Here is a 120,478-nt window from a genome sequence, read left to right on the forward strand (position 1 = left end):
TATGATACAAACTTGGATCTCTCAAGAATGTAGGGGGGGGGGGGTTGTCAAGGCGCCACCAAGACAACCAACGCCACCTCGATGCTTCGGTCAGAGGCCCAGAGACCAACCACCACAATAAAACGAGGGAATTAGGATGTCTCAATGGGTGGAAGTGAAAATCTCTTTGATCATTGACTTCCCATGTAGCACAGATGGTTGGGCCAACGTTGGCCAACTGTGGGACAGTTGGTCGATGGTTGGTTGGAGCTTCCACAACCAACCAACCGTTGTCCAACTGTATATCTCGTAGTTGGGCCAACCAATATTTACAACTGTGGACCAACATTGGTTCATTGTTAATGAAATACATTAATATGAATTGCTGGGTATCATACATCAAGCCAACCGTTGTCCAACCGTTTTTCACTCCGTTGGACCAACAAAAGATACTTTTGTTGGACCAACGATGGTCCATAGTTGAGTTTACACGACTTTCATTCTCTGGGTCTAGCTTTCACAACATAATTATAATAAAATATCTGGTTTTACAATACCTTTATCAGTTCCAAAAGTTTCCAAAAGTTTTTGGAACTGATAAAGGTATTGTAAAACCAGATATTTTATATGTTACAGTTCCGGGGCTAAAACAATAAATTTTAATAATTATAATAATGCAAATATTTTTTAAATTAATATTCTTTAACTTACTTGCAACAATTTAAGGGGAAAGAGTAATTAATCATATAACAGTCAATTATAATAGCATTAATAATCTAACGGTAATTAATTAATCTATATTCAAATACCAGTATCCTCTTTAACTCCAAAAAAAAATAACTACTTATGATGCCTTAACAGATTAACAGAATCATATTATACTGTGTAGTATCAAAAATGTTTGAAGTATTGCGACTATTGCAACTGTCGGCTACTCTTTCACCACTTGAAATCTCTCTATATATACAATCACAGATAGCTCAGTGGTAAGGTAAGAGGCTCATAAGTCGAAGGACCCGGGTTCGAGACCCGTCTGGGCCAAAAAAATTTTGTTCTAGCTTTTTTTCAAAATTTGTTTTTATCAACTATTTTAATCAATTTACTCAACTAATAATTATGCTTTTCGTACTAAATCTTTATTATTTTGTGTGAAATAAAACGGTTGGTTGGATATTAGTTGTGTTATGGTTAGTTGGCCATCAGTATTTTTGGATGGTTGGGTTGGCTGGAAAACAGTTTAAAGAGGTGACATTTCTACCGTTGGCCAACTGTGTGGCTCCACAATTTACCAACGTTGGCCCAACCATCTGTGCTACATGGGTTCGATCTAGGATATTGAAACAGAGTATGTATGTTTGTTTGAGTGCTTTAATATTCTGACCATAGATAAAATATAATGTCTGAAACTTGTGTTAAAAACTGCCAGAACCGTTTCGGTCCATAAGAAGGGCAATGCTTCCATTTTGTTTAACTTTAGGCCTATTTCTATCTTGCATGTTTTCTCAAAGATTCTTGAGACCATAAAGAAGAAGCAGCTCATGTTGTTTTTTAAGGATAACAGCCTATTCACTGATGCCCAACACGGTTTTAGAAAAGGCCGCTCGACCACCACTGCCCTGTTGAGCCTGGCCGATACCATATCTGAAGCCTTTGGATGGCATGAGTCTGTCCAGCTTATAGCCTCTGAGACTTAAGCAAGGCTTTTGACATTGTGCCTCATGAAATCCTCTTACTAAAGCTAGGCAAATATGGCATTGGCGGCATTGTCCTCAAGAGCCTCTCAAACTATCTGAGTGATCGTAAACAGGTTGTGTCTCTGCAGGGGGCCCTTTCCAGCGTGGGCCATCTCTCACACGATGTGCCTCAAGGATCAGTTTTAGGCCCTCTTCTATTCACGATCATAATTAACGACTTACATATGAATGGGAGATTGTTATTATTTGCAGACGATACGACATTGCTGACCAAGGGTGCTAACATATTAACTATCTAGCAACAGAAGCTGAATATCTGCTTGAAAAAAACAAAAGATTGGTTCGTGACAAAAACAGACTCAAAATAAATTATGACAAAACCCAGTCACTAGTCTGCACCCTAAAACAAATAGTTGAGGAGGAGGGAGCGGTAAGGCTCCTAGGTTTCGTGGTAGATTCGAGGCTGAGTTGGAACCAACACATCTCGCATCAAGAGTCCTCCATCGCCTTAGAAAACTTAGGCCTGAAATTCCCGAAAATTCTCTTCTGTCAGTGTATTATGCGTTGTTCCACAGCCATGTGACCAATGCGCTAGTACTGTGGGGGCACTCCTCAGTGGCTGAAGATGTGCTGCTCTTGCAAAAGGCAGCCTCGAGGATAATAACATCTGCTGGCTACTTAGATCACTGCCGACCTATCTTCAAGGACCTAGGAGTCCTTACAGTATACAGCCAGTATGTTCTGGACATTCTGACCCTATTGAAGATCAACTTAAAGGCTCACCTTAGGAGAGAGGAGGTACATGCACACCACACCAGGAGGGCCCAAAACATATATTTTCCCCACTGTCGTCTCAGCCATACCTCGAGTAGATATCCACGCTCAGCCATAAAAATTTACAATACGCTGCCCACTCGAGTACGGGAGATGGGTGCGCCCTCTTTTTAAGAATTTACTAAAAGATATATTGATTACTAGCTGTAACCCGCGGGCTTTGCCCCGTTTAACTTCTTAATTTTCAAGATTATCTCGTTCGCATGGCTCAATCACGTCCTGGTTGAAGTTTGTTCGCTACGCTCACTCACCTTTAGGTTGGAGCTCGTTCGCTACGCTCACTCACCTTTAGGTTGGAGCTCGTTCGCTGCGCTCACTTGCCTTCAGGTTAGCTCGTTCGCTACGCTAACTCGCCTCCAGGTTGAAGTTCGTTCGCTACGCTCACTCACCTTTTGGTTGCAAATTAGCTGTTGTCATAAATGTAAAAGAAATAATAGTGCTGCACCCTGTTGGTAATCTTTGTAACTTAAATGCTATTGAACATCATAGAACAGAACCAACTTGTTTAATTGAAACAGCTGTTAAGATTCAATAATTCCATTTCTCATAAGGTTAACATGGGAAACTCCAGAGCCACTGGGGCGGAGCCCGAAAGGATTTTTGAAATAAGAATATGCCTATATGTTAATCGGGAATGTGAGCTATCATCATGCCAAATTTCAGCCCAATCCGACCAGTATTTTTCGCGTTCACTTGTCACAAACATACATCCAAACTTTCTCATTTATTAGTAGGAAAAGGCCACTCCTTAAAGGAACTTGAGGATGAGCCCCTTGTGAGATGAGTTTCTATCCGCCTTGCCAATAGAAACGGCCAAGTTAAGTTAGTGACTCGGTATAATTACCGTAAATAATGTACATAGTTTTTATATTTTATTGTTAACAAGTATAACGCAATCTATCAGACTAGTTCTGTCAAAGATGAAGAATTCAAGTACTGTATACAAGTAAGTAAGTAAGATATCTCATCTTCGTATAGTAAACCTGGAAAGACTTGTTCTTCTATCACAGTTAAATCTTTATATTCTCTATTTGGACAAGTTACTTTAAGTCATATTATACAATTATAATTCAGAAATATAATATTCAATCCTTGGTTGAAAATTATCTTCAATCAACCATGAACTTTTTTTGAGCAGCTGCATGGTACAAAAAATCACAGCCTTAATTAAGCTTGAATGAAAGACGGGATTGACTCAAATGAAACGGTACGGGAACGGGACAACGGGACTACGGGTACGATTCGGCAGCAGGATACAACAGCTTGTCAAATAAATGTCAACACTATCACAACAAAACATCACCGACCGAACCGATTCGTGTCGTGTCGTGAGACTGAGAACAGAGACTGACTACTGCAGACAGATGATAGGCTAAAGCTACTAACTTAAAATGTTTACTGTCATAATCACAAGTCCGAGAGGGTTCATATTTAAGTTTTGATTGATTAGAGTTTTAATAATCATTTATACATTGTGCTTTTTTTCATTTTGCATTTCGTGTTTAACAGTTTTAAGAGGTCAAAATATTTGTGTTAAACATCAAAACATGGTTAAACTCTGAATGATCTGGTTTGACTACTGACTAGGCCTACTATCCTAGGAAGTATAGGGTAGATTCATGAATGTTTTGGTTTGACTATTAGTTTTAAAGACGGCCTAGATTCTTTTTTACAGGCCTAGGCCAATTTTACTGATGATATTATATTATCTGATCATTTGACTAGATAGTTATGGCTGATGTTATCTCTAAAGAAACCTACTCTAAAATTCATGAGTGGGAATCATCAACTAATTCATTAGCTCCCCTAAGTAGTTTTCAAAGAAATGCGATATTAGATTTATCTGATGAAATATCTCAGTTGCTCCTTCACGAGGTTAGTATAATGTATTGTAAATCTATAAGTAGGCCTATATCAATCGTTATTGTTTTTGGATGAATTGGCCAAGCATTTTTTAAATGAGTAGGCCTAGGCTACTGTAGTTCTTTAAAGCATAAGTACACCTCTGTTATGTTTTTTTATTTTTCTTAAGGAAAACTAACTTAGCCTATTTGCACAACTGTTGATCATATTAGGTAGACTTCCGTATCTGTTGTCAAAAACAACCAAATGAAAATATCGATTGGTTAGTAAGGTTAACCAAACGATATAAAAATAAAATACCGTAATCGATATATTGAATAATTTTTCATTCGGTTGTTTTTGACAACAGATACGGAAGTGTACCCATCATATTAGGTAGCAGCCAGAAAATTGATCTCTGTGCCCTCCTGAACTATATGCTAAAATGTATTTCTTTGAGTGCTAAGTAATGTAAGTTAGGCCTATTTATGCAAATAAACTGAAAAATGAGAATATTATTTTATAGGTAGCTTAAAAACAGGGAAAAGTAAAGTATAGGCCTATTGTTATTCATATTCGTAGGCCTTCATCATTAACGTTTTGGTAAGTTAGAAAGAAATTTGCCTATACATTATGTCTCCTTCCATAGTCCTTTGCTGTAAGGAATTGGACAGGTCGGGTTAATACAAAGAATGCACTAAGTTATGTTAGATTTACAGAATCTTATTCATAATTTACATTACCTATTCTATTTACTCGGAGGGTTTAAGCATAGGCTATACTTTTTGTATTTTGTTCAAGGGAGAAGATAAACTAAGTGATGACTCTGGCCAGAACCGTTGGCCAGATGAAGAACCACATTTGTTAAAGGGTGTTGAAACATCTATTGAATCAACAAACCAAGTGGGTATATTTTACTAGCCTATATGTCAATATAGCATTTACAGTATACCTTACAGTAGCCTAAGTTACTCACTGACCAAAGTCAACGTTAGTTTTTGTCTTTATCAGTAATGATTAGAAATAGAAATTTGTTTTCTTATCCCTCTGCTCAGCCTCTGAACCATCGTTAAACCTTAAACATTATCCCTTGCTTAGGCATGTGCAATTATTTTGTATTATGTTATACTCTTACATAATAGAGAGGGAAACATACCATTTTTGCAAGGGGACACAAAACGACAAAAGATGTTCTGATAAGAGATCGACTTTATTCAACAACTGAAACTAATGTGTGTGTTCAGATAAATATACTTTACTTAATTTAAATATAGGCCTATACATCTACTTAATATAACTTAAATATGATAAATAACTTAAGAGAAACACTTGATAGGCATTTTGGTTTAATTATTTAAATACCACAAGACAAAGTTGTAAGTAGGCCTAGATGAAAAACAAAAATTGTGTCATAAGACTGAATGCTAAGAAATATTCTTGGATGCATTACAAATATTGTAATACCGAATATTGAATATTGAATTAGGTTTTCAGGTATTTTAACGTTCTGTTGATAGTTTCTGCAGTGGTATTCAAATCTTGAGAATGATTGGTTGGAAGATGAAGATTCAATCTACACAAACTACTGCAAACAGCTTGCAGAGCGTAAGGAGGAATGCTCTCAACTTCTCTCCCAGGTAGTAAATTATGTAAAACTTATACAAAACTACCATTCTAATACATAGGCCTAGTAAGTTATGCAATTATTTCAATTTTAACAAATTTCTGACCACCACATGGGAAAATGTCCAAGCTTAGCTTCTTAAAAATCTTCTTAATTAATAGGCAAGAATAAATAAATTATTTGTACCCATGTCTGTAGGCCTATACCAAAGATTTTAAGTTGTACAAAATATTTTATTGAGTATTAAAGTCCAGTGGTTTGGTAAACTCTCAATCGTACTTTTTGGTGATAAAATGTGTGCGTTAAACGCAAGTCATCGTTTCCAATTCATAGAAGTGTTTTTATTAATCGTAAAATCCTCTGTATACATAGCTTCTTGGACCATACCCAGAGATATGTTGTAAAATAAACAGTTCTTAAGTGTTAATTAGGCTTACAAGACTATAAACGTGATAAAAATGTGTTCACAACAATATTCCTACAAATATAAAATATGGATAGTAAATTACATATTCTAGGGTCCAGTAGCTTACATCTTCCATTTTTACCCTATAGCCCCGTTCACACGGGGCGAGTTTACAAGCTACAAGCCGGCTTTTTTACACGCAGCTTAGTAAAATAGCTCAGTGTGAACGACGTACTCGCTCAAAAGCTGCTTGTAAAAAAGCTCTGGAAAAAGTTGACGCTGCCGCTACTTTACACGCCAACTCGCCAGCTTTTGAGCGAGTAGGCGTGTAAAGTAGCCCAGTGTGAACACAGTTGCTTCTGCGCGTGTTATTCAAAGATGGTGGAGGATTTGGTTCAAGCCAGCAACTGAGCGAGTGGAAAAAGCATCGTGTGAACGACTACAGGCGCACTCGCCGACTCGCCGGCGTCTTTCTACACGCCGGCGAGTTGGCTAGTGGACAAGCTCCGTGTGAACAAATACAAGCACACTCGCCAACTCGCCGGCTTCTTACACGCCAGCGAGTAGCGTGTAAACTCGCCCCGTGTGAACGAGGCTTAAATGTTACAAGCATCTATTTTAAAGCCAAAACCATTGTGGGATAATTTGAATATGTTACTTTAAAAATGTAATAAAAAGACAAATTTTGTAGTGATAATATTTAGATATTTTGATGCACGCACCTTTTGACGTCTTGAAGTCGAGTTGTAGTTAGGGGCGCCCCTGTGATGATGGGAGATGCTTTCACTACTTGCACTGTTACCTAGTTTTGTCCTAGTTCTTTGCAACACTGAATTTAATATAATAATGTGAATGTCCAAAACAATAAATAAAACAAAAAACTGCTGCTTGCTTAACTAAAATAATAATAAACTGGTATTTTAAAAAGGGAAAGTAAATGGCAACTGATGGCCTTAGAATGAGAATTGAATAATACAAAGTTACTGATGAACTTAGTTTAGAAGTTTAGTGGACTGTAGTTGAGTTGAGAGTGACCGGTTGACCGGTAGAAAGAAGGGGGGAGGGAGAGAGAGAGAGAGAAGATATGACGGTCTGTCTCTATGGAATTGAAACAATTGGATTGGGACTGAACAATATGGAACTGAAATAACATTATGGAATGAAATATTCTTCTAAGGCCAAATGGGAACAAACAATATAATAGAAATCCTTGACAACCATATATGTAGAAACTCATTGCCAATCAACTTTATTTGAGTTTACCTGTCAAATATTAGGCTTACTCATACTAGATTTATTTACTACTTTGTAGGTCGAGTCATCACTGAGCAATCTGAATGAACTGAATCGAGAATACCGTCAGGTGACCAACAGGACCAACTCACTTCATCAAGTCAGCGAGCAGCTTCTCGCAGATCAGGCATGAGTTTAAAATTATTTTTATTTTATCTTGATTGTTTCTAGGCCTTGGCATATAATACATCTTTATGGGAACTGCCTGGTGATTGATATTAGCTATGGAATTATAATTCATTTCCATCCTAGCTCCTGAGGTGTTATATTCAATGTGACAAATAGGTTTACATAAGCCTACCTTATAATCCAACAAACAGCTCATTTTTTGTCACAGTTGTTTACATGTTTTGGCTTGTATCATAAATTGTTATAAATTGAGCTGTTTGTCGGATTATAAGGTATGTAAACCTATTTATCACATTGAGTAGCTATGGATTGTTAATGTTATATTATTGTTCACTAAATATTTCAGATAAAGACTGGTTCTACAAAACACACATAAATCTGTAATCTCTCTACCTTCACATGTGCTCGGTCAAATTAGATTACTACTAGCCCTCTAGGTCAAACGAGAGATAGATAGGGGCTTAACATTAGTGTGATTGGTTAAATTTAATTGGGTTACCTAGAGATAATCTGGCCTACTAGTTACAGTACCCTTTCTAAAACCGACCCTTGATATACCACTGCTAAGTTTACTACCTTTGCTACGGGAAAAAATATAAAAATTAAAACAGTGTAGTGAGGCAAAAACATGTTTCTATCTGAAGTAATGGTTATGTTAAAAAAAGGCCTAACTTCAACCCAAGAACAAATTATGCGCTTACATTTAAATATTGTACTCGTTTACCAGATGAAGCTGAGCGACATTAACAACGCAGTGAGTGAGAGACTGGACCAGTTCAAGGTCCTGCGGCTGATAACTCAGAGGCTGGAGTCACCAGCGTTGTCTGTCAACAGCTCTACCTTCACCCAGCTGTTGGACCAGCTGGACGGAGCCATACAGTACATGCAGTCACACGTCAGTAAACATTCTATGTGTGATTTACTAAGGAGATGAGCGGTAAAAGTGTCATAAAATAACAGAAGTTTTATCATTATCATTTAGGTACTTTGGTATTATACCAACCACATCGATAAATCGACTTACTAGGCCTAGTTTAAATAACAAAATCTTCATAACAAATAAAATAGGTCTACATACCATAAGTCGTCAATCCTACTCTGAAAATCTTCCTAACCTAACATAAAACATAGTCCACCATAAAACATAGGTTAGGTTGGATTTGATGTGGTCAGTATAGTTCCAAAGTATCATCATTTTTACTAGAGGTTACCAGGTTGCTAGAGGTTGCAGGCCAGACTTATTTACTATGACTTGAGTAAAAAATGTTGACCTTTGGGTCTCAGACTCTGGCTGAGATCAGGCTGCTTTGGAAAGTATTGATATAAAAAATATTAATTGCTACTTTACAAAGGGTCTTCACAGATGCTTTCTGCTGAGTTCACCTTATAACTGCTTTTCACACACCTCAAACATAAATGACCCGGCCTGAGCTCAATCCGAAAATTATTTCTGGTCCAAACCGATACCTCAGGCCAACTGTTAGTCCAGCTCTACCTTTAAATTTTTGTAGCCTGCAGACATCTAATTATTACCATTATTGTTTTAGGAATAGAATGCTACCTTGCTGCATATATATTGTAGAGTGAGATCTGTGTAGTGCCGTTTATGAATAAGAACACCTGTTTCTTTTGCTTGGACGATTTATTAAAAGTCAAATAATCAAGGAAAGGAGTGTCTAGTTTCAAACCCTCAAAAAGCTACTTTCTCTATATTGAACAAACGACCTAATGAACTAACTTGTGTATTTAAATATAATAAAAATTTGCCTTAAGACTTGAAATTGACAACGATTTTTTACCCTCAACATTAATGGAGACAATTGCACATATTAATAAAATGGAACATGTTTATCCATCTCTTAATTACACAGATTAAACCAGCTCGTTTGCAACTATTGTTCAGTCTAAAACATATTTGAATTTATTGAACTGCTGTCTCTTGCAGCCAAACTTTAAAGAGTCATCAGTGTACCTGGCCCGGTATCAGCATTGCTTGGCTCGAGCTGTGAGTCTCCTACGATCATTTGTCACCTCTGTGCTGATCCATGCTACTCAGCAAACAGCAGCATATCCAACCAGCGATGCCAGCCACTACGCTCGCTTCCAAGCACAGGCCATCAAATTGAAACCTGTACTGGAGCTCATCGAAAAAAGAAGAGACAAATTTTCCGAGTAATATCATCAACTAGTACTTTTCCTTTGTAACTGTTATGTAAAATTTGAAACACCTTAGCAGTAAGTTATTTTCTTCTGAGTGGTAGTACGTACTAAACTAGCCTTAATGTACTTCTAGCCTAATTGTAATCACATGGCAAGTGGGAAATTGTTGACAAAACCCAGAAGTAATATTGCATTGGTTTTTAGCTTAGGGATAACGTCTAAAGTACAGACAGTTTGAGAAAAAATGCCATATTTTAGCACCCATACTTGGTAATCATTAGAAATAAAATTAAAGTGTATTTTTTTTTTAAATTTAATAATACCGTATTTAATTTAGTATATGGTTACTTTTAGCTTTGACAAACAGTTCTCGAGATTTTAGCCAAAAAAAAAATAATGGGGCCTGTTTTTGCTATTTTCCACTAGAATTTGCCTCATATTTATGGGGACTTATGGTATAATCTTCCTTAGGTACTTAGAAATATGTGTGAAAAGTTTCAAAACTTTCGGATATTTTTGGAGGTTGGGTCATTAATTTACATACCGATTGACAGTACGGATAACAAGGCCGGTTGTACGTAAAAACGGTATATTTTGACTGGACTATAACATAGGACTTCTTTATGACAAATGACAAATGGCAATTCTTTATTGCACATAACATCTTTTAAAGTTATTACAAACATAATACACAGACAGGTACATTGTCAAGGTTTCTAATAAATAAGGAACTAAATATATAACAAACATTTAGCCAGTACAGTACCCCTACAAAAGCTACAGCATGGTGGAACTGTTTATGTTAGGAGAGGTTGATGAGAGAATTGGTGTCTGTTACCAGGAGTCGTTGAAAAATTCCTCAAGAGTGTAATATGCTTTTTCCACTAAAACTGTTTTGATTTTGTCTGTAAATTTTGCTAAGTTTAATTGCTTTAAGGAGTTTGGAATTTTATTGTAAATTTTTAACCCCATATAGAGAGGACTTGTTTAATATTTTTTTAAATTATGAGTGGGGTATTAAAAAATGTCTTGTCTTCGGGTATTATATGAGTGATTACTAAGATGATTTTGAAACATACCAGGATTTCCATGAACCATTTTTAAAATTTCAAAAACGTATATTGAAGTTAGAGTTAAAATTTTAAAATTTCAAAACAACTGTCTACATGATGTTTTTTGGGGGCAATTTGCAAGAGTTCTGATTATTGACTTTTGTTTTTTAAAAACTTAGTAAAAAAGTAGGTTGGAGAGAAAAAACAATCAAACAATTTTTCTTCTCTTCAAACTACTCTCTGAAGTCATAAATCAGGAGGAAATATCAGTGTATGTATTGTGTTCTTTTTTTGTGTACCTATCTAATAACCCCTGGACTCTAATTTTTTCAGATAAGCTAGCCAAACTCTATTCATTTTTTTTAAATTCCTTGCTAGCCAAGGTTTGCTAGTTGGGTTTCCATGAAAAGATTTACTGAAAAACATTTTAGTAAGTGAACCAATTTCCTTAATTACAGCGAAAGTCTATATTTGGAACAGTTTATAATTGTCTTACTTCCCTGCAGTTGTACGCATCTTATTATTTTTTTTTCACCAGATATGAGAACCTACTGAGCGACTGTCAGCAGCTGTATCTGTCTCAGCGAGAGACCCTCATCAGCGATAGTGTTCTCAACACGATCCGAGGACTGGCCGAGAACATGTCTGGGGACCATTGCTCTCTCACTCGCTCTGCTTGTGCCTTTCTGATCCATGTTTCGCAAGATGAGCTGAGACTGTATCAGCAGTTCTTTTCTACCTCTACACCTCTGTTTACGTAAGTATCATGTGAAACTCTAGTGAGAAATAAATGTCATTGATCGTAGGGTTTTTGTTGGGGAGTCATCCTTTCTGATAAAAAAAATCTACCGATCTCAGTCAGTCGCGAAATGAAATATTATTCTTTTCCATCCAACATGCTCCTTAATGCTCATCTTATAATATGGATCAAATTTGTGTTGGAGTCAAAACAATATAAAATAAAATAACTAGGCCTAAAAACATTTTTTTTTTTAAGTTGAGGTAGGAAATTTGGGATTGATGGTTTTGTTTATTCAAAAGGGAAAACATCTTCGACTAAGGCGAGAATTTGGATAGAATCATTGTTTTATTCAAAACCATTTTGATGTGTTTATAGTAGAGAACAACGGGCCAGAATTTTTACTTTCGGTGAGGTCAGGTCAAGTTGGGTTAACCTTTGGGTCGGTCCAAAATCGGAGTTACTTTAAAGAATTTTTATTTGTAAGAATCCAATCAAGTTACAACAATAACTATGATTGTGTCAAAATAGTAAATGTTTTCTGTGGTCCCAGTTAAATAGTGAAAGTCCCCTGCAGTCAGGGTAAAATCACAAATGTCCCCTGCGATAACGGCAAAGTGGTGAACATCTTCCCAGTCGAAAAGACATTATCGTCTCCTGCAATCGCAGCAATATCATGAATTTTCAACGACGCAATCTTAGACTAGGCTCAGGGCTTGAGGACCAGGCTGAAGGATTTTTGAGGATATTTTCTACAATCCTAATAGTAAAAAGTTTGGTCTGGCTCGGCTCCAAAATCTCTCCATGTTAAATTATATTAAATTAATTTCCAAATCCTCTTCAGCATCATAACATTATTCAATATTGTATCAATATTAACCTGTAATAAAGAGTAATAGACCTAATCAGTTAAATTTATAACTAAGTCTATGATGGTAATGTAATGATGATAAATGTTATCAACTGTTAAAAATGTAGTTCCTGTTTTATTATATGTCGTAAAGTTTGTTTCAGCTGTTATTATTCCTTGTTAGATATCTATTTGTTGTTGAATGATTGTAATCTGAAAGTATATACTCATGTTAAATAATTTTAAGAAGATTCCTTGAATATTTACTCTTGTTCTTATTTTTTACATTTAATATATTTTTCTACAGTTTTTTTTGTCCCTTCAATATTTAAATTGTTTGTAATCATGTAAAAATGTTATAAGCCAAATTTTTTACTGTTTAAAAAGTAGGAAATATATTTTTGTACAGTTAATCGTTCACACTGACTCAAGACCAAGATGAAGATGGAAAAGACAATTAGTATTAAAATAAACGCTGCGGACAAGCCTTTTTTTAAAGGCTTATGCAGTTTATTAAAAAAAAGAAAGAAAAGAGCTGTCAGGACTGAACTACCGATTAATTTTCTATCAATACGACGCTTGCAAGACGAAGATGAGATAAGCCTATGAACTTACTTTCCTTCATGTTGCAAGCCACAAATTGTAGTTGGGGCTTTATTTTAGTTTTAAAAATACTTTGATTACTTTCATTTTCGTCCTATGATTTTTTATAACAGGATTCGTTATTTGCAGACAGTATCTGGAGGGGTTATGTGTCAGTCTCTATGACACGTTGCGACCCCTAGTCATCCACATGAAACATCTGGAAACTCTGGCAGAGCAGTGCTCCATACTGAGGAATGAGATGATTCAAGAACAGGTTCAAAACAACCGTGAGTTTCATTTGCTTTCTACTTTCTATGTAGGCTAAGGCAACTTAATACAAAAAGGGTTTTCTCTGTTACTTCCTTTTCCCAGCCATTCTACTTAGTTTGAAGTTCATTGTTGGTGATGGTGAGTAAATGTTGTTCAAAGGTTTACTGCGGACATTTTCCATTACGAATGTAAAAAATAATACACAACGTTTCGGGATCAGATTCCAGATCCCGAAACGTTGTATATTATTTTTTACATTCGTGATGGAAAATGTCTGCAATAAACCTTTGAACAACATCCTACTTAACCGATTTTTACGATTGAGGTGAAATTTTAAATATCATGACCTAGCGGTGGGATGAATGTTAACTAAAAAGATAATTTCCTTTAGGGCTTTGCCCCTCTTGTGTTTAATTTATTTATAGAGTTCGCTTTCAAAGACTCAGTGATGCTGACCCACTTTCTTTGTAAAAATTTAAAAATGTGAATATTTAATTTAACAGCTGACCTTTCAGTTCAATTTAAACACAGTCAGAATGGCTTTTAAAAAGTGAGGGTACTGTGGACTGTCAATAGAGTCAGGTATATCTACTTTATACCTATGAAACCTTCCAAAGTAATTGTATTCATCTTTAGCTGCCTTGTATATGATTGACTCTACCTCCTCAGGTAAAGTAGCGAAAACAAAGATAAGTACACAAACTTAGCCAAAGCTGGTTAACCTCTCGGAGAGCTGTAGTCAAAACAAACTCGCAAAAGAAAACTTGAGGTCTTACCTTAGCAACAAATTTAAGCATTGTACCTATTTCGTCCGCTCTATCTATTCGTACTATTTCTTGTTTTCTTGATGGTGGTTTTGTTTCTTGTTTTGATTAGCCTACTACTCAGTCCTCCGTGTGATTGTTTTGTGATTTTCTAGCGTTGGCTGGTTTGTTTCATCAGATGACAGGGGGTCAATCCATGTCAAGTGATCAAATACCAATTACCTCACCATTTTTTACAGGATTGATCTTTTTACATTAGATACATCTATGCAAAAGAAGCTTAAATATGAAAAAAAAAATTTTTTCACCTCATCTCGTTTTTTGTTATTTTATTTTAAAGTTCCAAAAAAGCGCGGTTTTGCGCTTTAAGGGATCTACGTTTTATTTAATATCTCAAGAAAGAGTAAAGATAGAAAGGTAAAACAAAAACCATTCTTTTCAGGATTAAATAACCTTTAATTTGATATACAACATGACAGTATTTCAAGTAATTAAAATTTCAACCCCCCAAACTCAAAATTTCAAAAGCCAATCCCAAAAAACGCATATGATTAAAAATTTTCAAAAAAATACCATTACTCCTTAATGTTATTAATAATTTATGTCCAAAAATTCAAATTGGGATCTTAATGGGATCCATATTAAAATAATTTTTTTCTATAAGCCTGCAATGTAAATAGACAAGTCTTAGGCTACAGGGCTAATAGTTACATTCATTAGCTACAAAAAATGTCTTAAGTAATGTAATATACAATAAAAAGCTAATAGTCTATAGGCCTAACCAGTTGTACAATACAAGTACAGTAAGCCTAAAGTGTCTAAAATTTGGTACCGTAATAAAATTTACTTTTTAACACTTTTTAAATAAGATATCAATTGAAATAAATGGACTGCTACCGAGTCGTGAATCAAGCATTCTGATATTATTACAAAGCTTGTATACTTAATTTCTCCTTTCTCATTGTAATAAACAGCAAATGGATGCACAGTAGCTCAGAGGTTATTATTCCAGTGGAAAGACTGTGCCTCGTCTTGGACCACAAAAGAGTAGTTTTCTGAAAAGTCCAAACTTACAACTGCTTTATCCTCTTGGATGTTTTCTTTCAAATCTTTGTAGTACTTGGATTGCTGACAGGATATGAATGAATGATTCTTTAGTTCAACAAGCTGTTCACAAAAACTGTCCACAAATTCTTCTACAGTCTCGCAAAATGTCTCAAATGTACACCTATCCACAGAAACCCATTGTTTGTATGTGATGGTCTCTATCATCCCCTCTTCAAAGTGGTTCAGAAGTACTTCTTTTAGTTTTAGTTCTTTGGTTTTAATACTCCTGGACATTTTACACATTTGTTTAGGTAGCAGTCAGGGGTATTTTCTTGGCACATTATTTGTGACAAACATTGTTTGTAATCGCCAAGATCAGTAGCTTCATCAATCTTCACCTTTTTCAGCTTTCCTCCGACAATCATTCCTTTTACATTCTGGTGCATTGTGCACACGCAAACAGAGTCAGTTCCATTTCCCCCAGCCAAGATACAGTTCTTCGGTCTTAAATCAGCGTACTTTGAGAAAAAAATTTTCACAGCTGATTCTGTTTTTTTGAACGGTTCAAAGTATTCTTTTAAATTTAATAAAACCAGTCTCTCTTGCACATTTTCTTTCTATCCATTTACTTTCATCACTACAAAATCTTTCTTGCCTGGCATAATTCGACTCACATCATCAGAGTTGTAAAAAGCTTTGACTTTATCTACAACATTCTGGTCCAAAGTGTTTCCTGGCTTTGGGTCTGGACATGACATTATTTCCCTTTTCTTTAACTAACGATTTAGCTCTTCTGGCCATCCTATTACTGACACCAAACTCGATTTCAATTTTTCACAGTCCAACTTTTAGGTAATGTTGTAAGTCTCAAGAACTTCTCACTTTTTTTGTAGTTTTCTGAAATTTTTCTTTCAATTCCGCAATTATTTCTGAATCTGGGTTAACTTGCTCTTCATCCTCAAAGAAGCTTGTATCAAAGGAAATTGATATCTTATTTAAAAAGTGAAGTTACCAAATTTTAGACACTTTAGGCTTACTGTACTTGTATTGTACAACTGAGCTTTTTATTGTATGTTACGTTACTTAGACATTTTTGTAGCTAATGAATGTAACGATTAGCCCTGTAGCCTACGACTTGTCTATTTACATTGCAGGCTTATACAAAAAAATTATTTTAATATGGATCCCATTGAGATCCCAACTTGAATTTTTGGACATAAATTATTAATAACATTAAGGATCCATGGTATTTTTTTGAAAATTTTTAATCATATGCGTTTTTTGGGATTGGCTTTTGAAATTTTGAGTTTGGGGGGTTGAAATTTTAATTACTTTAAATACTGTCATGTTGTATATCAAATTAAAGCTAATTTAATCCTGAAAAGAATGGTTTTTGTTTTACCTTTCTATCTTTATTCTTTCTTGAGATATTAAATAAAACGTAAATCCCTTTAAGCGCAAAACCACACTTTTTTTGGAACTTTAAAGTAAGATTACAAAAAAACCAAAGGAGATAAAAATATTTTTTTTCTAAATTTTAAATTGGTTTTATGTGTATATTAAATAAACCAAAAACTAACAAGAATGAAAAACATAAGGGAAAATTTTATTTTTTATTTTGATCACTTGATATGGAATGACCCCAGGGTAGGATTCCAGGTTCCAAAACATGATGTCAACTTGTCTTCACGATGTTGAACAACAATTATTCATACAACTTTCTTGTACATTTTGCAGCCACTGCCCTGGAGGCGTTTGGCAAGGTGGCAGAACAGCTGTTGCAGGATGTACAGGAACGTCTGGTGTTTAGAGCTCATCTCTACCTCAAATCTGACATTGCCGAATACAATCCCTCCCCTGGTGACCTGGCATACCCTGAGAAACTGGAGATGATGGAGGTAAATACTCACACGTAATTGTCACTTTGTCAGAATTGAACTATTCAGAGCACACAATATTTTGTTAACTGGGGAGCGAGCTGGCCAAGTGTTAGAGCGCTGGACTTTGGTCCTCGAGGACCCGGGCTCAAATACCGCCAATCACCAATGGATTTGATAATGCTGCGACCTCCGCTAGACCTACCTAGCCTAAGTAACATGGAAAACAATTCCGGCTAGAACTTTGAGGAATACAAAAATAATAATATCCCCCCCCCCCCCAGGGAACTAAATTGTCTACCTCAACTTTTTCTAAGGTATGCATGCAAGCTACTATCCATTTTTTCTAAACAAATCACCTTTCTTAGGCTTAGCACCTTTCCTCAAACAAAACTAAGTGTTATAGATTCAAAGAGTTCTAAATTTCCTCAATGAAATTTCTTTGTATTTTTCTGTCATCTCCACTCCACTACTAGGCCTACAATGCTTAATAGAATTTTTACTGTAGAGACAAATTTACAAGAGTTTAACTGGCCACATTGGAAGTATAAAGTTTAATTAAGTCTCATTTATGTTTCTCCTTAAACTTAAAAGTTATGGAAGTTTCTCCTTGATAGCCTATATTGAAATTATACCCCAGTTAAGGAGATTATATGTTTTTTGCAGAGTATCGCCCAGTCACTACATGATCAGGAGATGGCTGCACTCAGTAGAAGTGAGTCCCGAGCTTCACTGGTGTCTATAGGCTCCACAACATCACAAGAAGTATCCCGGCTTACAACAACACATAGAAACTTTCCTGCGAGTAAGTCATTATTGTGGATGATTGTTCAGAATGAAAAATGACCTCCTAACTTTTAAAGTAATTATATGTTTTTAGAATGCATTGCTTTTTAGCGATCAATACGCTGAAAAAAATGCGATTGAAAACACTGGATAGTGTTGCAATATGGCCTTGCTACTGCTTACCAGCCCACTCTGTTCCTGCCAACCCTTGTTCTGTAACAGACCGTCCAACTTTCCATTGGCTGGTTGTTTTCGTTCAACCTCTGCACATGATACGAGGGCTGTTACCATTTTCAGTTTTTAATTTTAATGTAAGTTAGACATTGTTTTCAATGGTAAAATCAAGCAACGATGTCGTCATTGGATGCCTAACAAACTACAAATCTTTCACTCTTGCTAAAAATAACAGCAGAGATTTAATAAACCACTCAATTTACTGAATACTGTACACATATTCCGCTAGTTGTGCAATTGAACTTGTTTTCAGTTTTAAACCCCTTTATCCCAAAATTTATCCAATTTGAATTTTTTGATACTTTAATTTGGTACTGATCCCTTGGAGTTTGAACTATCCAAGTTCCATGGTACTTTATTACATGTTTTCACCTACAGGTTCCCCGGGAGACTTACATGGGATGTGGTATCCCCCGGTGAGACGGACACTAGTCTGTCTTTCCCGACTGTATCGCTGCATCGAGCGACCGATCTTCCAAGGTCTATCACAGGAGGCTCTCACACTGTGTATACAAAGCATCAACAGTGCCGCAGAAACCATCAAAACAAACAAGGTTCGATATATTATTGTTTGTGGTTTGCTTACTCACATAATGGAACAAGATTTAATATTGAGTTATCCAATCAGTTCCTATAATTTTGATGTATTTCAAAGCACTTTTTTCTATAAGTATATACTACACAACTAATTAATTAATCATTTCTTTATGTTTCAAATGTGTCTTGTGTATATATTAATATTGTTTGAAACCCTAAAATATTAATAAATCAGTTGCTATTTTCTTTTTAGACTGCATTGGACGGGGAGTTATTCCAAATAAAACATCTGCTCATCCTTCGTGAACAAATTGCTCCATTTCAGGTGGATTTCACTGTGAAGGAAATGAGTTTTGATTTCAGCAAAATGAGGACAGCAGGTAAGTTTTTGTTTTTTGCAGCTACTTAAAGATAATATCAATCTGGTAGCTGATACAAATTAAATGCACAATAGACAATTCACCATCTAATTATTTGCTCATATCTAATAGTGTTCATTCACTTCACTAATAAGTAACATAAATAGACCATTACGTTTTGTAATCACACAAACATGCCATTTACAATGGCAAAGACTCAGTGAAATTGCCAATTCATACAAACAATTAAGAAAGTCATTAAAACAGAGAAGAGAAATTCAAACATACCCATAATTATTACGACAATGAGTTCAGAAAAAAATATCATAGTAAAATTATCATTATATTAACTACTATTGAAATCTTAAAATATTGAAATTTCTTTAATTTAAAAATATCTGAACCATAAAATGTATAGTAACCTTTAATAAACATAATATTATCTATAGATAAAAATTGTAAGGATTAAATTATTTATATGTACAATGTGCCCTATTTATTCTAAGATAGGATTATTATTTGTGTGTGTGTCAGCACTAATTTTGAAGTGTACATCATGTAAAATATGAATTAACAAAAGTGTTAATCTGCTATTTAAAACTAACGATTTATAGCGTTCTTATGGGCATTTAATCACTCATATAGCTTATACCAGTTAGGATCTCCTGTAGGAAAACACTGAATTATTTTTGCTCATTTAGTTCTTTATGTAACTAACTCTATAGAAAAAAAACACTTTTGGTGTGCAAACAATTCTTTTTAAAGATCGATGTAATATAAAAAATGGTTATATTAATAAAGATGCATTGGATCTACAAATATAAATAACTTCCCTCCAACAAAAAAGAGCAACCACTTTTAAACAGGACATTGTTTTCAGCTTATGAACTACTGCAGAAAAGAAGTCGAGTGTTTTCAAGCAATGCCTTGCTTCAGTTCCTGCTCGAAGGCCCTCCGATTGTCAAAGAACAGTGGCTTGACTCTCGTAAAGATGTTGACAGGCAGTTGAAGAGCTCTTGTGAAGTGTTCATTGCAGACGCTGCCAACACTATCATTGGTCCACTATCTAGCTTCCTTGACAGAGTAAGAAGTTCTTATTATTATTTTAGTTAATTTTTTTTTACCCGATGCACGAGTGACAAAAAAACGTTTAACAACTGTACATGTTTGCACATCTTTAGGGAAATCGATGATGGTTTCGATGTGCTAATTTAAATGTAAAATTAATATTTCCTGCTTGCCACCATTGTACTTGAAGATACTCTCTTTCCCAATAAAACCTTCCTTGATTGAAAATGTTGCTATTGTCGGTGAAATATTCCAATGTTTGTGTGTACCTTGTCCCTTGTAAATTCTTTCTCATTCAGATAAGCCTACTATCCTAACCTAATAAAATGGTATTTAACCTTTATGGTACCTGCCCAGTCACATTTTTCTCTGTAAGATTCATAGATTTACGATTAATTTTTATAGCTTCTGTATTGTGTGATATGACAAATAAAGGTCAAAACTTAAGTTGTAGGACGATCCTTGACACGTAAAGTAGTGTGTAAAACTCATACATTTCAGTAGTGATTTAAAACGTCATTGTCAGGCCACATAAGGAATAAGGATCCACTTCATAAGATTTTTCAGTATAAGTTAAACACAGCTTGTGTGAAAAAAAAAAATCAATCACAGATAGGCTTTTCAAATTAACTCAAAACGCAGTTCATCAACTTAATGTAACAATGCGCAATCCTGTGGGCAGGACTCGTAACTTATTTGGTGTTCAAGCTCTTGTAAGACTCCTAATTATCTAACTGGTTGGCTGCTCAGGTACAGTCCCTGAAGGAAACGGAGGGTCTGTTACGAGCTCAGCCGTGGGCAGGTTCGGACGAGATACACACTCTAGTGCAGGATGTGACACGTAACATCAAGACTAAGCTGCCAACATTGCAACGTAGCATGCAACTGTACCTGGCCAATAGGGACACAGAGTTCATCCTCTACCGACCCATCAAGGTAACATGCCACCGTCCTTATCCATCACTAACTGAGTCAAGATATGATTTTACAGTAGTCTTGATTGTTAGCCGATCTAAACTGGTCACGGTGAAATTCGATAAATTGGATTTGATTTGGATAAGAGAAAAGTGAGATAAGCAAAATATTTACAACTATCATAAAAAATTATTTTAAAATCATTAAGTTATAAAAAATTCTCCGGTACTTTCCTGTTAAAGGGAACATTCATTATTATCGATGATTTTTTTCTCGATATATCGATATTAACAAATTGAAACATATCAGCTGACAATGACGAAAAATATTGTTCAGTATCAACAAACAGTAATGAAATGAAACTGTTCTAAAATAAATAACCTAACATAACTAACCAAACTTGCTGTAACATTTAAAAATTCCGCGTTTAAAACTTGCCTTTTATATTCAAACCCAAAGGGAATTTTTAAATGGTACAGCAAGTATGGTTGGTTATGTTAGGTTAGCTTAGAACAGTTTCATTTCTTGTTGTCAATTTGTAATGGATCGGAAAACAAAAACATCGATATATCGAGAAAAAAATCATCGATAATAATGAATGTTCCCTTTAACAGGAAAGTACCAATTCTCCTTTGTCAAACCTATTTAAGGTATCATGTTTGTTCCACAGAACTGTTTCCGTTTCAAACCCATCACCACAAATAACAAAACCACTAACAATAAGACACTAGTAACAGTAATAACTAAGATGAAGCGATTCAAGTCCACTTAGCCACTGTCTTAGCAACTAAGACATGAGGGGTAACAGTGCAATGTAGTTCTGAGGAGTTTACAAACTGTGGTGTGCAGTGCATTAAGACAGTGAGAAAGTACAGCCAAATGAAGGTCTGTAAAGCCTGGCGTTTATTTTCCAAGTATAGTCCGTGGCGGTAAAGGGGATGTCTAAACTATGTTGTTATGGTGTCCACGAATAGATACATTTTCCACATGGATACATTTTCTTTTTAAACTAAGATCTGTGATGTTTTTTTTATTATTTTGTATCAAATTAAACATTCAACTTTTCGATTTAAATTTTTGTGAGCCAAGCCACAATGGGTTGTGCTAGTTATTAGTTAGTGTACAAACTTTTTTTGTTTTTTAATAGATGTGAATACAGTAGAACGTCGATTATCCGAAGCCCGGTCATCCGAAACGTCGGTTAACCGAAAGGAAGAAAGAAGCAAAAATCAATAAAATCGCGCGCCAATCACGACTGGCCGTAGCGCTACGCCACCGCACGGCTGCTAAGGCGGGAGGCGGGACGGGCATACGTGACGAAATTGTCGTGCGCTATGGCCGTGCGCACCACTCCTACTCCCACTGACTCAGTCTCCGTCTCTCTCAAGTCTCAGTCGCCTGTGAGCATTCGACAGTGACAGTTCGTATGGGTTTCTATTGTACTGTTTCATTCTACACTGACTATGTCGTCCAAACGTAAACGTGAATGTGTTCTTTCTGTACACATTCTGATAGTCCAGTTCTAAGTACTGTTGTACATGTTTGTTGCTGTATTGTAAAAATAAATCTGGATGTTAATTAATAAAATTTATATTATTGTACAGTAGGCTATCCACAGACGCAAAAACGGCAAATCACCGCCGGCCGCTATCCCTTCCCGTCATTTCCCGTTCCCCGTATTTTTCCAGTCAATGACCGATTATCCGAAAAATCAGTTATCCGAACACCCCCAATCCCCAATTAATTCGGATAATCGATGTTCTACTGTATTTCCTCTTTTGTTCCAGAACAATATTGTTGGCACGCTGTCTCGACTACAGAATATCTTGTCGAATAACAACGGATACACAAATGAAGACAGGATAATGATTGCATGTCCGACGCCGGAGCAAGTCGCTGTCCTTCTTTCTTCTGCTTCACTTTTGATGAACGAACAGCGGAAGATCAGTCAAGTCAGTTTACCACCAACGATAAACAAGACTGTGAGAGAAGACTGAGAACGTGGTAAAATCTAGTATCTGTTAACATTCCTTCTTAGTGCAGAACTAGACCTACTGCAGTAGGCTTAATATACCATGTTTGGCTGAAGGGACTGATTAACATGGCAAATACCTTGTGCAATACTTGATAGCAATACCATCTTTGTGGAAAGTTTTATAAGAGGTAACAGTTTATTCTTTTTTCTTTAGCCTATTATTGCTCGGATAGTGTTTATGAATCCATACTGTAAATGGGTTTCCCACCCTAAACCAGTTGTGTTTTAGACAAAGATAATTTTAGTTTTGAGGTTTTTAAAAATCATCTTTAAAAAAATCTTTCCTTTCAAAATTATTGGGTAGAGACCTTGTTTGATCGTCCCCAAAAAGTATTCATGGCACTCTTCGAATCAACAAATCTCTTGGCCAAAATTGATGACAATCGTTTTGTTATACAACAAAAAGTATAATTAGGCCGTGTTAAAAATGTGATTGGTTTGTTATAATTTCATTAGTTTAAATTGTTATTTTAAAACACTTGAGCTAAAACAAACCTAGCACAATATATAAATAATTTTAGGACGTACAGTATGCATTTTCTAAACACAACTCAAAAAATGTTATTCTTACATTATTGTGAAGAAAAAATTTTTTTCAACAAGTCCCAAGTTTAAAACCACTGCCTTTGTCAGTAAAATTAAAAAATAACTGTTATAACTTAAATGGATTATTGTTCTTGATTTGTTGTTTAATAGTAAAATGATTGTAGTAAAATTGCTACAATCCATTTTAAACCTTTGAAATTATACATTATTATATTATTGTTTATATATTAAGTGCTGTTGACTGTTTAGATAAATAAAGTAAAACATTATAAAAATGCTACAAATATTTAATAAAATTGGTTTTAAAAACCCATTTTAGTGACTATTTTTTCAAACCTTTTCAGTTGTGAAGGGCAGACAGTGAAGGTGATTAGTTTAAATGATTTCAGTGCCGTAAATCAGCTGGGCAAAAATAAAACTTGTTAACAATTTACATTTGTACTGTGAATTATTTATATATCTGTCGGTTAACAAGCTGCGTAGACTACACCACATTTTGATGCACCATTTTTTCTTAGTTCCAAAAGATAGTTCAAATTAATGAAGAAAGCTTAAGTTTCAAAATCCTACAGTGAAATGCAGATTTTTGCCAACTTTTATGAACAAAATATATATTCTAAAAAAAAAACAGTTTTATATTTAGCCTACTACAACATGGGAGAATATACTGTGTATAGCACTTTTACTGTCATAGGCGTAGAACACAAATGCTTCTAAATTATTTGTCTTTTTTTAGCCTACTGATAAGAGTGGTGAAAACTATTTGTTTACTGTGTTAACAAGTAAATAAAAAAAATTTACATGTATGATAAAAATTTCATATCGTTTGATTTTTCAGTTTTTCAATCCTATTGACAGGTATACGTTTACATTTCGTGTAATTTGAACAAATGGTGTTTTATTGTTTTTAGCGAATTTCCCCTATATAGGGAATAAGCTATTACCGTAGTACTCATGGTGAGACCTGGACCCGGGACCGATTTACTTTTTCGTTTTGAGGTCCCTAGAGGCAAAAAACACCATCCGTTCAAATTCATATATATATATATATATATATATATATTTATATATGTGTCCGTTGGCGCGATAACTTGAGCAAAAATGGTCCGATTTTGATGAAATTTGGTACAAAAGTGTAAACCTACGTTTATTTGAACGAGTTCGCGAACCAGCATGATCGGACAATGGGAACGGGGGTTTATGGGGTAAAAATAGGTTTTTCCCATTTTTGACCCTAAAAACTTAAAATTTAGCAATTCCTTTTTCAAACCATTTTGTAGGGCTTAAAAAAACAAATAATTTAGTATATTGAAGCGTTATTATGCGCCTAATGGTTACGGAGAAAATTCCAAAAATCTGTAATTTTAAAATTCTATGTTATTCTTATGGAGAATAAGTAAACTGTTGTAGTTTGCTTGTTTATGAACATATTTTGATCAAATTTGGAAGATGTTTTCATTTCATACTAAACTATTAACATTTTACAAAGAAACACCTTTTTACCCTCCCTATTGCAGCAAACCTAAGTACTCGTGAAACTAATTCTATTTAAGTCTATATAAATAAAATTAGAGTTTTGTCTGTACATTGCTCAGAATTATATATTTTTAAGTTATTTTTACGTTTTATACATTAAAGAAGCAGAAACAAGTCTTATCTCTATTTCTGTCTGTCTGTCTGTAACACTCAAGATAGCATTTTACGCAATCTTCTCCATGAAAACGATAGTACCTATCAAGATCCAAGTCATTTTAATGTATTCACTGGATTGGCGACAGTGTCTTTAGCCATTAAAATATGGCCTCACTACTTTGTAAATAAAATTACGGATGTACAAAAATGCATTTTTGTGCGATTTTTGTGAAATTTTTAACACACAATCATCTATGAAATAACGAAAAGCTGTTCGGATCAAGATTATTTTTCTAGCTGTCACTGATATGTTTACAAATGTTGTTTACAAACCATTTCCGATCACGTTTTGAAAGCAAATCCCAACTAAGTGAGATTAAAAACGTTTTTCTTACATAACGGATTTAATTAATCACAAGTGCAATATTATAGTGTAACCGTAAATGAAATTAAATAACTAGGCATCATCCAGGTAAGGAACCAGAAATTCTTTGTGTATAAAATTGTTCTTGAGTTTTAATAACCAGAAAAAAAGACCTTGAATCAGTGTTGTATAGGGCTGGGACACAAAGATCGTCGCCAATACAGTAGCTTACAAACAAGGTTTCCACTCATTGACGGCGCTTCAATGGCGATTGTGTAAAGTGTAAAGTAAAAAATCACAACTGCAGTGGGTGATTGTAACAGAGGTTTACGGATGATGCTAAACTCGCTTTTCCAATGTGTCACTTTCTGTTTCTACTCTCCGTGTGATGCAATCGCTGGACCATACAGCCAATAGGCGCATAGCCCATCTCTTGGGTACGTACGCCTACCTATTTATTCATAACAACCTTTTCGACGACGATCCTTGATACTGGTACTTTTTCATAGAATACATGGCCTACCTACTTAAGAAATAAAACTATAAATATCCAAAAACCCAACATTGTGTGATTTTTGTCACATTCAACTGACTACTATAAGATCCCCGTGCGTAGAACGGGCACACAGCTAGTAGGGAATAAATGTGATATTTTTAAGGAGGCATTTTAGTGTAAATCCAATCAGGCTAATAGAAATTCGCTTAGTCTGCAGGTTTGCGGCGGCGGGGGTATTTACTTCTTGTTCATTAGTTCATACCACGATCACTTCGGTAATAGATACTTTTTTAAAGGAGAAATAAATGTGACAACAATGGTAACAATGACTGTATTTGTCTTAGAAATATGTTTGCACCATAATCACAACAGCCACCTTATCTTATTTATTGTCTCAAGGGTTAGGAAACAGACGAGTAACATTAACCACCATATACGATCGGAAGATTCACTATAGCATAGACATAATTGCTCTTTTTGAATTGCACTATAGCCTTGAAATATAAGCGTAAATAATAACAATACTTGGGCTTTAAAGAAATAATGTAAAGAAACACCACCTATAAACAATTATTACCTAAAATATCACTTGGTTGTATTGTAAGTAAATTCTTCAGAGCTACAGAAAATTATTGTATTGATTAGAAAAGACATTAAAACGTGTTTGTTTGTGTACATGTTAAATGTTAGAACTGTGCAGAAACTTCTTGTTTTTAACATTTAATTCTTGAACATTGATATCGGTAAATGGAAGGGTTTGTAGCCTTAGTGGTGATTGTTCGTAGTTTATTAGTAACACCTATGCTAAAGATGTGCTGAAATAGTTAAAAACTGTGCAATTTTATTCTAAGCACCAAAAAATCATGTGTCTGTGCAAAATTGTCTACGTCTGAATAAGTAGTTTGACGATTTAAAAATATTTTTTGAGATTTCGGATAAATTTATTAAATTTGGATTATCAAAGCTAAATTTGAAAAATAACTATCTAAATGGTTTAAGTTACCTGGCTTCGTCAAGTGATCCTTCTTCAGTATTACACTACTATAGTTTCGGACTTGAAAATAAGTCCATCTTCAGGTTAACAAAAACGTCAATGGTTAGATGACCCATTGACGTTTTTGTTAACCTGAAGATGGACTTATTTTCAAGTCCGAAACTATAGTAGTGTAATACTGAAGAAGGATCACTTGACGAAGCCAGGTAACTTAAACCATTTAGCTTAAATTTAGTGATCCAGAGGCTACCTCACCATGAAATAACTATCTATCTCTTCTAACCTATTCTAGGCAGATACAAACATGTGCTCATCAGTCATAGTGCAATTTGTCTTGCAACAGTTCATAAAATTTTGTATAATTAAATAATATATAAATAGCCTATTACCAGTCAATTAAGCCTAAAAGCCTATTTAAAATATACTATGTTTAAAATCTATTTCAAACACAAGCTAAAGTAAAAATAATTATATATATCTAAACCAAATCTCAAAAAGTAATTTACCCAAATTAAATTTCATATACTATTAATTGGCCTGAGTGACTAAAAAGTGAACAGTGAACTTCAAGATCTAGAAGACCTGAATACATTGTTGCTGAAAAACATGTGTTAGGTAACAACTGGATTTCCTCCTTCTTCTACCATGAACTAGCCTGGTGAGAGTTTTAAAAACTAGTTTGTATGCTTTTTATATTATAATATTTTCTAGTAAAAAGTGAAAAGCTAAACCAATAGTCTAATTATTTCAAATAGTTTAAACAAGAAGAAATGTGGAAACTTGGAAGAAACTTGGTAATCTCCATCTTATTATTACAAACAATTCTATTTAGGTGTTGGACAATTTGAGAACATTAGCCTAATTCTGAGGTGGATCGAGTAGCCTCATAGCTGTTAAAATTTATATTCTTGATTCAAGTAAAGACTTTTGTTTTAAAACAATCTTATCCAAATTCGATATACTTAAAATTATTTAGTAAAAAAAAATCAAAGGCTAACTTTATTATCATAAAAAAAAGTTTCAAATTAAAAGATTAGCAAGGAAATTGGAAATTTAAGAGAGTTCCAAGCACTAACCCAAAACCCTGAGGTTGCAGTCTCATGATTTCAATCAAACTCAAGAAAAAACCTAACATTTTCACCATCAACTAACTACAAATATAACTGTGAATTGTACACAAAATTGTCAGCAAACTGATTCTTGAGTCAAATTATTGTGTCATGACTATGAAATGAATATTCTTACATTTTCCCTGTATGCTTAAAAACTTAACTATAAAACTAGGTGGAATAAATATTTGCTAAGCCACTAATGGAGGCTAGTCTAAAACTATAATAAATAGATTGCTATGTACAAAATATTTAGGCTTCTTCTGTTTAACCTCTTACGTTTGTAAGGCAAGCACTTTATGAAGTTGATATGATAAAGAGAACTTTAACATTTGAAAAAAACTAAATACTATTATTTAACGACTAAGTACATTATTTTGCTATCAAGTAACATTGAATTAAAGTGGTAATGGTTATAAATAGTTCCTTTTAATATTGTTTTATGCTCTCAGAAACAATCTATTTATATTTATTTAATAACTAAAGAAGTCAGTCATTCTTTGGCTAAAACACATATCTTTGAGGACTTTGTGACTTTCAATATATTAATCAGAATATTATATCTATCAAAAGAGATCATGCTGATATACATGATTTATGTCTTCAAAATATCCTTGAAACTTTATCTGAAGCCTTCCTTACCATACATTGGCATTGTCACATAGTGTGTTACGTTTTCAAACCAAACTCGTTAAATAACATTTTTAAGCCCAGGAAATTTTAAAACCAAGAAAATAAACAGGTAGGTCTTTCACAAAAATACGAGTTTAAAACTAATAATTTTGTTATTATGTGATTGTAATTTATAATGTTTGACAACTGTAATTTACAAACATTAGTGTATTTAATCCTCAAGATAAAGTGGTATTCTTGTTTAATCAAACAATTTAATTAAATTAAAGATAAGTATTTAGATGTTATTATAATTTTTACATTAAGTCAAAATAAATGTTTCACGATTGCGTTTTTTGTTTAATTATTTCAAAATTTATATTTTTTTTCAAAGGCAAAGAACAACTTATGTCCTGGATGAATTTACTTACTACACCTACTACACACTCCTCACTAAAGAATCATTTAGGAAGCATAATTAACATAAAATTATTTGTTAGAGATAATTTCTGTGCTACAAGAGTAATTTACATAAAGACATTACACAATTAAATCTAAGTAAATAAAATACTGAGAAATATCTCCAGTGATACACTAGAAATTCCTTGCACTCATCCACTGCCTTATTCTACACTAACACTTATACAACTATGACTGGGGGAAAATTGGACAGAATATCGATTCAATAAAATAACAGTGGTGTGCAAACAACTCAGAATTCTCACCTTTCTGTTTCTAGAACCAAGCATTGTTAAGTAAAAAGGACATCCTAGAAGCAGAAGCAGTTATGGACCTATGACGGATTTTAACAATTGAAACTATTGTAGATGGTTATTAAAAATAAATATTCCTAATAATTATTTAAATTAAATCTAAATGTAAAAATCTTGTAAATTATAATAATTCACAGCAAAGTGTTATTTAGAATGATTTATCTTTGAGGTAGATAGACGTTTTTACAAGCATCTTTTAAATCCTTCTATAAAATCTTTAAAAAAATCAAAACAAGTTTATGGTGTGTTGCCAGCCTAGTGGTTTGTATATAAAATTCCCACCATGTCCAACAAAATGTTAAGGGGTTGAACCACTATTCCTTAAACCTTGGCGAGTTTATTTCATTAAAAAAATCCATTCACAAAAACAATAACAAAAAAGAAGGAGAAACCAGGCCCTTGACTACAGTAAACATCCTTCAAGTATAACCTGTAATAAAAATCTCAGAAGGTATAGATAGACTGTACTTTTCTCTCAATCTGTTAGGTTAGGAATGCTTTAAGTCTCATCTGAAATGTTTGCACACCTTTGCAATTATTGTCTTGTTGCGCTCGAGTGACCGAATGATCTACTGAGGAAGAGGCGATGTCTGCTCTACACTCGGAGTCTCGGGTTCGTTGACTTCTTCAGTAGGTAGTGACTTGGCCCACTCTTTCAGGTAGCTGACCACCTGCACTCGACCAAACGTCATCGCCTCGTTGAGTGGAGTGTTGCCCCACCTGCATAAAATACTGATTTAACACTGAACCTGACTAGGGACCAGGGAGAAAGGGACAAATTTGTTCAAATGCTGCAGACCAAAAGACAGATTAAAAGAACAGGTAGAGATAGTAGATTTCAAATACATAGAATGTTCTTTATGCCTTTGAGACATATCAATTTCTCTTCATTTTAATTTCTCATTTCTAGACAAATTTAACCTGATTTAAAGTGCAGAGAACTTTTCAAATTGTATTAGTTAATAAGTTCAGAAGTAATGGATTGACGATAGCATTATCACCTAGCCAAAACTAGTAGTGGTAGGATTTATTCTAACATTCAGAAAACTAGTCCGGTGCTCCAAATAGTAGATGAGGTCACACCAATGAGAACAAAGGTATGAAACTGATACAATGATTGAGAAAACTCCACATGAAGGAAGAAATAATTATTACTTTCAATACTGTATTTTCAATTGACATACAACCTTACAAAGGTAGGTATTTTTAAGCCGAGTATGAATGGAGATGAGTGGTGCGATCTTGTGTGTGGCGGGTATCTTGTTATTTTGTTACTGACTAAGGCTGATATGTTCCTTAGACGTACTGTTAATTATTAGCTTATACAGCCAATGACAACTAAGGGACCTACAGTTTATAGTGCAATCCGAACCACATTTTTGCATGGTAATTTATGAATTAGTCTAATTATCAGGGTAGCACTCACACACCCTGGGGTAGTATTACCCCCACCCCAGGGTATAGGGTGTTTTGTATGGTTGTGTTAGGTGTAGTACTCAGTAATCATTGTGATTTAAAACATCAAATGGTAAAACTGAACCACCATAGACAACAATGGTCTTTAAGTGCACTATTAGTAGACAACGGTTATTTTGTTCAACAATAGGTTCACTATGATGTATTGGCATTGACTGAAGTAGACATCCAAACTTAGTTTAGTCTGTGTGATCGAAGCTGTCTTCTGAACCTCAGTCAACCTGGGACTGGCGGGTACAGTCCGGGATAGACAAAGCGTCAGGGACAACTTTGATCATACAAACTATAGTCAATGTTTTATTCAAAAGAACATAGTTGAATGAGCCACTCAGAGTGTCCTACAATCTACAATTCTGCAATCTTCATGGAAATCTTTGATAAGACTAATTACTGTCAAAACATTCCCATAATAGTTTGAACATTGGAATGGAATTTCTAGAGTCAGGTATCACTCACCGGTCCTTGGCATTGTGAGGTACTCCGCACTGCTCCAGCATGAACTGTACACAGTCTAGATGTCCCTCGGCAGCAGCCAGATGTAGCGCTGTCCGACCATCGTAGTCACAAAGAGTCATGTCCATGCCTGATAGTCGGTGTCTGCACAACAGATCAATTCAAATATCATCAAAAAGATTATGATTGCCAGATTTTAAGCAGGGATTGATACCCTCTTTTATCTTTGCGATTACATGTGATGCGCTATGGGCTTGAGAGATAATTGAGCCGGTAATGTGGAAGAATAAATTGTGCTGATATATTTTAATAGTTTCAGGAAACAAACCCACAACATTGCTGCCATGGATTTGCTACAGTCCACTCTTGTTAATTCAATAAATCGAAACTTTCGACAATTCAAAATAAAAGCTCAGTCCGTAGAGAACCTCTCGGTATTTTTTTTTTAATTTTTACCATGTATTTTGATACACTCGGTATTTCAAGGTCCAAATAAAAGGTAGGCCAATTTGGAACAAGCAGTAATTCGAAGTTTTGTCGGCAAAACACCCTATTATACAAAGTCACGCAGTAATTGAAATTTTCGCCAGCAAAACACTCTATAATTCAAAGTCAGGGCTCCCTTCATGATATAATGGAGAACTATACTTTATGTTCCACAGTAGTTTTGGAAGTTTTGATGTTTAGTTAGAGCATGTAGGTAGTTATCATCTGGTTGACAGTGTTTGCGGTCAAGCACTATTTTGAGGTTAGGTTCCTTCCACAATGCTTACAGTATATTCATTATTGTTATTCTACTGTATGTCATTAGATCAAAGCCTAAACCCCACACTATAAAAAATTTTTAACAATCCCTACCACCGATAAAATAGTCGGATCTGAAAAGAATTATACCAGATTGAAGTATAACACTGGAATTAATCTAGAGGTTAAAATACCTTTAATCCGTCAATGTGATCAAATGTCACCGATGAGCGGCGACCGGTTTCAGCCCAGCTGTGGGGCCATCACCAGGCGATGAAGGAACATAAATATCACTCCGAGCTGTGGTTCATCGCCTGATGATGGCCCCACAGCTGGGCTGAAACCGGTCGCCGCTCATCGGTGACATTTGATCACATAGACGGATTAAAGGTATTTTAACCTCTAGATTAATTTAAATTTGTGATCAGGAGGCAAAAAACAACAGAAATGAAAATATAACACTGGAACAATAAGTGGAAACCGAAACAACGTTTCACGGCAGTGGCTAACCTTGCATTGGAACAATAGTTTGTAAACGGTGCTTTGACGAGTGAGTATACTCGTTGCACGTTGGGGGTAGTGAGATTAATCGTCATGCACAGTGAACATGTTTTAAACTTAGTTTTGTAATTTGCTAAGTTCTGTTTCGTTGAAGCTTATGTTGTGCAGAATCGTAACCGAATCTAAATTTTTTGTTGTTTTATCATGGAACCTAATCATAAATACAAACCCCTTTGGAAAAAAGAAGTGATCACGGAAGTAGAAAGTGGTTGAGTCAAGTCAGAAGTTGTACAGTAGAACTCTCTGTAATTTGAATGGTTTATTTTTTCCCTGATAAATCAAACTCTCCTTGATAATTCAAAACTCTTGATAATTCAAATTGATTTGCTTGGCCCACCAATTTCGAATTATCAAGAGTCTACTGTAACAACTTTTACTAAGATCCGTATTACACTGTAAAGTGTTTTATAAAAACATCAAAACATGTTTTATAAAAGATCTTTTATAAAACATTTTACGGTGTAATACAGGCCTAATACAAAAAATAATTGGTCTTACAAAGATTGAAAAGTTTCAACAAACCTTCTCAAGCCTGCCAAATCCCCACTGGCTGCTGAGAACAGGAGGTTGACTATTCTCAAGCCTTTGGTCTCGTACTTGTGTCTTCTAGGATCCCTCTTGTTGGTGGCGTGCTTCAGGTTGTCATATCGGTGGAAATTGAAAACGTTCACAAGTTCCTAGGAAATGTAAAACCATGTTATGTTTGAGTGAGCAATGTATGTAGAATAGAAAAAGTTTTGATAATTTCCTATGACTGTGCTAATGATAGGTAGCTCTGCTTTGTGAAGGGAGCATGTGTGTAATCAGTGAGAAGATAAATCGAGATTACGATGTTGGCTTTTCTGATCCTTCAGAATAATTGCCCAAATACTGTACTTTAAAATTGGTTTAGTCCTGTATTTGAGGGTAATTTGTCAAACTCTTGCTGTATCTTTCACGTTACACATACCTTTAGAACAATCTACCTCTTTCCATGACAATGTTTGATATATGTCTTGGGTTTTTTTTTTGACACTCAACTAATCACAGATATTGGAAGAGTGTGGTCTTAGCTGGTGAGTCCTAAGTTTGTTTGGCACTTGTGTAATTTGTGACAGAGTTTGCCAGTCACTAAAAATTAGGCTTTACCTTCGTCAATCAGCCCAAAAGTTAACTAGTCCATCAACACATCCACATTTACTACCATAACATACGGTGATGTTTCCCTAGTTTGAGTTGATTGGAAGATTGTGTGGATGAAATAATTTTCAATGTGATATTGAGGAGCAAGCCAAGAGGTAAAGTGGGGAAATTTGGTTCTCCGGTACCGGGTTCAAATCCCACCAATCACAAACGGTTTTAGCTTTGTGATAATGCAGTGTCTCTTCTAGGCGTAGCCAAAAACAATGTGGTGTAAAACGGTTTTGGGTTAGACCCTTGCATCCTTGAATGTGAAGAAAAGACATAACAAAATTGTCAAATGATAACTTACCCCACAGAACTGGACACCGCGGCAACTGTTACCCATGAAGTCGAGAGGGGGAGACCATGTGCAGATGCCCATGACGTTTGGTATCACAATCAGCATTCCCCCACTGACACCTGACTTGGCTGGTAGACCTACCTACAAACATGAATCTATGATAGTCCCAGTAGATATAAATGGGTATCTATGCAGCAAACTGCATTGATTGGCTTTGCACTTGGCTTTGGAATAAATCAAGAAAGAAGAAATGGATACATGCCTTTCATAGCTTATCCAAGGAAAAATGTTCCAAACTGTTTATAGCCACAGAAAAGTAAGGTACAGAGGAAACATTCAATTCATGGCTAGAAATCATCGTGCCCAGGATTAATTCTGAGTTACTAGGACTTTATTTTATGACTATGAAGGGGAAAAGTAGGCCTATGTGTCAGATTTCTGATGTAGGCGTATTCCATTTGTTTGGATTGCAGTTTATAAAGTTTAATGTTCCCCCACAAACCCCCACTCCTTTGCAGAAGAGGTTTACATCGGCTTCTGACCAGACGCCTGAGACACGCTAGTCTGGGCGCCCGGTGTCACTTTTGATGTTGACGCTACTCGGACACTTGATATTTCAATATTTTTTTAAATAATTTAAAAACTCTGACAAACGAAAGCTCGGACAGTTGATTTAACCAAATATTATTATTATTTAAACCATCCCCGGACAGTTGAAAACTCGGACACTTGATATTTTTTAAATAATTTAATAACCTCGGACAAATGAAAACTCTGACAGTTGATTTATCTAAATATTATTAGTTATTTATCAAAACTCGGACAAATGAACCTCACCCTTTGGTTCCATTAGTAGTACTCATAAGGTTAACATGGGGAAACTCTAGAGCCACTGGGGCGGAGCCGTTTGGACGGTTCACGAAATTGATGGTGTATAAAGCTATTCCATGAAATTCTATTTGTATGTACCAAGTTTTGTGGCCATCGGTCCAGCGGTGTCTGAGATTATCATATCACTGCCAAATATACAAACAAACCAACGTCCTCTTTTATATAGATCTGATTCTCACCTTCCTACAAGTGTTCAATAACAGTAGGTAAAAACTCTTCATTATGGGCAAAGTCAATGGTTCAGTTGTTGACAATTAAAGTGAGTCCAAGGTAATACAATGACTTAAAAGATAATGTATTGAGTTATATTTGGTAGATATACTTTTGTGCATTTGAAAAAAAAATCTCTGTATCACTCTCTCATTCAGTTGAGTTGAGTGTAGGAAATAGATGGGGTAGCCAAATTTGAATGAACTCTTGTCTCTGTGAATAGACGCACCTAGTAGCGAAACTATGACCATAAAAAACACTGAGAGACTGCAGATTCTCAGCATGTCTAGTTGAACGCTTAGTACACGTTTAATTTTTATGGAAAATATTTCTTCTCTATCGTGCAGTATTTACCTTGAAGGCAAACTGCCCTGAGTAGTCGTACATGCCGCAGCTGTGCATGAGAGACAAAACGTCTCTGATGGAGTCTGGTCGTAGAACCTTCTCCTCTGTGATTGGACAGATTCCTCCGTTGGCCAGAGTAGCAGCCATCACTGACATGCTCTCACAGTTGGCCTCCATAGAGCAGCACTGCAACATACCAATCTCATTGATGTGTGATATCATAGGTGTAACAAGCATGACCAAATGAGGAGTTGTATGCAGGGCCGGTTTAACCCATACGCGGCCGCATATGGCGCCACGAAAAGATGGCGCCAAGGGAACAATTTTTTTTTACTGAACAACGTAATTTTGTTTATTTTTGCTCAGAGTCCAAGTATTCAAAGCACCACAATAAAGGCATTTGTTCTGTTTGTACCAACAGCACTTGAAAAATGTGTATATTTGTACAGCACTGCAACTCAAGGGCTCAATGCCATTTAATTGCAGTTTCGATTTGAAGTGAGCTGACGCTCGGCAGTCGGCAGCGTACAGCGCCAGCGCGGCACCTCACCTGTGGGTTTCATTTCACGACTCCATGCTCAAGATAAGCAAGCGCGCAGCGCCACTTGTCACAACAAGAAACATCCCCCTCCTTTCACTCCCTTCTGCCTCTGATACTAGAGCAGAGCATTACGTTGGGTTGCACTCTTTTAGTTGTTTACGTAGGCCTATACCGTATCGGTATCGTATTGGCATTGTTTTGATGATTCATGATTGATAAGTGACTGATTACGAGTGTTAAGTTTAATTTATAATTAGCACATTTAAGAAGAAAGTATAAACTGAATGAATGAGTAAAACATCTTGCGAGCCGATACTAAGAAAACATTGGCAGAAAAAGAGACCGTCGCAATAGAAGACGGCAATGACGTAGGTATTTATTTATTTATTTTCCAAGGAAAGATTAAAACAAGCAGCTGATCACAAACGGCAACCATTACGTCATTGCCGTCTTCTATCGTGACGTCATGCTTGACGAGCATTACGGCCTGTTTTTAGTGTGGCCTTGGTTTTGCTAAAGTTTATATGATGAGTAAAAGTGTATAAATGTTAAATTTCCGCGAATAATAAACACTCTTTTATTGCAAGTATTCTTCTACCTAAACTTATAAAAACGTTCTTCCAAAATGATTGGGAAAAAATTCACAAATACGGTTAAGTTATTATGTTCGTGGGTTGAGGGGGGGTGAGGGGAATTCTAAAAGTGGCGCTGATTCGGGTGTTCGCTTAATTCTGAAAAATTCCTAGAACCGGCCCTGGTTGTATGGGGGATGGTGTAAAGGGAGAAAGAGGAGTCCCAAATAGAATTGTAAACTTACAATTTTAGGCAATCTAGCACTACGATAATATGGTGGTTGCATAGGTTTCAACTGTACGGTTCAACAAATACACCTAATGTCGTTTGTTCACATAACAATCTGTCTCTTGTACTTTTTAATTTTTTTTCAGGTCAAGAGAAGGTACCAGCCTTTAAAACTACACCCGCTTGGGTGCGTCTGCCTGATACACACCAATAAATTATCTTTTTATGAGATGGCAAACACTTCATATAAGTTAAGTTAAGTGTGACATAAAAGAACTATTGACATCTCATAACTAACTTATTTTTCTTAACTGTTTTCATAATTATTTTAGCTCCCACCTAAATTGGCAACATTAGTGGTAAAATGTCTTAAACAAAATTTAGACAATACATATCAAATCTACCAACATACCTGGAAGTAAAAATCCATACATTCCTTAAGGTTTGTTTTCTCGGGGTAGCATTTGTACTCTCTCATGAAAAATCCAAGAGCGTAGTTTCTGTCGGCCGCCTCTCTCTCTGATAGAAAAACAGCGTTGTTGAAGCCTAAATATTCTCCTCCAGCTAATCTCTGGAAGGTAAATTCATATGATAAAAAGGTTATTTCACACAAAATTTAAAAACATATGTATACACAACACATTAAACGTATTCCGAGCTCATCCTTAACCACAAATTACACAAGATATGTGTCGCAATTTGATAAAAAAATTTTTCAACTAAGTATTTAAGTAGGTTCAAGACTGTAATACTATATGTATGGTTTCCACCTTTTTTGTGCTGGGTTTGTTTCTGTTACCATCTGCCATTATTCTCTTCATCAGGATTCTACAAATCTAGGAATCTTCATAATCATATTTTTTCATTAAGGGAGAGATAAGATTTAATTAAGAGTTTTTTTGTGTTTTATTTTTGTAATTTAGTTGCTTTAGTGTTAATTTATTTATATAGATTAAATAACAGTTGACAGGTACTTCAAATTAAAACCAAACAAATTTAACTTAAGTACAGTATTTTAAGAGTTTAGACATAATTAGCTTATTATGAACAGCTATTGCGATTTGACTTACTATATTTTACAAAATGAACTTACTCTAAAATAATCCATAGTGTAGTCAAATTTCTCCGCCAATGTCATTTTTGACTCCACCAGTGTTTTTAACAATGCACAAACTAAAATGGCTCCAGCATTTATCATAGGGTTGTGAGGTTTCTCTGCAATAAAAATCATTGTTGTAAACACATTAACCATGTAATTTTGAAAGTCCATTTTGGCCTACCAGTTCATTATCAAATCAAATATCAACATTATGCTATCAATCAAAAGGTCAGAGTTAGATAGAAACAAGGTGGCGGTTTGGACTGTTACTCTACCAAAAATAATGAATAAATGCCTTTGGCATAGAAAAAGGCTAAAACATCTGTTCATCAAATTATCTATAATCTGTACAGCAAGGAAAAGAAGAGAAAATTATCATCCATTGAGTTTGTATTGGATTGAACACAGCATATTTTTACTACTTGTAAACTAAAGATACAGCAGATCGGATTAAGCTTTGTCTGACCCATTACTCCGGCTGCTGTGGATAGGGAAGGCGGACACCTTAATTATACCATTTTAGTCATCATAATGATTTGGAAAGGACAGAATATAAGTTATTCTGTGTGTGCATATTTCCAAAACAAAAGTTAGTGATTGTACCTTTTTCCCAGCTGGTTTTTATTCTTGGCAAAAACACTATTTGTAGCCAGAACAGAATATGATCGCGGGTTTAAAAGTTGTAAGAAAGTGGTACTTTTAACACATTCGATGCGGCGGGTCCACCGGTGGACCCCGCGCGTCTCAGCTGAGGAGCGGGGGGTCCACGGGTGGGGGAGCGCGCCATGTCATGTTTATTGTTTCAATGTGAGCTCAGCCATTGTCGGGGAACGTTGTAATCTTTACCAGCCTGTAGCTTATAATGCGAGCTTTATTCTGGTGTAGGTTGGTACAAAAATTGCCCGTAAAATCCCGTCTGGCAATGCTTTTGTCCCGTTTTCGGGGATTTTCTCAGTTCGAGCCGTATTACAAAGACTCTGGTTATTGATCCAGGCAGTGCTGCTACCTTTGGGTGTTTCAGTGAACTACGTCCACTTTCGGAGTAACGCAGAACAATCACCACTGCTCTTTTGTGATTCGTCTTACTGAGATATTTCAATACCAATAGCGATCGCTGATTCAGTTAGCGCGTCGGGGCTCCGCCCGGGCCTCGCTGCCATTGGCGAGCGCCTGTTTAAAGGTTTCAGCAGCGAATGTGTTATAACTGAGTGAGGCTTCAAGAAGAAAACACGATACTGGCTTTTGGAGAGGACATTTTCCCCCTCAAAAAATTCCTCAACTGGAAAAATCTTTAATATTGAGAAATTTTACCATAATGACTATGTCTTATGTAGGTACGACACTGTTGTACTTATGGATGAAATTACAATAAAGACCCTATAACTATGATCTATTTGCTTACTGTTATGGTCGAGGACTAACTCATTGAAGTTGCGACCACTAGGCTCCTGACCCACGTACTGGTGAACCACTTCTTGTCCAAGAGTTTCTAATGCAATCCCGTACGTCAGCGGCTTGCTAAAAACAATATAGAAAGTTAAGACACTAAAATTTGTAAAAAACGACAAAGAGATTCAATAGATACAAAAATACTGTTCACACACAGTGTACAAAGTGTCAGCTGCAGAGCTGCTAATGGCACGATTCTGTTCACAAATGGTCAGTAAGCATTGAGCCACCTCGATGCGGCGTAAAAGTAATTATTTATGATCGATTATATACGACTATTTAATATACGATTCATTTAAAGATATGGCCTAACGGATATTGAAATAAGAAAGAACAGAGAGCTACAAGGAGTGTTTAAATACCCAGATATATGGGTGTTTAAATTACTTTTAATACTTTTAGTCTTTAAAAACGGAGGATAAGTCTACTTGCAGTATCCTATGTCAATGATAATATTTTGCCATCAATCTATTTATCTCTGGACAAAACCCGTCAGAGATTGTAGTACCTAGTAATTTAAAATCGTGATTCCTGATCATCCTTGATCTCCTTGTTTGTAAACATAACTGTGTGTAAACCACCTTACACAGCAACTACGGAGCACAAATGGTCATTACTTAAAAAACGCCCATAGTATTAGCGACTTTCCCACATAAGCTATTTTCTGATGCGGCCAATTTTCTATATTACACAAGGCCAGTAGGCAAACGGCAAAGTAGAAAACATAGGTAGGTAGGTTACATGCCTCTAGTTTATTTAAAGTTACCTGAGGCAGGTAACCTGCCGCCAACTGGCTTGGTATGAACACGGATTTAAGCTGTGTACCTGCATGACTGCAGTGTGAAGGGCACAGTTGCGTCTCCTATGGAAAACCTCTGTCCGTCGATGGTACACACACTGATGCCCCAACTGTTGGGGTTAGCTCTGGCCAACTGTGGGATGTAACTGGCTACCTGTCCAACACAAAGAGGCTTTGAGCTACAATATAAAAGGAATTGCTTTGTTGCTAATTGACTTTAAATATTGGTTAATCCAACATATGGGGGCAATCTGTGGACCAGGTTCCAGGTCCCGAAATATTGTGAAAACATGTTCTTATTTTACTAATAGGCAAAAATAATAATAAGAATAAGAATAAGAATAAGAATAAGAATAAGAATAAGAATCCTTTATTGTCATTAGACACAGTTGTGCAATAGACATTGTCAAAGAAAACTATAAACTAGAAAATGTAACAGAGTCATGAACATTATCACAGTAGACCTTATATAACATACATGTAAAACTTAGCCTATATCACAGAAGAGATCACAGTTGTCAATTGAGAATAAATATCATAAAATAAAAATTGTCGAATAACAATGCATGTTACTTAAAATCTATAAAATCAGTAGCACTCAAATGCAAAAACTCATTAACAGAATAAAGTGGGTGCTTTAGAAGACCATTTGTTACAACAGTTTTAAAATTAGCAAAGGATTCAATATTCTTGACATGATGAGGTAGTATATTGTACAGTTTAAGCCCTATAACTTTAGAGCTTTTGGCTGCTTTGGTCAATCTACAAAAGGGAATGTCAATTTCATGCTTGAGCCTTGTGTTGTGGCTATGTACATTTAGCCGTTTCAACAAGAATGCAGATTGTTTTTTTACTTCTAATAGAACATACAAAACATATAAACTAAAGACAGTTAACACTTTTTCATGGATAAAAATAGGCCTACAGTGCTCTGAGTAGTCAGCTGAAGCTAGTATTCTGACAGCTTTTTTCTGAACCAGTAAGACATCATGTACTCCAGCTGCATTTCCCCATAAACATATGCCATACAGTAAATTACTTTGAAAGAAACTATTGTAAGCAAGCTTGAGATATGACTTCGGGACATTTTTATCTAAAGATCTTAGTAAATATACAACTCTTGAAAGTTTGTTACAAATATAATCCGTATGAAATTGCCATGTCAATTTTCTATCAAGAACTAAGCCTAATAGTTTAACATTACTTAACCCTAATTGATCACAGGAGGGAGAATCACTAGCCTTGACATTTTTATTACTAAAAACTATGGTTTGAGTTTTGTCATTGTTAAGTATGAAACCTATGAAAATAATGAATATAAAAAATAATGAAACCTATTGAAAGTATGAAAATAATAATAATAATAACATTATTGTGATAGAAAATGTCTACAATATTCTAAAAATAATCTAATGTATGTATGATATTCAGTCTTTCCACATTTATTTTTTAAAGAGGATAGTAGTATTATTTTGTATTTATTATTATTATATCATTAGTGTAAAGTACATCAAGTGGTAAGGATATATCTACGGCTACAACGAATAAGTTTTATGTTTAAGTTTGGCACTAAGGTCTCCAAAAGTAAATAAAAGTCTTTCATTGTTGGGTTGTAAAGTAAGATAGTAGTTAGACAACAAGTGAAAGATATTGTAATTAAAGCCTCCTAAACTAGTTCAACTATAGTGTTAAAAAGGATCACATGTAAAATCATTCAAAATCATTTATATGGACAATATTATCAATCTAAGTTACTTATTATTTAGATCATAAATATAAGTTTAATGTTACTGTGTCTAATAGGCAACGTGTATTATTATAATAAACTCAGTTTTCAAAATAAGTGTAGGACTACTGTATTTGTAACAAGTCATACATTGGATAATGGTTTAATTAGTTCATGAACTATATCCATAAATTATTGTAAGGCTTTTTCTATCAGCTATTCACTTTTACACCAAGTGGTCTCAAGAAATATTGATTAGACATTTAGCAATACAATTTTATTTAAGACATGAAATTTACCTACTTTCCCCTCCGTGTTTGTTTTGCATTTCCAGTAAAACTCTTCAATGTATTTGGTGAACCCTTGAAAATCGGGGATGATGAAATTGTTTCGAAACGCTCGAGATATTAAGACTAGATTGGATGAAACCACACTGAAACATAAATTACTTATTACTTTTGTTGTCTCTTCAAATAGAAAATACATTACTTAAGCTAGGTGGGTTGTTAGTCCTTTTCCTGTACTACTCATCTAATTTATTCCTTGTATTTAATGAAATACATTTTATGTAAATCATCCAGATTGAAAATTTTCTCTATTTCAGATTTTATGATAACATTAAAATTATATTTAATTTCAATTAATCTTTGGAGAGTGAAATTTAAAAAAATTAGATTTAAGGGTCTAAAAAACGGTGGTATCCGTACATAAATGATCTTATACTATCATCTAAGTTAAACGAGTGCATTCATTTCATTTCTTAATTCAAACTTGATTTTGTATTCTTAGTACCTCTTAAAAGTTTCCCGGTTAAGCTTCTGGGTTTCAGGAGAACCGCCTTCAGATCCTGATTTGAAATGAACTTTCTTCAAGTGATCTGCGAAGTCGTGCAGTCTTGGATCATTCTTACGGAGCCCTGAATTACGAAGAGCCTAAATAAATTTTATTATTAGTATACTAAAACAAAACATATACAGTAAACACAGAAATTTCAATCAGTATACCTCCAAATAGCATTACAACTTGTTTCAGCTACACTAATTTTAAACATTTTAGGTCAGAAGGCCACAAAATTTGTTTGCGGCCCCCAGGATTCACCTTAAGTCCGAGTCCGTTTTCATGGTTAAAGATAAATAGTCTATTGTCTATTGTGTAAGTTCTAAGGTCAAATAATATGGACTGGAATACTTTTCTTGCACCAAGTGATGATGAATTTAAATAATTGAGGTTAACAACTAACTGTGATAAGGTTTGAGTCATTGTTTTAGACTGCAAAATGAAAAATTCTTTGTCTGAAATTTTCGTCAATAAAAAGATAAATAGTATGTTTGACCTAACCCGCCATGTTAAACTTCCCTATCCCAAACATGATGTATGCAACTTCTTTACTTCACGAGTGATGTAAAGTTGAAAAAACTCACTCGGTGAGGTAATGAAGCTCATTTAAATAACATTGAGTGCTTAACTTAAAAAATATACCTCTATGGAGCCAACGACGTTCAACGCTATAAATCAGCTGTGCGCTTGAATTTTATTGTTATGCTTTGAAGAATTTTCCTAACCTAGCTTTTGTTTGTAAATGAACGTTTCTGTTAGAAAATGAGTGAAATGGATAGTGAAAAATATTGTTCGTAACCTCCTGTATATTGTCGGGTCAGGTAAAATCTTGTACGTTACACGTTACGCAAGAGCTTGTTTACATCACTTAGGAGAATTATGCAACTCGCTTCCACTCGTTGCACAACATTCACCTGCGTGATGTAAAAACGCTCTTACTACACTTGTAATGTAAATAGCTATTTTTACTAATTTAGAGAAGGTGTAGCGAATCGCTACAATAGCGCAAGTCACGTGACGACGATGCGCGCGCAGTCGGTCCGGCAAGCGCGCGCGGCGATCTACCAGAGTCGTAGTAGTGTCTCCGTCTCCGCCAACAGCACTTCTTAGTCCGGATAAGTACTTAAATTAAGAATATGTCTAGATAGTTTCGTAGGGGTTGGGGAAGGGTGTAGGTTAGGGTAGATAGTAATTAAATTATGTAATTTATTAGGTTCTCGAATGGTCGTGGTCTGGCAATCAATATCACAAATTTAGAACTCACATTTGCTAAATCTAGTTACCTTTCTCACGAATTAGAATAAGTCCAGATATATATATATATTAATTTCTCTGTTCAGTATATTATAATTAGATACATTAAAGAACATAACTACTGTAGATAAAAGTTTCTTCTTTCTTTGGAAAACTCACTAAAACTAAGGTAACTTTTATACTTACTGCTAAGAACTTCCCGATATGTATGAGATCCGTTTCCTCGTCTCTGAACATGTCAAACAATGTGTCTTCTGTGCTCTTGCCTCTATTGATGTACTGGTCCGCATCACTACAACAATCAATTATTGTTTTTGAGTTCTGAGCCATTGAGATGAAGAAAGGGTCAACGGGTTCCCTCATGACGTACAGTAGAACTCCGATTATCTTGATAATTTTGGACATGACTCCATATGGATGATAAAAATCTGCATAGTTGATTTTTCAGGATAGACAAAACTATAAGAATAGGCAAATGACTCGTCGCCTGCCAATCAATACGATGGCTATGGGACTCAAAGAATAATAGACACAATTTTCACTGATTAAAATAAGTAACGGATTACCACAAAGAGCAAAAATGCAAAGCTTATTTTTTCTGGCTGATTTTAATTTTCTTCTCCATTAAGTGATTGGCAATCTGGATGGCTCGAATTTAGTATAATAGAAGTTCTACTGAAGCTTCATTAATAATGAGGAAATCACAGAGGAGAAGATGAGCTTTATGTTCAGTAGATATGCTTGTGCTTTGGTAATGATTGGGTTTCAATTTGAAATGTATTCTGTAATATTGTACAGTTTGAAAGTCATCAGTTTCATTCTAAATGCCCCTCTGTCATACTTGCAGGAATCTTTCCTTCTGATCTCTTACTGTTGTAGATGTACATAAAATGGAGAACGATGTATAGAGGCGGGAAGGGGAGAGGTATACACATATTAGTGGAATTAAACTTTCCTTACCTTTACTGAATTACCAGTCTATGAAAACTCTAAATTCACCCATGGACATGTACTTTTTCTGAGACAAAGAGGTATTTTTTATAGATAAAAGGTAACATGGTTAGGACTTAATTTAGGACATTACATTCCTGTGTAGTGTGAAATCAATCAATGCTGGGTAAGCAGTGAAGCATGAAGAATCAAAACAGCATTTGACAGCATATATTATGAGTAACTAGTACCGGTAATCGTTTTCAAAATTAAAAAATATTGTTTGAATCTGCGGCAAACAGGTAAAAACATGCAGAAATTAAGAACATCGCAAAGAACTATTGCAAAATAAAATACTGTACAGCTATAATTACAATTAAATTAGTATAGGTTTTCTTCAGGTGTCCAATCTAGGTCCTTCACTTTTCCTACTCTATTCACAAAATTGTAAAACATACTTAGACTTGTCACCTTTTTCAAGTGTTTATATATTTATGCAGATGAGTTAAATCTTTAAGTATCTGATAAATATGAGGAAGAGATAAATCTAGCGTCATATTTTTTATTGCGAATAGTTTCATTCTGTTAAGAAGAAAATGTATTCATTTTAAACAAATCAGAATAAAACTGATAATAGTATAAGTTTTTCAATTCAAGATTAAGGAAATTGAAGCTAACAATAGAATTAAATTATAAGATTTAGTAGTCAGCAGTACATCAAATTATTCCTCAAGATTTTAATTAAATCATCACAAATATGTAAAAAGCACTTAAAAAGTATCTTTAAAAAAATTAAACTATTTTCAAAAAACTTGTTTCATATTTTGATGACAAATATATAAGCCTATACAAAATTTACTACGTCATGTTTGCAAACAATTATTTATACGGTTGGCCCGTCCTACGTACGGGAATCGAGTTCGAGTAGTCAATTAAAACTGTATATAGTGTACCTTTTACTAATTCAAGCATAGTTTAAGCAGTTCAAAATTTTAAGTCAAGAAAAAGCTGCCAAGATGAATTAAAATACCCCCGCCGCAGCAAACCTGCCGTCTAAGCGAATTTCCATTTGGCTGAATTGATTTTCAATTGATCTATTTAAATAACATTAGGTTTAACGAGTACCTAGGTTTGCTGCTACAAGGAATCTAATAAAGTGTGTGATTTAAGTAAAATAATTATTGCTTAGTATAAAATGAATATATTTGCCAAGTTTGATTAAAAGAAATCCATGAACAAGCAAACTACAACATTTTACAATATTCTTCATAAGAATAACATGGGAATTTTTAATTTACCATTTTTTAGTTTTCTCCGTAACCAATAACCGTACAAAAACACTTTGATATACTGAATTGTTTGTTTTTTTAAGCTCTTTAAGAAGGTTTGGAGAAAAATTGGGAAATGTTGTGTTGAGGGTCAAAAGTGAGAAAAACCAATTTTTACCCCATAAAACCCCCCATAAAACCCTGTTCCCATGGTCCGATCATGCTGGATCGCGAACTCATTCAAGTTTATCCCGCCTTACACCTTCAAACCAAATTGAATCAAAATCGGATAAAAATTACTCAAGTTATCGTGTTCACGGACACATATACATATATATATATATATATATATATATAAATGTCATTTCATTTTCATCCAAATGCTAAATTTGTGTCGAAAACTCTAAATGTTTACAGCTGTTACGATAAACAAATGGTTTTATACCAAAATCTAGTAGAATGTTAGTGTCGGCTGCTAGACTTTTGAATTTTTAAACTTAATTTCTAAAAAAACTGAAACCCAAAATTAAAATTATGGCTCTCAAAATTATCTTTCTTTCAACACAAAAATTATGAAAATCCGTCGAGTGGTTGATTCAGAATCGTGAAATAAAAAAACCCTGTCACGTTTCAATATTATAGATAGGGTAAATAATATGTTTAACCTGTATAGACTTTATCATGAACTACTACCTAATGAGGATGGCAATTTAAGTAAAGACACACCACACTAAAGCAAACGCTTATAGTCAGATACAGCCATAAGAACAAGACATTAACATTTTGATATTTGAGAAAAGCACAAAATGCATATTGAGCGGTTTTCAAAACTTACCATTCATTTGAACTAACCAGGTTAACAAAATTAGGAAGAGGATCAAAGATAATTTTTGTGTGTGAAATTAAAAATACTGCAGTAACTGAATAGTTATGTTTTGTTTTTTTGTTATAGCAGATTGCATTCCTGCTAAACTAAGTTTACTACAGTATAACAGTCTGACAGGAAAGAGTATAAAATAAACGTACAGTAAATATTACCTAAGTATTCTAGGAAAATAACTACCTATAAAAGATGCATGCTAAACAATAATGTAAATTTTAAATCTATCACACATAATATACCAAACAATTTCCTTTCAGGTTTAATATACACTAACACAAAAAAAATGACTGCAATTGTTTCAACTAAATTATGAACACAATCGTGCATTGATAAGTGCAAAAGGCTTCCACACGAGGAGTTTTGTTTACTTACGAGTGAATATAACTTGTATCGTGGATGAAAGCATATCCTCTTGAGGGAAAGAAACAACAGACAATGTTAAAACGATAGAGTTAATAAAAACCAAAACAAACTACTTGTGGGATATGTGTGTATGATTTAGTCAATTACTGAATACCATGACAAATTAAATGTAGCAAGCTAGGGTAAGCTTCAAGGGGCAAAATTCAAAACAAAACTTGAGGTTTGTACATTCTTATAGTCAGTAATATACCCTCACCATTGTCTAAAAAAATACGAAGTTGGTTTAAATACATCACAGGATTTTGGAAAAAGCACCACTGCTTATGATTTTGCAGCGTACCGTACTAAATCATAAACAAAACCTTTCATTGATAATTCTGTCAATACAAAACCATTCAAATACAATCGTGCATCTTAGTTTGTAAATAATTAACTAAAGCACTTATTTAAATTTTTCTTAAATTTTTACTGTTTTAACTCTACATTATTGTTGTCAGAATTATCTAAATGCAGTGCTCCAAAAGTAAACGCTCAATTGGCAAGTTTTGTGAATGGTGTCAATTTATATTGGCAGGCTTACAATCTTGTGAACATATTTTCTTCCCACTAAGCTGGCACATTATTCATTAACAGAATTATTCATTTTTAATCAATGTTACATTTTATAATAGTGGTTTTTCACACTATATAAATTGTCAACGATTTGAATTTGATCAGGAAAACCCGCCTATTGGTACATTCTAACTCAAGCATCCAAGTGTTGGATCCACCAACATAGCTTATAACCTAAGGTAGTCATTGTTTCTTGTGTTTATATTGTGTATTTCATTGTATTGTACATTATAACAAAAAGAAACAATCATAAAGATTTCATGGTCATTCATGCATTTAATCTTCCTGCGAGTTGTTTTGATGTATCGACAAAAATCCCTTTACTCTATTCATGAATTCATCTACTCTACAGCATTTCTATTCCAGTTAACGCTTTAACAACATAGAATTCTTCATCTTACGATCCTAGGTAAATGGGTGAATTACTTCATCTCATCGTAAACAGCTACAACTTAATAAACTGTAGTTACCAAAGTTAATTTTACGAAGACATGTAGTGTAGAACCTACACTACTATTTAATTAAAATACTAACTGTAACAAAACAGTTCTATTTTTTATTACATTGTAAATTTACCTATGGTATTGCACTTATTTCTGAATTTACCTTATGTGATAGGAAAGAATTACAAGAACAAGACACAAGAGTTCTAGTGATAGTATTAAGAAATACAAAATTAAAGTATAATTCATTACCTGTTCTGAGTAGTTTTAACTTCTGTTAGGATTGCCTTGAAGAAATCTCTCTCTGGAATATTAGCAGCCAAATTGGTACCTCCAGTGTGTTGTAATCTTGAAACCTAAAAGATAAAAAAAGCATTACGTGAGTAAGTATTTTAAAATTAAATGATCAATTTATTCTAAACATTGATTGCACATTGCACGTCACAGAGTAAATATATTTATCACTAACAGAATAACAAATTTGGAGTTAAAATATTCAAGTCTTACCTATTAGAAAAATTATAACTTATTGTAGGAATAAATACCTCCACCGCAGCAATCCTGCATACTTAGCGTATTTTCATTTGTCTCAATTGATTTTAAATTAAATCTATTTAAATAACATTAGGTTTAACATAGTACCTAGGTTTGCTGCTACAGGGATGCTAAAAGTGTGGTTTTTAGTAAAATATTAGTAGCTTACTATAAAATATAAATAAATTTGCCAGGTTTGATCAAAATATTTCCATAAACAAGCAAACTACAACATTTTACAATGATCTCCAAAAGAATTTTAAATTTGCAATTTTTAAAATTTTCTCCGTAACCAATAACCGTACAAAAACACTTTGGTATATTAAATTATTTGTTTTTTAAGCTCTTTAAAATGGTCTAGAGATATATTATGTTTTGAGGGACAACAATGAGAAAAACAATTTTTTACCCCATAAACCCCCTGTAAAAACCCATTCCTATGGTCCGATCATGCTGGTTCGCAAACTCATTCAAGATTATCCCCCCTTACACCTCCAAACCAAATTTCATCAAAATCGGAGAAAAGTACTCAGGTTATCGCGTTCACGTGCGTATATACATATATACAAATTTGAACGAATAGTGTTTTCGGCCTCTAGGGACATCAAAATGAAAAATATATCGGTCTCGGCTCCAGGTCTTACAGTGCCACCAACGTTAATAGCTAATTCCCTACAGGGAAATTAGCTAAAAGGTTAACCAATAAAAAAATATATAGAAGAGTTCTTTCATGGCGCAAGACAAATGAACTGTTTTTCTTTTTATTTAAAATCCCTCACTCCTTTTAAATTTTTCTTTAAAGCAAAGCAAATTAGAAACTAAATTCAGTCCACTAATATCACAAGAATAAGATTAGATGCTATGTTATTGCGTTCACTTACGTATATATACATATATAAAAATATATATATAAATGTGATATCTTAGCATATAATTTGATCTAGGTGGATGAAAGCATTTCTTGAAACACTATTAATACATTGTTAATATGTATTATTAATGAATAATGAATCAAACAATACTTTTGTAAGTGAAAAGAGGTACCTAATAATCTGTTTGTAAAAAAGGTAGGCCTGATTTTTTTACTTTTAAATGATTACTCAGAAATGATTCCTTTATAAAAAATAAATAAAAAAAAATCCTTTTGGAAATTTGTTTTTCCCCCACTATACAATTACATGCTTATAAAATTTTCCAGTTTTAAATATTTAAAAAAATTCAACTGGCAAGGAGGATAGACTCATTATTTACCTATGTATTTTTATTATCATCAAAACACAATACTCACAGGCTTTGAAAGGACGGTATTTTCAGAGGTGTTAATTTTCGAGTTACCTCTCACATTTACACCATTCCAAGACGAGCAAGAGCGCAATAAATTCACTGACACAACATGACATTTATTCAGTTCCTTTAGAAACGCAGTCGGCCCTAGCTTTTTAATCATAGCTTATATTTTGTTCAAATTTATAATGTAGGCGTGATAGGTCGGTCGATCGTAGAAAACGTCGTCTGCTCCTAGTTCAGAGACAACTGAAATAAACGTAATGACTATCGGGCAAACAGACGGTCATGCGCACTATACTGATAAACTTCGATTACTCGGTGTCCATATCGGTCGATATATAGAGCCATGTTATAATTCGGTATCTAAATCGTATGCGTTTTCTAAACTGGAACAAATTAGAGAATGAGGTTTGTGGGGCGTGGTTTATTGGGTTGAGGGCACACGGCACAGAGACCAGAGACACGCATCTTTCTTCTCTGTAGTTTAAGAGAAAAGTTCCTGAAAATTAAGAAGTAAACAAAAACACTGCATAAGAATTGTATCTTTAAGCCAGATAAATTCCTGGAAGAGAAATGCAAACAGTATGGAGAAAAAACCCTGACGACCAGCAAGTAAAAAAATAATAAACTGCGAGAAAAATCGATACATTTTGCTTCAAGTATAAAATGTACCGGTAACTATTATTAGTAGTACGCATATTAAAAAAAGGCTGAGGAGTATTAAATCAACGAATACTGCACATATTAGTATTTTTGGTCTTTCTTTACTAAAAAAAGCGAATCTATGGTCTTACTGTACATTAACGATTCCGAAAAGAAAAGGTAAAACTAACCAATAAACCAATGATCGTTCAAAAAGCTGTACGATAATTTTATGTTTTAGCCATAAAACAAAAAGTCCACCTCTCCCACACTTAATGTGTTAAAAGTTCTAAAATCAATGGTAAGAATTTAATAAGGTTAGCGTCAAGTTCTTCTATAGTGTCTGTATTTTCGCTGTTCTTGTCCATTCGTCATGTATCCATGGCGCCGTTTTGCGGCTTTGCGCTGATTTGAGCCAAACGAGAGACCATGAACCGACACAACCGAATGCACCTACGATCGATATATCCAACCGAACGATAAAGTTATCCGTTTACTCGGCCTTCTCAACGTAAAACTAACCAGGATAATCGATATTTCGCGCGTTCACTGATAATTCTGTTAAACTATGGAATTCTACAAAATCTCAAAAACAGTTATTCCATTCATCAACTGCAATATTTCAGTTGGTGTTTGCTACATACTTCCACCATTTATGTTGCAGGTCTAAATTATTCTTCATGGTTTTTAACTTGATTTTGTAGGGACGAACATTTATTTAGAAATACATTTTTTATTGCTTTAAAGATGCAACTGTTTTTGTGTTGTAAAACTTTGCCATAAAATCAAGCTATATCACAAGGGTATAAGACAAGACAATTTGTAGGCTACATCATTGTGTTGTAGTTGTAGCCAATTAATTATAAGCTGATACTCATCCAAAATGAAATAACTGAATGACAAGTTCATAAAAAAGGATTTTTAAGTTTGTTAAATATTGATATAAAAAGTTCCTAGTCATTTTTATTCGGCATGTGCCAGTAGGTTGACTTTTTTATCCCATTAGACTTAAGTTAGGTTGCATTTTAAAACATTTTTACAAATATTTGCTTTTTTGAGAACAATTGTATATTAATTTTTTTTGTCCTAGGACGCTAGGCACGAGCCTGGGATTGTTTTCCACATTACTTCAGGCTAGACCTAGGGGGTTGCGGCGTTATCACTTAGATAAAATCCATTGGTGACTTGGCGGGGATCGAACCCGGACCCTCAGGAACTGAAGTCCCGCGCTCTAATCACTACGCCAGCTCGCTCCCCCAATTATATTAGATTGGTTTATACTAAATTACATTCTCCTAGGTACAAATAGTTGGTTCAGTAAAAAAATACTTCCTTTAGGGGAAACAAGCCAGTGCTCAATGCCTCTTTATGACTATCCAAACAAATTTATTTTGGTACCCTAAAAAAAACAAACAAAAATATACAAAACTCTAGCATGTTAATGTTTGTTCTCAATCAGCTGGTAAATGCTACTCAACCAACCAACTAAGCTTTTATTTTACTGCAGTTTTTCGTGTGACCTTTTCCTGTGATGGGCACATTTTCACTTTGAAAATAGGTATCCCTTGGTGCTCAAACCCACATGTAAAAAATCGTTGTACTGAAATCTCAACAACATAGGTCAACAATCCACAAGTGGCAGATAGTCTTGATAGTTATTATTCAACTGTCAAAGTTATTTACCTGAAAATAAATCGAGTGTGAAGAACGAGCCCTCTGCTAGAGTATGATAAAAGCATTCCTCAACTCTTTAAATTAGCAAGCATGTTGTGATGTTTTGCTTTAACACCCAGACACTAACTTGAGAAGACGTTTCCTTGTTGACAAACAGTTATATTACGTTTGCCCTTGCACTCCATGTGTTGACAAATCTTTGTTTTTCATTGAGATTAACATCTGATAACCACTGCTTGGTTTTGGAGTGTTGGTACTTCACAAAATCTACTAACCATGACGTCAAGAACATTGTAAACATAGAGTGCACTCATCACTGAAGATCAGAAATATTGGTGAATATTAATGACCTTACATATTTTATTGTGGTTGTATTCAGCAGTATTCACCTTTTTAAATAATTGGTAACTGTCTCCTCTTGAACATTTGTGCAATAAACTAATTTGTCAGTGAAAAACATAACCAGCCAAGTAAACAATTTTAAGACTTATTTACTCTTACCATTTTCTCTCTAAACTTGCTCATTTAGGAGCTACATGGCACAGAATGTACACTGCAAGTAATTTTTCTTAGTTTTAACACACTATAACTCCTAAATTAGAAGCTTCAGTGAAAAAATGCCAAGAATAAAAATGTTTTAAAATGGCATTTACTTTCTAAAAAAATCATAAATAAAATATGGGGTCTTCTATAAGAAAAAACAAAGTTGGCGGTAATATTGGAAATATGGCGGTTAAAATTATTTTTTTAACTTGACCAAAATGTTTTAGATAAAAAATCCCAGGTCAGGTCTTACTATGAGACCTACGGTAACTTACTTCCCTAAAGGGCATCACTAAAAAGTGAAAAACTTGAATACGATTTCTGGAATCCATTCAAAAGTAAACATACTTCTACATTAATAAAAAAAAAAAAAAAAAAAAAAAAAAACATTTATGATGGCAGAATATTGATTGTTTTAGTCACTTTGTATGTTTGTCATTTTGAACACATTTCTGAATGAACGATTAAGAAAAGTTAAAGGGGATATTTTTATCACTAACTTAAAACTCTTTAAACAAGTCCAATTTTGATTGAACCTTCTACAAATTATAGTAAATATCTGTCTCTTATTTACAGTGCATTTGGTAGCAATTTCAAAATTGCAAGAATCCAAATGTTATCTTAACCAACCCTATAGCTAAAAAAACTAAAAAACATTATCAAGGTAATAAAATGCACAATGCTCCAATTACAGATATATATTTTACAAAATCATGAATTTACAAAAGGGCTCTTTCCTGTAATTAATAAAACTAACAAATATAATGATCATTGCAAGGAAAATAAAAATAACTGTAACATAAACGTTATCTGAGAAAACAATGGATACCAGTAATTAGTTAGTTCCAAATAATGCATTAGCTTAGCCATAAAAAAGTTTCATAATACAGTAGGATGTATAACTAAAATAGTCGACTAGATAGAATCACTAGCTGATAAAAATAAATGTAAAATAAAAAAAAAACTTCTAAAAATAAACCACCAGTAAAATTTGTAATAATTTAAACTAAAATTTAGAATGTTAAAGCAGGTTTAGGATTTAAAAAATAAAAATAAAAATACTTGTGCAAAATGCCCAATGATAGGTAGGAGTTTTGAAATTAAAATACTGCTATAAGAACAAGAACTGATTTTAATTTAATCCTAAAGCTACTTTAAAGAGGTAAAATGGGGGTTTTATGATTTTATATCCTATTTAGAACATTCAGAATAACAAAGAAATATTATTAATTTGAATTTTTAATACTAAAACACAAATCTTACAAAAACTTAAAATTGAATTTCTTAGTGTAGGCATTAAAATAAAGCAAGCTCTACCATAGCAACTCACTGGTAAAGTAATAACACTGACTTTTAGTCTCTAAGGATGGATAAGAAAATAAATAAAAAATACTTAAACAAATCAACACACATGAATAAAATAAAAATCATAATTTTGCTCATCAACCTTTAGTCTGAAATACTGTTATTATCATTGTAATACAAGAATAATTTCTTACTCTTCTCAATTTTAACAATATCTATAAATATAAAAACAGTAATATAATTTTTAATATAGGTCTACCTATGATAATACGTGTAAATTAAAATCAAATCTTGCATCAGGAACAACAGGCCTTGTCTATATAATTCTCACTGAACAAACTTATAATTCTGTTTTGTTTGACATTAAATTGTTTTTTACTTTTATATGTTCATGTCCTAGGACGCTAGGTTCTAGCCCGGAACTGTTATACACATTACTTCCTAGAGCGTAGTCCTAGGGTTCGCGGCATTATTGAATAAATAAATAAAACCCATTTGTGATTGGCAGGATTTGAGCCCAGGGCTAGCACTAGACCAGCTTACTCCCCAAACTAAATAATAGTAAGAATTACATTTTCACATAAATATTGTGCGATAATTTAGTCGAAAACTTGTTCTTATCACCCATAGAAAACTTAACTGTTTTATGCTAGATTTTGCAAAATAGCAATTACTGTAAAAAACAAAACAATAACTTCATTTGAAGATATACAAAAAACCTTAACATTGGATTTAAAGACAGACTGTGCAAAAAAACAGAAATAAGTGGAACCTGAAAGTTTGGTAATTGTCAAAGTCCCTCTAATAAGACTGTATTTCTAAGAGAAGAAACAAAATACATTTATTCTGTAGAAAATCTAGTCTAGACAGCCAAAATGTAATTAATAAAATCAAATCCTAAATCGCTAAAACCATCAACTATACACTATGTGAGTAAACAGTTCGTTGGAAGGAAAATATGAAGATGTCACAGTTAGTCGGCCTTTCAGACCTTTAAATTAATTGAATTGTTAAACATTCATGGATCAGATATTGATTCATTTTTTGTGTAAAATGTTAGCTATTGTGTTTGTCAGCGTTTTACGTTTTAGTGGGCAACGTTGTCTATGACACTAGCACTGGCACAATCCAAGTAAGCACTAGTGAACCTTGTCTGTTTTGTTTTGTCATTTCAAATTAATCCAATGTACGAGTTGTCTGCTCAAATAGTGTGTTAATGCTAAAACTAACAACTAAAACAGAAAATTCTTACATTTCCACTTGACCCTATAACATATTAACAGAAGTAAACCTTCAAATAGTTATACTAGTTCCTTCTAAATTCTGAACACATCATTTTCTTGTTTACTTACACAATAATAAGTAAATTTCTGACAATACTACATTTATAATTTTCAAATAAAATACTAATCTTGTTCTAAACTTTCACTTGAACCAAGCGATTCTTCAGCTACATTACCCTATTGTCACCGGAGATAATAAGTAAAAAAATTCACAATTCCTAATATCTTCAAAGATATACACACTTTTAACAATTAAAGCTAATTTAACTTGTAACAACCTACACTACTTATGGTAGTAGGAATACTATTTCTCTTAAACTTGCTTGTATTTGGTTACTGAAAAACACTTATTTTAGATTTCAAGTTACCAATACAGATTTAAAGCATGATTCAGGAACAAAAATCTTTCTTAATACATGGTTTTTGTTATACTTTTGTTCGATATTTGAACGTTTAAAAAGTCTTTTAGCAATACACAAATGAAACTACGAAGTAAAGAGCACCAGAAACTATTAATAAGTTGAATGTATGATTAACAAATTGCAAGTTAAAGTAAGTTAAAACAGTCTCTCAAATTGTACACACAGACTGCATGACATAATTATTATACTAAAATCACAAAAATCTACGTCAAAAGAAGTTTATAAAATTTACAGGTAAATGCTTACTTGATAACATGGATCAAAAGTTGTTTTTTAACATTTAAGTTATATCCCTGTAGAACATAAAAAAATAAAAGAGACAACTGCTTACCAAAACATTCCTGTTTAACCTAAACTGATAGATTATAAAATCAATTGGTTCTTTGAATTCACTACCATCACTATTTGGTTTAACAATCCAAGTTTCCATCCACTTGTATTTCATGCTAAATAAATTTAATTTATAACATGATCTTCCATTAAATTTATTACCAAGATTGTATTGTATGACAACTTCCCTTTATTTCAGTTGAGAGAGGTTCTACTGTATATATCTTCTCAGCAAGTTTTCATATTTTAGGTTGTCTACAACAAAAAAACTTGTCTTACCTGATTCAGCCATAATAGTGGTAAAGAATCGACAAACTCAAAACATGTTGAAATACCACCTCCTCTTTGGCCGTTTATAACACTAAGATTGCGAAAGATCCGACATCAAGATGTGTAGTGGAGGGGGGACTCGGGCGGTGTAAGGTAGCGGGACAGGCTGTCCTCTGATTGGTGGACTTGCGCGACGGACTGACAGGACTGCGACTGAGGCTCTGTCTTTGATAGCGAAACACAACGTGGGATTGTAGCTACTCCGTTGGATATCTCTCTTACTCGCTTACCACTCTCTATGTTGACGATAGTGTCGCCTGACATGGAGAAAGTTTGCAACTGCGTGGGTGGTTCATGGTTTACAGTTTGGCCTGTAAAAATTGAAGTTCATTTAGTTTGTTTGTTTTTGTTATATATATAAAAAAAAATTCATTTTAAAATCCTAAACACACTTGCAAACCTGAAAGGTTTCATATCCCCTAACTATGGATATTACTTTATTATACAGTATTAGAAACTAGAAACACAACATAAAGTGTACTTCAGGCAATAAAAATTACCAGATATCTCTTCACATTCAACCAATAAACATTCAAAAACACAACCAAATTTGAGTTATACACTACCGTTTTATTTGTAGTTGATAAAAAATCATTTGTATGACAAAAATATCCATAAAAAAATGTTTGCACAAATAGGACTATTTTTAATGTCTTTCCTTCACATCCTGGGACGCTAGGCTCTATCCTGGAACCGCTTGGTCCTGGGATCAAAACCAGGACCTCAGAGACCCAAGGCCAGCGGTGTCTTTACCACAGCTCGCTCCTAACTACCAACTACACGACTAGTGACTGTTTTCATTTTGTTGCCGAGGTCGAGCAGTGTTTCACTTACCATTGACGTTAGTGAAGGGGAAGGCCGTGATTGTGACAGTGGCGGGGGAGCGCTCCGGCCGCTGCGGCGGGGCCTCTACACAGCTAGGTGGTTCCCCACACAGCGGGGGCCACTGCGGTGACGCTCTCAGCTCATGCTCTACATTCATGTACTTCTTCTTCACACTCGTCTCCTTCCGTCTATCAACAATGAATTTAATATTATACTACAAATTGATATTGGGTCTGGGCGTAATTAAACCCAAATAAAATATGAGTGAAGGACAAGAGTGTAGAATGGAGTAAGATGTCTTGGGTAGCAATGTTACTGACATAACAGCTGCTTTGTTAAGCAGGTTCATTTATTCAAGGTGGCCACAGAACTCCTGTATCTTTGCGTATTTGGAATCTTACTTTCACATGACATTAATTTAAAACTTCAAGAAATAGTTGTTTCAATTTTTCAGCAAACTAATAGCAAATTTTAAGTTAATATAATCACTCAACTTATTTAAATGTCAACAAATAGGAATAAAAAGTAAAAAAAAAGTTTCTCCTAATCAATATCACACATTTTTACTCTTAGGTGTCTAGCACATTAAAAGCATACTAGTGCACCTGTTGCTCGAATTCGAGCAAATGCAAAGTATTACATGCGTTATTTCAAAACAAATAACAGTAATAATTTCCGATTACTTAAAAAGAGTCAACTCAAAGATAATGAAATCAATCACTCCCAATACTTAATTTTGACGCATCGTTTGTAAAAATCCGTCCATTATTAACGTAGGCGTAGGAGTAGTGTTTCGTAGAAAACGCCTTCATGTATTATATATAAGGATTATGGAAAATTAATTTAATTTAAGTTCCTTAAAGGTTAGAGGGTCTTAAGTTTATGAGTAATCGATGCTCTGTTCACAAAATTTAGGTGGTTTTAGGGAAAGAAATCTATCCTCTCCACTTGATCCTAATTTAAAACAAAAGACCAACAGCTCAGGTTTGCCACTACTTCAATCAGCTGCAACAAGTATATTAAGCAAACAAAATAGTGGGAGAACTTCCCCTCAAACCGCATACATTTTGTGAATGGATTTTAAATATCAAGTTAAAATACCTTGCTCTCAGTTTGTAGAAAATGAGATAGTCACAGATGAAGAACTCGTGGATACCAGCAAGCACAAAGTTGACACCACACATGACTACAGAGAAGATTCTGAAGTCCATTTCCGGAGGGACAATGAGTTCAAACTGCTCCTGGACCCACTGGTGAGGTCCGATGATGAGATAGAAGGTGAACACTGTGATACCTGTCACAGAGGCCAGCAGTGTCCAGTTCTTGTAGAGAGGCAGACGGTACGGAGCTCCTAAAGAAACGCATGTCCAAAAACATTTAATGTAACCCTTAATACATCCCAATGAAAATTTTCTATATTTTGGTTTAAAGTTTAGCCAGCTTTATTGTGTTTTCTATTAGACCCTGGAGTCAAAATTTCTTAGGTTCTCAAGCTAGCAGAACTCTATTCCTTTGAAAAAAGTCCTTAGTTACAACGTTACAATACAAGGCAGTTGGCTTTCCTTAAAAATACATTTTGGTTTAATTTTTTGATTTCCTAGGACAAATACATCGGCCATAACTTATTATGCACACAAAAATCATTTCCAGTTCCATCAGTTCCTAAATTAAAATTTAGTGGCCTTGACCGATGAGACTGCAAAGCGCATAATTCTGGATTGCGAGACTCTTGGGGGTAGGAGAAGAACCCTGTTTGGTCTCAAGCATCCAGTCAATGAATTAGACACAATCATTGAGCAATTGGGGCTTACATATTAATCTACAGTATGGTTTGAGTCAGTCCCTTTCCTTAAATTAATCAATACTTCTTAATTCTTAAGATAGATAGAATTGCAAATTTTTTCTTACCTTTAGAGAAGACCACAGCCAGTATGACATACTGCATGCTTGATATGGCAAACAGAGCATAGTTCTCATAGCAAGCTGAACCCACACCTTCCAACTCTGCCTTAGTGGCGTTGTACGGAACAAACCTGCGGTTGAAAATAAACCCAGCTGTTTTATCTGCACTTATCTTGAGTAATAATTACAATGCAGATTTAAAATATTACACACACACATATATAAATTAGAAATAGGTTTTTTTATTTAAGTAAAATACATTTTCTCAACAAGTGTTCACGAGAAGAGAAACTGTAGTGTCAAAAATCTGAACGCCTGTTGTCAACTTTGATAATTCAGTACGGCTTTCAAATAAAAGGTTTGACTGGCAGAAAAAAAGTAAAACAGAAGAAGCAGCCAAAAATTAGCTAGTTTTTCAACAGTGGTTAGGGTTTTAGTGGATGTAATAAGATCACATTTATTCATTTCTTGATAAAGAGTAATAAAAGATCAAAATATGTATGTAAGTACTAAACAATTTAATATTTTTAAATTAATTTAACCTATCCATTTAAACATACAATTGACTAGAGGCCTAAGCAGGATTTAAAGGATAAGTTTCAAACAAATCATTACAGTAGAGATCCAAACCGATAGGGATTGGACATAGTTCTTGTTATCTATTTGTTCGTGAATAGATGACAAAACATCAAAATAATCTCACAAACAAAATCAGGCCTGTTTTTTTAACGCACCATTGCAGGAACCTACAGGAAAACGACATGATATGCACGATTATGACGCAACCAGTGTCAAAACCTTGGATGCAGTCTACGTTATCTGAACTGGGACAAAAAAGGTATGCCAACCACTACAAAAAGTTGTACTTTCATTTTGCACATTCTTCTCAAACCGGTTGGTATTGTGGGTACAATACCTACTCAAAACTAATACTGACCAATCAAACTTCTGCACAGAGAAGAAGCTGATGAACTGCAGCGCCATGACAACTGCCATCTGACCAATAAGAGAGACTATGGGAGCCAGCGACATGAGAGAGGTCTGTGGCGCGAGGGGCACCAGCGGGCCGGGGTAAGCCTCGGTGCGACCCAGCAGGAATGCAAACGTCGTGATGATGAACAGGTCGATATACAAGTACTGTTTGTCCGTCAGGTTGCTGTCTATGGAATACAGTATCATGACGGAGATAAACTGAGTCAGACTGTAGGCAGCCATGTACTTGAATATGCCAAAAGATGTCACCAGTGCTGCACGACCTTCTCGGATCACCTGTGTAATGAGTATAGATTGGAAATTATGCTCAGAAACAAGGATGGTTTCCACAAAAAATTGGTCATTAAATTAATTTCTATTGGTTTACAAGATTTTCTGTCTTGCTCAAGGTAGCACCACTGGATTTTGGATATTTATGTAGACATCCCATGTAAATGGACCAGCTGTCGCCAATTATTCATCAAAAAAGAACATAGTTCTGTGAGTTCGTCATAGATTGTGCTAGTGTCTAGAATTCTATGTTCATCCTTTATTATTTGTTGGCAAAACAACAAAATAGTTAATGAGACATAATAGATATACTATAGCTTACAATAAGTCGTCTCATTAGTTTGACTTGGTTGAAAAACCCGCATACTCGTCAGAAATAAGTGATTTACATCAGTGCAATTTGTCGGTGGCTCACATCAACAAAATTTGTTTTCATTAAAAAACTGGCGACAACTTTATGGGATGTCTAGTTTTGTAAAAAGTCAGAGGTAGTCATCACCAATGACTTATGGATACGGAAGTAACCATCTCATCTGCATGGAACAGCTGTAGCCAATTAAAAAAGACGTAGTTGAATGAGCTGATTGTAAGTCTAAAATTAAGTTTTACCCCCAATTTTTGATACTATGATAGTTGGTGTGACTAAAAAGATGGTATAGTTTAAAATAAGTTGTCCTTTGAGTGTTGCTTGATTCAAAAGTTGGCATGTTCAACAGAAATAATTAATTTTACATTATCGGTTTTTGTGGGTGTTTCAGATGAACTATTGGTACATTCATTTTTTGTAAGTCTTGCTATATTTTTTAACATAGGGATGGAATGTATAGTTCTCTATCCATAGTCAAAGGTAACTTAGCAAATGTTCGCATAAATTTTTTTAAATTTTACTTTTACTAACACTGTTGACTTACAATATGCTATGATTCACAATTGGTGTCCATTGAGTTTTGAGATATAAATACCTTTCAATAAGGGGTCTGCGGTACAGAAAATTTAAGGTCCGTACGGTACAATATTTTGTTCCTCGGTTCTCGGTACAAAATCGGTACGGTACGCGGCTACCCTATTTTTCCGGTTTTCTGCTCACAACTGTATCTAAACCATTATTTTTAACTTTAATACATTGACATTACTATGAAAATGGATAGTATCCTACATTCATGGTTTTCTAACAACAATTACTGTACCACACATTATTAAAACAAAACCTTTTACTACTACGAGGATTGTGTCAAGAAAAATCACAGTTAAGATAAAGGCTTTACCTATTTTACTCTGAGATACTTTGAATAGCCATGATAAAAGTGGTTTTAAAAATAGGATAAGAGTTTTTAGGAATAAACATGTTTGAAACATTTATTGACAAGATGATTTCACACAACTGGTAAATTATTTCCAACCAACACAATGTCTAGTTGTTTTTAAAATTTTTAAAAACATATAAAAGCATTCAGTACGAAGACAGTGTAGTTGCCAGCTGTTCACAGCAGACGACAATGAAAAACTGAAGGTTATGATGAAGTAATGGCAAAGAGCACCTTTTTTTTTAATCAGCTTCAAAACTAGTTATAAGATGAAGTTAAATCTTGCAAAGTTTTTTTCTGAAACTAAAATTTGGATTATTACAGAGTAAGATTATTGTCTTTTCATTTACAAAGTTAACATCCACAATATCAATCATATCAATCATTAGGTTATCTCAGGCTCAATCAAATTTTCTTAGTATATTTTAAAGCTCTTCCAAAGAATCAAAAGACCCAGACCTAGACCTAATTATTTAGGAAGGCCTAAATTGATTAGGTTACAATGAGGGTAGCAAAATCACTATCTAGTTCATAAGATTTAGATTGCATAAAGTACCTTCAACACAATAAAAAATACAGAAAACTAAAAAAACATTTAAGCCTTAAACAGCCACATCTAACAATGTAAGCCGAGATACAGAACTGCAATGACATAATTTGAGACCAAGTAGGCTTGCATAGTAGAAGAAATTATGCAAACACAACAACAACTATGCTTGTGGTTTCGTCAATAGACAGATAAAATATCTATAACAAATATTTTAACTTATAAAATAAGACTGTAGATTAGTTACAAGTTTAATTTGTAGCCATAAACAGTTTTATGGCAGTAGGCAATGGCCAGCGGCAAATTGAATATTAACGAAAATACTGACTGAGTTAGAGATAACATTTAACAGTCATCATAAAACTATTGTTTTTATGATAAAATAGAATTGGGGAAAGTCGTAAAGAAATAAAAGTGATAAAACTCAACAGTTCTTGGAAGTACTTGAATACAACAAATATTTTCGTGACAAAATGTTAATGGATTTGGGACTGCTAATGGGGTTTTTATTGCATCATCGCCCTAGTAATAAATTATGAAGATCGTAAACAAACATCTGATAAGACTTTTATGTGCTCGGAACCAACTGTCGTTGACTAAGATAGTAAACTGAAAGTAATTTATTATTATAATAAGCTGTACCGAACCGAATTTGTACCGTGTAAAATGCTGTACCGAACCGATTGACGGTAATTAAGCTTGTACCGTACCGTACCGAATTTTTCGGTGCACCGCAGACCCCTACTTTCAATATAAGACAGAAAACAGTAGGTATTTCATGTATAACAAACTGTTATCAGTTTGATTAACATTCAGCCGTATTCCTTTTTATCTACAGATATTCATAAAGCCCAGTCAAACTGTGTTACTTAGCCATTATGTTTGATTAAAAGACCAATCAATGGAACCAGTTTCAAACGGTCAAAAGGCAAACAGTCACAAGACTTCTAAAATTATATGATACAACACCCAGTGGTTCTCTCACCTTGACTACACACTCAATGTTGGGGTCCTTAGATGTGAACGGAGAAGCAACTGAGGACTCGGCCTCGGACAAAGAGATGCCTGCATGAGCTGCCTTGAGGGCTCCACAATCATTGGCTCCGTCTCCACACATGGCTGGAGAAAATAATAAGTAAAGTTTACCGGTAAATAACAACTTTGTAAAATTTTGTAGGTTCTGGAATCTGATCCCGCAAGTAAGGAAGTACACTGCAGGGCTGTTTTTTTAAATAATTGTGGGTGCAAACCTTACTTTTATAACCAACCGTACTTTTATTTTTTGTATAGGATTACGAGTCCCGCACAAGGTATCTACTATCTTTCCCAATATACAGCCAAAATATGGCAACCCTATACATTATCCTCCTAATGTAAATCTCAACCGTAATCATAGGCTTACCAACATAGTAGCCGAGAGACTGCAGTGTCTGTATCAGTTGTTGCTTCTGGTCGGGTGACATGCGTGAGAACACAGCGCCTCTGGTGGCGATACGAGGTACCAGCTCTGGGTAGTGAGTGCGGATCACACTCCACGTTGCACCAGTCATCGCCAGGCTGTAGTTGGTGATGGATGCTGTGTCTTCCGGCCCACTATAACATCAGGTAAATTGTTTATCTGACTTTTACAGTAAATTAATTATTGTAAGTAAAATACATGAGGATTGTTTGTAAGTAAAGTTCTCCCAAGATCTACTGTCATGGCAAAGCAAATTAGCTCAAACGGAGCACAATTAATTGAGGCCGTAGCTACTAAATGGGCATATCTCAAAAACTGATGTTTTGAGATACTCGCTGTTGAAGTTTAGGGGTTATGTTTGGCTGTCAGCGTTGGGTTGGCAGTCTCTATGCTTAAACGGCCTAGTGACACCAGCTGACTTTGAGAATCATACCAACCAAACAAACTGAAATACACCGACTAACTGGGTTAGTCAACCAGATTATGACAGATTATGATCATGTGTCGATCATAATAGTTTCAAAGATATTACATTTTAACCTAATGTATGGAAAATAACAGACCAAACCCCAACTAAATTTTAAGAAAAGTAATTTACTGGTAATTTGATGTATTGATTTAAATTAAATTAGCAATGGTCAACTTACTGTATAGGAATATATAACATCAAGTTCAATAACTAATGATGTTATAATAGCAAGTCTTAAAATAGGCAGAGAAATTTACTAACTTTTCCCATATGTAAGTATTTAAGCAGAAGACATATAATAAAAAAATACAAGAGGCCAAAAATTATGTAAGCATCATGAAAATAATTGTAGGCCTAAAGATAAAATAACTCGTAACAAAAAGATCAACTAATTGATGATTTAGCCTACAAAAATTGACCCATCAAAACCTACTGTGCTAAAGTTTGCAATTAAAAGTGTAAAAGCTAATAATGATTTATAGAAATTCAAACAAAAAATAGTTTAAGGTAAAACACTAAAAATAAATACCCTGTTTACAACTGCCAATGATTTTCTCAGTAAATTTGGCCTTCCCAGTCTGAAAAATTAACATTAACAATTGTTATAATTTCATAATTGAATCGTAACAAAAACAAAACAAAAAACTTCTTAAGTTCTAGGAACTAATTTTCAACCATATTTAGTGCTGGTTTGATTTTGATTTTAGAGTATTAATATTAGATACACTAAATGAGTTAAACTCGTAGTTATGTAAATTTTTTTAATCAGACACCTCAAATTCTTTGGAAGTTAATAAGGTTGAAGGATAAGAAAACTTTACTCTAAATTGTAAAAGTTACAAAAAAATGAATTAATTAGTTCTAAGACAAATCTTAGAGAAGAAAATCATTTTCTTTTGATTGACCTGGTTTTATAATCAGCCAATGTTGAGTTGGAGATGCTCTGATTTTGGCTAAGATAATAATGTCTTCGCAAAGGGTGTTACCAAACCATCTCTATGGGTCTAGGGATGTTGTTTATTGTTACCTACCAGATGTTGTTGTCCACAGGCATCTCAAGATCTGTCATCACGCTGTTGTGAGCCGAGCCGTTGGGAATGTTGTTGTTGAGAGTTACTGTCCCAGACTCAAGTGTATCAATACTCATCATGCTGAACGTTCCTGTCATCTGGCTCTCATTGAAGATTGTCTGAATCCGCAAAACAATAATCCAACATTAGATCCAGTTCATAATTGGTAATTAATTAGAGGTGTTTGGAACACCTATTAATTTAGAAATTTTTCACTTTTCAAAAGTTAGTTACTTTTTTAATCCTTGTATAATCAAAAGTTTAAAATAATAGGGAAAGAATTTCAGGACACTTTGCACAGTAATTTGGTTCACAAACATCATACAGACATCATCATTGTCACCCCTCATACTGGCGACGTCTCCCGTAATTGTGTACATTGTTACTCCCGACATGTCAATATCGCTGACAATTAGAACAAATCCCGTCCCAAGAAAATCCCTATTCAATTCCTGTTTCGACTAAGAATATAGTTTTACAAACAATTGTCCATCCCTAGTTTATTTATAATGTTTACCATGTTACGGTCTGTCTTCTGGGGTCACGACTAAATTGTGAACATATTCCGCAGTCATCGCAATTTAAGAATGCTTCCGGAATTAAATCATGAACATTTTCTATGATCACACAGACACCATCATCGTCTCCCGCAGTTGCAGCAAAACTTGTTTTGTTATTGTAAAAGATGAAACAAATCCAAACTGAGTTAAGCTCAAAAATTATTTCCAGCCTGAACCGAGATTTCTGGCCAATTATTGACCCAACTGGACCCAATCATATCAAAGACCTGAAATTATCGGGTGACATGAATTCATAATCCCCACCCCCAGTTCCTAAAATGGCCATAAATTCCCATAACTAAAATCATTTACAAATTACACAGAAATAAGATTACCAGAGTGTCAGTAGGGGAGGTGATGTTGTGTTGGGTCTGCATGTAGTACAACTGAGGAGGACTGCCGTTGTGAGCAGCTGTGGAGTTGACAGTGATGACTCTACGACCTGGAGGGATGATACCACAGTCACGAGCTACACTGAGAGCAGTCAGCACATTGTCTCCTGTACAACAGACATGAATTGTGTCAGTAGGGGAGGTGATGTTGTGTTGGGTCTGCATGTAGTACAACTGAGGAGGACTGCCGTTGTGAGCTGCTGTGGAGTTGACAGTGATGACTCTACGGCCTGGAGGGATGATACCACAGTCACGAGCTACACTGAGAGCAGTCAGCACATTGTCTCCTGTACAACAGACATGAATTGTGTCAGTAGGGGAGGTGATGTTGTGTTGGGTCTGCATGTAGTACAACTGAGGAGGACTGCCGTTGTGAGCTGCTGTGGAGTTGACAGTGATGACTCTACGACCTGGAGGGATGATACCACAGTCACGAGCTACACTGAGAGCAGTCAGCACATTGTCTCCTGTACAACAGACATGAATTGTGTCAGTAGGGGAGGTGATGTTGTGTTGGGTCTGCATGTAGTACAACTGAGGAGGACTGCCGTTGTGAGCTGCTGTGGAGTTGACAGTGATGACTCTACGACCTGGAGGGATGATACCACAGTCACGAGCTACACTGAGAGGAGTCAGCACATTGTCTCCTGTACAACAGACATGAATTGTGTCAGTAGGGGAGGTGATGTTGTGTTGGGTCTGCATGTAGTACAACTGAGGAGGACTGCCGTTGTGAGCAGCTGTGGAGTTGACAGTGATGACTCTACGACCTGGAGGAATGATACCACAGTCACGAGCTACACTGAGAGCAGTCAGCACATTGTCTCCTGTACAACAGACATGAATTGTGTCAGTAGGGGAGGTGATGTTGTGTTGGGTCTGCATGTAGTACAACTGAGGAGGACTGCCGTTGTGAGCTGCTGTGGAGTTGACAGTGATGACTCTACGGCCTGGAGGGATGATACCACAGTCACGAGCTACACTGAGAGCAGTCAGCACATTGTCTCCTGTACAACAGACATGAATTGTGTCAGTAGGGGAGGTGATGTTGTGTTGGGTCTGCATGTAGTACAACTGAGGAGGACTGCCGTTGTGAGCTGCTGTGGAGTTGACAGTGATGACTCTACGACCTGGAGGGATGATACCACAGTCACGAGCTACACTGAGAGCAGTCAGCACATTGTCTCCTGTACAACAGACATGAATTGTGTCAGTAGGGGAGGTGATGTTGTGTTGGGTCTGCATGTAGTACAACTGAGGAGGACTGCCGTTGTGAGCTGCTGTGGAGTTGACAGTGATGACTCTACGACCTGGAGGAATGATACCACAGTCACGAGCTACACTGAGAGCAGTCAGCACATTGTCTCCTGTACAACAGACATTATCATTGTATGTGTCATTGTACTAACATTGACTTTCCTTTGACAGAAGTAGACATCTTCTGTATGGTTCAGTTGTAGCCAATATTCTATTGAAATAGAACATAGTTGAATGAGCCACTCACAGAATGCTGCGGTCACAATTAAATTTTCTCTCTTAGTTTTTGATACAATGGTGGTTGAATGTTTTGAAAATTATGTTAAGAGTCCTTGGAGCCTAACTCGTAAAACAATTAGGCCCAAAAAAATACAAAGAAAATTTCCAATCCCACAGTTTACTAGTATGTCACAAACACTCTGGTGTTTGAATCAATATTTTGAGATGGTAAATAACTCTTCAGCAGCTGTTTGAAATTGTCCAAGATGGCCGCTAGCCTCCAAGGACTCTTAAGTTCACAGTAAGGATATACATAGAACACAAGGGTTTTAAGATTTTTTGTGAGGATAGCGGGCTTACCTGAATGGGAAAGAGTCCAAACTGGTAATAAGAGACTTGGAACAAGTGTACAGTGACTCATCTTTTCAATTTGGTTTATTTAAAAAGATGGCACTTTCAAGAGAAATCGAGAATTAAGATCAGCACACTCTGCCGGCTCAACTCCATTACGTTAATTATTCTAAAACTGTTAACAACTTCAACATGGGAATGGGACGTCGATGTCTATCAATAGTTACCACCCTGGTTGTACATCACTACACAGTTAACAATAATACTCTTACCAGTAACCATGATGGTGCGGATATTGGCAGCACGCAGAACAGCGATAACACCATTGGTCTGTGGTTTGAGACGGTTTTCCAGCACGACCAACCCGAGGAAACATAGGTCAGTTTCGACCTCTTCGCGTGACAGTCGTTGCATCTTGGGGTAGCTGACACGAGAGGGAAGGTCTCGATACGCTACTCCCAGCACTCTGTAGCCTTCCTGTGTGTACTCCTCCAGCTGGCGACTGAAGTCAGTCGGAACTGTAGACCACAGATTACATAAGAGACTGAAACGTACTCAGAAAAATACCTACACTACGAAATATCAGTGTTAGGTTATGTAGCCATTACTGTGTGAAACATTACTGAACTCAGTAATTTTTCAAACTAACTCCTTAATTAGGCTATTCTATTTAATACTTTTAAGGTGAACTTCTACTTGTTTTATGGATGTAACACTGGATATTCCATTGAAAGTAAATCATAAGAACAATTTTGGTTGTTTCTCTGGTACAGTACAATCCCACAGACTCCATTTGACGCATGTTCCTGTCTTAATACAAGTAGCGCTAGGTCCAAATGGAACAGGTAATCTACTACAACTATTTTAGCTACAAAGTTCTATTTATTTTCCATTAGGGTCACTCTTAAGATCGTAAATAACACCAGCGTTGGCTGTGCAACTACAAACAGAGGAAAGCCGTCTATGTCACACAACAACAATTTTTATTTGAATCTCAGGAATGAACCCATCCTCTGTACTCACTAGTGTCCGGCCGACACAGCCCCTGTATCATCTCCGGAGAGCCTTTACTGTAGATGGTGAAGTGAGTCCCGCCCAACTGTCTGGTGATGACACTCATACGCTGCAGACTGGACGAGAACGGAAACTGTCGAATGATTCCCAGCTCTTGACAACCCTACAATGAAACCAAACAACTTTCTATTTATTTCAAAAGCTTTGTGTGGTAAGTTTTTAACTTAAATGTTTACAATGCTGTAAAACATATACAGCTAAGCTAATGTCAGCAATTGGTTTTGAACTAAAGCGAGAATATTATCAAACTATATTACACTACCCAGCCTGTGTTGTTGTTAATTTATTTCAAGTGAAAGTGGTTTAGTAGTTTACAATTAGAGGTGTGCGGTTATCCGAAAAATCGGGTCGGATTCGGTTCGGTTCGGATATCTGTATCCGAACCGAGCCTAAATTTGATATCCGATGCTATCCGTTATATATCCGACTTTTTCGGATAGACAACATATTTTGACGTTTTGGACAGAAAACTAAATCTTCATAACCATCATTAGTTTCCCTGGACAAAATTACAGCAATATGTTTCCAACGACGACGATGTAACAGCAAAGGACAAAGAAGCCGTATGATGCAATACCGATGTCTAGTTTAGTCGTTATCAGCTGTTTTGCTTTATGATTAGATTCGTCTGGAACGTTATCAGCTGTTTTGCTTTACGATTAGATTCGTCTGGAACGAACATACATAAAGCAGAAAAGAACTTCCATGGTCAACTCGTGCTTGTCTCCTGATACTAGGGGCGCTATGCGTAGTGGTTTTTTTTACAGTACTGTTTTAAATCATAAAAATCTAGCCTACTTATGTGCTGTTACGTAAACAATAGATTTAATGTTTCCCGAAAAAAGTCAGAATAGAAACAATAGAAAGGCAACACAATAAAAGGGTGGGAGGGGTTGGGCAATTACCTCGAAAGGAGCCCGGGTAACGAGTAGCAACAGTGAGTCGAGTAGGCCGTGAGGGGGGAAGGGGTAGGTACGACCTTGAAGCTATATATAGACTTGCACTACTTCCCTAAATCTAAAGGACTGGCGAGTGGTATTCCAATCACAGGACAAGATACGTTGTTTTTCGAGTATTCATTGCCCGGTTTGACTTTGGATTGTCTTATTGTGTAGAAACTTTGAATAATCAAAAATAAAATTAGAACTAACCATGATTATTTAGTATTGATTGTGTATATTAAATGATTAAATGATAGGGACCAGGGGAAATATACAGACTTTTGTCATGATTTGAAATTCAACATCAAAATACAATATTGCACAATCAAGATATTTTAGGTCATTGACCTTTATTATACATCCGGTATTGCTGTTTCAGGAGAAACACGTTGATAAATTATAAATTGATATTCCCGTGGTTAAAAAGAATTATTTTATAAACCTATAAAACAAAATCATAAAATCTTACATAAAGATAATAACAATAACAGCAATTGTAAAAAGGGTATAAAGATAACAACGTCATTATACTTTATCTTTGTTCTTCTATTTCTTGGGTTTCCCTTCATCACGCATTCAACAAGTTGCCTAGTTGCCCATGTCGTTATCAGCTTTTGTGACATAGCGCACAGCAGGGGGTAAAACTTGACGAAAATCGGTTAATTTTTACCTATTATTTAATTACCAATGTACTTGATTGGTAATGTATTAATAAATTGGCCGGTTTTTGTCAAATTTTACACAAAATTTATTGGAATTTCAAGGTGAATATCAATAAAACAATTATTACCAAATATGTTTATTCATTTAAAAGATTGATTTGTGGTATTGGGTTCCCCACTGAGTGCAGCCGAGCGGCACTAATGAGGGTTGAAGTGAACAATAGACGGCTTATCAGACCCGACCCTCCCCAGTGGTCTGGAGAAAGCTTGTAAAAAAACTATTGTTGCACGCGCAGGACTTGTTGACCTTGGGCTGCTTCAACTTTAATTTTTTCAAATGAACTGTGATGTTTCAAAATCAAAAACAATAACTTGGGACCATACTGCATAACAATAATGGACTGCAATAATTGTTGAATTTAAAATCCATTTTTAACAAACTTATAACTTTTTAACTTTTAAAACTTATCTTGGTATTTTACTTGGGGTAATGAAGTGATGTAGGCTAGTGTAATTCTTGGTTCATCAAGGTTCTACTGAATTATGTTTGGCAGTGAATAAGTGTAGAATGAAATTTATAAATTCAGGGATACACACCTTTTACAGAGTTATAAAGCCTAATTGCTCTAATTAACTTGCCACAACATCAAATCTAGAGCCCAGTTTAGTGTATTAGTGATGTTTTCTAAACTTGGCAAACCCCAAGAATGCCACTTAAGGCCAATAATCTGTTCCAAAAACATAAGGAAATACAATGTGAAAATAAAATTGAGATAGAAATCCTTGTCTTGTGAGAACCAGGAAACAACATAAAACATAACCTCAAGTAAACAAACCCAAACGTTTTGACATCAGTCCTGCTGAGCTTAAGTGTTGTGTGAAGATTTTGGCTGCTAGTGTACTTAATTCAAGCAACCAACTTTTGAAAATAGATGTTGTGAATTGTGATTTTCAAGAGAGAAAAACTGTGGACGTGGCTAATTTGAAATTTTATGATTCAAAATCGCCATTTATATTTATTTACACAGCTTTACAGTGTTTTATATGTTAAAAATGCATATGCAGCTTATTATTAACCGCGCCGAACTATCCGAATCCGAACCTCCCAATATCCGATCCGATCCGAACCGAGCCTCAACTATCCGATCCGAATCCGATCCGAAATGAAATTTCACTATCCGCACACCTCTATTTACAATTGACTCATAATTACACCAACTTATGTTACAACTTGGCTAGGCAGGCAATTTAAAATGACTTACTTCCTGAGAAGGTTTCTTTGGGGGTCTGACTACCGTCGGAGATATCAAATCAAACTTGGTGTCATCACTAACATCAGGTTCTTCCAGGATCCAACCAGTTGACTCAAACATCTGGAAAACATTATAAACTTAGTAATGACACAGAGTTTACGCAGAGCGTTGATTACAGTTAATTTTCTTACACTTATTTATGTTATATGATTCAATTCTTACCTTAAGATCAAGAGGGTCACCAGATATCTTGCTGTCAATGATGGTAAGAGAGTGACAGGTTGCCATTGCGTACAGCAGGTCTCCGGTAGGTAGAGTATCTAGCTGCTTGACAGGCACTTTAAAGTGACAACTCTCAGAAGGAACCACTCCCCACATGTCCAGTCCGTCCTCTGTCAGCGTTCCAGTCTATAACACAACCAATCACACAAGTTGATATAAGGCAGAGATATGCAATTATGCATACACTTATAATGTATGTTTAGAATGTAATATTATGCACAATTACCTAACTTTAAAGGATTTTTGTGAAGATAGCAGGCTAACCTGAATTAATAGTCCACAATGGAACAAGAAGCACAAAACTTTATAGGTAGACATATAAAAGACTAATACAAATCTTGAAATCTTGTAGACAAAATTAGAATATTTCACTCTCACTGACAGCATTAACGACATACTTGGTTGAAAAAATTTTATTGAGTGTAAAATATTCTAATTTTTGTCCATATGCCTAGAGTAATGTTTTGTGTTCCTAGTGTCAGGGTGGACTCATTCCCATTCAGGTAAGCCTGCTATCTTCCATTACCCTGAATAAAGCTATGTTTGTTGTTTATTAGTGTTGGCTACACAGGGGGCAGTGGCTTGTCCAACATTCTCCTAAGAGGGCAGTCTTGTCTTTTGATGGATTGAAAACATAGCTAGAAGATAATATAGTTACAATCTGAGAAGATGAAAATCATTTACATGAGGAATTTGGATGTATTACACACTGTTAACATCTGAGACACAGTCAACGACTCTCCTTTGTCAAAGAACCTCAAACACAATCTTCTTTGAGGTGATTTTAGATCACTACTTCACTTCTAAGAAATTTGTATTTCCAATGTTAAACCAAACTAGTTGCCCACAGCAGCAGTTGCTTCCTTTCACCTCCATTGTTATTTGTCCTTTACCATTCATTCCCTATGCTTTGCACCATTCCTAAAAACTCTCCTTCGTAGTCGCAGTATTTCCCTAAAACGATACATTTCAACACTACATTACCATTCTAACCCAAAAAACAGAACACTAAAATTAATAAACAAACAAATAGACTGTTTCATGTTTTAAATAAAAACACAATTGAAGTTTCAATACTATTTATTATAATTTGTAATTAACATCGACAGAAATACATTTAGGCTGCAGTTAATGAGCCGACATCTTTTATTCTGAATCGGAAATCAAGTACACTTAAAAGAGAATACACAAAGACCAAAGAGTAATACCTCTAAACATGGACTTCACTATATACATATATCAACATCCCCTCTCTTTTACAAAATTGAAAATTTTAACTTTCCAAAATACAACTTTAACATTTTCCTTTCAAGTCTAACAAAATATACACCAAAACCTAATCATAAGACAACCGCTTTGGATTTCTTATCAATCTACCCTTTCGGCTTACACAACCATCGAAACTTTTAACAATTTGTTCTTCTGATGAAATTCTAGGAGTTAGGCCTACTGGTCTTTGAAACAACACTGGACTACTTTGCGGAGAAATAAGGCTATTACCATTAGTACCTGACAAACTGATTGGTGAATCTGACTTAGGACTTGTTTCAGGCATTATGGTTTCATTAACTGTATCATTAGACAAATCTGGCCTAATCATCTTCCTATTTCTTACAAACATTTTATCTTTCTCATCAGACAAAACATAGGATCTGGGGATTCTATTTTTTTCTACAACTTTTCCTGCTGTCCAAGGTGAATCAACAGTTTTCTTAAAATACACCTTGTCTCCTACATTTAAAGAGGGTAACTCTTTGCTATTTCTATCATAGTACTTTTTAATACAATCTTTTCTCTTGTCTGACAAAATTTTGTTAGGTTTTGTTACTTTAGGCTGCAAACTACTTTTAGACAGTGGCAATAGGCCATTGAGTTTTCTACTAAACATTAACTCTGCCGGTGAAGGTTGATATTGTTTACTAGTGTTACGATAACTTAACAATGCAAGATACACATCAGACTTAGATTCTTTTGTTTTCTTCAGTAAATTTTTCGCTATTTTGACACCTGACTCAGCTTGACCATTAGATTGAGAGTGTTTTGGACTAACTATCACTAGCTTAAAATCGTACAACACAGAAAACTCGTGAAAAGCGTTAGAAGTGAATTGACTTCCTGAATCAACTACTAAAGTAACAGGAATTCCATGGCGAGCAAATATTGATTTGCATTTCTCGATTACAGTTTTTGAAGTAATGTCTGACAAAGATACTAACTCAATATATTTAGAATAATAGTCCATTAGTACAAGAAAATATTGGTTATCAAACTCAAAAATGTCACCTGACACTTTATGCCAAGGCAAATCTGGTACATCATGAAACAACAACGGTTCTTTTGCATTCATAGGCTTAAACTTAGCACAAACACTACATTTATTTACAAAACTTTCAATGTCTTTATGTAAGGTGGGCCAATACAATAAATTCCGTGCCCTAATCTCACATGTTTGTTTTCCTACATGGCCACAATGCAAACTTTCAAGCATCATTTTATGAAGTGAACTAGGTACAACAATAGATTGATTTTTGAAAACAAGATCATCTACAACATGAAGATCATGTTTAATACTCCAAAATGGTAAAACCATATTACTGACTTCAGGCTTTTGAGGCCAACCTTTAGATATATACATCTTTAAAATACCTAGACATTCATCTGAACTGGTTTTTTCTCTTAGCAGGTTTAGTTTACTTTCAGACACGGGAAGATAAGATTTTAACATATTTACCTCACAAATGATGTCCTCATCTAAAACATCAATATCTTCTTTACCTTCTACTGGAAGTGCTGCACGTGACAGTGTATCAGCTATATACATCAATTTACCTGGCTTGTATACAACAATTAAGTCATAGCGTTGAACTTTTAGCATCATTCGCTGTAATCTTAAAGGAGCAGCAGTAATGGGCTTCCTAAACAAACATTCTAAGGGTTTGTGATCAGTTTCAACAGTTACTTTCCTAGAGAAAATAAATTGGTGAAATCTAGTGCAACCAAAAACTATGGCTAGCATTTCTCGTTCTATCTGACAATAATTTGACTGAGTCTTAGTGAGCGCTCTAGACGCATACGCAATTGGATTATCACCACATAACAATACAGCACCTAAACCAGTTGAGGAACAATCTACAGACAATGTTATTGGCTTACTTGGGTCATAATATGATAAAACAGGAGGAGATACTAACAAAGACTTTAAAGTCAAAAATGCATTTTGTTGTTCGGCATTCCATTGAAATAAAACATCTTTATGTGAAAGAACTCGCAAAGGAGATGTTACAGTCGAATAATTTGGAATAAACTTTGATAAGTAATTGGTAACTCCTAAAAATCTTTCCAAGTCTTTACGATCTTTAGGTATTGGCATCTCCTGTACAGCTTTAAGCTTAGAAGGATCCGGAGTTAAACCATACTCAGTAAACCGATGACCCAAAAACAAAACTTCACTCTCAGCAAATTTACATTTCCTAGAGTTAAACTTAATATTAAAATCCTTAGCTCTTTTTAATACTTCCTTTAATCTTAAATCATGAGTTTGTTTATCAGGAGCACCTATGCAAATGTCATCTATGTAGGTGACTACACCATCAATACCTTCAAATATTTGAGATACAGTAGAATGAAATATATCCGGTGCACTTGAGATACCATATGGCAAACGAAGGTATCTATATCTACCAAAAGGTGTATTAAACGTACACAACTTGCTACTAATATTATCCAACTTAAGCATCCAAAATGCACTGCTTGCATCAAGAGTTGAAAATATCTTACAATTATTAAACTTTGATGACACTTCATCTATAGTTGGCATTTGACAGTGTGTTCTTTGTATATACTTATTCAGGTTTCTTGGATCTAATACTACCTTTAGTCCAGAATTTTTTTTGTTTATCAAAACTAAACTGTGAACCCATTCTGTAGGTTCATTTTCTTTTACAATAATTCCATTAGCTTCCATTAATTCAAGTTCATTTTTCAAAGGATTTAACAAAGCGAATGGTACTCTACGACATGGTTCAATAATAGGCTTAGCATCTTCACTTAATGACAAATGAACTGTTGTAGGAATGTTACCAATACTACCATCAAAAAGTGAGCTGTATTCATTCAAAATGCTACTAACAGAATGTACACTTTCATTAGGCCTATGCATATTTTGACCTAGAACAATATTATTTACACTTTGGTTCTTAACATCAGACAATACCTGACCGTTGTAGGCTGTTATAAGACCTAACACGCGACAAGAATTTAAGCCTAAAATTGGCGAACATTTCACATCAACTATTACAAAAGTAATACAGAACATTTTCCTATTGAAAGAGCAATCTAAATCTACAATACCTAGTACCGGTATTTTTTCACCAGTTAGTGTACTAAGATTTATATTTGAGGTGCGTATTAATGCCTTTGATAGGCCTAGCCTATTAAACAAATCAATTGGGATGATATTTGTCTGAGCACCTGTATCTATTTTAAATGAGATTGTGTGTTCCCTAATGTTCAAATTCTCTAGCCATTCATTAGCCCTGGATTTACACATGTAATTTTTAGGAACAGAATCATTAACTGAACATATATTACTGAATAAAAAGTTTTTGTCAATCACGTAATTAGATATAGATTCAGACGTGAGCGATACCGTATCAATTGAAAAATATTCTTGTGCACAAGTACTTTTAGAAGAACTGTCTTGCCTACCTTGCCTTATAGCTACATCTCTTGAATTAGAATCTAAACTTAGGCCTACTTCACAAACCTTTTTGGCTGATTTGCATACACTGGCAAAGTGGTTGTTTTTACCGCACTTATAGCACACTAAGCCATACGCAGAGCACTTGTTAATACCGTGATTTTTCCCACAATTACGGCAGTTTGAAATAAACTTCTTAGCACTTGTACTTTTGTTAGGCCTACCTGTCCCAGTTGATTTCTGCTGTGACGGTGGATGAAATTTGTTCCGTTGGTCCTGATGAACCTGTTTCTGTCTGAACGTTTGTGGTTGTTGGTAACCCCTCTCTCGTTGCTTATGGACGTTTACTGTATGGACATTATGTTCTGCTTCAAGTTCTCTGATGTGTTGTTTAGACAGTTCAGCAGCTTTACAGATTGCTAAAGTCTTCTCCAAGTTAATCTCCGGCTCTCTCAATAATCGTTCCCTGACATTCTGGTTTTGAGAGTTAAGCCCTGATATTAAGACATCGCAAACAAGACTTTCGCGGACAGAGTCAAATTCACAAGCGAGGCTCAAGTTAACTAAGTCTGTATAGAAACTATCGATGGATTCAGATGGCAGCTGTTTCCTATTTAGAAATTTATGTCTCAGAACCGTGAGGTTTTTCTTAGGCGAGAAATGGTTTTCAAATTTACTTACCACCACGTCGTACTTTTTTGCATCTTCGGATGAGAGGTTGAACGAATTGAAAATGTCTATGCATTTGTCACCCAAATTATGTAGTAGTAGAGCAACCTTCCTAGCGTCATTTTCAGAATTTAGGTTAGAAGCCAAGAGATAAATCTCAAATTTCTGATACCAGTGCTTCCAATTTTCGGCTAAATTGCCCTCGAAATTAAAATTCTGAAGATTGCATGGAACCATTGTGAAATTTTCAGTTTTTCTAGACACAGTCCTTTGTTCAGTTTGTTGAAGCACGTTTTCATCTTCCGACTCACTCATTGTTATAACACATTTTTATGTTAATTTATTACTCACGCACTTGAATTTATTTGTATCCCACTTATAAGACACCATGTTTCATGTTTTAAATAAAAACACAATTGAAGTTTCAATACTATTTATTATAATTTGTAATTAACATCGACAGAAATACATTTAGGCTGCAGTTAATGAGCCGACATCTTTTATTCTGAATCGGAAATCAAGTACACTTAAAAGAGAATACACAAAGACCAAAGAGTAATACCTCTAAACATGGACTTCACTATATACATATATCAACCAACATAGACAATGTTTACATCAGCTGGTATATTTAAATAAAAAAAAAAAAACTATAGAAACAATGTAGCAGTACTTCCATTAGAAAATGACTGGATCTTAGACGGCCTGTGGGGCAGAGCAGGGGTGATTTTGACACTTCTGATATTTTTCCCACCGTCCTAGGACCTTAAGCTTTAAAATGAATCCTCAACAGCCATGCTACCTTTTTCCTAGCTCGAGATATTTTACGGTGACCGATTTGCTTACGGAATTAAATATATAGATAACCACAGTACACAAGATACTTGTGCTTTAACTTGATTCAAACAAGAAACGTAGAATCTAAGCAGTTAGCTCACCTTATCAAAGCATACACAGTTGATGGATCCAGACACATTGATAGTACGAGGACTGATGCAGTAGATGTTGTTTTTCTTGAGTCGGGACTGTGCGTACATGCGACCCACAGTCATGGCAGCGGGCAGAGCTGGTGGTACCACAATAGTGATGAGATCTAGCGCTTCCAGAGCGATATCTCGCACTGGCACTCCGCGCATGGCCTGCAAAAGGCATATTAGCGAATAATAAATAAATAAAAGCAGATTTTGACTGGAAAAAAGGGTTTTCTAGCATAGTTAGCAATCTTTTTATTTCTGTTACCAACCCCAAACTAAAGGTACTATAGTTTACATTAAGTTGCCCTTTCATTGAGCGAAGCTCTTATACGTTGACTCTTATGCATTTCGTAATACGCAAACTCGTCCTAGACGGCTGAATCAATCGTTTTCAAATTTTGCATGGAGATAAAGACCATATCGGTGAGTGCCAACATCTATATGGCGTTAAAAAAGTCTCTCAGGAATCCGCCCCACTGGGTCTCAATAAGTTTCAATGTAATCCTTATGGAAGTAGTATTTGACACATAAACAAAAACATATGGTCAGCTGTTGGGTTTTAAATGCAGTAAAAAAAGAAATAGCTGATAGCATTAATCCACAGATATTAGAACAGAAACGGTATGGATCATAAATTATAATCAAATGACGACACTAGCTTGAGGTCCGTGACGTAGGAAGTGGTGAAGGAAGTAGTAAAGGTGAGTAGTCTGGAGTGTGGAAACTGTTTATGACGATTAGATTTAAGTAGGGTATCTGCATTCCTAAAATTCTATGGGGGGGGGGGAGGAAAACAGGTCCGCGACGTAGGATGTGACGATATATATGACGATTATATTAAGGTATCTGCAATCCTAAAATGCTATTGGAAGGGAAAGAAACAGGTCCGCGACGTAGGAAGTGATGAAGGAAGTAGTAAAGGCGAGCTGTTCGGGGTATGGGATCTGTTTATGACCAATAGATTAAGGTATTTGCAATCCTAAAATGCTATGGAAAGGGAGGGAAAAAGGTCCGGGACATAGGAAGTGGTGAAGGAAGTAGTAAAGGCTAGTTGTCCGGAGTGTGGGATCTGGGCCAATAGATTAAGGTATTTTCTATCCAATAATGCTAAGGGAAGGCAGGTAAACAGGTCCGTGACGTAGGAAGTGAGGAAGGAAGTAGTAAAGGCGAGTTTTCCGGAGTGTGGGAACTGTTTATGACGATTAGATTAAGGTATCTGCAATCGTAAAATAGTATGGAAAGGGAGGGAAACAGGTCCGTGACGTAGGAAGTGGTGAAGGAAGTAGTAAATGCGAGCTGTCCGGAGCGTGGGAACTGTTTATGACGATTTGATATCTGCGATTTGATATGGTATCTGCAATCCTAAAATTCTATGGAAAGGGAGGGAATCAGGTCGATGACATAGGAAGTGGTGAATAAAGTAGTCAAGGTGAGTTGTTCGGAGTGTGGGATCTGTTAATGACCAATAGATTAAGGTATTTGCAATCCAATAAAGCTAAGGGAAGGAAGTGAAACAGGTCCGAGCCGTAGGAAGTGGTGAAGGAAGTTAGTCAAGGCGAGCTGTCCGGAGTGTGGGAACTGTTTTTGACAATTAGATTAAGGTACAGTATCTACCATCTTAAAATTCTATGGGAAGATGGGGAAACAGGTCCGCGACGTAAGAAGAGGTGAAGGAAGTAGTAAGGTGAGCAGTGTGGAGTGTGGGAACTGGAAACCATTTGTAGCAGTAAGATTAATGTATCTGCAATGCTGAAATGCTATGAAAAGGGATGGAAGCATGCCCACGACATAGAAAATGGTGAAAGAAGTAGTAAAGGCTAGCAGTGCGGAGTGTGGGCAATGTTTGTGGCAATTAGATTAACGTATCTAAAATCCTAAAATGCTATGTAAAGTGATGAAAACAGGTCCACGATGTAGGAAGTGGCTTAGGAAGTAGTAAAGTATGAGCATTGTGTGAGAACCGTCTGTGGTAGTTAGATTAATGTATCTTCAATCCTAAAATGCTATGAGAAGGGAAGGAAACAGGCCCCACGACGTAGGAAGTGGTGAAGAAAGTAGTAAAGGCTGGCAGTGCAGAGTGGGGGAACCGTTTGGGCAGATAGATAAATGCATCTAATACTTAAATGCTATGAGATGGGAAGGAATAAGGTCTATGACGTAGGAAAGAGTGAAGGAATTAGTAAGGATTGCAGTACAGAGTGTGGGAAATGTCTTTGGCAATTAAATTAATGTATCTGCAATTCTAAAATGCTATGGGAAGAGAGGGAAACAGGTCCACGACGTAGGGGGTGGTGAAGGAAGTAGTAGAGGTGAGCAGTGTTGAGTGTGGGAATGGATTAATGTATCTGCAATGCTAAAATGCTATGGGAAGAGACTCTAGACTGTAGGTTAAAATGATTACGAAGCACGAATCTATACATATTTCAATACATGCAATCGTTTACAATAGAAATTTACACCTGAATTGACAACAGCTGATTTTTACTCCATAGGCTAAAAACGATTTTTACTCCATAGAGGCTAAAAACGATTTTTACTCCCTAAAGAGTAAAAATACTACTTCAGACCCGCATCGCATGTATTAAAAACAACTGTTTTTACTGCAGTATAACATAAACAATATAATATGAACCCTTGATGACTCCGCTCAATTTTGTGGATGCCTCTGCGAACGCCACCTAGTTTTTATATGTTGGTGAACACGACATAATCTGTAACTGGCACTAGCACATCAATACAAACTCACTAATTTTCATACTAGTTTAATTAGTGACAATTTAACATAGGAAGGGATGCATTCCGAGAGCTGTCTGTAAATTATTTGCCCCTTCAAGCTCTTATAGCCACCAAGCAAAAAAACTTAAGCCCCATCTGGTCTGATATTTCAGTTAGCTAGTTGGTAAGGGGATGAAATAGTTGATAAAAACAAGAAGAAAATGGCGTTGGTCATATAATTGAATGTGAGGAAACTCAATTGAGACCTTAATAATTTCATTATAGTCCTTGTATTTTTCATAGTTAAGAAATTAATTATTTTTCAAAATCATCTCTAACGCACCTACAAACTAAAATTACCTTAGTGACAACAGTGTAGAGGAATCCAACACTGGCAATGACTGCCAACAGCTGGACAAACTTGTATGAGTCCTGTTCAAACTTGAAGTCTACAGGCGTCGGGTAAAGTATGGACCTGACCAGGTTGCCCTTGGCTGTAGAGAAGCCTGTGCGTATGACGACCGCGTAGACGCGCTCGTGGCCGTAGTAGCGGGTCTGTATGACGTGGGTGCCGCAGAACAGTGTGTGTCTCGCGTGTTCCTTGTCATCGTACTGTATATTGGCAGAGTTGGGCAGAGGAGTCTTAGTCACCGGAACACTCTCACCTGGGAAAAATAAATGATTTCATACAGTTAAAATAATCTTCAGTGTTATCTGGGTTTTTGTGGAGATTCACAGTTGCATATTATATTGGAACAATTTGGGGATAATTTGTAATAGCTTTCTTACTAGAACGGGAAAGTGTTCACTCTGATAAAAACAGTAGCCTTATACTTCACACAATTTATATATTTCACTGTATATCGGTGCATTTCCATTTAGGGAAGGCTTGATTTGGGAAAATAACCCATTACTTGATATTATTCAGGCTGGACTCAATATTATTCAGGTAAGCTTGGGATCCAACAAATAAATATTCCTTATAATCCATTTAAATTATCTCCTACTTTTTGTTGAGAGGATTACCCCAATACATAAACAAACATCAAAACACCTTTACATGTTCTTAACCAATTACTTCATTCAATTGTTACTCAACTTTGAGTACTTTTAAAACTTGAGTAATAATTGTCCCCTCCTAACACTATGAAACACCCCTGAACAGACTTGAGGCCTAAATAGATCTCAAAGAGAGAGGCCAACCAAGCCGTAACACCTTCAAAAGTAATCTCTTACCTGTGAGCATGCTCTCATTGACTATACAGTTGCCTGTGAGCAGCACAGCATCGCAGTGCATGATACACCCGTGTGTAGGTATCACCATCAGGTCCCCAGGCACCAGCTGTTCTGTAGGTATCGTCGTCACTACAGGCTCCTTGGTGGAGCTACTCAGCTGTAGCACCGAGACTACATCACTTGAGTGGATTGTGCTGTGAAGTTTATTCTGGTTCTGGGATAAAAACAAGACGGTTAATATCACAGGCGTACAAAACACCAAGTACTAGTGTACTATCACAACTAAAGGGTCAACTGTTTTGTGAGGAAAACAGGCTTACTTAATGAAAAATAAACTCAATCTACAACTACTCTATCTACTCTGGCAAAAAAAAAGAATAAAAAAGTAAAAAACTAATAATATAAGAATATTTAACTGTCGTAGGCAGCATTTTTTTTACCAAGGAAGCTTTGGGCTGGGGAGAAAGAGGCTTCGTGGTTTATTGTTGGTCAGGAAGTTTTTGTGTAATAATTCTGGCCACCAAGAAGTTTAAACTATAAGAACTTCATAGCTACCATTAGATCTCAAGATTTCTGACTCCATCTAACTTGATCCATGCTTGAAACCTCTGGTTTTGATTTATTTTTGTGCCAGGGTGGAGTTTTCCCCATGCAGATAACTCAAAACCTAAACCCTTGTGCTCTACGCTACATCCTTAACCGCAAACTACAGGAGAAATAGTTTAATCAGCAAAGGATAGGCCCAGCTCTCTACGAGTTGTTGCAAAGACATTGTATGGAAGTAGGTTGAAAATTATAAAACTATTTTACTTCTACAGGAGAACATTTTTGGCAATTTTCACTAAAAACTAATGTTTTCATACCTTGAAACAGAGGAATATTTTGAGGAAAAAATATTTACCACAGTGAAATTTTACAACAACCATTACCATTACCTTTTTGTTGGGAAATAATTAAATAGAGGTTGCACACAAAACAGAATTAAGTATACAAACCAATTACTCTCAGTTAAACAGTAATAGACAGTACAGTAAACCCTCTCTTATCCGGATCTCCCATATCGGGACCCTCCGATATCCGGACGCGATTTTGAAAAAATGCAAAAATTAAAAAAACACTCTAGGGCGAATGTTTGTTGACCGAGCAGTCGCTGTTTGTAGGCCGGTTAGAAACGCTGGCGCGCCGGGAGGGTTGTGCGACGTGCAGTCTCGCGGGCAAGGTCACTGACTCACGAAACAAAAATAGAATCCCTCCCCCACCCCTCCTACCCGCCCCTCCTACCTACGCCAACGCCCTACTCATGCGCGGCGACGACAATTCATCACTTGTGTCAGTTGTCAGTGCTGCTTTTTTTGTGCCTCAGTGACCTAGTCATTGTTTGTACGGTTCGTTTTAGTTTCGGGAAGGAAGAGTAGAGGCGAATAAGTTGTTATGGCCGAAAAAAGAAAAAAGATTGTCATTACGATGGAGGACAAACTTAACGCGTTGAAACGTTTGCAAGCGGGCGAAAGTGCAAAAAAGATAGCGAGTGAGATGGGAGTGGGGACTAGTACAATGAGTGACTGGAAAAAATCCCGTGAAAAAATAGAAAAATGGTGTTCTAACCAGGCATCAAGTTCAGGAATAAAAAAGTGCAAAATGATGAAAACAGCCGTGAATGACAAAGTGAACGAAGCGTTATTTTTGTGGTTTACACAATGTAGATCAAAAGGACTGCCCGTGTCTGGACCCATTTTGCAGGAAAAGGCTCTCCAATTTAATAAGGAAATCGGAAGTGATCCCAATTTCAAAGCCAGTGAGGGGTGGTTGGAAAAGTGTAAGAATCGATATGGGGTCAGAAAGCTTCATATAAGCGGAGAAAAGTTGTCAGCAAATGAAAACGCTGTGGGAGAGTTTAAAATGTTTTTACACAAGCTGCTTGACGAGGAAGGAATCAGCGGGGACCAGTTATACAACTGTGACGAAATTGGTCTGAACTTTAAAATGCTACCTAGCTGCACTCTCGCTTCCAAGGAAGAAAATAGCGCTCCAGGTTATAAGAAGAAAAAGGAGAGGGTTACAATAATGGCCTGCAGCAACGTCACAGGAAACAATAAACTCAAACTCTGCATGATTGGAAAATCAAATAAACCAAGAGCGTTTAAAAACTTCAAAGATCAGTCGACATTACCGGTGTGGTACAGAGGACAAAAAAGCGCTTGGATGAATTCTGCGATCTTCAGAGAGTGGTTTAACAATCAGTTCGTCCCGTCTGTTGAAAAGTTTGCTGAAAAAAACAATTTGCCAAAGAAGGCTATTTTATTGCTTGACAACGCCCCTTCACACCCGTCTGCAGATGAACTAACAAGTGGAGAAATAAAGTGCGTGTTTTTGCCGCCGAACGTAATCTCTTTGTGCCAGCCAATGGATCAGGGGGTCCTTGAAACACTTAAACGTTTGTATCGACGTAAGCTACTGACGATCATTATTGAGGGCATGGATGTGGGAAAGAGTGTTTCTGAGTGCCTTAAAGACACTGACATGCTAGATGTTGCCTTGTGGATTTCTAGCGCTTGGGAAGAGCTCAAACCGATAACGTTGGTTAAATCGTGGAAAAAGCTTTTAGACCACAAAGTAGACCAAGATTATAACAAAGAAGTAGAAAAAGAAACAGAAAACTGCAATGACAAAACAGGTGAAGAAATCGTTCAACTTTTTAGAAACGTTCCTGGTTGTGACAACATAGACAGTGACGCAGTGAGTGAGTGGATGAAGGAAGACGAAATCCAGGAGTTTACTGACAATGACATCATAGACTTAGTTAACGCAGACCCCGCTCCTGACGACGACGAAGAAGAAGAAATCCAGAAAACAACCATGACGCATAGTGAGGCTTTCCAGGCCATCGAACAGCTGATCGAGTATGTCGAGAAACAAGAGGAAGCAACGGGAGCCGATCTTCTGCTTTTTCGTAGGTGGAGAGACATTACGTCAAAGAAGCGTGTTAATCGAGCCAAACAAGCCACAATAACATCGTTTTTGTCCAAAACTTAACTGTGAGTACAAAGTAAGAGCTGTTTTCGTTGATTAATTTTATTTTACTTTGTATCCAGCTCTGCATTTTTGTTCATTACAGTAGGCCTACTTGCCTTTTTCTTAGTTCCATTTCATTTTTTCACTGTACCGTTACTGTATTACGTAATATTTTTTGAGTTTTGATGTTATATTAATGTGTTTTTCTTAGTTTTATTTCATTTCTTTCACTGTACTGTACTGTATTACGTAATATTTTTTGAGTTTTGATGTTGTATTAAAGTGTTATTATAACCAAAATACCGTTGTTTTATTTAATAAACAAACGTTTCCGTATTTAAGGCTTACTAAAATTGAGTACCGTAGTTGTTGTACAGCTGTTTTCTCATCTAAAACAATGTTTCTCTCATATCCGGATTTTTTGTTATCCGGATCGGCCGGCACCACATTAGTCCGGATATGAGAGGGTTTACTGTATATATATATTACGAAAAATGATAACGCTAAAATAGAGCTTAACTAAACATGACTTACATTGATTTTCATTATTAAGTAAAAATCACTCAAATAACCTTTAACTTTATGTGACGATTGTACTGTTTGAGTATGTAAAGAGTATTGTCTATTACATAAACAAAATTTCGTAATCACACATCATAGCATTACTTACATTGCGGGTCTGTATGACAGTCATGATTATACTGACGGCGGACATGGTCAGAATGGCGACCGCGTAGTACACATAGTTGTCAGCAAACCACAATGCAAACGAGAACAATTGGAAGACGTAGAACGGATTCAACACTTCCAGAAACAGCAGAGCAATCACTCCTCTCATCGGTACAATGATCTCATTGCTTCCGTACACCAGGCGTCTGGAAGACATATTGTATCATTAATTTAGTAGTTTAAAATAACACAATGCCTGGTTACAAAATTGTGCTTAGGTTTATACTTAATATTTAAACTCTATGGCTTTAATTTTTTATTTGAAAACAAAATTATACTTTATTGAATCTGCCCAACTTAAGTTACAGAGGTGAAAGTTATTTTCTCATCCCTGACCTACCTGAGTAGCTGCTGTGAAGGACTCAGCCCTGTCTGCTGATGCAAGGCAGATGTGCTGACATCACAGTCCAGGCCTGCCAACTTGAAAAACTCTCCCTTCTCCTCATCCCATATGTACCTCTGTTTCTTGCACTCAAACATACGCACAGACTCCATCTCTGTTGGGAAACACAATAGATGGATTCTTAAACAAAAAATCTACAATTTTAAAAGACAAAAATAATGGTAGAACAATATACAATCGAATCATGTAAAATACACTGGGTTGCAATAGCTGTACAGGGTGAGTCAGTGAAACGACACCCAGGTAATGACACAAGGGTGATTACGACACCAGCCGACGAGGAATTAAGGGCTAGTTGAGTGCGGGGAAATTACCTTAGAAGTCTAGACAAGTGGGAATTTCAGTGGCCATGGAGCGTTGGAATAATGCACAATGGGCGTTTGCTGTAAAGGCATATTACAAAAACATGGATAGTGTGATTTGTTCTTAGCAAACGCCGTTTTGCAAACGCTAAAAACCGTCATGTGTGGATTTCATCTCAGATTTCAACAATGTGTGCAAAACCAAGGACGCCATTTTACTAACACTGTATTAAAAAAATAACTATTTTAAAGGTGACACATTTATTTCCACTCATGTAGCCTATACTTAAGAATTATGTTGAAACAACTATCCTTTTTTCTAAATGAATTTTTTTTAATTAAGCAGTTTTACTGCCTCACACTGCATTTTGTAACAATTAAAAACATATATATCTCTATTCAATCATATGAATAAATTTACATGTTACTTAAGAAAATATTTAAAGCATTTTATTTTTTTATCACTTAAATGCTACGAATTCAAGATAGCCTACTCTCGTAATGATCTTGCCTCAAAATGTAATTCTTAGTTGCAAAGATTTATTTTTTTTCAATTTCCAACTAATCAAATTTGTCTTTAAAATCTGCATGATGGGACTCCATTTTTCCATAGTTGTAGTTGAAGGTTAATAATAATTACAGGTGTTATGAATTATTTAAGTAAAGTAATTATATAATTGTTCAAATAGATATTTGTTTATAGTAAAAAATATGAAACCTATGGTGAGGGTTACCACTCCATTCTACAATAATATATATTAGTTACAAATATAGAAATTGTTGTTGATGATTTATACAATAATTTTACTTAGTAGGCCTAGAAGACCTCGATTATGATATTACACAATTAATAAGAAAGCACAAGCACGAGTTAGACAGCTAAAATGTCTTGAGACGGACATGTCTTGAGAAGGGATACCGGAAAACTATTGAATGAAGTAGGAGAAGACCACCTGGATTCCCTAAAAGATGGTGGGACAGCGTGAGGACAGACATTGCAAGAGCAGGAGTGGAAGTCGATGAATACGACTGGGAAAGATGTCGAGCAATTGTTGGCAAGGCAAAAACTCTTCTAGGGTATCGATGGCCAAGGGAGTAAGATCAAGTAAGTAAAGCCTAGTAGATATCTTAAAACAAATAAATTCCTACATTTAAAAGACCAACTTACCCACGAAAGTCCCTCCTGACATGTGGATTGGCAATTTTCTGTCTGGCATTTTTATCAGCTCCAACAACGCCTCACCGCCAATTTTATCTTTCAAATTGTTTTCATTGTTTTGACTCTCTCTGAAAAAATTAAATTTAAAAGTAAGATAAAAGGCTTAAAATATACATCAGTTTAATTTTATTTAACATGTTGATGGCAAAACGCATGATTCCACATGGTAGCGGGGCAGAACTTTCCGTGCCAACTCGTTTAGCTCAGTGTGAGGTTAGATTTTGTTCAAAGAGATTCCCAACGCCAGCATCACTGTTGTATCTATACACGTAGTCATTCAGGGTTTATACAATTTTGTGTTGGCCATTCACCCTAGCATTTGGCAGTATTGAGAAGCTGTTATCAACTGTTAAGGGCTGCTACCTGTTTAATTACTGTGCAACCTGTCCAACACACTGGAACATAGTACCTACATCCAGACTGTGGGTTTTCTGTTGGTTGGAATTGGATTTAAACATTCTCTTACAATCAGCACATTTGTAATTCATCCTCACTCGCAATTATAAAACTGCAGTGAATGTGCTCAAAATATGTATCCAAGCCTTGTTCTAAAACTAATACAAAATTAAATAAATTTTTCTGAAAAATATATTCAAATAAGATAATCAAATTGTTACAACAGGATATTCACTGAAAATTTAATAATTTACTGTGAGGTTTATTACTTTCACTACCTTAGGCAGAATTTATTAGTTAGGCTATAATTATAACAATAATAGTATAATTTTGTTACGGTACTTAAAACATCTCTTAAATTATAAGTCACTAAATTCAGCAAGTAGGCTTACTTGAGCAGAGTCTCTGCTGATAATGTTTTAATTGTTTTCACATGGTAACATTTGTGCTTCTTCTTGTAACGCTCCTGAAACAGAGAATGAATAGACTTGTGAGTTTTTTGCTCAATCATGATTTTTGCTGCTGTGGCAATATTCATCAATGGAGAGAAAGTAAATATTTGTTTGCTATAATTACTTAGACAGAACAGACATTTGACCATTTTGAGAATTTGAGGGTTGTTAATTAAAAATGTGTATATTATTTATGAAAGTGAACAAAAAAAGATGCTTCACTATCAAATTGATTTAGGTACCAAACATTTAAATAAATCTATATATTAATTTGAAACTGTTTTTCTTTGTCATAGCTATTTTGAGAGAACGGCTGGGCGTAGAAACTCGGTAGGGGTGTCTAAAGAAAGGTCTTGGTCTGTAGATGAGCCATCAAAAGAGAAACGTGGTAAATTCCCTAGGGGCTCTGCCCCAGTGGCCTTTAAAGTCCCATCCCATGTTATTCTTATGGAGGAAAACGGGGGGTTTGTCACAGCTAATTTGAGAGAAAGGCTGGGTGTAGAAACTTGGTAGGGGTGTCTAAGGAAAGGTATTGGTCTGTAGGTGAGCCCTCAAAAGAGAAACGAGGTAAATTTCCTTGGGACTCTGCCCCAGAGGCCTTTAAAGTTCACTCAGCAATTTTGTTTACATTACGACCACATGGATAATTTTATACTACTTTTAATGAACCAGCTGTTAATATTAAAATTGTATTCAAAAGTCTACTGAAACTGTCAAAATTAAATGTTTACATTATTAGTTATGATTTTAAATTGATTCTTCACTGCATGACAAGTTTTTTATAGTTTCAACAAAAGGATGAATTTATGATATGTTTTAAATGTTGTGTTAAAAAATATAATGCTTTATTGCTCTTAGAAAATTTTAAATTATGAAATACGTGTGACATATCAATTTTAAAGGAACATAATTATTCCTTATCGGGTTAGCTTATATATATTGTAAGGTTGGCACTTGCCTTTTTTGCCTACTTTCAATTACCATTTATTTTTGAATTCAAGAAAGAACACCAGAAATTCATTTATTAGTATAAAAGTTTTCGACAATCGGGTTAAAAATTGTGTCATAGATGAGTACGTTGAGGATGAGAGCTGTGTTCAAGTTTTGGAATAGACTAACTACTGAGTATGTTTCATCTATGGTTTTGGTGAAGTAGGTGAACTAATGTCATTTCAGGTATTAAAAAAAATGTGTACAGGGTTTTTACTTTGCTGTACACATGTAACAAACCTCACTACATACAAAGCATTCGGAAACACAACAGTGTCATCACATCTAATCGCATTTGCATAGTTTGTTACCAAGGCTGGACTAGGTTATGGATTTGGTTTGATCAAATTTCTATGGTTCATTCTATCCACGAAATACATGCACAGCTTTATGTTATCGATCTGGCCAAGGCGAAACTATCCCATAAGTTAATGAATTATCAAGTAAGAACAGGATGACTAAATACATGGGTCGATGTGGCAAGAGAAGGAATTAAAATTGATTGGATTGAAGTAAGAATCTTACTGCTTTCTAGAGAATCAGATATTTTTATCAAATACAAAAAAACTGATTTAATATGCTGATAAAATTCTGTATTTTAATGACCAAAGATGAAGATTTAATTATAAATCCGGATACAATCTGAATGATTTTCCAAAAGCAGATTGAATTAGTTGTTAGTAATAAATATTGACTCTTTCCGTAACATGATAGACTAATTATTAGAACTCATTCTCCCATATAGTGAAAGTGGCTTTAACACGAAACAAACTCATGAAAAAACAATTATAAGACTCCTAAAAAACCTTTTGGGCAACCTAAAGCCGATAAAAAGGTAGGAAATATTGTGTTAAACGAATTCATCAATCACGTTTTTTAGGGAACACAATCGTCATACTTATTATTATGTTTATCCTCCCTTCATTTAACCAAGATTTTAATGACTTCACTCTATCTATCCCAGTTAGCTGAATTTGCATAAAACCTCAAGATTAACCGTCGATTTCGACGGGGTTCTACTAGTCATCAATTATTTTTAGGAAACTGAATCCAGTAGAACCAACCAGAAGAATTGAATCGAAACTCCAACTATCACTTACAGAAAAATAGGGGAAAAAAACTTAATCGACAGTGTTAACTTCATCATTGTCTCCCGGGGAAACAATGGAATCTTTTTTTACGATTGCAACAAAATTTTTAATATATCCATGGCCGTGTAAACATCATCACCGTACACCACGGGCTGTAAACAGGAGGTCTAAAGTCTCATTTTAGGCCTTTGCTTGAAAAGTTGTAGGGAGGCCTGTCTAGGAGCTACCAACGGAACTGAATCCGAGCAGTAGCTTGTACAACTACAGTTACCAACGATAGATAGTATGTAAAAATATTTACTGAGTTACACCGGAAACATATGAACTGTCAGACCTGTGATATGTGCTCAAGTCAAGTTTCTGTCATGATCCATCAGAAATATATTGTTTTTTTTTTATTCTGAGGGGTTCTACAGGGATCTTGGCCAAATCGTGAACATCTCTTGTGAATCTTTGCCCTCACTGAGGATTTCTACAATCGCTACAACATTGCTCTGTTTGTAAATTATGATGCTTGTAGCACACCTCAGCTAAAATGACCTGACCCAAGGCAGGCTTACTAATGTCAGTGACCTGCAGACCCTTAGTTGTACAATAACATTGTGTCACTTACGACTATGAGTAGCTTATCAGCCATGCTGAGAGGACAGCGGTAATGTGTAGCAAACAGCATGAGATGAGGCCACCAATGGAAGACTAGACGCACGGCTCCCAGTGTCAGGATAATGAACAGCCAGGACACTCCAGTAGACACTGTATGTCTGCGGTATCCGTACACCTCCTGTAAAGTAACCAATCAGTGACTGGGGTTTGGGGCTTTCCCAAAAAAAATGTTTTTCAGAGTTCCTATATTAAGTTTTTCCATTGAATTTTGGATACCAGTGTGGAACGCATCTATGGATCAACTGTATCAATTTTTTTTAAATATACCTACCAAACAAGAGTTCTCTGCTGGCAAAATATATTATTTTTGTTAGTTTATGGTACCTCTTCATTTGATGTAAATAAAAAAAATACTTTAACTATGCTCTAAGTTGTTTTAACTTCAACTGGTTAAGAAGTGTTGTATTCAATTAAAATCAATAATGAGATCAGCACACACGTTTGGTTTGTGGCTCACTTCAACTAAATTATTTTTTTCCTAAAATCAGTAAAAGCTTTAATATTGGATGGGATCTTTACTTCTTTTAATAGTCCGTTTTGGCAAATAACCTAAGACTGTTTTTATAAATTGTAGGCTAAGTAATTTAGCGTTGGTTAATTTAGTTATCATCGAAATAAATATCAAAATCTATTCTACATATATCTTTAAAAAAAACCCCTGTAACTTACTAATTTTGTACAGAAAACTCTAATCTTGCAGTGAACTCCAAAATCATTTTTACAAAAACGAGTCTACAATGTAAACTGGACTTGCCATTTTGCTAGAGCCTTTATTTCCCGAGTCACAAGTGGTTTATGTTTGTGGATATATGTTATTACATAACAGTAAATAAAAGTAATATAGCCTAATAAAAAAACCCATTCTTCGATCTCAGTTTGAATTTGAATTAATTTTCAAATCCCAATAATTTGTCATTTAAACAGTTTCTTACGCAGTCCCTTAGTAATCTTAGTAACTTTTCTTGGTTGCATAACTAGTAAAAGAATGGTTTCTTCTATAAAACTTTGATTCTCAGAGTAATTTGATCCCTTCTTCTGGGAAAGGAGGTTGGTTACATTCAAGATAATTACAACTTAATTAAAAATTATTTCATATTTCCGAATGTACAATAGGTACAAAACTGGTAGTTTTAAAAAACATGACCGTTCTCAGCGTAACAAAGAGTTCTTAAAGTATTGTTTAAAAAGTCTAGAAAAAATTTCAAAACGTGAAACAAGTTACATAAAAACTTGACCACCAAATTACAAACGATTGAAATCTTTAAAAAAGCCGACACATTTGTCCCAAAGACATTTATGTTGCTCATTAGTACCATCATAAATATTATATCTCCATCAGTCTGATAAGATAACAACAGTCAAGTAAACCGTCCATTCATTAATAATGAATAGGTTTCAATGATAGAGATAGAGTCAAGTGACAATACTATAATGGATCGTTTTATTAATGAAATTTTTTCTTGAAAATCCCAAAAAAGTTAAAGTGTTAAATGTTTTGCATATTTCAGTAGCTTTTACTATGGATACAAAACAATATAATATGTTGATCTAAATTATTTTACCATTTGGTCCTCTGTGCCCAAGTTGATGTAGTCAACGCCCGGTAAAATCCCATCATGGTCGGATTTCCCACCTGAAAACAATAAGATTTATTTCAATCTTGACACGTTAATTCACTTCAAAATTCTACTCACTCAATATCAGTAGATTTTATAAACTATCTGTTACAGTTCATTATATCCGTTTAAAAGATTACACGTTTCCTCAAAGAGCTTGAACTTCTTTCTAGACAACACACTTGTTTTTACAACCTACACAACACACTTATCTGATAACAGTTAACTGCACTTTTGTTAACATTACAAGTGGCAGATGTTTTCAGTTAACTCACCACCTTTACTTTAGGGTATTTGGGAGATTCTCCATCATGTCTAGTTGAAAAAAAGTGTTCATGACGTTTTACTTCCGGTTATTACTGCAACCTAATAATTAACCACTAAAAATAGACAAACTTCACTAATTTTTATTTCGTAGGTTAGGCAAACCTAAGTAAAGTAAACATTACCAAAGTAAAGTTAACATAATGGATTAACAAAAAAAAAGTAACCACACGATGTTCAAATAATAGATTTCAAACAGCATATTTAACAACTATAATTTTCCCTATATACTTAATCAAAAGCTATATTACGAACTGCAATATATAACGTACTGTCATCTGATTCCGACATTTCACACTGTTCAACACTGAATCAACAAACTGTCCAAACATCACTGAACTAGCTGTAATTGCTTGCTAATACAGTACTCTATCTTTGTCTAATTTTTTGCAGTAAATTATTCTGTAATACCTATGATAAGATTACAATTAATACACCTATACAAAACTTCACTCTAATGGTTTTAAGATTAAAGTTGTGTTAAAGCAATAAAGTGTAATTTACTAGATAGTCAGGTTTATTTCCTGGTGCATTGAGAAGGAATTCAGCACCAGTAAGTCATTTTAACAAAATATTCATGCATAGAAAGTACAAGTTTTAAAAATAGTTTTAGTTCTTACGAAACTTTTATACTTTCAGCAAAATTTCCCATATAGGGAATAGGCTATTACTGCAGGTCTCATGGTAGGTCTCACGGGACAGATTTACGTTTTTTTGAGGTCCCCAGAGGCCAAAAACACCATTGGTTCAAATTCATATCTAAATATATAAAAGGCAAAGCCCTCACTGACTGACTGACTCACTCACTCATCACTAATTCTCCCACTTCCCATTTACCTAGGAGGCTGAAATTCGGTACACCGATTCTTTGGGCATTAAATAGGAAAAATAAATAGTTTTTATTCTGATCGGGCTTTCGGGCTCCGCCCCAGTGGCTCTGGAGTTTCCCATGTTAACCTTATGATTTTCATATTTAAAAGGAATTTCTTAACAGCTGTTTCAATTAAACAAGTTGGTTCTGTTCTATGATGTTCAATAGCATTAAAGTTACAAGGATTACCAACAGGGTGCAACACTATTATTTCTTTAAATTTATGACTACAGCCAATTTGCAACCAAAAGGTGAGTGAGCGTAGCGAACGAACTTCAACCAGGACGTGGTTGAGCCATGTGAACGAGCTCACATGTGAAGTAAACGGGGCAAAGCCCGCGGGTATGGCTAGTATCTTATATATTAAAAAACTTTTGCAAAACTTATGACAGCTAGCCTGACCATACTACTGGACCGAATTGAACACGGTTGGTACCAAATGAAATATATTTTCCTGTAGATGTGTAGAATCTCTTTATAAATTAAAATAGGATCAAAAATAAGCACAACAAATAATTTTTTTATTAAAAAAAAAATTTACATGGGCCTTATGGGTTGATATGCTGCTGACAAAATAACAATAAAACAAACAAAAATCCGAATGAATTCCAAACCCATGTTTTATTTACAGTGTGAGGTGAAAATAGAGAAGTCTGTACATTATAGGCCTATATTTTTGTTTGAGTTTTTAACCAAAATGCGACCTCTAGGAACCAATATAAATAGTATATTTCATTACTAGGACCGAAAGTGGCATTTTCTGGCGCGCGCGCTCAAGTTTTTGTGTGAGACGAAGCCAAACACAGGGAACCCCAATTTCACGTGCGAGGCGAAGCCGAGTATGTGAGAGTTATTTTCACGTACGAGGCGAAGCCGAGGGCGGGAATAATGGAGCAAGTGCCAGATAATAACTTTCGGTACAAGTTATGAACGATACTTTTCATCACGACGCAAAAATACACAAACACAGAATAGCAGACCTCAGTAATATTTCAACTGTTTTATTTCTCAATTAATTAGATTGAACGTCAAAATAAAATAAAATCTTTTAAAAGGAAACCTAGGTCTATTTTTTATTATTTTTTGAAACAAAAAAAGAAGGAAATATTCTAAAGGTAGCCTACGTATATTTCTCAATAAATTTTGTTTAAACATCAAAATAAAATAATAAAACAACTTTTAACCATACACACAGCTGATTCAAATTATTAAATTAAACCGTAACAAAACACTAGCGCGCGTAGTAAATAAATGGAGAACTAATTGAGAGCGAGGGAAAGTAAACTTGGAGCGAGGGAAAATCAGCTGATCGATTTTCCCTTGCCCTAAATTAGAGCTTGGGAAACGACTACTTTCATTGATGTCAGCTGTTATCGAAAATAGTTACTTTCGTTACAGAGTGATGAAAAATAATTTTTCTTATGGAGATTTAACATGAGGCCAAATTTTAAAGCTCATGATAGCTAGCCTGACCATACTACTGGACCGAATTACACGCGGGTTGTACCAAAAGAAAGGTTATCGGTCCTATATGTGCACGTTTCATTTATACTTTGAGAATATCTATTCTATTATATAATATATTATATATTATAGTTATATAAATATTATATGTTAATTGGGTCAAAAATTGAAAATAAACTTTTCTTATGGAGATTTTACATGGGGCAAAATTTGTAAGCTTATGACAGCCATCCTGTCGTGTAATTTAGTACTTTAAAGGTTTTTGTAAGGTTAGTGGTTACGGAGAAAATTCAAAAAATTATAAATTTAAAATTCTCATGTTATTCTTATAGAGAGTCTGAGTATTGTAAACTGTTGTGTTTGCTTGTTTATGGATATATTTATATCAAACTTGGTCAATTTATTTATTTATAAGCTATAAAAATATATACTATTCTACAAAAAAACACACTTTATTATCCTCCCTGTAGCAGCAAACCTAGGTACTTGTTAAACCTAATGTTATTTAAAAAGAATTAATTGAAAATCTAATCAGGCAAATAAAAATTTGCTTAGTCTACAGGTTTGCTGCCGCGAGGTATTTAGCTCAGGCCTTTGTGACAACAATAGCATGGTAAAAACAAAGAGACATACTTTCACATATTTTACACTTACTGCACTGACTAGAGGCAATCAGTCACTTAAGTCAGTAGAACAGGTTGCAGAGTTGATATCATTTGGAATTAGAACAACTGCCTATTTATCAGTAGTAGTACGTAGTAATAGTAGAAATTGAATAAAGATCTGCTTAAATTCCTAGATCAATGAGATTTTAAGCTTATTTGGAGCCTGATAAAAAATGGTCCTCGTTAAAGAATTAACTGATCTTAGTAACAAAACTGCATAGCGTTTCTCTCAATTTTACATTGTACAACGTGTAAATAATGTGTCTTAGCCGTAACATAAAGATAAAGTGATTAAGACGATTTTTGTGTAATTGGTTACATTAGCTGATTAATTATTCTGCAACATAAATTACAATGCAGCAAAGCCGGGAACGGGAACAGATTTGGTGATTAACATATTTTTGTTTTAGTAATTGTTCATTAAAATACTTTTGTATTTTGAATTGTTCACAGTATAATTAGTAGCTCTTGGACAAAACAATCCACACCTATGTGCATATTTTAAGCTAACCTAAATATGAATTAAGGTTAAGTGCGAGGATTAACGTGATCTGAATAGCTTTCTTTTCTGTGCCTTTATCCTCAACATTTTATTGAAATCCCAATGATCAAACCAAGGTGATCAAATGGTGAAGTTTCAAACCTACAAATAAATAAAAATAAATAAGCTACAGGTTAAGATTGGTTAAATATACAAATATGAATTTTTTTCCAAACAAACACATGAACATTTGTTGAACCTAATTGTTTGACCTAAACTGTTAAGTTGCTTAAAACTCTTAAATAAGTAATTATTTTTTTAATGGCCAGCAATTTAAAACTTTTATCATCTGTGTAACAGTTCAATTGGCGTGTAGTGTTAATACCCATATTGTCATAGGATGCAAGGGATACGATAGATTACTAGTTCCCTTAACTGACCTTCATAGCTCATCAAAGCACTTGTTGCCGAAACCGATACTCAAGGATTTATTGTCCGTTAACTTTTAACTAACAACTCGTACTTAACAAGCTGCTTATTAACAAAAATTGCAATGCAATACTTTTGGAATAGAGTATGTAGAACGTTATTAATTAATAACGTATTAAGAAAATGTCATTAAATTAATTCTAACAATTTAATCTGACATTAGTTCACTGATGTGTTACACCAATAATTTACCAAAATTGTTACATAAAGAAAACAATAAGCATATTTTACTTTTAAGTTAATCAGACTTTTATAGTAGTATTATTGATGGTTTGGATTTTTTCATTCAGAATCTCCCCTACCTTATAGGTTTTTAAATTTGGTATTTAATCAGAAAATCTATATATTTAATACGCTAGCCATATTTTTGTCATAATTGTTTTGGAGCGGTGGTGCTACCAATCACCATGTCCAAGGTGTCGTTAGAAAGGTCTTAGCATGTAGTTTTGCCATCGAACAAAAAAAACTTTGGAATTCCATCAGGGCTCTGCCCCAGTGGCCTTCAAAGTTCCCATGTTATTCTTAGGGAGAAAATGTTTGTTTCCATTTGAACAGATGAATACCACTTTGAAATTGACACTAATATTTGAAACGGCTGGTTATACACAAATTTTGCACGAAATCAAAACATAACCAAAAAAACGTTCGACATAATGGCGACATAAGACGTTGACTAGGACGGCCAATAAGAGGAGGCCGACGAACTTTAACTGGTAGACGCGAACAAAATACAAATAATACTATTGTCGTTGATAGCCGAATACAGCAAGAACCCTTCAGTGTTGGGTTTAAGTGTGCTCTCCAACAGGTGCCTGAAGATTTCACATTAAATTTAGGACTGTTGGATAATCACTGCATAAACTGTTGATTTTGGAAGACAAGGAGGTGGGTAGGACTATATCGGAAATAGAAGAGAGGAGATTAGATGAGTGGCAAATGCGTTGGGAGCAGAGTGTTTTATGTTAACGTTTTAAAGGTAAACGTTTGGATATATACCTAACACCAGAAAGAGACTGGAACAAGATTGGTAGATGGGCCATTTTGAAACGCAGTTTGTAACAGGACATGGAAAATTTCAAGGCGAATTTGTTAAGATTTCACATGGTGGAAGAGGAAGTATGTAGATCTGGAGAAATAAAAACCATGAGTCACGTATTTACATATATATGGTTCACTTCAGGAGACAAATAGGAGAGAACAGGAATAAGTCTTGGATAAGATAGGTCTAGAGATGAGAAAATAAAACATGATAAGTGACAAGGAAACAATTGAGACGTTTAGAAAGTAGCTAAGGAAGTAGGAAAAACCAGGAATACATACAGGTGTTAAAATATAACAAATTTAAGAAAGAAAAGTTATGAAAACTTGCCCAAGATGGGGAGAGGAAAGGTTACAGCGAATCTCAAGGATCCCTATCACTCAGGGCGGTATGGGAAAGGGAGTCATGCTGTTAGGCATTTGGACACATAATGTGTCTGGAAACAGCTAATGCGGTTATGAGAAAGGTTATTTGTAGAAAACACTATAAACAATAAATGTTGATTTTGTCGATATGTTATTTACATCTTGAGTATTTCCATAATCTTTGAACCGAATATTTTAACGTCATCAGAAATTATGACTGTTATTCGTTTATAAATAACGTCTGTAATACTTAGAAATTGCTCGAATCCGAGCAACAGGTACACTAGTATGAATAATGATTCTGTCATCACATACAGTTTTAATTAATTTTGTATTTTAATTTTCATTGATAAAAAAATTGAGCGGTTTAAAAGCCTAGTTTGTACTAAACACATATTGTGAATGCAATTTGTACAATTATGACAGCCTTGTCAATTATCCTAAGAATACCTTTTTTACGCAATCAAATTATTATAATCTATTCATAAACTTTAACACTACTTTATATTCTTAACCATTACAATGTGTAAGACACAATAATCTATGTTGACAGAATCATTTAAAACTGTAGTCACATTAAACGCATATGCATACAAAGAAAGGCCTCAGGGGCAGAAAATAAATTTTTCAAAAACTAAAAACATATTTAGAACCGACTAAGAAGTGACAACTTAGTCTAGATCATTACTTTGCTTAGTTAATGGCAATTCCTCATTATAATACTTGTAGCTTCTTATCTACTCATTTTGAGACGTAACCCCACTAAGTCCTCATTTCGCAAGGGATAATTAAATAACCTATTTAAAGACCAACGTAGAGCATAAAGGAAGTTATAAGTAGGCAAGACCGTCAAGACCAAACCTTGGACAATGTCCAGCAGATTTTGCTGAACGAATCACCCAAACTAACATTACCTTTGCCAATCTCCTATTGTGTGTTTCAAACATATGCAAGCTTGAACGCAAAGATTGAAAAGGCAAAGTTAACAAAACCAATGTGCAAGTCATAATAAACTACACCGTGGATTCAAATAATTACAGAAGGGCTATCATTGTTATATTTTTGTTATACTATATATATACTATATACATATATATATATTTACATATGTATACTGTATATATAGGCTACATAAATATTATAACAAATTACAATAATCTTGAACCGTGACTAAAGCAATAATTTAAATTTATGAAATGAAAATACTGGTATTTAAGAAAAGGCACAAAACTCTTAAAATGTTCTCCGATAAGCACCCCTACTAAACAGGAAGACAATGAAAACTCGGGCCATCCTAGAGTAAATGCATGTTTTATACTCTGTTGGCGAAATTTAGGCAATTCGAGGGGAAGTTCCCCACCACTTTTTTCCGCTTAATGTATGTTGCAGCTGATTGAAGTTTTGACAAATATCAACTATTCAACTATGTTTTAATGATAGGACCAAGACATGGAGAGGATAGATTTCTTCCCCTAAAACCGCCTAAATTTTGTGAACGGTATAATAAATGAAGCGCAAGTCGGTGACACTATTGTCGGTCAGATATGAAAATTGTCTGAGATTCTTAATACTTTTACTTACAAGGAAGTAAAAACTAAAACAGCAGAGACATTGGTTGTTAAATTTGAATTCACATTTTTATTTTTGTATAGGCCTAGGTAAAGATAATATGATATAAAAAATAACATCATATTGGGGTTTAAATTAGATTATTTAGCCACGTAAAAAAAACTAATGGTTTTTATCATCTACGCCAACAGTTCGAATTTACAATAGTTTAGAGTTGCTGTCTCAATGATATTAAAATATTACACGCTATCAAATATTCACTAAACTGTTTCAAATTACTTATGTTATTGGTTTAAGTTAATCAATTTAAAGGTTTAAAGTAAAAACTAATTAAACCTAATGTTAATATAAACGTGGTACAAGAGTTTTATGATTACAATAGCATTATACTTGCAGATACAACGCTATCAATTCAAATTTACAGACTCAAACACAGTTAAAGGTTTTTTTACTTGTTTTCAATCATAATACCTGAGTAAACAACTTCAACAGGATCTCCCATCTTGGTGTTGTAAATATCCTAACAACGAACATATAAAAAAAGTCTATACCGAACACGTCTAATAAACAGAACGGAAATTTCAGAGACCAATACAAGCATGATAAATAACAACTGAACTGAACTTTCGTAGTCTAAACAACACGTGACGTTCCACTAATCACTCTATATGACTCGACAACATAAAATATTAGCCTTAATCACTCCACCTTGAATATTGTTTCAGTCACAGCCACTTCTCTCTTTCCTTGTTCTATTTGATCATTTGCAAAGAAAAAGTTATGATGCAGAACTAATTAATCGATCCTGTCATCCTGTGTTTTTAAAGGACAGATAAAATTTAAAAAAAAAACTGATTTGTCAATTGAGTTATGGATTTGTTGCTATTTGTCTCCGCACCAAAAACTGTGGATTCTTTGACTTAATAATGAAAATGGTAACACTGACAAGCAAGTTATTCTAAGAAAGTAAGAATACAAGTGTTTAAACGTTTTTCATCCACAATATTTTTTAAACGTCAAAGGTCATAGGTACGGTACTACTCAAAACAAAATTAAATTGTAACTCACTCTATGTACGATTTTGCAATCACCTATTAAACATATCCTATGATAAGTAGTGTATAGGCTTATAAACTATCCTCATTATCAATACCTATCATCATTTAAGATGGGAATGCAAGACCAAGCCTATCTCAAAGCAATCTAAATAAATACATCCCACTTAATGATATTTTATAATTGAAATTTGTTTAAGTTTTGTGAAGAAAGTTGTTAACTTAAAACCGAATTTGCTCATTTTCATTACTACGATAAAGGAAATAGGCTTTATATTTGTTTAAAATGTCACTTGCTTTTTTAAAACTCAATATAACGATGTTTTTTTAATAGTGAAACCTCTAATCAAGCTTTGTATCAGACAGAAACCCTATTATTTCTATAAAAAAAACCTGTGAAATAGGGAAATACAGTAGCCTATTTTAAATTGTAAACTTATCAATTATTACTAAAAACCCCATTTCCACAGACTGATGACAATCCAAGAAATAGGCCTAGGTATTTTGTTTAAGCCTATAGTTTTTATGTTTTTTTATTTATAGGTATATTTTTAAGGCGGTTTTGATGGCGGTCTAAAAAAAATTGTCAAAGTTTGACCTTTGCATCTTACATCAAATGGTCGTATGTAAGCTTTTTCAAAATTCAAAAAGTACATTTTTTACATGTTAGGCCTATTTAGCTTTTTAATGTTAAGAACCTTAAAACAAGGTCCAGACAACACAATATCTGAATATGATGGCAATTAAGCTGAAACTTCTCATATCAGTTACGGTTATTGATAAGCTGCAGTTACACTTGCCCCCTGGTTCCACTTACCCCACTTCACCCTAATCATTTCTACAACCTTTCCTGATTTTTAAACATTGGAAATTTTCATGTAGGTGTACAAAAGAAAATACAATTCCTTTTTTCTAAACATGATTACGTCATCAAGGTTATTAACTAAATGTTACTTAATCGATTTTTTTTCATTATTTATTTTTGATTCACAATCAGATATTTTGACATCTCATGATAGCACATCCATTTCACTTTATCTAAAACTGTATTTGCTTTGATTCAGCAATCGTTTTATTTTTACTGCTGAGATATTGTAATCCTTAGTGACACTTGGCCTATACAAAAACTGTGGGACAAGATGAAAACAATCATGTCAACAAAGAAGATTGGATGAGAATTGTCCACTTGTGATCAATTGAAGAGTGGCAGACAAGCAATTGTCAACTCTCATTTACGACTTTACGAGACACACTTCTCACATTGCTCGTGAGATTGGCTCAACCAACCGAGAGTTTACAAACTAAATTGTAAACTGTTTGCTTGGTCAAGGATGTTTAAAATTATTAAATCAAACAATTTATTTAAATTATAATGCAATAGAACACAGAGCTCAATTGATATTTAAAAAGATATATGTCTTGCTTTTTCGTAAATAAACATTTTTTCATTTGTAATTAAGTTTAAAAGACCAGGGTTCGGACAGTTAAATAAAAAAATGCCAAACTCTTATTACTCAATTTTTGGGCAACATATGGAATTGCCTTCAACTTTTATTAACCTACCATTTTGTAAAAAAAATAGAGCTCTTCTTTTTACTTCATGTTGAATGATGAGCTTTTTCATGAATCCTGTATGATAATATTTTTAGGTTTTGTATTATTGTGCTCTATATTACCTTAATCATTCAGTCTTTGTAATGCTAACTGGGGTAGGGTTTTTTCAATTACCATTTTCAAATGAAAATTTCATAAAATAATAAAATTCTATTGATAGTCACAACTTTTATCTATAGACATCTATAGACACCTAACCTAAAAACTTGTTGTATATAGTTTGAAAGACTAATTATTTATATGCTTTATAAAGACTTAGGAAAAATATAATGTGTAACACAAGTGCAAAAGGCCTTTGCTGCACTCGAGATCATTCCACACTCGCCTGCGGCTCGTGCGTAAACATTGCTCTCGTGTACAGCAAAGTGCCACTTTGCCCACTAGTTACACAAATAACTATTGTCAGCTGTTTCACCTACCCAAGTTGGTTGTATGATATTAAATAGCATTAAAAAGTGTATAAGGTTTACCAACAGGGTGCAGCACTATTATTTTTTTTTTTTTACATTTATGACAACATCTAATTTGAACCAACTACAGCAACAAAAAGCTGTAAAAAATGAGGATTTCACTTTTTTTGTTTAGAAGCAGTGGTAGAACAATGGTAGAACAGAGCTATTGGTAGATGTGCTATCATTGACTTTATAGATGTCAATGATAGCACCGTGTCCTCTCTCATTGCAACCGTAAAGCACGAGTTTAACTGCAATATAAGCATTTTATACTTATACGCCAACCCCGTAAAAATTACGGGTACTCTGCTAGTTAATCAATAATGTCTGTTCTGCAGTAGGCTTACATTTAAAGATCAAATTTTATTTCACTTTAGTTACCTGATTTTTTTAGAAAAGTGAACTTAAAAAGACTTTTCCACTCAAAGTAAGACATATTTTGGCTACATTAACACTAATTGATATTATCATGGGGATTGCATTAACACTTTATATTAGAACTAAAAGAAATTGGGATTAAATCTACACAAACTTAATATGATTGAAAACTATCCTAAACCAGACTTTACAATACACCTTACTGTGAACTTTCTAATGGATCATAACAAACTACTAACACAACCTTGATTCACCTTTAAGTGAAAGTTAGTTGGGTTAGTGTTTTAATTATATAACTAAAGAAATGTTAACCCTAATAATTGTGGTACCCTAAATCACGGTGAGGCTCAAAACAAGCCTTTTTTTAATTCACAAAAAAAATTAAATATAACCTACAGGTTTTTAATATTTTAAGGACAATTAGGTAAGTTAGTAGGCCTACCCTAACATAAATTTAATGCCGGTTAATACATGTTTTTCATCTACAGTACCGGTACTGTAGTAAAAAAAGTTGACGAGGGAAAATGCATCATGATTCTGTGCACGGTTGGTTGTGGACCCTGAATTAAATTTATCAATTTGCTGAGGAGAACTCATTTGATTTTGAAGTCTCAGTCTAATATTAATAAAAAAAATTTTATTAGTTGAATAATCTTTTTACAAATGCAAAATTAACAAGCCTTCAAATTTACAAGCAGGCTATCTGGGAAACAATAATTCCTTCTAGCAAGTTTTGTGGCCCTAAGTTAATCTAAAAACACTTGCCTAGTCTCAAATCACCCAATAAACAATAAAAAAAGAGTGGTGACTTAAGTAACAACATTGACTATAAACACAGAATATGCACAGAATCTGTGTATAATCAATAGTAGGCTAACAGTATCATACCCTTTTTAATTTAGAAATTAATCTTGTTTTTAAAGGTGAAAAGTTACTCTTATACCTAGTAGGATACCAAGTACAATAATCCAATATTTTACTTGCTAAACATTCCAAGAAGGAAACTCTAGAAATATAGCGGAAACATTATCTGATTACAAGATGACAACACTGCAAAAACCAGACTACATCAGCTGTTTTTAACTTAAACTTGTGACATGCAACCAAGCTAGTTCAGGAATTTCACACTTCATGGTTCATCACTTTTCTTTTCACTTTACGAGCACAGAGACGATTCTATATTTACAAGTAGGCCTAGTACAGTAAATCCAAATCCAATTAAATTCTGCATCAATTTAGTACAGCTCAAATAAATACAAAATAATTGCTTGTGTTAACAGGGTTTATATCTAGTAACCTAGGCTTATCCTCTCTAATATTACAGTTTAGAATAGGCCTAGTTGGAAAATATGCACGGTAGCCTATGTTTTAATTTAAACAGGGGCCTGTAAATATTTTAACATTTTATCCAGGAAGATTTGTATTGATTTCTAAGCTTTCAAATGCCTGTATAAAACATTTTATTTTTATTTTTTAGTTAAATGGTTTATAGTGAAATAACAATAATTAGTCTATATATCATCTGACTAACTTTGTAATTAAACTATCCTGTGGCAAATACTATTTAAGATCTAGGCTACTGACATGGAATTTGCAAGACCGATTTGATAACAAGTTTAAGAAACAAATTTAGACTATCAATGTAAAAAATGAAATGGAATACAATTTTGATAATTCAGTCTATGCCTATGTCCAGTAAGCCATGAAAATATATGAGACTAAATTACTCTGCAAGTAGCAAGTCTGGCCCTTGCTACCTATGCGGTCCATCACTCTTTTGTCAAAACAGGCCTGTATTTTAACATTTAAAATGTTTTTTTGTTTTTATTGTAATTCGTGCATACCGTGTTGTGTTCATCCCTGACTAAGTTAACGACTGATCAACTTTACAAGTACCTATCTTAAGCTGACGATGGTGTTTTAACACTAAACCATGTTTCTAGGCCTACTAAGTTAATGTGTCAAAATCTTTTAGCTGTGACGGGATTAACATAAGTTATTAAGTCTTACATTATGTCCAACAGCTCAGAGGGTTCAAACATGAACATGGATGATGAAAATATTTTGTTATGCTATAATAAGGACAACTCCAGGTGTTCTAGGATTAAAATGTCAAAACACATAGGCTCTAGGTAGTATAATTAGCTTCAATTAACAACAATTAAAATTTAGAAAAAAATCTATAAAAAAACAATTAATGTGAAGGTGAAACTAAGCACGACAATGGAGTTGATGAAGACCAATTAATTTAAATGACGGATAGCAAAATACAAGTTCCGCAAGAGCTAAGGTATTGATTGCTCAGGGATGTTCAAATTCTTGTACTAGTCTAGACTATAATTTAGTTTCTAGTGTTTTTTTCTGTATTGTTACCTTACAGACCTTGGTGACAGTTTAATCCAGGAATTGGGAACAGAGTTCTAATGGATGAGGTCCCAAATCAATGTAGGCTAAGCACGATTTTTAAATAAAATACTAGCTGTGTAAACATTTTTGGGGCTAGTACTAAACAACTCTCTGAGGAGACTTACAATTGACTCTCAAAACAGTTTTTACAAACACCAGAACAGTGCAGCAACGATGTGAGCTCTAAAGGTCACAAAAATATCATAACTAGCCTACTTATATCCAATCGATAAAAGATCTCCCGTCGTTAAAATTTATTATAGGGCCTACTTAGGCTATACAATTTCTGATTTTTCCCCAGTTGGCTGGTAATTGTATGATAATATGTACTGATGTAACTTAGGCTAGGTAAATAGGCCTGCCAATCATCCTAAAGATGGTTTAAATTCAACAAACTAGTTTGAAGTGCCTTATAAACCATAGCACAGAAAACGTACTACTATAACCCAGAATGCCAACCGCATGGTAAAAAGCATTAAGCGGTTTGAGAGAGATTTGCCTGTCAATCCGTAGGCAGCGCCACCAGTGTTGCTATGCTATTGCATAGCAACCTCTCTCAAACCGCTTAATGCTTTTTACCATGCGGTTGGCATTCTGGGTTAAGTTATAGTAGTACGTTTTCTGTGACCATCGCCATCTATCAAGCTTTTTCAAACCAAGGACAAAATGTCATGATCTAGAGAATGAAGACTAGGGCCTACCAGTCTACATTAAAAGTTACAATGAAACATTAGGCCTACATGACGCAAAAATAGTAACGGTATGTATAATACTCACAACCCTGATACCTGAATTGGTAATAGTTTATCCAAAAGTTTTGTTAGGATATTTTATACACTTTATCTAGGCTTATAGAATGAGTTTCCACTCTCTGACAATCGTGTCTTAAAGTGACAATTCAAATTTGAGAGTGGAACTAGCTGCTTCCCCAAATAAGTTAGGTTCATGATGTGAACTTGTAGGAATAAAAACTTTTTTGAACAGAATGAGTTGATATTAATCTAAAGAAATATCAAATAAGTTACTCACCATTCAGAGGTTCAATATCTGGACTCTTTTCCTTTTTCCTCTCTTGTTCTTGAATGTTTTTGCCAAATGAGACACGGCTGTAAGTGTTCCTTTGGAAACCGATTTTGAGATGAGAGGGAGTTGACGGCATTTTTGAAGTAGTTTTATAATTGGTTGGCTTGAAACTTCTATAATCGCTTCCTGGTGAGCGTATAAACTTGCGTCAATTCACACTAATGGGAGTAAATGTCCAACTAATTTACGTTACTCTCTCAAATAAGTTAATACTGAAATTGTAAATTGCGTACGACAATATACACTAATGTTTCAACACTTTAACCTACAAAGTCAGTACGGTAAAACATTAAAAGTTTCTCTACAGCAAAACTTTGTCCATACCTTACAACTGTTGCCAGATATCTAGCTACATAGTACAACAAGTTTAAACAAACGGTATGTAAGTTACTGACAATGAAGTTCAATTCATACCATACTACTGCATTTTGAGTTGCAGCCTCGAGGTATTCTTCATCTATCAGGTTTGTTGTACAATGTCAACTTTTGTCAGTCTCCTGGATCTGGTTTCCGCCATCCTACTCTTGGCCTCTTCAGTTCATTTTCACCACAGAATATCACTTCATGATTTTTCACAGTTAACTTTTTCTGAATCATACTGCTTTCAACCACTCTTCTGTTCAAAACTCCCAATTTTTTCAGGTTGTTGATTGAATGTTGTGTAAGATACCAATTATTTTTCTCCAAACAAGATTTGTTCCTTGATAATATCTTCACCAGGAAAGGTATTCTTACTTACAAATTATGTGGTGAGTTTGGTCCTATAACTTAATTCCTCTCTTAATAATAGATCGTAGAGCGGTTATTGGATTTTTCAAATGTAAAATCCAAGTTACTCTCTGCTTAACGTTGCTTGCGATGCACAGAAGGCTTGCTTAACTTAACCTCTTTAAATGAGTTTCACGAAAAATATGTTTGAAAGTAAATCTTGATTATGATACTTTTTCACAGTTTGGGCATATAGATCCTAAGTTTATAAAATGTTTCTTAGCAGTGAAGAAAGTAAGGGTGGATCCTGAAAAGTTAACACTTGAAAAAACGTATCCACGAGACTTGCTGATTACAGGTTAAAACTGAGTGAAGTCTATGAATTTTGAGGATTCACTAATCAAGTCTATTCTCTACCTCTTTTAAGGTAAGATATTTCACTGAAGAAAATCGTGACCTATTGTTTAGATTTGTTGAGATGCAGATTCACAAATAAAATTGACATAATAAAGATATTTTATTTGGTTAAAATATAAATCCATCTTCAAATTATAAAATACAGGTGCATATACCACAGAAACTCTCATCAATTACTGCCAGATGACTAGAAATTGTGTAATGTTCTGACGATTCCTTTTACCACCTCGACAAAATGTGAATCAATTTCTAACAAAAGGGTGTTGATAGTACAATCGGTTTTCCAAATGTTATGGGATGTGAACGTCGAACGATCACCTCACTGATCAAAAAAGATTTAACTGTCTTCTTTATCCATATTAAAAACTGCAAATTCACCAATATGCAAAAACGCTTGAATTGATTTTTTATACAATAACTTATATTTTGACCTTACTTGTTTGATGTCTTGCAAAAGATGTTAAATTGTACGTTTGAGACAAGTGCCTAACAAATATTATCCCTTTTTGCAATAATACTCACAGCACAATAAGTTATAACACTTTTATCTCAATTAAAAGGCATAATATGGATTAAATTATGAAACACACGTCTGCGACACCCAACATCAACCAACATTGGGCATTGAGGTAGGACGGTAGGACGACAGACAGACAGATGAGAGGGAGAGACGATCGAAGTGATTCACGAAATCCGCCGACAACCGCCGACGACTATCTGATTTCAGTGTTACCAAAGTCGAAAATACTATTAGCTAGCATACGTAATAGCCCAGTAAATCTAGGCAAAAAATCATGCAAACCCGGAAATGCGAGATATAAAGCTGAATTTTGGCACAGATGTTCTTTATGATATCCTTGACCATATCCTAAAAGTCCCCTACCGTCCCCTGTTTGCTTCTTCCGGTATAAAGATAAAAGGGGGGGAGGGGGCGCAACTTATTTAAACGCACATTGAACGTGATAACTTGAGTAATTTTGGTCCGATTTTGATAAGATTTGGCTTGAAGGTGAAAGGTGGGATAAACGTAAATGAGTTGCAAAATCAGCATAATCAGACCATGGGAACGGGTGTTTACGGGGGGTTTTATGAGGTAAAAATTGGGTTTTATGGGGTAAAAATTGAATTTTATCATTTTTGATCCTCAAAACACAACAATTTCTAATTTCTCCCTGAACCATTTAAAAAAACTTAAATGATCAAATATTTTAGTATAATGAAGTGTTTGTGTAAGGTTATTGATTAGGAAGAAAATTAAAAAAAATAAAAATTCCCATGTTATTCTTAAGGAGAGTAAGTTGTTGTAGTTTGCTTGTTTACGGATATATTTTGACCAAACTTGGAAAATCAACTTAATTTATAATAAGCTATTGATATTTTACTACAAACGCACTTTATTCCACTCCTCTAGCAACAAGCCTAGGTACTTGTTAGGCATAATGTTATTTCAATATATTTAATAAAAAATCCAATCGGGCAAATGGAAATTCACTTAGTCTGCAGGTTTGCTGCGGTGGGGGTATTTTCATAAAAAGTTACACTGTCCTAGATTTTCTTTATCAATGGTTTTCGTCAACACTACACTCTATTTTTTCCCTTAAAATGTATATTTAAGCTGGGAATAGTATAAATAAACTCCAGAATAAACGTGGACAATGGTGTAAAAACATAACATAAGCATGGTATTCAATAAATAATATACAGGATATAGTAATATTAAAAAGTTTTACTATTACATTTTTAAGTACAATCAGAAAAGGTTTCTTTTCGGTTCGTAGAACAGAAAGGTTCTGGGGTGGAAACTGGACAGATATGGTGATTGAGCAGGAGCTCATGCGTTCTTTGAAAGTATCAGGTGGACTTATCCATGGAAGAGGCGTCACTGACAGTAACTTGGAAAAATTTGTCCTAGCACGTCCAGCCTGTTCTGTTGTCACGAATGCTTTTGAAAAATTGTGTCATATAAATCTGGAACTACAGAACAACATGTTGAGCTACGAGATGCTCGGCAATCAAGAGATGATAACGATTTATACAAACTACTTTGTTGGCTAAAGTCACATTCGCCTTTCAGTGTTGACATAAATGGAGGTTTGATTTCTTTGTCAACTGGAACAGTTGCTGACGGTAAAATAAACCCGGAAAACGCCACAGAAACAGGACTTCTTGCAATGACTCAAATGACTGGCCAAACTTTTGGTGATGTAAAACTAAAAAGAAAAAGTAAAGTTACTCCACTTGCTGCTGTTTATGCCACTATCAAAGTAAGAGGTCACGATTGTATAGAAGTGAATCCGAATCAACTGTTTCTCAGATTATAGTGTTTTTTTTTTTAAATCACCATCTGATTATGAAGATTACATGGCCTTTGAATTGGCTCCGAGGCCACCTTCTCTCCTTAACGAAGCAGCGATAAGAAAAACAGCCAAGTCAGCACTTTGTGATATTATAGAGATGATCACACCTACCCTTCATAGTTGGCCTCAAGACTGTGTTTATGTATTGGACGGAGGACATTTGCTTCATCATGTTGTTTGGCCCAAGCCTGCCACATATGGACAAATAATTTCAGTATATTATTTCAGGCTGAATTTCTCGGTAATGCTGCAAATAAAATCCGACTTATAAGTGAACTAAAATCACACTTTGATCGAGCTGGCTTTTCAGTTCTACAAGCTGCAGCAGATGCTGACTTTTTGATTGCTTCAACAGCTCTTCAGCAGTGTTCTGAAGGTCTGAAAACAGCTGTGGTGGGTACAGACACTGATCTTCTAGCACTTCTTGTCCATGGAGTTAAAAGGTCAGATACATTGTTCTTCATCAAACCAGAAGGCAGTAAAGGTTCCTACAAAGTTTACACAGTAACTGAAATTAGTAGTAACTTAGGCAATATGAAAGACTGTATACTGTTTGCACACGCATTTTCTGGATGCGATACAACATCCGCAACGTTTAGAAAAGGGAAAAAAGTGCCCTGGAAAGTGTTGGAAAAAGTGTGGAACTTCAAAAAATGTCAGATGTTTTTAAAGATTCAACTGCTCAGCCTGACAAGTTAACATCATGTGGAGAACAATACTTTCTTGCAATATACGGAGATACAAAGTGCAAAACATCAAATGAACTAAGGTACTTTATGTTCAACACTGGGGCGGAGCCCGAGAGTCCGATCAGAATAAAAAAAGCTTAGTTTTCCTATTTAATGCCCAAAGAATCAGTGTACCAAATTTCAGCCTCCTAGGTAAATGGGAAGTAAGAGAATTAGTGATGAGTGAGTGAGTGAGTCAGTCAGTCAGTGAGTCAGTGAGGGCTTTGCCTTTTATATATATAGATAAACTGATAGCTAAACAGAAAATTACTTCAAGCTTTGATTTGCCAGTTTTACCGCCTTCTTCGGATGCCGCACGCTTACACACTTTGCGGGTTTACTATCAAGTGCAGAAATGGCTTGGGAAGGATCTGGATCCATGTTCATGGGGTTGACTTGAAAAAGACGGCGTTCTTGTACCTCAATCTATGACTTTGCCACCGGCACCTGATAAACTCTTGAATTTCGTTACATGTGATTGCAAGAAAGAGTGTGCCCGATCGTGTGATTGCATAAGGTCAGGGTTAGGATTAGCTTGTTCGGAAATGTGTGCTCATTGCCAAGGTGGAGACTGCAACAACACACTGCAGACAATTGATTTAGAGGAAGAAGAGATACGTTGATAGTTAGTAATGTTCAGTTTTATAATAGGTATAAAACACAATGTTCAATACAATTGCTTAACCTACTGTTGTGCATGTTACTCTTAAAAAATTGGGTTTCATATTTTAAGGGTGGTTAATCCAATATTTTGTACAAATATTATTTTTTGTTAGTAATCTTTTCTGATTGAACTTAAAAATGTAATAGTAAAACTTTTTAATATTACTGTATCCTGTATATTATTTATTGAATACCATGCTCCTATGTTATGTTTTTACACCATTGTCCACGTTTATTCTGGAGTTTATTTATACTATTCCCAGCTTAAATATACATTTTAAGGGGAAAAAATAGAGTGTAGTGTTGACGAAAACCATTGATAAAGCAAATCTAGGACAGTGCAACTTTTTATGAAAATACCCCCACCGCAGCAAACCTGCAGACTAAGTGAATTTCCATTTGCCCGATTGGATTTTTTATTAAATATATTGAAATAACATTATGCCTAACAAGTACCTAGGCTTGTTGCTAGAGGAGTGGAATAAAGTGCGTTTGTAGTAAAATATCAATAGCTTATTATAAATTAAGTTGATTTTCCAAGTTTGGTCAAAATATATCCGTAAACAAGCAAACTACAACAACTTACTCTCCTTAAGAATAACATGGGAATTTTTATTTTTTTTAATTTTCTTCCTAATCAATAACCTTACACAAACACTTCATTATACTAAAATATTTGATCATTTAAGCTTTTTTAAATGGTTCAGGGAGAAATTAGAAATTGTTGTGTTTTGAGGATCAAAAATGATAAAATTCAATTTTTACCCCATAAAACCCAATTTTTACCTCATAAAAACCCCCGTAAACACCCGTTCCCATGGTCTGATTATGCTGATTTTGCAACTCATTTAAGTTTATCCCACCTTTCACCTTCTAGCCAAATTTTATCAAAATCGGACCAAAATTACTCAAGCTATCGCGTTCAATGTGCGTTTAAATAAGTTGCGCCCCCTCCCCCCCTTTTTCTTTATACTGGAAGAAGCAAACAAGGGACGGGCGGGGACTTTTAAGGTGTGATTTTACATACCATAACGGACATCTGTGCAAAAAATTAGCTTTATATCTCGCATTTCCGGGTAAAAACCTAGATTGACTGGGCTATAATGCTGAACATACTATAAGCAGCTTTATAAAGTGTGGTGTATTGTAAGAACGAGAACATGCTCACGCACGGCCACCTATAACTCCAGGCCGCGGCCTTCGAAGTGGCAACATCGCAACATACTACCATAGATAAAACATATCCCTCAAGGATCCTTGAGGAGTATGTTTTATCTATGATACCACTCTGTTTATAGAAAACACGTGAATGTTATCGGATTGGATCATTATCATTATGAGATAAAGACACCACCTAGTTGCTAATTTCAACCCAAATATCAGTGAAGGATAAGTCAGTGTAGAATGTTTATAGAAGATATGTGTAGCTTTGCTATTGAAGCTCTTTCATCAGTCCGGATCATTTATTCAAAGCCCAATACAAAAGAACAGCTGGGTAAACTGTTCGTGCACTGCAGTTCAGTGTCCTATTTTAAGCGATCAATTTTTGCCCATGTTTGTTCTGTGATCATTTGTTTACGGTAGTTTTTTTTAACGACAATTACTGGTGTCCAAGTGTTACTACCACGGCCGTCTTTGTTACTACCGAGTCCGTAATTTTATTGCTGATGGGTAGTCATGGGCATATGGTATACTTGGTTCATGAATTGATTACATGTAAATATGTTTATTTTAGTAGTTATTTTATAGTTTATAAGACAATCTGTATTTTTTTAAATGTATATTGACTTAGCCAATGCATTAATGTAAATCTGGAAAATAAATGACCTGCTAGTGTACATGTTGCTCGAAATCGAGCAATTGCAAAGAAGTACAGGAGTTATTTATAAACAAATAACTTGTTTAAAAACTGATAATTTCCGATGATTTTAAAAGAGTCAACTAAAAGATTATTAACTAATGGAAATACTCACAATCTTCATAACAGTCATATTCCAGTTTAAAGGGTTAATTTTTAACTATCAAACTGCCCATGGACGGGAAAAGGTAAGCTTACAATTTAAGTCAACGTAAAAAGGCTGCCGGCTTTTATAATGTACCGTACCTAAGTTATTTAGCCAATTTGTAGACAATAAGGTGTAGGCTACTTTAAACTCTACAGAACAGAGTTAATCAAAAACTGACAGAACTCAAAAATGGTGTTATCTATTATAGGCATACTCATATGCCAAATTCTTAAAAAAATTCACTAATTAATAACTTATATAATTCCAAACACAAATCAACATCCAAAACTATACACATTTTTAATACAACATAGATTATTTACACATTGCATGTTTACAATTAACATACGTTCTTCTTCTCACTTATAATTTTTGCTTCCCGACGGGAAAAATCTGTTTCATAATCATTGAAATAGATTTATAATAAATAATCTTATCATAAAGTCTAAGATTAAATAAACCTACCTCATAGTTGTTTAATTTTTATTGTATCAGCTGTCTGAAATCGTGAAATAGGCATTTGACAGTTCTGGTTGTTTACATTTAAATGTCAAAGCTAATGTAAACATTGTGAGTTATATCATGCTTCAATGGAGACCAATTATCAATATTTAATTTCTGACAACAGCTGGAGTTTCCAAACAATGTTTGTTTCCCATGATATTCTTATGGAGAAATACGAAACTTTAAAGGGCCCCAGGGCCTCACTCTCTAATTATTTACCTAAAAAGAAAGTTTCCTGTACAACTTCACGTTACGCTCTTTCCAACGACACCAAAAACATGTCAATCGGTTCAGTAGTTTTGGAGGAGTAATTGTCACAAAAATCCTGCTTGCGTATTAAATAAGTACGAGAGGTCGTCCAGTGGTCGAAACTCGACCAAAATTAATTAATGTACAGACTTCTCTATTTTCTACCCACACTGTAAATAAAACATGTGATTGGAATTTCTTCCCTTTGTTTTGATTTTCTGTTTACATTTTGTTGTTATTTCGTCACCATCATGGCAACCCATATGGTCCATGTTAATTTTTTGAAGTTTTCAAATTCATTTTTTGTGCTTATTTGTTAGCCTATTTTAATTTTTAAAGGCATTCTGCACATCTACAGGAAAATATCTCTCCAACAGTATGCGTAGATTTTCCCTGCGATGCACACGAGCTGAGAAAAAAGGTTTTAAAGAAACATGCTTGCCTATTAATATATAGATAGATAGATAGATAGATGACTTAACAGAACGGTCCTATCCTGATATTTTTTACTTCTCTGTCGTTAACTCATTACTATTTAATGTTAGAAGGCTTCTTCAGGGCTAATTAGCTATTAAAAAAGTCACATATATTAGTCCAATGAATACAAACCCTAAGAAGCGCAATGCCTTTGTACGAAATTCAGTCTAGAAATATTTGCATTTTCGATAGTTTCCGCGGCGGCCCCTAGGTAGAACATTGCGAGCGCGCGCCAAGTCGCCAAGTCAGCTGACTTTAGTGCGAGAGAGTGAGACAAAAAATCTGCAGAGAAAGAGAGAAATATATAGTAGCATTGACTTTGACTATAAATACCTGTAGGTATATAGTCAATGATAGTAGCTAGTGTAGTGCGGCCGCTGAGGGAGCGATCGTAGCGGCGGCCGCGCATAGCTCATTTCGGCGTAAAAATTGTCTGACTATTCTCCATAAGCATTTCGCTTCTAAAAGGGGTTGTATTCATTGGTTAGTCATGCCATAGACTAGGTCGTACTTATTGCCTTGCCATCTACACAATTTCTATTTATTATATGTAAATATTTAAATTGTTACTATTTATTTGTTACTATTTGATACAACTATTTACTATTTATTTCAAGTTGTAAATGTATTTTAATTGTAAAGTGGCTATGCCGTTGGAAAATAAAATAAAATGAATAATAGAATAATCTCTTACTCAGACACATCTTTTTACACCTGTCTCCAAAATATATACGAAGTGGGTTCAACAATAAGCTCGTAAAACTTGAGAAAATCCAGTTGCTATCGCATAAAACCCATTCAAATAGTCAGATTATGCTGATTCGTTCAAATAAACTGATATTTACAAGGTTATTTTTCCAATATTTAAAAATTTGTACACATGGATTGTTTATAATGCCGACACACCAGGCTACATATTTTAAGGCAAATATGAATCATACGAATGTAGGTATCATATTACCTACATTCGTATTATCCCAATTTCAAAGTCAAGTGTGGTATTAAAGTTTTGAATGAAAATTAAACTTTTATTGCGATTTTATTCATTTTCCCATTGGCAAGAAAAGAACAAGAAACTTCGCGAGCGCGGACGTGCGACGGACACTCTGTAGGGGTTCGCACTCGTCGTATTGTCTTTGTTGTGCCGGGGTATTGCCAGGGCCTTAGTCTACGGCCATACTAGCGTTTTTTTTTCAAGGACGAACGCAGCGTGAAAACACGCAAAATACTGTGCGGCTTTAAAACTAATATGCACCCGCAACTGCGGGAAAACACACTGGTGTCTGGGAGGTCTGGCATTCCCCATTACATTTATTGCTGCTCAAATTTCCCGCATGTGTTTTCACACTGTGTTCGTGAGGGAAAACAAACGCCCGCGGCCCGTGTGGCCGTAGCTTTATTGCTGGGAGGGGTTGGTTTTGCAGGTTGAGAGTCTAGCTTCTGTTGGTGTAGGAAACTCTCACCATTTCGGTGTGACCAAATCGTTTGGAAGTTTACACTGTTGTTGGTTGGTGATATGTTTTCTATATCGTAAGTGATTTTGAAAATTACCAAACTGTTTGAAAATGACCAGGCTCGTGAAGATGCAGTATTTATGAACTACGTCGTACCGTGTGCATTTGTGTATTGTGTACATATAAGAACTTCTCACCTCCCTTAAGATGCCACACAACGTGGCGAAATATATTGGAGGAAACACCTAAAACCTGCAAGAACAAAGGCTATGAAATTAAGTTTTCTCATTTTTGAACATAAAACCAAATTCGTAAATAAAATAGTCTTCGGCTGCTTGATCCCTAAGGATGAGAAATCTACTAAGGGACATGGGGTACATGGATGTATCATAAATGTATCATGGATAGTATCACAGAGAATAGTTTTATACTAGGTGAAACCCGTCGAGATCGACGGTTACTTTCAAGGGTTACGTTAATTCATCTAACTGCGCGATAAATTGGGTAAAATATACATATTTTGAGCATTTAGCATTGTTTAAAGAGTAGTAAGTGTAAAAACAATAATGATATTAATTGCGTTAGTTGCCAAATTTGGTTGATCATTCAATGAATAAAATATTACACATACCGTACGTCATCGAAGTTATTATTAGTATGTTATATGGTATCTCTTCCTTTAGAAGAACCTTAAAATAGTATTAAAATCGTATTGGCGAATCTTTTGTAGTTAAACACTTCCGTGATTTTATCAGTGTAATATGATTTTATTTCAAAAGAAAATATTTTTTGGGAAGACATATTCTAAATTCAAAGAGAGGTATATCCGTTACAGTGAAAGTTTGATTTTTCCTTCGCGTCAGTTCATATCGTAGGGTACTTCTGTGCCAATGAATGAACCCTCTAGCATAGTTTTGAGAAATTGATTGTGGGGTTACTGATAAAGCTGGAATTCCTTGACATGAGGGATGTCAGTTAGTTGCCTCAGCCTTATCAATAACATAAAGTTGTCAATATAATCTCTCTACGGAATGTTAGGTGTTAGGTGTAGTGGAACACTTGAAGTGAAGTTGGCTTTTATTCTTGAACTGTTAGAGACCTCCTAGTTAATATGGTCTTCCGGCTTCATTGGCAACAAATAATGCAAATTAGGCTACATAGCAATGGCACATTTCCATAAAGCAAAAATAATTGACTGTTACGTATATATTGACGTTTACATATTGTTAATCAACGTTACTTATAAAGGATTATTTGATCTAGTTTAAAAGCAATATGACCTTTCTGTCAGTACAGTATAGTTCGGCCGCTTAGAAAACGACCTGCGAGCTAATGCTAAGCCAATGCTGGAGGAGGTCGCTTTCTAAGCGGCCGAACTATAGCTGCTAAAATAGTATTTTCTCTTTGTACCATATTTTAGAGCCAAAATGCCGTGTTATTTTCAATAATGTTACCAACCCAGTAGGCCGAAGTTCGTAATATAGGCAGGTGCAAATAATTTGTCAAGATGGATACCATTTTTGGCAAGGTTTCTATGTTTGGATTTTATTAGACACGATAAGAGCAGATATTTCTACATAGATATTTGATATGTGTAGAATAATATGATAAAAGTAGGCAAAAGTGGTGAAAAAGGCAGACACCAACCCGTACAATAGATATAAGATAGTTCAATAAGGAATAATTTGAGAATTGCTGTGATAAAAGGATTTTCCACTGATTTCTTAACGGAACGTTATATTTCAAAACATGACATGATAAAGAAGAAAATCAATTTTAAAATCAGAAAATAACATTGCAAATACTGATTTGGTAGAATTCAGTAACTCCCAATATGTGTGTTGTTTGAAATACAATTTAAAAATGAACAGCTGTTTCATTAAAAAGTATTATTCATGGCCAAAATGTAAACAACTCTGTAAAGGGATCTTTAAAGGGGTCTGACTTAGGGGAGGTACAAATGAGGCATTTAGTTCAAAATTCCTCCGTGAACAGCGCTGTAGTAGAGAGCACTTTGGCAATAAAGGTTTACTAATCTCAAAAATAGTTCTGTTCATAAAATAAAATTATAAATTCCTCAAATTCAATTTTACTATTTTTTTAATTATAAAATTAAACTATCATAACCTAACCGAACTAACCAAACTTGCTGATAAAGAAATAATATAACAACAGTTTAGTAATCGGAAAAATAATTCTGTTTATTAAATAAAACTAGAAATTGCTCAATTAAAATTTTATAATGACTTAATAATAAAATTAAACTGTAATAACCAAACCAAACCAACCAAACTTGCTGATAATAAAAAAATCTTGGGCAAAAAGTTAATGCTACCAGCGGGATTCGAACCCGGGACCTACAGTATATCAGCCCGGCACGCTAACCATTAGACCACCGAGGCCGATGGTTAACGAACGTTTTGTTACGGTAATGGCGTTCCCTCAGCTAATAAGAAGCCCTCAGCTGTCATCGTAGCCTCTTCTATACCTCCCCTGAGTAAATACCTCTTTAAAGGCTTCTGGGGCAGAGTTCTAAGGGATTTTGCTTCGTTTTTCTTTTGA

General features: G+C 34.9%; 3 protein-coding genes across 4 annotated transcripts; 1 reads left to right on the forward strand and 2 right to left on the reverse strand.

Moving 5' to 3' along the window:
- The first annotated feature begins 3,884 nt into the window (after positions 1–3,884).
- Positions 3,885–23,167, forward strand: LOC128990346 (conserved oligomeric Golgi complex subunit 3). The gene is made up of 15 exons (XM_054412688.1): positions 3,885–4,382; positions 5,151–5,252; positions 5,867–5,986; positions 7,692–7,799; positions 8,529–8,696; positions 9,747–9,973; positions 11,552–11,770; positions 13,335–13,474; positions 17,006–17,166; positions 17,812–17,950; positions 18,544–18,719; positions 18,956–19,082; positions 19,942–20,144; positions 20,880–21,065; positions 22,832–23,167. Exons 1-15 carry the CDS (start codon positions 4,239–4,241, stop codon positions 23,039–23,041), a joined length of 2,430 nt encoding a protein of 809 aa, XP_054268663.1. The 5' UTR covers positions 3,885–4,238; the 3' UTR covers positions 23,042–23,167.
- Positions 23,168–27,236: 4,069 nt separating this feature from the next.
- LOC128989565 (glutaminase liver isoform, mitochondrial) lies at positions 27,237–50,809 on the reverse strand. Of its 2 annotated transcripts, XM_054411465.1 has the most exons (15): positions 50,575–50,809; positions 49,005–49,108; positions 47,707–47,745; positions 44,440–44,545; positions 42,955–43,094; positions 42,462–42,595; positions 40,463–40,586; positions 39,591–39,706; positions 38,183–38,304; positions 37,502–37,660; positions 35,757–35,933; positions 34,311–34,442; positions 33,362–33,516; positions 31,538–31,678; positions 27,237–30,325 (listed from the first exon to the last, which is right to left on the reverse strand). In XM_054411465.1, the coding sequence occupies exons 1-15, from the start codon at positions 50,731–50,733 to the stop codon at positions 30,175–30,177; spliced, it is 1,959 nt and encodes a 652-aa protein (XP_054267440.1). In that variant the 5' UTR covers positions 50,734–50,809; the 3' UTR covers positions 27,237–30,174. The 2 variants fall into 2 exon arrangements, with proteins under 2 accessions (XP_054267440.1, XP_054267441.1); XM_054411466.1 differs by lacking the exon at positions 47,707–47,745.
- Positions 50,810–54,121: 3,312 nt separating this feature from the next.
- Positions 54,122–110,123, reverse strand: LOC128990260 (polyamine-transporting ATPase 13A3). Its single transcript, XM_054412573.1, has 23 exons — positions 108,300–110,123; positions 94,045–94,115; positions 92,433–92,600; positions 89,679–89,752; positions 88,840–88,958; positions 87,307–87,463; positions 86,908–87,112; positions 83,226–83,439; positions 82,350–82,654; positions 79,239–79,439; positions 72,873–73,058; positions 72,660–72,770; positions 69,744–69,897; positions 68,993–69,238; positions 68,094–68,260; positions 65,903–66,060; positions 64,346–64,536; positions 63,929–64,062; positions 60,767–61,098; positions 59,836–59,960; positions 59,029–59,278; positions 57,937–58,115; positions 54,122–57,413 (listed from the first exon to the last, which is right to left on the reverse strand). The coding sequence occupies exons 1-23, from the start codon at positions 108,427–108,429 to the stop codon at positions 57,157–57,159; spliced, it is 4,134 nt and encodes a 1,377-aa protein (XP_054268548.1). The 5' UTR covers positions 108,430–110,123; the 3' UTR covers positions 54,122–57,156.
- Between the last annotated feature and the right edge of the window lie 10,355 nt (positions 110,124–120,478).

This window comes from Macrosteles quadrilineatus, unplaced genomic scaffold (assembly GCF_028750875.1).
Source record: "Macrosteles quadrilineatus isolate MER2022 unplaced genomic scaffold, UCM_ALF_1.0 Scaffold_3__2_contigs__length_128488019, whole genome shotgun sequence".
NCBI classification, from domain to species: domain Eukaryota; kingdom Metazoa; phylum Arthropoda; class Insecta; order Hemiptera; family Cicadellidae; genus Macrosteles; species Macrosteles quadrilineatus.

Excerpts from the sequence above, each read along its gene's own strand:
- LOC128990346 (XM_054412688.1), top strand. The coding sequence starts at position 4,239 with ATGGCTGATGTTATCTCTAAAGAAACCTACTCTAAAATTCATGAGTGG. Across the intron at positions 5,253-5,866 it reads CTATTGAATCAACAAACCAA|TTTCTGCAGTGGTATTCAAA; the intron begins GTGGGTATATTT and ends TTCTGTTGATAG. Across the intron at positions 17,167-17,811 it reads AGAAACTGGAGATGATGGAG|AGTATCGCCCAGTCACTACA; the intron begins GTAAATACTCAC and ends TGTTTTTTGCAG.
- LOC128989565 (XM_054411465.1), bottom strand. The coding sequence starts at position 50,733 with ATGATTAAAAAGCTAGGGCCGACTGCGTTTCTAAAGGAACTGAATAAA. Across the intron at positions 39,707-40,462 it reads TTCACACTGCAGTCATGCAG|CAAGCCGCTGACGTACGGGA; the intron begins GTACACAGCTTA and ends TATTGTTTTTAG. Across the intron at positions 38,305-39,590 it reads GTTAGTCCTCGACCATAACA|AGAAACCTCACAACCCTATG; the intron begins GTAAGCAAATAG and ends TTTTTATTGCAG.
- LOC128990260 (XM_054412573.1), bottom strand. The coding sequence starts at position 108,429 with ATGCCGTCAACTCCCTCTCATCTCAAAATCGGTTTCCAAAGGAACACT. Across the intron at positions 88,959-89,678 it reads TCAGCAGAGACTCTGCTCAA|AGAGAGTCAAAACAATGAAA; the intron begins GTAAGCCTACTT and ends TAATTTTTTCAG. Across the intron at positions 72,771-72,872 it reads GTGACCCTCTTGATCTTAAG|ATGTTTGAGTCAACTGGTTG; the intron begins GTAAGAATTGAA and ends AATGTTTTCCAG.